This window comes from Chrysemys picta, chromosome 6 (assembly GCF_011386835.1).
Source record: "Chrysemys picta bellii isolate R12L10 chromosome 6, ASM1138683v2, whole genome shotgun sequence".
Taxonomy (NCBI): domain Eukaryota; kingdom Metazoa; phylum Chordata; order Testudines; family Emydidae; genus Chrysemys; species Chrysemys picta.
In genome coordinates this window covers 72,299,099-72,443,277 of record NC_088796.1, presented here as the reverse complement: position 1 = coordinate 72,443,277, position 144,179 = coordinate 72,299,099, and the positions used below count along the sequence as shown (strand labels likewise).

The 144,179-nt window shown below is 42.7% G+C and overlaps 2 protein-coding genes across 6 annotated transcripts; both read right to left on the bottom strand.

Annotated features, from left to right (window-relative positions):
- Positions 1-6,268: 6,268 nt before the first annotated feature.
- ARL14EPL (ADP ribosylation factor like GTPase 14 effector protein like) lies at positions 6,269-24,073 on the bottom strand. Of its 4 annotated transcripts, XM_065550346.1 has the most exons (8): positions 23,548-24,073; positions 21,801-21,872; positions 16,421-16,564; positions 16,234-16,327; positions 9,463-9,585; positions 8,346-8,393; positions 6,939-7,078; positions 6,269-6,587 (listed from the first exon to the last, which is right to left on the bottom strand). In XM_065550346.1, the coding sequence occupies exons 5-8, from the start codon at positions 9,574-9,576 to the stop codon at positions 6,365-6,367; spliced, it is 525 nt and encodes a 174-aa protein (XP_065406418.1). In that variant the 5' UTR covers positions 9,577-9,585; positions 16,234-16,327; positions 16,421-16,564; positions 21,801-21,872; positions 23,548-24,073; the 3' UTR covers positions 6,269-6,364. The 4 variants fall into 4 exon arrangements, with proteins under 4 accessions (XP_065406418.1, XP_065406417.1, XP_065406419.1 ...); XM_065550345.1 differs by having other exon boundaries at positions 21,801-24,073; XM_065550347.1 differs by lacking the exon at positions 8,346-8,393 and having other exon boundaries at positions 21,801-24,071.
- A 2,751-nt stretch (positions 24,074-26,824) lies between these two features.
- Positions 26,825-96,877, bottom strand: LVRN (laeverin). Of its 2 annotated transcripts, XM_008166671.4 has the most exons (20): positions 96,043-96,877; positions 83,739-83,881; positions 75,875-76,014; positions 72,910-73,036; positions 61,343-61,497; positions 59,733-59,846; positions 57,229-57,372; positions 56,797-56,862; positions 56,594-56,659; positions 54,560-54,726; positions 53,727-53,803; positions 49,655-49,794; positions 46,067-46,122; positions 44,405-44,558; positions 42,789-42,883; positions 41,956-42,063; positions 37,771-37,941; positions 36,351-36,491; positions 34,066-34,141; positions 26,825-28,687 (listed from the first exon to the last, which is right to left on the bottom strand). In XM_008166671.4, exons 1-20 carry the CDS (start codon positions 96,699-96,701, stop codon positions 28,541-28,543), a joined length of 2,946 nt encoding a protein of 981 aa, XP_008164893.3. In that variant the 5' UTR covers positions 96,702-96,877; the 3' UTR covers positions 26,825-28,540. The 2 variants fall into 2 exon arrangements, with proteins under 2 accessions (XP_008164893.3, XP_042710594.2); XM_042854660.2 differs by lacking the exon at positions 83,739-83,881 and having other exon boundaries at positions 96,043-96,174.
- Between the last annotated feature and the right edge of the window lie 47,302 nt (positions 96,878-144,179).

Genomic DNA, 144,179 nt, shown 5'->3' with positions numbered 1-144,179 from the left:
TTGAAAATAGTGCTTGAGCTCAGTTTTGCTTTGTTAGAAGGTGTTAAAGGGATCAAGAGAGTTGCCTGAAAAAGGCTTCAAAGCATAGTTGTTGTTTTTTTTTTACTGCAGAGTCTGGTGAACATTAACTATAGAGTTTGTTCCTCAACAGATGCTGACATGTATAAGTTCAATAACAGGACAGATGCATTTTCCTCTAAATGATGGAGTGGATCTGACTGGCTTCTAGCCAATACACAGAAGTTTATTTTAAACCAGAAGGAATGGGTTAGTGGTCTAAGCATAGGATTGAAATATCTAGACACTCTGGAGCCACAGATTTGAATTCTCTCAAAGCTGTCAGTCCTTCATCCTTCTTAAGCACTATAAATAAATTAAGTACTATACAATTTACTGGGTGAGGATCTTTTGGACAAGACTGTAAAATTAGGCTCCATGTGGACAAGATCATATGACACTTTTCATATAAATGGGGGGGGGGTCTCCATCACCTGCTGTTTTACAGTATGCCATAGACCATTTGGCTGCTATACTCCACTCCAGAGGTGCTGGTGTATGTAGACACTGTAATTTAAAGTATTTTTGGATCCTTTGGGTGGAAGGAATTACCTAAATAATACTAAGCTACAATAAATAACTTTTCACCCAGTGATCTGGGTGAGGGATAGCTCAGTGGTTTGAGCAGTGGCCTGCTAAACCCAGGGTTGTGAATTCAATCCTTGAGGGGGCCACTTAGGGATCTGGGGCAAAATCAGTACTTGGTCCTGCTAGTGAAGGCAGGGGGCTGGACTCGATGACCTTTCAAGGTCCCTTCCAGTTCTAGGAGATAGGATATCTCCATTAATTATATAAAAAAATAATTAATTATCTCCAAGTGTTTAACAAAGAAAGATAAATATGAATATCTCAATTTTATAGATGGGTAAACTGAAGCACAGAGAGGTGAAGTGACTTGCCCAAGCTCATACAGTGAGTTAGTGGTGTTTTTACATAAGCTAACATGAACATGCTTTTTTTTTTTTTGTCTGCTTGTCATTTTAGACATGACTGTATTTATAAAATTCAATGTGCCAGATCTTCAGCTGGTGTAAGCCATAGCTCCATTGATTATAGTGGAGTTACAATGATTTATGCTACAGATCTGGACATGTGATTAAATAGCAGTTATCTTCAATTGCTAACTATCCTCTACTAAATCTGATGGAGTACGATGAAAATGTGAAGCTGAGACCCAAACAGAAACTGAATCACACAGTGGTTCTATTTTATTCCCCCAGTTGTCAAGACCATAAAGGGTAGAATTTGCTTAGCTGCTCTTTGTGGTCATATAGCGTTTAGACAACACAATGACCAAGCAAATGAGAATTTTGGGGAGAAAAGTTTGTGAAGCAAGATTTTGCTAGTTCAGACACATGAAGTGGACGAATGAAGGGGACCTGATGAAGACAGCATGGTAGGAGGTGATGGTAGTAAGGAGAACCTACGGAAAGCCAAGGAATCAATGGATGGCTGGTTGGATTGCATCAAAAAAAGATGGTAAGCAGAAGGACCTTAGTACTGTCTTAGACAGACAAAGAATATGGATGCCTGCATGATGACCAAACCCCAGGTGACGGGATAAGAAGATTGTGTGATGGTATCTTATCTTAATCAGTCTATATTTTTAATGTACCTGGGTTTTCATCTTATTTTAGCCATAGTGAGAACTCTGAGGCACTAGGGACTGTCAGAAAAGCAGCTGTGTGTGTATGGAATAGATATGCTAAGTATAATGATAGTATAACACACTATTTAACTTCTATAATTTGAAGTGTGTGAGTGAATGAGAGAGAGAGAGAAAGTGTGTATGTGTCGACAGACCTTGTGAGGTGGTCTCCTCCCTGTGTTTTTTTGAATTAGCCTTCTAGAACAAAGTTATTCCAAAAGGCAAAATATTTGCTCTTTAAAAGTATTTTTATGAGGCAAAAAAATGATTTCGTACTATTATGAGAGGGGGTTGTTTTGTAGGAGGCAAGAAAATTATCCAAACTTTCCCTTTAAGTTGCTGACAGATTTTAACTAAAGATCACCTGCAAGTCCCCTCTAACATAGTACAGAATATTTGACATTTAACTACACAAAGCCAATAGGCAAGTGCCTAGGTTTTGTTTCACTTTACTACTTGTTTCTTACATACATCAGTCACTGAGTTTCACTAGCAATAAATAATATATGCTTGACATTGGGTAGTTTTGTTTTCTGCAACTGTGCTCATGTGAATTAAACTTGTGCACTGACTGCTGCTCAGGAAACAGTAGAGGGAACATTGTTTGGAAACAGGAAGTACCATCTTCAAATTGTGTTGTAGTTCCCTCTGTACCATGATATTATTTTATTACCCTTTTCCTCCCTCCCCCTTCCTTTTTATTTCTTACCACCACTTGTTGCATATTCAAATTAGACTACAGCTCTTCAGAGCACGAGCTGTTTTTCACTCAGTGTTTGTATATGCTCAGCAGAATGGAGTCAAAATCCATTTTAGGATTTCAAAGTGCTACTAGAAGACAAATAATGAGCCTGTAAATGGATTTCTTTGTAGATTTACACTATTCTGGTTTTTAATCACTTGCTTCAGGGATTTACTTATGAAGGGTAATCTGTATCTCGCTGAATCTCTCCAAGAGAATGTTCATTTTCTTCCATGGCTTTGGAGCAGCACCGCCAGGGCTGAAAATCCCAGGTTTCCGGGGTCCCCGGCACAGGGGCAACCCAGCCACGGGGACTAATAGCAGCAGTGAAACTGCCATAAATCATGTCACTTAGGGCTGTCAAGTGATTTAAAAAATGAATCATGATTAATCACACGATTAATTGCACTGTTAAACAATAATAAATGGTATTCTATTTAAATATTTTAGATGTTTTCTACATTTTCAAATATATTTATTTCAATTACAACACAGAATGCAAAGTGTATAGAGCTCACTTTATATTTATCTTTGATTACAAGTATTTGCACTGTAAAAAAACAAAATAAATAGTATTTTTCAATTCACCTAATACGAGTAGTGTAATGCAATCTCTATCATGAAATTAAATTTACAAATGTAGAATTATGTACAAAAAAACTGCATTCAAAAATAAAATATAAAATTTTAGAGCCTGCAAGTCTACTCAGTCCTACTTCTTGTTCAGCCAATTGCTCAAATAAGTTTGTTTACATTTGCAGGAGATAATGCAAGTGAGAACAGAGATTCTCATGGCACTGTTGTAGTCGGCATCGCAAGATATTTATGTTCCAGATGCGCTAAAGATTCATATGTCCCTTTATGCTTCAACCACCATTCCAGGGAACGGGTTCTGCTCCATAACAATCCAAAGCAGTGCGGACCAACACATGTTCATTTTCATTATCTGAGTCAGATGCCACCAGCAGAAGGTTGATTTTCTTTTTTGGTGGTTCAGCTTCTGTAGTTTCTGCATTGGAGTGTTGCTCTTTTAAGACTTCTGAAAACATGCGCCACACCTCGTCCCTCTCAGATTATGGAAAGCACTTCAGATTCTTAAACCTTGGGTTGAATGCTGTAGCTATCTTTAGAAAGCTCACATTGGCAGTCAGGAGCTGCTGGGGTTCTAGGGAGCATATTTCCTTTCAATAGCACCATGTGTCAGAGTTTCCAAAATATATTTTTTTTAGCATTTCCAGTTCATGGGAAATTTCCAAAAATGTTTTATTCCAAATTGAACTGAAACCAAATTGTGAAATTTCCCACAAACTGGAAATTCCAAGTTTTGGCTAGCACTACTTATATCACCCTGTCATTGTACTATATGGCCACAATTATATGACCATCAACGAAGTATTAAAAAAAGTAATAATAATCTCTTTCTTCACATCCTGGAAGAAGAAACAGCTTGATTAGTTTATAGGGATTCTGTTGTTGTGGATGTTTCCATGTGAGAAAGAATGGTTATTTACCCTGCAGTAACTGTGGTCTTTAAGTTATGTTGTCCATATGTATTTCAGTTCTGGTGTGCCTGTGCCTCATGCATACGAGTCTGGAATTTTTTTTGAAGAGCAGTGTCTGTTGGGACCATGCCTGCACGCTGCATGCTCTCCAGCACCCCGTAACCAAGAGCATAAAGGACCATTTATTTACCTGTCTAAAACAATTGATACAAACCTCCAAAATAGCGTGGAAGGAGGGCAGGTCATGGAATACATGTGGACATCACATCTTGAAGACCCACAGTTACTGTAGGGTAAATATCCATTCCTTCGAGTGATTGTCCACATCTATTCTACTTCTAGTGACTCCCAAGCACTAATCCCAATTCTTCGAGATGGGTGGTCAGAGCCTACTGAATCAATAATTGTAAGACAGCTCTGCAAAGCAGGCATCAGTTCTGGCTCCCTCTACCAAGAAGCAGAGCTGGGCAAAGATGAACTGAACTCCAGGTAGATAATCCACAAATCTCCAGGATTGGAATCCCAATTAGTGAAACTTAAACTTCTTGAGTTCTGATGGAAAGGGCCCTGATCTGTGTAGGGGGCCCAAGTGTCCAAAGGGATGAGGAAAGTGACTGATGAGCTTGTGCTGGATCCCCTTTCGGAGCACACACTTGGCACTTTTTGTTTTGTTCTGTGGCAAAAAGGTAGAATTGAATCCTTTACTGACCACTCATGATTTTCTGAGTATTGTCTGTGAGTTGATGTACTAGGGTGTTTTGCAATCCTCAAAGATGTAGGGCCACATCATCTCTCTTTGAGAAGTGGAACCTTCTTTCAGGAATTTTGGATGGCCCAGAGCATCTTAGAGTGTCACTGAAGTGTAAGATGTGGACAGCTCTGGAGCCAACAGCCTTTTTGTGGAGGCTAGTAGTGTTGACTCTGGCTGGTTGGTTACTGCTAGGACACCTGATACCATGAATCTCATGGGTACCAAGAAGGTTGGTTCCAAAGTTGTTTCATCCACATCCAGGAACACGATAAGGACCACAGAGGATGGAGTGCTCTAGTGTCAGTGCCAGGTGTTTTGGTGCTGGTGCATTGGTATTGGTGGGGAGCCAAGAAGCTTCTTCAAATGTCAGCCAGGTCATCTGGAGATCCTTTGGTGCCAAGGCATCATCAGGACCCATTTGGGGAGTAAAACTGCTTCCTGCTTTGGATCACCTCAGAACTGCAGAGGGAGATCTGTGACTCCAATCACCCTGAGAGCGATGCTCCTTCCTTCCTTTCCCTTCAGAGGAGAGGGTCGGAAAGGGGAGGGAATCTCTTACTGACTCCATAGTCGAGGAGTTAGCGGAGTGAGACTTTCTTGCCAAATGAGTCCAGGAGTATTGGGTGGTTCTCCGGCTTACCAGAGCAATCACTGAGATTGTCTGGTCGGGCTAGGTGGTCTTCTCTTCTTTAGGAACCAAAGAGGTCTTTGTAGATCTCTCTAAGAGAAAGAGTTTCAGCTGGGATTCCCTCATTTTTTGAGGCCTTTTCAAAAAGGAGCAACATATAACACACTTGTGCTGTACATGTGCTTCACCAAGGCGGAAGCTGTAGAGTGTCCATCACTGATGAGAATGGCTGCCTCACAGGAAGGACAGGATTTGAATCCTGGAGATTTTGAATCCGCCATGTCCCAAGGTGTCCAGTGCCGGAGCACCTTCTGGATGTGAAGCCTTTCTACTTTTCTTTTTTGCAACAGGCTTAAAAGTAGAAATTTAACTGTACTGACCTAGATAGTGTTCTATACCTAGAACACTAACTACTAACAAATAAACAAGGAAAGAATCACACAGTGAGCAGAGACACGGACATGAACGGTAAGAAGGACAGTTGTGGCTACACTGCTATTTATGCCCTCAGCTATGGGGCACCAGAGGGCATGCAGGGTGCAAGTACAGCCCCAATAGACATTGCTACCAGCCTGCATGCAGTGCATGCACACCAGGAGGAGCAGAATACAAGCGGAATCACTCGAAGAACAATGGATTTGTCATACGTCTGTATATGTGCATGTGTGAAAAAAATTATTGAGGGAAAACTTGAATCAAAGCAATGTGATCCTGTTTTCCAGAGTAAGGAAGTTGCCTGACCACAGCATTCCTGACACCTGTAATTTTAGAAAGTAAAGATTTAGGAGGACCTTGTTAGCTGTCTCAGCAAAGTTGCCAAGGATTAAGGAGAATGAAATATATACTTGTCCCTAATTGTGAGGATTAAGGCACTTTGGTGAGGCAAAGAAAGGCGCATGAGCACCACCGACAGGTACTTTAGCCAAGTCAATCCAGCCCCTTTCACAAAACCAAAATTCACTTTTATTAAAGGTTAAAAAATAAAAAAGAATGAAAAGAAAAACATTGCTCAGTTACAAAAGCTAGCAGAAAAACATCATTCAGGGACAAAAAATGGTAACATGCTGATCACTTCCCCAGCTTCAGTCTCAATTCTGTCATAAACCCATTTTCTATTACAGCGACACGCTGGTCCACATTTGTTCGAATTGCATTTAGGGCATGGATAGAAGCAACCCAGGCAGTTCTTCTCCAGGCAGTCACACAAATCCATGTTATTACAAAGCAGCCTGCCATGTTTGTCATATTTCTTCATAGTTCTGTTAGAGAAAAAACAAACAGTGACCCACAGAGAATATTTCAAACACACTCAAGTAAGCTAATGAGGAAGAATCTACACAGGAGCAAGTACTTTCTTCTGAACGCTCTTGCAACATAGTAAAATACCAATATAAGATTCTGATAATAATAGACAGTTATTAAATGTTAAGTAATGTGTGCCACAAAAATAAGTCACTCTTCTGTTAAACTAAACAGAGAAAGTTTATTTACTCTGCTAAACATTCACATTTTAACAAGGTCTATGAAAATATTTGTTTTTTAATTTTGTGTATATTGAGTAAACATCTCAATTTCAAAAGACATACAATAAATCAAATATACCATCTTACTTGTGTTTATAAAAAAAATCTTGGTTCATCTTTGCCATACGCTCTTTCTTCTTCTGCTCTCTCGTTTCAGGGTTGAAGTCGGCTACCTGAGGTCCTGGGTTTTGAAACGCTAAGCATTTTAGTTGCCGCTCTATTTGTTGCTATGAATGAACAAACAAAGGAAAGATTATAAACACCAAAGCTAGCCAGAATTTTTTTATTTACTGCCATATATGTTTGCTAGTTTACTACAACAATTAATAATCTTCATAATAAAAATATAAAAGGACACAGTGATTGGCATGTAAGGCAAAAACCTGACCTACTGTAGCAATAGTCCCATTTAAAAACAGTTTATCCATCTGTTAATTTTTTAACCAATTATGCCCAAGGCCCATTTTGTCAGCTAACAGAGGAGGGCATAGCCAGAGATCTCCAATTTTATGCAGGTGTGAATGCAGAGAAAGGAGGTGGGTAAGCATGACATGGCAGCCCCTAGGCTTGACAACCCAACCTGCAATGTCCACACTGCTATTTTTAGTGTGCTAGATCAAGCCCCACTAGTGCAAGTCTGTCTGCCAGACCTGGGAGGCTGTCTCCCAGCTGCAGTGTAGACATACCCAGAGAGCTCAGGTTGTAGTACTTCACCACCAAAATTATATTGGTTGGTTTTCTCTTGGTTTTTGAAAAATTATCACCGTGGGCAGAAACACTCCCTTCTTGTAAAGGCCTAGCTAGAGTGAATTTGAGAACAGGGAAGAGGGAGCTCAGCACTTGTGTTGTTCACTTTCTGTCAGAGAGATTGGAGCACATCATAAATGCCATGTAAGAAAGCAGACATTGCATTTTCTAAAATATTTTGGAGTTAGATATTGTTGCCCTTGTGTGTTTTCCTTTGAATCAGAACAAGTTTCAAAACAGAAGTTCTAACAGAAACAGAGTTGCTGAAAGATTGTTTGATTTCTGCCTCTCGGTAATACACCCTTTCAAACTTTCATAGCCCATTCACAATGCTGCCTGGGGCTTTTCTGCCCGGTCCCTTGTTTATATCTATGTTGCACAATCCCTACCAACTATCCATAAGATCTTTCTGACTGATCCAGGCCCTCATCTGTGTTGCATTAGCTCTTCTCCAAATTCTCCCCAGTGAACCTAATTTTGCATTCTTCAAGTTACAATTTATTAGACAGTTCTTACAATATGAATATATATCTCAACATCTGAAAAAAAACCTTTAATAAGGATATTGTATCATCTTCAATTATTCTGAATATTCAAGGAAAGCATTATTTCAACATTATACAATAAAATGAAGGTCCACTAAAGTACACAATGTGCCTTTAAGGAAGTAATTCAATAGCCTACAATGTAAAAGAAAATACTGTCACTGTCCTAATCTCAGCTGGATCATTCCTTCTGTTCTCTTACCCGCCTCTGTTCCCTCAGCTCCCCATGGCCTAACTCTCCAAGAAGAATCTGGGGGCAAGGAGAAGGTATGGAAGATCATTAGTGCAGGAAAGAACAACTCGCAGGACTGAAGTATATGAAGAAAGGCATGGAGGAGCCAAAGCAAACAATTCATAGAGATTGACAGTACTTTAGCAGGGCTTTTTTATTGTATTTTTGCTGGAAATCTGGATTTACAATCAGATTAAACTGTTTTGGGGGGTTAAAAAGAATGGGCCTTATTCTCCAATGTCCTTCAACTTGGTTTGTCATTTACACCTGTACAATGCAATTGCAAGTGAGCATAAAATGTTACTAGTCAGAACAGTAGCATTTTACATCTACTTTTCACTCACTACACACATGATGTAGTAAATGATGACACAAGGTGCAAGGTGGTCATATTTGTTTGGGATTCTCAAGATTTCTGTAAAAGTAGATTATCAGTATTTTATTTATAAATTGATGTGAATCGGTTTCCATCATCTTAATTTCAGACTCCACCATATTGTTTTGCTCACAGTCTATATTATTTTTTTAACAATAGTGTGCTCCTAGGGAAGGGTTCCAGTCACTCCACACTGGTGGTAATAGTGGGAGCTTAAGCAGATTCTCCGTTGTTGTGGCACATGTCCAATAGCCAACTGAAAGTCTTATTTGCAAGCAGGCTGACATCAAGTACTGAAAATTAAAGCCACTGGCCTTCTGATAAGCAGTGGGACAACCTCATCAGCTGGCCATATGTAGACATTTAAATTTTGTGGGTAGAAATTGGGTTTTACTCTTACAATGCAGTCCCTACTCATAGGTTACAAACGTTCCAACAGGAAGCAAATAGTAGACAACAATGGAGGCTGAAATGACAAACACAAGGAATCCCTTCCAGAGCTAAGGGTAAAATTAATTACAAAAAGATTACTTCCTGTTCAGAGGACTGTCCCTCTTCCCTTCGTCCTCCCTTGCTAGAACTCTGAATGGCTCTAAACACTAGGTTAAGTACTTGTGCAAGTATTGCTGTCATTTCACTATTTGCCTTTACTTGTATTTGCACATTTGCTCCAGCCCACTGATCAGTAACACAGTACTTCAGAAGTCATACCAGTTGCTTCTGTGCTATTTGACAATCCTTAGCAGGAGTGGCATATGCTTCTGCAGGTTCCTCATGGGCAGAATTGCTTTTCTCAGTACAGTTTTCTTCCAAATGATCACTCATTTCAAGACACTAAAAAAAAGGAAACATCAAAAACTGAGCACTTTAAAGAGATATATACAGGTGTGAGAACCACAGACTTATTACAGGGAGCTGGTCAAACTTTTAAATTGACCAGCTGGTATCCATCTCAGACCTTCAAAGGTTCTGGACCCACATTGCTTACTGAAAAAAATGTGTCAATATCCAGTTCTATTTTAGAAATGTTATTAAAATTGTGAAACAAACTAATATAAAACCTAGAAACATATCACCAAAGGTAAGCTATTATTAATAAACTAATTAAAAATAAAACCTTGCCAAATCAGAATCAAATAAAGATCAAATCAACAAATCAAACAAGGTAGGCTAAATAGTGGATTGGAGTTAGATCATCAAATTAATATAAAAAATAACTGATCCTCATATAAATGCTAAGGAGGCTGCGAATGTGGCTGTGCAGCTGGGTATATATCCCAACTAAAGAATTTTACCATGGTCAATCAAATGTGTAATTTGAATCTAGTTAAAAAGCCTAATATTGAAAATAAACTATTACCTAATGTCTGAACCTCAATCTCAGAGCTATTACCCAGCTTCCTTTTAGCCTTCAATTCTCATGTGGAACTAACCTTTTCCTTCCCTGTCCCCAACGCTGATATTATAATACAAACTTTTAACAGAACACTCTCCATAAGCAAAAATGTAACAACTCTTATGTACTAGAAATTGCAGGTGACAATCTAAAGTCTTTCAAGACTTTTAAATACAGAGCACACTGTAATGACTAGTGTCTTTATCAGAAAATTTTTAGGGCTGTTTAAACCTGGGGAACTTTTCTTTTTGGTGTTTTCCCCATGTGGGTTTTCTGGATGTGCATGTACACAGCCACACTTTCACACCCTAAAAATAAAGAAAATAAAAAGGCTAAGACCTCTCCTACTTAATAAAAGCAAAAGACGAAAAAATAGAAAAAGGGAAAATAAGCTATTGAAAATGTTCGCAAACTCTTCAGCTCTCTCAGTCTTCTGGACTTTAATTGAGCAGGAGTGCAAAAAACCCCACAGACTTCTCAGCCTTACCCTTAATTCAAACCATTTACAGTGTTAATTAGTCTACCTTAAAGCTTTTCCTCCAAGGTCTTTAGATAAATCAGATGCAAAGCCTACCTTGGTGCTATGCAATTTGATCCAATCAACTTTGTAGTGGGTTACTGTTAGTAAGCATCAACTTGGAAAAGTTCTGCTTAAGCAAGCAATTTAAAAATGTTTTGTATTTTCCATATTACAGAGACTGTTGGTTTGTGACCCTCCCCCAAAATATCAAAAATTCAGGCACATAAGACCACTATTGAGGAAACTGGCATGATCTTATCTGGATTCAATGTCTCAAAAGGACATTATGGAAACTGGAAAATTCATTATAAACCTCCTATAGAAACAACAAATGGAAAAAACCCTGACACAACAAAATTGAGTTACTCAACAGTCCATTAGCAAAAAATAAATTCATATTTACAATAAATGTCATAAACTCCACTTTTTCCTCATTTAATCTCAAAACAGACAATTGTTCTTATTCTTTTGGATACAAAGCAATTACTGCAATCTTTCTATTCTGAAATTGGGCTACAGATGAGACAATTTATCTTCTAAAATCTAATTTTTGACACAGAAAAGTTACTCGCAGGGCTTGTCGTCACTACCTGCCCGGATCGGCAGGTAGAAATCGATCTCTCGGGGATCGATTTATTGCGTCTCGTCGGGACGCGATAATTGATCCCCGAATCGACACGCGTACTCCACCAGCCCAACTAGGAGTAAGCGCCGTCGACGGGGGAGCTGCGGCGGTCGATTTGCCACCGTCCTCACAGCGGGGTAAGTCGGATCAGATACGTCGAATTCAGCTACACTATTCCCGTAGCTGAATTTGTGTATCTGAAATCGATCCCCGCCCCCCCCCCCGTAGTGTAGACATAGCCTGAAGCTCATCAAGATAGAATCCATTTAAAATAAGGAATTTTAAATGTTATATAAGGTTTTGTTACCCATACAAGCTAGTCATCTCATATAGGGTATATGTGAGGAACCGTAATTGTAGTACATTAGTTTTAGTCTAAAATTTTGGCCAAACTTTTCAAACTTGGGCGCCTAAAGTTAGATACCTAAATCAGTGTTTAAGCACATAAATAAATGGTCAGAAGTTCAGAGGTGCTGAGCACCCAGCAGCTCTTAATTACATTTTATCATAAATTATTTGTTATTTCTATTTTATCTACCAGAGGGGTAGCTGTGTTAGTCTGGATCTGTAAAAAGCAACAAAGAGTCCCATGGCACCTTATAGACTAACGGACGTTTTGGAGCATAAGCTTTCGTGGGTGAATACCCACTTCATCAGACGAATGATGCATCTGATAAAGTGGGTATTCACCCACGAAAGCTTATGCTCCAAAACGTCTGTTAGGCTATAAAGTGCGACAGGACTCTTTGTTATTTTATCTAGTTAACTAAATATGGCTGTAAGTGCTTGATTTTAGGCACCAACATTTGAACAGTTTGACCTTAGTTCCTTTACCTTTTATTTACTGAAATAAACTAAGGCGGCTACTTTGCAGGGCAAGAATAATATTCCTCAAAAGATCCTTAAGCCATTGTTCTGGGCACACAGTTTTAAAATGATTCCTGAACTGTCAATGGTCATTTACATTTTTGCTATCTGAAATGTTTAAGCAGGACCCTATGTTTATGCAGCTGCATAAGTGATCACATAATTCTGCATTCTTTTGAAATTACATGTGAATTGAGTTCCACAGCTGAACCTTTCACTTAAGATCATAAAAAGTCTGTAGCTCAATACGGTTGTGAAGAAAACCTTCAAGATGTGAACCAGGTGCTACAGATGTAGTGCCTTCTGCCTGAGTCTGTAAAGACAGCCAGAAACAATAACTTTGAAAGAAGATTCCATTTCATCGCAAAGGAGTGTTGATTCTGAAGTCCAGTGACCACAGTTTAAATGCCAACACTGTTAACTATTTCCTGCTAATCTTTAAAGCAGAAGTATCAAGCTAATGTGCTCATCCATTGTTGCAGGAAGGAGTGGCAGATTTTGGGGCAGAGTATAGAGTGGCAACTAGCTGAAGAGATGAGGAACAAGGAATTCAAACCCCTTTCCCAAATTTAAAGTAATGTCCCTTGTGCCCAAAAGGAGGAAAGTAAGAAGAGATACTTTCCCTTTGCAGTATCAAAAGCCTCAATTGCCTCATGGATGCCAAAAACCAAAACTGCTTCCCATATATTCCTGTGTGTCAAAAGCCCCAAGTGTCCCTTCCCCATCTGCAAAACCTCCGACTTCTTCTCTGACGACTTGTACAATGCAGTTAAGCATTGCAATACCAAAGTGTGCAGCACATTGAAATTTGGGGGCATAATAAAATAGTTTAATTCAGTATCAACTTAAATAAATAAGCAACATCAGGGCATATTGTACTTGTTGGACGACTGCTGAACAGGCGATGAGGAAGAGAGAACTTGAGGGCAGTGCTCCATAATTCCAGGATCCCAGCTGCATAATTCCAGTGTCTTTGCTGTATAATTTTAATAAATACACAAGTCTTGTTTCATCTTTTACTATTCAGGAGCAGGAATAGCACAGTACAGCCACGCTGCATATTTTCAAGTGCAAAATTATGATATCCAGACATTCCAACACATTTTGGGTAAATCATGACATTAAGACATCAAAGAATAACCATTTTAAGGAATTGTCACTAAGCTATTGAAACAGTAAATTACTCTCTGGAATATAAAAACACATACCAACATTTTCACAAAGCAAATAGGAGCCATCAATGATATGCAACAGATGTGGAGAATACATGTACAGATCGTTAACTTAACTTGCCATTAGGTGTCACTGTTGTTCTACACAGGTAATATAAGTTGTTTTTTTTAAAGTTTTCACTATGTAAGCAAATTAACTGGTTTGGGTGCTATAGTTTGTCATGTTTTATGGACCTCCAAAATATGTGTTGCAATAATATATGCCGCATTTCTATCAATCCAGATAGCAGCATAACAATTCACCAATGTACTAGAGGCTCTAAATGACAGGTGATGTGAAAACTCTGCCTGTTAAATCCACACTTTTTCATTTTGCACTATTTTTGCTTATACTTGGAGTCTACTTTTATGATTAGCATAAAAAACACATCACTCCCTCTGCTAATAAAACACCTATGGACTCACTCACATAATCAGACAACCAACGCACTCACTCACTCCTCCATTGCTCACTGTCACACAGCTCTCCCCCAGAAGGATAAAGGGAGAGAGAATGGCATGTGACAGATGCTGGTTTTGCCATTTAATGCACCTTTGGAAAGTGCTTAGAAATCAGGGTGATGGGTGCAGTATAAGAACCTGAATACAATCGAATCACTCATGCGACACACACAGCTTGCACCCAGCATTCATTATTCCCCACCAAACACCCATTCATTCCTCTACCCTGCCTGCTGGGGAACATCTCAGCGCTCTCCCCAGTCTGCTGGGGATCTCTCTGCCCCTCACTTCCCCATAGGGGCATCTCCAAGGGCCTCCTCCATGTGAGGCTCTTAGATCCTTCCCCATCTGCTCGTGGATCTCCCAGAGTGCCCCACACTTGGGTCTCTGATGCTTTGCCATGGAGGGTTTAAGTCCTTTATTTGGAGTCTCTCCAGTCATTTCCTCCTGGTGGTGGACAGTGTCTCAGGTTTCCCCCAATCCTGCTGCAATGGTCTCTCAAGTACCCCATCTCTGTGGGGTGGTTGTCTCCACACTGCTTAAGCCCCTCCCCTTCAGGGATCTCTCTTGGGACCCTTCGGGGAGGAGGCGGGGCACTGCTCTCTACTTTACCTGCCTTATTTTCCTCCTGTAAGTGACTGCAGAGATAAAGGGAGCTGAAAGAATCAGCAAAGAAGGTGGACGCCTTCAGCCTCCCTGCTTATATCACCCCCTGCAGGGCAAGAGGAAGAAGTTGAGGCATAACAGCAAAAGCACTCGAGAAGTTGCCTGGCAGTGAGGTGAAAGGGAGGCGAGAAGAACAAAAGGAGCTGCTCCTTAACCAGATCTCTAACTCAATGGTTCTAATCTCAACCTTTTCCATACCAGGACCTTCTTTTCTCTCCCTCAGGACATCCCTCCAATTTAGCCAGGCGTTCAAGCAGCATTAATGTCTCTTTGGATTTCCATTTTGAAATCTGTGTGTACAAGGAAAGCAGTCAGTTCTAGTCCATCTCCTCCTATCCCATCTCCCTCTCAAAACACTGACCTTGCATACAACTTGATGGGAATAAGTATTTCATTGCTGTGAACATGCATTTCTCAATGTTACCAGACAATGTGACCTCTGTAAAGGATATAATGTTTGCTAACTTAAACATAGACAGAAGACAGCGCTAACTGACTGAAGACAGAATGGGAGAAGTAATGTAAAAAGAGACTTGGAGATGTTGTCAAGGAGGCAGATGTTTCTGGTCAGAAAGAGCATTGCATCAGGAAATGTTTGGAGTTGGAAGGCATAACATTCATTTAAGATTTTTATGAAGGAAAATGTTCCTCTTTGTTATTTCATGGGTTTATTATTACTTGTTATTCGTGGGTCTCGCAGCCTGTGCTGTCTAAATACTTCAGCTGGTAGAAGATATGGTGAGCAGAGTTCTTAATAGTTACAGGCTGCTTGGTATCTTCACAGTGAAAGTACATATTCATTTTGAATTACTTTTACATAATTACAAGATTCTTAATAATATTAGTCAGCTCCATTAGAGTCACACTGGTGTAAACAGGGGCTGAATTTAGCCTAAACTATTTAAGTCTGATCACGCCTTTCATTGGACCAGTACAGAGGAGATCCTCCTCATAGATCTACACCCATCCCCCACAAAAGATAGATTGGGCTCAGCTGTTTCTATAGTACCATCTTCCTCCTGGTCCCAAACCTGCAGAGAGCTCTTTGGGCACAGGGATCAGCAGCTGATGATGTGACACATACATCATGCCTCTCTAAACTCTACAGGAAATTGAACATAAATTTAATCCAGCATGAGAATGAATGAATTTTTCCACAGCCTTTCTTTGCACTTGGAAATGCTTTATGTGACTGTGAAGGGGGAGGTGTTCCGGGGGTGAGCCACCATTTAGTGATTCCCTGGCAGCAGAGTTCCAAATGGAGTTGGGCTTCCTGAGAGCAGGAGGGAATTCCAGAGCCAGCCTGGAAGCAGAGAACATATGCAGGGATACCCCCTGCCTCCTGAGGTTCTGCCAGAATCCTGGAGAATCCATAAGATATAGAGACAGAACAATGGCCCATTCTATGGGAAGAGTGGGGAAAGCAACCCTCACCATCCCCTAACAGAACAACAAGGCAGACACTCTGCAATAGGCTCCTAGTGGAGATTTTGTCCCCCACACATCCTTTCCCTGGTTATTTCTGCCATAACAGGATGTGATGGACCTTTTCATTGGGTTTGAATTCTACAGGATGATCTATACAATCATTTTTTCATTCTGGGCTTCATCTAACAAATAGGAGAGGCGTGTGAAATTCTTCCTATGAAAAATTGCAGTTTGAAGGGTTATATTTCCAACTCAGATCAGTTATTGAGGGAAAAAGGGGTTTCAAAAATTTTAAAATTGTACTTACCAACCAAACAGCCTGGCACACAGAAGAAAGATTACTCTAGGTTTACTGCTGCACAAGTGCTCTGATAGTGAGATCCTGACATCAGCCAGAGTGACTGAAACAGAAGACTAAGCATCAAAATAATGGTCCCAGGAGGAAAACGCTGGAGACAATGCCAGGTAAAAGTCTTAAAGGACCTCATCCTCACCTCATTATTTACAGTCCTTAGCATACAACACATAAAACTGAGAAATCCATTTAAACTTGGATGTGATTCTTCATTTCTTGTGTGCATGTATCTTCTTTATGGTATATATACACCATGCAAAACTCTTTTAAGCCTTTTTTTAAACTGAAAAGTAACCAATAAGACCACAATAATTTTTACACTTTTAAAAAAAGGTTGCTATAAAGAAAACAACATGGTAATAATAGGACAATATTTTACTACACTAAATAAGTTACATAAAACATCTTACAAACTAACAGCCACCTCTTGCAGTTTAAAGTCATCAATTAAGTAAATAGACTTTCCCCAAATCTCTAAAATGTTGCAACTCTGTCACACTTTCATTGTTTGCCTTTGATTTGTAGTTTAGTTTACAATAAAACCAAAAGTAACATTTCACACTGATTGACACTTTGGGGAGTTTTTCAAATTTCCAGTATATTAAAATCATTGATGACTTTTCCCTGTCACTTTGAGAACAAGTTTAAGATGATCAAAAACCCGTCAATTTTAAATACTGACAATTAGTCAGTGTACTGACACCATGCTAAATTCTCCTCTGTGGTGTGCAAACAAATATTTCTGGTAAGTCCAGCACAAATCTTGGAATCTTCATTAGCTCAATCCATTCCCTCTTTAAGGCATTTGCTACAGCTCAGCCTTAGAGCAAGTTAATTTAACCCACTGTAAGTTGCTGGTTATATTATTTTCCTTTCCTCTGACCATTATTAAAATGAAATGCTGACATAACATTTAGAGAAAATAATTTACCAAATGGATTTAAAAGACACTGTGTGGATAGTCGTCATGTATTGCATTCAGGTTCCTTTGTCTTGAAAAATAAACCACAAATCTCTCTAGGGGAAAAATTATAAAACCTCCAAGGCGCTCCTGACTGTAATTTAATCCTTTCTACAATAGCAGGAGAGAGAAAGAATTACAATGGGAACCTGTTGGTTTTATTCCCTCGTTTTTCACAATACATCGCAAGCTGCCTGAAGCTGAAAATAAAAATCTGTGGATGTAGAGTAAGGAGAAACAATGGTTATCATGTCTATTAGTGCAACAATTAAAACTGAATTTAGTGTTTTATGTGTAAAACCTCAGATTGATCATTTTCCTCTAGGTCAGCCTCTTCCACCCCGTTATTACTAAGTACTCAGTGCCAGTCAGCACACGAGTCTTAACTTTTTGCATGACATGAATTATGACACATGAATCATGTTAAGTAGCAACCTGCAATCCACTGAAAATAACAAAAGTACTTTCTTTGTGTCTGAGTCAGCCTGTAGGTATGGGTGCATATGTATACAAATTAAAATCCTAGGTGAAATCCTAGCCCCATTGAGGCCAGGATTTTTCCCCCTGTGCAAGAGCATGCGGGATTATGAACATGTCTTGCATGATGTGATACAGATGTCCATAATAATAAAGAACAAGGGAAGAAAGTACAACAACTATTTAATATATAAGCAGCTATATTTCTAAATACCAATTTCTTTTAAGCTTCTTGGCTTTCCTCCAACAGCCACAGGGCTGCTTTTCTCCACTCCCATCTATCTATTTCCAGACCCCCAGTCCCACTCTCCACACAATGACACCCCATGTCGCCTGGATCTTTGAATGCGGCTTAGGCTTTCAGGTAACTCAGACAGGATGAGGAGGCAGCTTCCCTTTCCTGGCTAGTGCTGGCACAGTCTGTCAAAGTGCTCCAAGGCCTTCTGTTGGCCAGATCACTGGTCCAATTCCCTACCCTCTTGGATGACCCATGGTCTAACCAGTCTTGTTGGGGCCATTTCAGCAACAGTAGGTGGGAGTTTTGCAGGCTCACTAACTGCCAAGCTAAGTTAAAGGATACAGGATATCCTATTCTATTTTATTTTATTTAGAGCTATAATCTAAACATCATTCTGATGTGAAACTAGATCTCCACCTCGCTCATCTTATTTATGCATGTAGGTATGACGTTTAAAAGATAAACATTGCACTGGGATAGGGTGACCATTTGTCCCATTTTTAATGGGACAGTCCTGTATTTAAGCCCTCTTGCAGGTGTCCTGACCTTTTTTTTTTTTTTTTAAAATGGGCAAATTGTCCCATATTTTCGGCTCCTCCTGCTGGGTCAGTCAGCACAGCCCCAGCCGCGCCTTGTTTGTGGGTAGGTAGTGGCTCGTAAGTGAGAGCACATGATGGCCTTAGGCCAGGTGGAGAGGTGGGAAGAGGCCATATCATGTAGGAGGAGAGGCAGTCCTGTGTGAAACCTAAAGCAGGAGTTCTCAATGGGGGTCCATAAGCTCTTTCAGGGGAGCCACTGTGCACTGATGCTGAAACCCAGAGCCTGAGCCCCAGCGTCCCCTGCAGGGCGGAAGCCCCAATCCCCAGCGCCCACCACAGGGCTGAAGCTCCAATCCCCAGCGCCCACCACAGGGCTGAAGCTGGAAGCTGCGGGGTTGAATGCCCGAGCCCTGTCAGCCTCTGTGGGGCTGAAGGCAGGAGCCGTGGGGCTGAAGCCCCAATTCCCAGTGGGCCCCTGCCCTCCCCACAGCTGAAGCCAGGGGAGGCAGGGCTGAATCCGGGATCCCCGGTGCCCCCCCTGGGGCAGAAGTCCTCCAAGACCCCCTGGTAAGAGTTGGGGGCACCAGGGATGTTGCCCCCCCAAACTGCAATGCAAATGCACTGCTGTCCTGGGGGCAAGTCCACAGCCCCCTTTCTCTCCCCACCCCCTGGCCAGTTTGGAGGCGGGAAGCTGGAGCCCGGCAGTGCGGGGCAGCTGCTCTTCTGGCTGGTGCCTCCTCTCCTGCTGCTGGTGTAGGGGGTTGAAGCTGCTTCTCAGCTCCCAGCCTCTTTCTCTCTCACAGCCGATAAGAGCTGCAGGGGTGGAGGACCCAACTCCATGGCTGGCAGAGTCCGCAGGGGAGCCCTTCCGGCACACAGCCTCTAGCTACTCCCTCCCTGCACCCTGAGCTACCCCCCACCCACACACAGCCCCTGCTACCCCCTCCCTGCACGCTGAGTATCCCCCTGCCCACACACAGACCCTAGCGACCCTCTCCTTGCACCCTGAGCTACCCCCTGCTTGCACACAGCCCCTAGCCAGCCCTCTCCCTGCACTACCTCTCTGCCTGCATACAGCCCCTAGCTATCCCCTCCCTGCACCCTGAGCTGTTTTCAAACTTTTTGAGCTGAGCCCCCCCACCTTTGAGTTATAATTTTTGGTTGCACCCCCCCGCCACAACCCTGACAGACTGGGTGGCCTGCTGAGGTGAGTCAGGGGGTGTAGGTGGCACTCCCTCCCCGGACCTGTCGTGTGGAGCTGGCTTGAGCCTCGCTGGCCTCTGCCCCCAGAATAGAAGTCATACTACGCCTATGCCTGAGGCCCCCCTTTCCCTGCTGGGCCCTGGAGTTTTTAATAGCCTGTGGGTGGGGGAGAGGGCTACTGCATAGTAGTGATTGATTGCTGTTGAACTCGCTTGAATACGAGCAATTTTACCAGGTGTCCTGTACTCAGCATAGGGAAATATGGTCACCCTACACTGGGAGGACTTTATTCTGCAGGTACATGGAACTATCTAATTTCACTTTGAGTTTGCCTCAGTTTTCCCCAATACAAACACCCTCCCCAGTAAAATTAAATAGAAATAAAAAATAACTTGGCTGTGGACCTGAAACTCTCTGATGGTTTCTGCTGCCTGGTTGTTCTTAGATAAAGCAACAGGACACAACTGACTGGTGTTTGGCCAATTAATGCTGCTGGTGCAGCTGAGGTGTACTTTAATAAGCATTGCTGCACAGTCTGCTCCATAGCGTTCCAAAGCAATTACAAAATGGGCATTGTAAGAAACCAAACAGCAGTTTTTAATGTTTAAAGTTAGTTTCTAAGGTTCTTACTTCATTATCAAATAATCCACTGAGCTTTCATTATAGGATGTGAAAAATATAAGATGTAACACGGTATGGAATGTTAAACTAAATTCTCTGTTTTCTAATCTATCCCTCCCCTTGTCCTCACTCCCTACTGCTCTAATTCCTCTCTCCCATATTTCTGACTCCTAAGTCTTTCCTCCCAAATTAATGATACTCATTATGGAGAAAGAAGAGGAGAAAAAACTCTAGCTCCAGTAGAGCCATGGGACAATTTTAATGAGTCTGATTTCAAAAACAAGAGAGACTGTAAATGACTTGTTGGAAACCCAGAGCAAAAAAATCCTTTATACCCACAAACTGTTAATTCTGCTAAAAAAAAAAAAAAAAAAATCAACTGAACATGAGGACATTTTGTTCCTCCTGAAGGAACAAGACTTAGAAGCAGATCTGCACATCTCTTCCACTGAGACATAAGAGAGCCAGTAAGAGACACTGTTTCTCCCCTGCCATCACTATCTTTAACAACAGCCACAAACATCGTTTTTTCCTTTTCATCAGATTCAGCCCTTCTGATGAAGTCTCAAGACGCATGACTAGCCTTTGCATTATGCACCATGTGGATACACTTTCGTTTAAAACAAAAACCATCTAAAATAATTTCTGATCAGCTGATTAATGTTCCAGTGAGATTAGAAAATGCAAGTCCAAGAGTTACACAAGAGTTACTGAAGCAACACAAGCACAGAAGTGCAAGACTTGCACTGAGACAATAATACAGTGGCACAGTGTACAGCCACTTCTCTGGTGGCCTCAAGGGCTGGCATAGTATTTAATTTTTCATTTAAAAAATTAAACTTCTAGACGTCAGGGTTGCAAATAAATTTTCTGAATGAGCACCCATAGTGAGAGTCTGTAAATAGACAGATTGAATCAAAAGCACCAAGATTGCTATGAATGCATCATTTATTTCAATGACATGTTGAATCTGAAACCCAAAGATAAATTCCATGTGAAAAATGTTAACTGTTTCTCTGCTGATCATTTTGGTAGAAACTCCTTTGGGATGGGGAGTAGATTTTGAGTAGGGAGCATGCCAGAATTCTTCTAAATGATCCTGGGGTAAAAGTATGGATAAGATGATCCCTTCCTTACTCATACCCGAACTCCTACAATCTCTCACTCTGACCCACCCCCTCTATAACTTTCCTCTTTCTCTCATCCCAACACCTACAATTATACCTAATTAAATTGAATTTCAGAAGATATCAGAAAGCAGTTTAAAAATCATGCAGAGCCTATATTTGGGATTCTCAGTATGCTATACCTAGAAGTGAATGTGTGTGATGCAGAAAATTTGTCTATGATTTAATGTTATTAATGCCTCGGATAGTTAAATAAAAAGTAGTTGTTTTGATTGTTTAAATTTCTAATTTTGGAGTACATTTTGATAACTGTTACTGACAATCAAACACTTATTGACACAAGCTTGACTGACCTTAAAGAGTTCTGTATTAATGATCCATGTTTAGAGAAAATTCTCCTCCAGAATAGTGGAATAGATTTAATCCTGAAGTGAAGACAAGTCAGAACCATGTTTTAGCAGTTTTCATGACTTCTGCAATAAAGCAAAACTCCAACAAAGTTAATCAACATGGTGTGGTCCCATGTTCTCTGCAACCCAGAGCTGTTTGGGATTACTAACAGTGGTAGGATTGCTTTGTAACTGGTAACAAGCATGGTACATTTTATAGCATAGATGGGACCAACATCTTGCCCTTCCTCTATGGATCCCTCTTCTTATATCACTCACTGCTCCATTCTCCTCATAATCACTCTCAGGCTCCTGCTCTCTTCCCTTTTGGATCTCTTCTTTCTTCTACAGTCTTTCACTCTCAGTGGCCTTGGCACCCTCCCTCTGACTTTCTTCCTGGACTCACTTCCCTTGGGTCTTTATTCTTCTTGATCTCAATCTCTGTCTCTCTGCCCTTTTCAGGTCCCTTTCTCAATAAATATCCCAGTTTTTTTTCTCCTTTAGGGAATTGCACCCCTTTCTCCCCACTACTTTTCCTTCTTGTATCCACAACCACTACTCTTTGGCACACAGAGACCTCAAATACCTACCTGTCCTCTTGCAGTCCACATACACCCACGCACACAAATACATACTGCCTTGCCCCATCTGCCTCTGCAACCTGCACCCCCAGGTGGCTCCTCCTTGGCACACACTCAGCCAGTCAAGAGCTGTCTCTTCCTGGAGTTTCCTTCGCTCATCTCTCTTTCACTGAGACCAGGGAGAGGAGGTAACCAGCATGGTAAACAGAAGAGCCTGCTCCTGTGGCTGTAGTGAGGGAGAGGCAACTGCCCAGCAACCCATGTTCATAGGAGGCCAGAAGAGTAGATTATTTATTTTTGTAAAGGTTGCTCACTTTAACCAAGTGCTGTGAGGAGTAAAGAGAAAGATAACACTCCCTACTTCCTCTCTGTGGTGAAAAGCTGAATTTCCCCAACCTTCAGCGGCAAGCAACCCCTTTCCCACACAGCATCCTGCTCCCTCTATACCTACAGCAACAGCCCCCTCCACATGCACACGATACCCATTACCTTTTCCACACCCCAGTACCTACCACCTCTCCACTCACACTGTGATGCCTACAATTTCTTCCTTCACTTACAACCTTGGGGGCTGGAAAGGTGCAAATTAATTGCTGGGCTGGGGGGATGGACAGGTGTGTGTGTGTGTGGGGGGGGAATACAGAATTAATTAATTGATTAGAGTTTTGGAAGAAGCTGGAAGATCCACATCACCAGGCCACCAGTGCAAGTGCCTGAAGCAGGAGCCAGAATCAATTTCCTCTATAAATGTGGGAGAGAGCCATGCAATTACTGGGGTGGGCAGGGGAGGTTCAAAGATCAAAAACCAAAACACACCATAGAACCTTTTTTTGAAAATCTCATGCTGTTCATGGTCTGACTCATGAGCTTTGCACCTTTGGGATTGGAGATCCTGTAACACCATGCTGTAATTGGGTCCCCTGGCATAGTAGAATGCAAAGTAAGGCAGGGACAGTGGCTGGTAGGGGAGACCAGGCCCTCCCATTCCATCAGGCTCCAACCCAGAGCCTTTTGAGGGCAATCAGTGATCTGACAGCCAGGGACACTTAAGGCTGCCCTCCCTGGGCCACTTCCTACCACCTCCCTGTGATTGTCCCAAGGGTAAGACGGTATGAAGGGTGTCCGTTCACCAAAAGGCGTCTTCCAGCAGCTGTGCAACATGGAGCTTCCTTTCTCTCAGGACAGCAACTTCCTTCTCCTGTGGTATAGGCCTCTCTCCTGGGCCAGATCAGGCTTAGAGCTTTCCCCTACCAGGGTAGTCCAAACAAAACAAAGGGAATTAACACAACCCAGAATTCATGAGAGGGAGTGGAGGATGCTTCCCTATCAGGCTCCCTCTGTAGCAGGACTTCCCTTCCCTCAGGAAAGGACCTTTGTGCAGTTGTATAGGGACAAATTCTGCCATTCCTTCAGCTCTCCTCTGCTGGAGTTACAGGTCTGCTTTCTTTCCTGGTCTACCACCAAGTGAGCTGTTCTCCTGCCTTTTAACTCCTCCTCCAGCTGGTGCATTTTCTACAGGTGCAGCAGGGCAGGGCTGGCTGAGCCCAGTACCTTAACCCTTTATTGCCTAGTGTGGGGTTTGTACACCACATCACATCTTCCTTCCTAGTTCTTTTCCCCATTGTCCTCCTCCCATTCTGTTAGGTCTCCCCTTTCTCCTGCAGTTCCTCTCACTTTCTTCCCCAGTCTCCCTCCCCCACCCCTTGAATTCGGTTCCTCATGCTTCTCCCCCATCGTGTCCCTCTTCTGCCCTCCCTCCCCTAATATACCTTCTCTCTGAGCCTCCCTTACCGCTCACATCTCTCTCTCCTTGCAGTTCCTGCTGTTGACTTCTGACCTCAGCTCCTCCTTCCTGCCCCCATGGCCACCTCACCTTTAGCACTCCCACAGCAGCCCTTCTCTGACTCTGCCCTCCAGAGACAGTTCCCTGCTTCCCGAGACACTGAGAAGAAAGCAGCAGCACAGTAACCTATGTTTGCAAGACAGCATAGCAGTAAATCTGAGAAAACCCACTTGAAAATTTGGTCTGACATGGAGCTGAGTTTGGGACAAGGAGCTGAGTTTGGGACAACTGTGGGGTGGCAATGACAAGCTTTATCTCACACCTTGCATCATGATAGCTACAATTTGTCCTCACAGCCCACCACTTACCGCCTCCCCCATCACAGCCCAGCAACTATAACTGCTTCTCTCAGTGGAGCTACACTAATTATGCCAGCTGAAGTCCTTGACCTCTTTTCCTACCCAACACCTATGCTCTCTGTTCATTCCTGTTATCTACAACCTCTCCTCTTCACACCTTGCCATCTACAACCTCCCTTCCTCTCCCATCTCCCACACACATACACACTGACAGCTATATGCACCTCAACACCTACGTACACCCTGCGATTTGCTCGCCAAACCCCATCATTTCCTAGTCCTGAATACTTCACACTAAAGTCACTTTCAGCACCAAGTTGCCAGTCAGCAGCCTTCCCTTCACCTCCACCATGCTCCAGCCAGCCACAGTCTCTACGCAGTAACAGCAACTTCTCCCAGTCACTTCTCTTCCCCTGGCTGCATCATCTATTTCCCTGTTCTGAGCCTTTACTCTTCATAGTCACTCCCCCATACTTGTCACCCTACTGTTGGCCATGGAGTCTGAGTGGATGGCCACTAGCAGTGTGAGAGAGTCCATTCTGGTTGGGCTTCCTCTCAACCTCTTACTTCCCTGACACTTCCTAGTAGAGCTGTGCAGTTTGCTGAAAATTCAAAAAAAAGTTGAGTAAAAATAAAATAACTATGCATCAAATCATAAACAACATTTGTTAAAAAATTTGGTGAATTAATATATATATATATATATATTTTTTTTTTTTTTACAAAAACCACTTTGTGGATCAAACAAAATATTTCATTTGACTTGAAACAAAATGTTTCTTTTTGATTTTGAATTTAAAAAATGTTTTTAACTAAAAGTAAAGGAAATTTTAAAATGAAAATTCATTTCAATCTGAAAAATTGAAATGTTTCATTTAGAAAATGAGAACCAAAAAACATTTTGATTTTTTGGAAGTTTTTTAGGGTTTTTGTTTGTTTTGGTTTTGGGGTGGTCTTTTTTACTGAAACAATTCTGCAAAATTGACACACTTGCAAAATGTTTTGGTGTCACCAATCTGCATTTTTTGCTGGGAAAAAAGCTTTGGTCAAAATATTTCACCCAGATCTACTTCCTACTCTTAGGCAGCTTGCCAATGAATTGCCTGTGCCAGTCAAAGCTCGGCATTCCCTCCCCATTCACCTCCCTTAACTAGTTGTTGCTCCTGCAGCCTACAAGGAGCACACAGTTCTTCATGCTGGGCCTGGCAAAAGAACACTCTGAGAGAGACTCAGCCTCCATATAGGTGAATGCAGTAAAATGTGTTTTGTAGACTCCATTCTCACAGAAACTGAATGTAAAGTGTGGTGATGGGTCATTATTTTTCTATTCCAAAACTTATGTATCATAACACATATCCTTTTCTATAAAGAGAATTGATACACTGATTGTGATCTGTTTTGTTTTCTCTAAAGCACCCAACATAAATTGGGCTTTAGCTGAACTGAATTGAGAACAACTGTAATAAATGAGGAAATAAATACTACAAACTATATATGTGTTATTGACATGCCTTCAGAAAGATAACAGAGGAAATTCATACCAATTGTTTTTTACATATTGATTGCCCAGTTGCTGCTTCTCTCTTGACCTGAAGAGACCAAAGAGATTAGTTCCATGATGACTTGTCTTGCTACAAACTAAGGGCAAGCTAGCATCAAAAGAGACTTACACCAAGCAGGCTGAAGTAGTTTTTCTTGACAGCTGTAGTATGAGAGAGATCTGACGTTAATTGTGGATCAGCTTCTAATGTTTATATACAATTATATTTTTAAATCAATTGTCTTAGTTCTGGTCCAATTTTAGCATGCCTGGGTCCATAATGGAATCAGTAATTGAGGCTCTCTTTCTCTCATAGAAGATTTTGTTTATGACAGCAGGCTGAAAGGGTAGGGATAGTACTAGAGATACCATGTTGTTATTTTCATACTTGAATAAATCTAAGTAATTATCTCCCCGCTATTCTGCCTCTACAATTATTCCAAACAGAATTACCTGGAAAAGGGATACATTCTTAGAAAGTTTTCGACTATCTATTCTCAGCACAGCAAGAAGCAGTATCGAGAGGTAAAAGATTCGCTTTCCTTTTCTTTGAGTGGCTGCCAACATTAAGCACCAAGTAATTCTGTGTTTTCTTCCTGCTATTTAGTCTCAGGCTTGAAAAGAGATGTACAATATGGTATAAACCCTAGAAAAATCAATCACTATATTGTTGCTGTAAGGACATAAAGGGTATGTTATTAAAGAAGCACACAATTAATCAATAGTGATTTTGAAATATTTTCTTATTTACAATTGCTTTTGTAAATATTTACAGATTGGTGATTAAATTATTAGCGTATTTTTATTCAGTAAAAAACCTGACATTTCTATAAACAAGAAAAGGGGAGAATGGTTACAAATAGCTGGGAAAGACAATGGTTTGGATAGGCTGGGTGCTGAAAGTTAGGTACATAAATCCTGCAGTGAGATGGTGTAGAGCGGTGCCCCGGTGTCATTCCATTACCTTTCCACCTCGCACCAATCCTGCAGGGGGCCAAATCAGTCCCTGCATCTATATGAAGAAGCTCTAAGTCATGCCAGCAGGGAGCAGCTCCTTTGCTATCCATGATCAGTGGAACATATAGCATTCCGCCCCCAAACCCTCCCCATCCTGGAATGGGTGCTGGGGACACCAGGAGTGTCTAGCACAGAGCTGGCTACATCAGCATATACGTCCCCTGTGCTGACAGAATCCTCCAATCCTGCCTTAAGGCAGCTTTAATTATACTTTGCACCATTGTGTGCTAAAAATACAGTGTAGCCACAGCCATAGGAGCAGTGGGAGGGGCTACCCACCCCAAGTATATACCCAGCCAAGACCATAGGCACGTACTCAGGGTGGCTAGCCTTTCCTGCTGCCAGCGCTGCCACCGCTACATGTCTCCTCAAGCTGGGAATCACAACCCCCAGCTCCAAGTTTAGACATACCCTAAGTTGGGGCTAAGGATGTGGCTGTCAGCTTTCTTGGATGTGCACTGGGAACCCAACAAAGGATTTTCCACATTGAAAAACTCTGATTTTGAAATCCTGGATGTTGCTCTGTTTGTGCTCTTTATTTCGTTTATAACACTGCCTGTTACTTCCTCACTGGGTTTCCCTAGGGTAATGTAATATTACTTTCTCTGTTTATAGGGGTAGTACTGCAACTTCATTTTTTCATAATTTGTTAACTGTGCAAATAAACAAACCCACAAACTAATACACTTTAACCAAAAGCTAATAGACGTGCTTTAATACTAATGGCCTGAGTTTTATTTGGCTGTCAGTCATCTCCATTAAGCCTAATAATAGGCAGGAAGAAAGTAAAACTTCTAAAAATTTTCTAATGAAATTTAGTGTAGATGAAAAAGCACTCAATATATAAAAACTTAAGCTTTGGATTCCTGTAGTGCCTTCCCTCTGAGGATCAAGAAGCGCTTCACAAACAAATGTTCAAGAGTTAAAGTTCCATAACACTGCTCTAACTTACGTATTATTGTCCCCATTCCCTTTTCACAAATACAAAAACTGAGGTTCAGTGTGATTAAATGACTTGCCTAAAAGTCACACACTAAGCCAGCAGCAGAACAGAGAATAAAACCCAAGTCTTCTAACCTCCAGTCCTGTGTTTTAATCACAGGGCTGAGTCCTCCGAAGTGCTAACATATTTAAAAAATGTTTCTGCAGATTTTTCTTGACTTTATTTAAGGATAAGTCTCTCAAGCATCATCCTGTATGGAAATAAGATAGATGTAATACGCAAATAGTTTTCTTGCATGTTTTCTGTAGAATTTTATCCTTCCATTGTGAATAAGGTCGGCCTGGCTTTGTGGTTAGAATCTTTGGTTTCGAATATAAATCATGTGCTTCATCTCTTTATTAAATCATAAAATAGTATAAAAATGCTAGCAAGCTATATTCTAATATATATTAGAATAGATATGAGAAACAGATTTCAGAAGTCAGTCATCTATATTTTTCCGTAACCAATCAGTAAATCTGGCTATGAGTTTTCTCCTTTCATTATTTGCAAATTTAGCAAACTGCAGTGTTTCAGTAGTAGCAATCCGTAGATCCTTGTCCAGTGTAGTATTGTAAAAAAGCTGCAACTAAAAAAAAAAAAAAAACATAAAGTTAGTCTACAGAGTACCTTGAGTGGAAAAATTGAATGCACTTTCGACAGATGTCTTAGACAGAACTGTCTAGATAAGAGCTTGTTTTTTACATTTAGGGTTTAAATTTACATTTAAGGTGCAATCCTGATCTCACTGAAATCAATGGGAGTTTTGCATTTGACATCAATGGAGCCAGAATTTGACACTTAAAACTTTAGTTTAGGAAGGTGCTTGCTCTGTAAAGCTTCTATACTGTGGCTTAAATGTTCAAAAGTGACAAGTGATTTTGGGGGCCCAGATTGGGATACCTTAAAGGAGATGATTTTCAGAGTGGGAGTGCCCAGCACTGCTGAAAATTGAGCCCCTTAAAGATTAAAGCAGGACCTCTGCTTCTGCAGATCTTTGAGGCTTCACTGGCCTGGCACCTTCTTTTCTCTTTCAAAATAGTTCACATCTATAGTTACAGACAGCAGAGTTCTGGGGTAAGATTCTGTGCTGTGCCTCTTAGAGGCGCAGCATAGAACACCCAGCCCAGAGGAAGGGGGTTAAGATGGCTTTAAAGCACTTCTCTGCCCTCCTGATCTTGGGTAAGTCTGTGGGCTGGAGAGGCACCCAGTGTAACTTATAGGCTTGCCAAAAAACGTGTGACTTTACTGCAGGATAACTAATGCGTGTTAGCTGTCCTGCTGTAAAATCCTAGCATGGACAAGGCGCTGTAGTCTTACCACTTGGTAAACTCGGTGAAGTCCACCAGAGGCCAGGGTATAGTGCTGACCTTGCCTAGCTCCTCATGGTAAAAATATCAGTGCCTTGTCTCCACTAGGATTTTACAGTGGGATAGCAAAGAGCATTAGTCATTCTGCTGTAAAAAACCCCCACACCTTTGTTGCAGGGAAGACATAGCCTAAGTCAGGGTTTCTCAAATGTGGCCACCAGGGGCTTTTCTTGCGACCACAGCCTCCTGGGCAGTGATTTGGGAGGGGGATGGGGAGCAAAGCAGCGGCCCCTCCCCAGGGGCCACCAGCAGTGGTTGGGCCCTGCCCCACTCTGGAGCCACACAAGCTGGAGGACCAGGCAGTCAGTGAGATCTCCACATTCCCAAGGGTGGTGGAGTTGGGCTTCAGCCCTGGGGTAGCAGACTTCAGGCTCTGTCCCCAGGCGCTGTCCCCTGGGTGTGGGGCTTTGGGATCCGTTCCCTGGCTGCATGGTGGTGGGCTCTGGCCCTGAGCTCATCCCCCGCATTACCTCTGGCCCCCGCTGCCTCCTCCAGTCCCCATTGCTCCTGGCCCCCATTGCCTCTGTAGCCACCTCCCCATCCAGGGCTTACTTTGTCCCCGGGCTTGCTGGGGCTGAGTAAGTCTGCTGTGAAAAGTGATATTAACAAACATACAAATGCCACTTTTCAGAGCAGACTTACTTATAGCTAGCAAGTTTTTATAAAAAAAAAACAAAACAAAAGCAAAAGAAACAACAAGAAAAAAGACAAAAACATTCAAAGCACCTTATTTGTGTTGCTATTCTGTTTAGGTCCAGTATAGAATAAATAACTGTACATTATTTTTATTATTGAGTCTGCAAAAAACAAAACCCCTACATAGATAAATTACAATGCTTTGGACATGGATATGTGCATATTTGTTTGTTTTTCCTAAAGTTAATTAAGTATTTTAGGAAAAATTGTCAAAGCAGCCACCAGCAAGTGTTGGTGGCCGCATTCGGAGGCCACTAAAAATTTTGTTGTGAGAACACCTGGCCTAAGTTATAGTAGCCTCCAAGGGCTGCCCTTTGGGCCACACACTGTCGCCAAACTCCTCCCTGGTGCATGTTGTGGTCTCATCCCTGACATGCCCCTTTCAGCCCAACATGCCCTCTGCAGCATGGCTTGTGAGGGGATCCTCGGAAACAGCTTTATGGCTGTCTTCACAGTGCTTGCTGTGGGGGAAATCTCCCCCCATACTGGAACCAGAACTTTTAGGGTATGTCTACACTGCATCTGGGAGTAAGCCAGGGTAGACAGACTTATGCTAGCTCAGCTTCAGCTAGTGCTCTAAAAATAGCAGTGTGGACATTGCAGCTTGGAGCCCCTGGGTCTGAGCTCGGGTGGCTAGCTCGGTCTCCACTGAAGCCGCAACATCCACACTGCTATTTTTAGCTACCTCCAGCCACTCTAGTGCACGTCTGTCTACCTGGGCTGGGAGGCATGCTCCCAGCTGCAGTGTAGACATATGCTTGAGGTCCCCTTCGCACCACACCACCACTTCTCAGCACAAAGGAGCCAGAGTGAGGAGCTCTATCCAGATGTATAAAATTTTAGACATCAGCTTTTGATGAATAATTGCTCCCATGGTACAACTAGAAACAGCTATGATTAATAACTTGGGCTGGGTTTTTTTTAGACTAGCTTATGCACAAGATCTATGGCCATCTACCTAAAGAGTGGTAGAAATGTTGCAAAAGAGAGAGAGGCATTTGTAGGCTCGAAAGATCCGAAAAGGCTTTAGTCTGCAGTCATAAATGTAAAATGGAGTCAATTTTAATTTCTTTGAACTACTAATTTCCTGAATGGATTTACTTGTACATTTATGGAAAATATAATCTTTACAAGTTTGTCCACTCTAGGACTTTTTTCCTGGAATAATTTCCCATCAGCTTCACTGGTGGCAGTAAAACTAGCCGTACAATCTTAGATTAGGCTTCTGGCAGCCACTGACATTTTAACCATCATGTCATCTCAGTCTGTTCACAGCAGCTCTACACAACATGTTGTTAAAAACATCAGCAGCTACTAGTGCCCTGACTACACAATTTAGGGTGACCAGACATCTCGATATTAGGGGCTTTGTTTTATACAGACAACTATACCCCTTGAAAAAAAAGTGTCCTGATTTTTCACATTTGCTGTCTGGTCTCCCTAACACAATTGTTCCCAGAATTGCTCCTACCAACCAAGCTGCACTGGTGGAAATTTTCATGGGGGGGAGGAGAAGGCTACAGTAGACAAGGACTAGGAGTAAATGCTGTCATTTTTGTTACAATCAATATTTGTTTTTATGCCTAACAAAAAATTTAAACTTTTTTAACTGAAAAGCTAACTGCAACTTTAAAATTCCTCTGTAGTGAAAATCATATTATGTATGAGGTTGCTAGTGCCGCCTGTTAAAAAAGGTTCCCAGTGCTTGTTTTCAGTTGCTTAGAACTTGGCAAAACTTCAACAGTTTAGGTTGAAATTTTCCATGTTCTGAGTCTGCCTCAGACTGAATTTTTTGGAAAATTTCATCCAAAATTATTTAGCAATTTCAAAGAATGAGGCTAGGGAAAAAATACATTATTTTCCCCATGTTAAAAATTTCTGGCAACCTTTTTTTTGAACAGTTCTAGTGCCCTCATGCTTTGGAGCAGGGACTTGAAATTTGGCAGAGGGATCTTTGTGTCATGGATGTGCCTTTTGTTGTCCCCCTGAAAATCCACTCAGATAAGGCCAAGTTATAAGCCTTTGGGGGGAGCAGAGAATTAGTTGGCATATGCTCAGTAGATACTTCTTTGATTATAGCGGTTAACTCTCCAAAGATTCCATCCTGATTGTGCCTGCTCGAGCCTCTCACAGCCCCTACCTGTAACCACTGTGCATGTGCCATCCCACAGAGCTAACGAGCATGCTCCAGCCTAGGGCTACAGGGGGCAAGCCAATCTTTCCCTCTAATGGCCAGGCACCACAACTGAGAGCAGGGAACCTGTCTCTCTTTTGGCATCAATGGCCCTCCGCTGGGCTCAGGAAGCCATCTGATCCAAATGCACAGGGGACAAAAGCCAGACCCAAGGAAGGAAAGGAAGTAGACTGGCACAAGGAATCTGGTGAGACTGGGACTGGAACAGGGAAAGAAATTGTAATTGGGAATTGGTGGGGGGACTGAAAGTAGTTGAACAAAGGGACTGGGTCTAAGAGCTGGAAGAGGCAAGGACAGGTTAGGTGGGGAGGCTGGGAGCTCAGGGGAGGATGCTGTGATTGGTTGGGCAATGAGACTGGGAGCTGGAGATTGGTTAGGCAGGGAGGCTAGAGGGAGGAGAGGCAGGGTAGGTCTGGTTGGGTTGTTTGAATGGGATTAAAACCTTGCGGGGGGGAAGAGGAGACAAGAGGCTCTCCGACTGTTTGGCAGGAAGGCTGGAGTTGGGAGCCAGGGGTAAGAAAGGGAGGTGGAGCAAGGAGAATGGGAGTGCAGCTGGTGAGGGGAAGTTGGGACTGGTTGGACAAAGAGACTGGGAGCCAGGAGGATGGTGGAATGAGTTGGGCAAGGAGACTGCCACAATCATTTGTACAAATTGTACAAACATTCATGCAGTGGTAACTAACTACCATTTGCACAGGCATTCCTCTGACTGGGGGGTGAAACTGTGGGTGCACATTAGTAAGTTTATTTCTTGTGCATTTGTAACATCAACAGACCCCAGTCGTCAGTGGGTGGGATCAAATGTGGGACCTCTGGAGCGTAGTGCATGAGCCTCTACCCCATGAGCTAAAAGCCAACTGGCTGTTAGCTAAGGCTGTAGAGTAGACTCATTTAACTCTCTCTAAGTGGTCTCTGTGCCACTAGATGGGACAGAACACCACACCCAGGAGGTGTGTGGGTTACACATGGTTGTAAGTTTTTAAAAATCACTGATCTCTGTGCAGAGCTGCAATGTGGGAGGAGGGTTAGGGGACCCAGGCTTGCCTTTGGCCTCTGACTGTAGTTGGAAATTTGGTCCTGCCGTCCCCACCCTCAGTCAGGATTGAAGGGTGGCCAGGCCAAATTTGAGTGGTTCTGTAACACAGTGCACCTGCTTGGCTCTCCCCTCTTTGCAGTCCTTCTGGTGCCTATGGGCACTAGGCAGCCCCACCCCCCAGGGAGAAGTAGAGCAGGGGGAACTGGACACCCTCAGGAAAGTTGAAGGATTAAATGTGGGCTTTTGGTGCTTCCTTAAGAAGCTGATATGAAGGAGGAGGATGGGGCCCAAGGGCTCCCACGACAGTTTGCCTCCTGATGAGGATGGTGCCTCACTGAGTAAGAGCATGGGGCGGGGTGTAGGGGAGAGAACTTTGAGCTGGGGGCATGGCAATATGGGTATGGGGCAGCAGGAGGGGTTTGTGTGTAGAGCTAGGTGCAGGGGGGAGAACAGGTCTGGGTGAAGAGGCAGTGAGGGATTTGGGTTGGGTACATTAGGAAAATTCTGGTTGCACCCCATCTCTATGTCTCAACAAAAACCACACTGAGTTTCCATATATTTATTCAATACATTTCATGCTTTCCTAGAAATATGTAATTAAAAAAAATTATTTACAAATTGTCAGCAAGGTTTAAATTAGTTATTTATCCAATGGCATGTAAGTAACTTACTTCTTGGATCTGTAAGTCTGTATTGACAAAGTTTTCCATAACTCTCAATAATTTCTGTAGTATTCCATTCCTATGCCTGTAAAGTAATATAAATATCAGTCAGGAAGAGAAGCATTTTGATAATATGTTGGTAAATATGCCATCAGCCTGCATTCCTCTTCTGCAAGCATATTCGCCAAGCCTAATGTATTATTATGTTGAAACTATTGTCTAAACTGAAATTTAGTAGTCAGAGTTCTCTCCTCTTTCCCCTCCCCCTCAATTTAAAGAAATATTCTCAGAGTTTAAATTAGTGAGGCAGATATCTATGCCAGATGCAGAGTGCAGTTTACAAATAATTTTCCTTTCTGTAAAAGGTTTGCTCTCACTCTGACTTGTCTAATTGGGTAAACTCTGCCATTTTTACACAGCTAAAAATCATAATCAAGTTAGAAGAGACTAGAGAAATATGCTCATCCATTGTCAGTCACACGCAAATAATCAGGTGCAAGAGTTTGAAGGAGGAAGAGAAATATCAATGTATTGAATCAGAGCCATGGCATATTATGATATAAAAGATACTAGGGACTCTATCCAGGCCTGGAGTAAGCAGGTTAAATAATCATTTAATTCAATGGGAGTTATGCCCCCTTCATCATTTGGCCTGATAGGATTAAAATGTAGTTTCAGGTATCTCAGTGTATTCCTATTGGCAGTGGTTTCATTTGAAAGGGATGAACCAGATTCACAGCAGCTTTCACATCAGTATAACCATGCAGTGATCCGCAGTGGCACAAATTCTGCCAGGGGACAGGTTGTGGTGGCAAAAGCTGCCACAACTGGCCCTAAACTGGGTTATCTTTAGGGGCTAAGTTATGTTGCAAACACACAAAATCAAATGGCTGCTCTAAGTTATACCACAGTAATGGTCCTCTTGGGACCATTCTGCCAGCCAGGGTTAGTAGGAGTGCAAGATGATATAACCACATCCCATCCCACTGTTGTTTCACCTCCTATGCTGGGGAGGCTAGGAGCACGTTGTGTAGATGAAGCTATCCCAGCTTTATGCCATGCAGGATTCCCCTATGCAAGCATCTAACATTTCCAAATAAGAATGCATTTTCCTACTGTATAAAAACTGACTGCATGTTTGCCATACAATTTGTCCCAGGCTTTACTCTGTAAAGAGGCTGAACTGGAAAGTTTCATATTCATATACAGGAAGCCTGTATTGTCTTAAACCATTATATTGATAGCCTTGATAAACCCATGATGGATAAAACTAAAGAGCAATAGCATTTTCCATCTGAAAGTTTGGATGGAGGGCCATCAGGGAGCCAGGGGAAGCACCCAGAACTGGTTAGAGCTGGTGAGGACAAGCTCTAACTTATAGAAGTGGCATAAGGTCCTTAAATGACCGCAGAACAACGGAGCATCAGCATAGCAGTGCTCTGCTCTATCACGTCTTTTCAGTTCCTCACCCCCAATATACTCCCTCCATCTCCTGACATGCCCCCCATTCTCCCCATGTCATCTGATCCAAGAGCCTTCCTGCCCACTTACCCTCCCCCCCCCCCATGTCTGACCACTCTTTGAACAGAGGAGGTTTGTTCTCCTTGCTTCCAGAATCATACCACATACATACTAATCCTTCCTTTTTTATCTGCTCCCAACATCTCACTCCTAGATGACTGGCCATTCTCCTGCCACAATATCTGGGCCATACCCTTTCCTACTCTTACCAATGAGTTATAGGAGCCAACTACCTTCCAGTGCTTCCGATTTAAATATTTGTGTTGTATGGAATATATAGAACTCTGGAGTACACCAGTTTGCATGCTATTTAACAATAAGTAAAACCTCACATTTTTATAATGTTTTTCGCCACAAAGCACTTTATAAGGTTGCACTATGAGTCAGATTTTTAAATGCTCACCATCTTACAGCTGAGGCCAGATTTTCAAAAAGCTCAGCTCCCGTTTAGTCACCAAAATAGGGTCCAGATTTTTCAAAGCGGGTCAATACCCCTTAGCTCCCATTGAAACACTTACAGGGACACACACATACTTCTGTTGGGCTCTTTGAAAATCCAGCCACTTATTTTGGTGCCTTAATGAAAGCTGAGCCCTTCTGATAATTCTAGCCTTTGTATATAGGAATCACTTAGACCACCATGGAAATGCAGGCACCTCTGGAGTAGAAAATCTGCCACTGGGCTCTACAGCTCAAACTTAAGGTAGAGAAGAGAGTCAGAGAAACAACTGCAGAAATAAAGCTGAACGACATAATTTGGTTGCTCACCATACCTTTCATTTAAAGCTAGCCAATTTTCTGTTACAAATTCCCATGCTATGCGTTGGCCAATCTCAGTAGCTGCCACATTTGAAATGACTATGGATATATTATCAGAAGACAATAATGAATTGTTGAGTGAGTACTGCAAATATCTGTTGGAAAAATACATTAAAAATATCATTATTTAGAATACAAACATTGACCTTTTGAGCTGCCTGTATCGTTAGAGTATCATGTTTAATATAAATATTAACCGTTCATTACTTACTGGGTTTACCTTCTCAATGTAGAAAGAGTGTTGCACAGAGTATGGGCATATTCATTTTCCTTATCTTTCCACTTCTCAGAAAATGTTAGGGGCAAATTATCCCTTCCACAGGAAAAAAATAAAATCCATGGACTCTTAGTTTCTATGGACTCATCCTGTCAGGAGCAAGGTTGGCGTTTGCCCTCCTGCAGAGTGAGCAGGGAGCAGGACCCTTCATGCCACAATGGGGTATGTCAAGATACCCAGGAGATCTGTGGCATTTCTGTTAAGTCCCTAGTGCCTAAGGATGCTTCTCACCCTCCAGAGCAACATGGCTGCCAAAGGAGCTGTGTTCTCAGACGCTCTCCACTGGTAGCTGCTACATGCACAGGTGCATAAGGCAGGTGTAGGTCGCCTGAATTTTCTCTGGCTGCACACCAGAGACAGGATTGTTAACTAATTTCTAATTGCAGAATATTTACTGTTTGTGAGACAGAATTAGCCTATTTTGACTTTCCTCTTCCTAAGTGACTTTGCAGACTGCCATTTGGAAAAACGCATTGGATTCTCACTCTCTCAGGCACAGGGAGGAGAGGACCATCAGGGAGCCAGGGGAAGCTCCTGGAACTGGTTAGAGCTGGTGAGGACAAGCTCTAACATATGAAAGTGGCATAAGGTCCTTAAATGACTGCAGAAAAAAGTGGAGCATCAGCATAGCAATGCTCTGCTCTATCATGTCTTTTCTGTTCCTCACCCCCAATATACTCCTTCCATCTCCTGACATGCCCCCCATGCCAGAGGAGTGGCTGCCACAGGAGGCAGCTATGCTGCCTCTGCAAGCTTTATATCAATGGAGTTTACCCCAATAAGAGAGAGATGCTGTGCTTGCCTGTCTATCTTGTGCTTCTCAGTGGTGCAGAGTGGACATATACGATCACAGAATCCAGATTCACTATATTTTTACTTATAAGCTAAGCAGATTTTCTTTGAAGCCATTGAGAAATAATAATTATGGTAATTATGGTCTCAATAATGCAATGTTTATAAAGCCATTTTTAGGAGTAGGACTGCACTTTAAACAATGGATAACTTATTATTGAATTAATATCTATTTTTGCCCTTAAAACCAAGAAATTAATGATTTACTGTTAAATACATTAAAAATATAATTTGATCAAAGTCACCTGTAAAGCAACCATGACTCTCTGGTGCAACTCATGGCAAAGAGCATTATATCCTTATCTATTTCTGTGGAATTATTATGATTATACATTTTCAATGCAAAGTCCCATTCTTTATCACTTCCCATTGCAACACCATAACAACAGATTGTTCTTTTAATAGTAAAGGGAATCCTGTAAAATAGAATAATAGTTGTTGACACCATATTGCTATAAAATGAAAACAAGCAGCTAACATATGGCAGAAAGTTATATATTATGTTAACCAATTACAATCTAAAATAATCACAACAGAGCACTAAACACAGAACAAAAATCTGAAAAGCAACTAGAGTTGAGGACTGCATTTTTACATTTTATTATTCAAGCATTACCACAACAGTGATGCTTGAAGGTGAACTGAATAGCTTTTTTAATATGGCTGGGCAAATAGTTCATATTAGCCAATAAAATTAACACCCTTGTGTCACATCACAATATGGTGATGTCACATCCTAATGTGATGAATTTGCATGAAAACATCTCAGAAAGGCCTTTTGGAAGGGCCTAACCCAGCAGTGCAGGCGATAGGAAAACACTGTCCATTTCAAGAAGAGTGTCATATGTTTCGAGAATGCAAGATGAAGAAAAAGAATGGTCGCCTCTCCATGCAGCAGATTGTCTCCCATTACCCACACTTCAGAGGGTGGTACCTATAAAGTGATGATGAATTTTGCAACAAAACCCAAATCCAAAACACCTTCGGGCTCACCTACTGCTACATTTTACATGCTGAGACCAGAGTGAAAATGTTTGTGTTTCTTCTGCAACAGTCAAAAGTGCCATTAACACTAAAACAGCACAGGGTGCTATATCTTTTTGGTGTTAGCAATATTAACTATTCTACTGAAATAATAACATATACAAGTGAGGATCTCTATGCACTTTACAAACATTTTATATCAACTGGATTTTTTGGTTGATTCCCTATGGCAGGAAGGGGCCCACTGCTAGAAGACTCTGAACATTCTATTTTCCTAATGTCTCTGTATTAAATTACTTACCATTAAAAAAGACTATGCTAATTTTAAATTTCATTTCCTTGTTCTAAAAGAATAGGGCAAAACAGAAAAAAGGAAAACAATGGACAGGAAAATAACTGAGGAGAAACAATGGGGCAGGGAACCTACTTCTGGCATGATAGAGTTATATCGTTTTGTTTTACACAGCTCCATGGCTTTGCACTTCAACCATTCTGAAAATGCGGGGAGAGAGGGGAGTCTATCTAGAGCACTATACACATGTGCAGCACACAGCTCTGTAGAGCTGCAATGCGACACAGTTCTCCAATGCCACAGGGAATAGGTTAGGCCCATATTGCTCCCATGAGTAAAAGGAAGAAAAAAACCAGGAAGATATTGGCTGGTGGCTGTGGGAAGAGGGGAGCAGGGGCTCCACAGTGTGCTCTTTCCACAGATCCTATAAAAACCCATTACCCCAAGTCCACTTGATTGGAGCTCCATGGGTCAGGAGGAAGCGTGCCTAGGCAGAAAGGAATCGGGAGTTGGTTGCTCTCCATAGCAATATCCCCTTTCAAGCCTGTGGGGATGTCACTATGGAAGATAATGATATTGTCAGCCTATGGCAGAATGACTGCATTGTGGGAGAAAAGGAACTTGGGGGGTAGCATGAATGCACTATGTCAGCACCCAAAAGGATTTCTCTGCAGATCTTGTGTCTGTTACAGGTTTGGTGTGTTTTCCAGTTCAGTGTGTAGAAAAATTGTACCTCCCTAAATATTGATCAATCTGGGGGGTGCGGGGGGGAATCCATGAACTGAAATTTAGGGAGCCTCCTCACCTCTATGCTATTTTTTCTTGTTAAAACTTAGTAGTGAACATATTTGAATCACTTCATAATTGCACTTGTTTTTTCAAATATAGATAGCAGCCATTCCTTAGTGAGGACTGGCCACATGTGAAGATTTAAAGACTAGCTGTCACGTGAATTAACTGTGTGCAAAGAAAGAAAGGTCTTATTCATTATGAAATCAGAACAAGTATATTTTTCTCCACCTAGCTCAAAAACAGAAACTCAAACTTTTGAAAAAGTGAGATTTTGGATTCAGACTAAGCATGGAAAGTTTCAGCCTGGAAGATGAATATTTCAAAAAATTATGAATAAGGCATTGATTTTGTCACAGAGCTCATGGAAATCATGAATTTGAATAAAGTCTGTGAAATCTTGGCAATGGCTATTAAAACAGATTTGATTCCTCCCCCGCTCCCCCAGCTGAGTAGCATTGTGACCTGATGTATGGGTTGCAGTGCCAATAGGTTTGAGCCATCCAATTTCTGTCTCCATCTGTGGAGGGGTCGAGGTGCCAAGCCTGAGTGGTGCTGTAACCTAGTGCTCCAGACTGCAATGCCTGAAGTGAGGAGCCAGGCCCAGCACCTTGGGACAGGAGTTCCACTGTAGGTTAAGTGTGGGATGGGCTCACTCTACAACTTATGCCCAACCGTAGCCTCACCCTTATTAATAACCACAGCTGCTTTTGCTACTTAATAGCTTTTGTGTAGGTGCACGTAGCAAGAAATACATTACTTGGTGATCCTCATCCTTCCATAATTTATTTCCCCCCGACCCCTCTGCTGTGAAATTTACTAAAAATTTCTGTGCCAAAATTGTAGCCTTAATTATGAACAACTGAAAATAGGAGATTATGATTAAAATCATCTTGCATCCTTAACTACTGTATTTACAGCTGACATTACACAATAATAAGAATATTCTGTTTTGGATACTAAATAGTGAGTAACATTTTAAAGCTTTTCAGTTTACCTTTAAAAAAAATGTTATTATGAGGTCAGTCATTACAAAGCTACTTAAACTCCTCCACAAAACTTTACTATAAATACTACAAGTTCAGCTGACTTAGCCATCTGATTATATGAACATAGATTCAAATAATAGCCCACAACATTTTTGTTCACATTTAGTAACTATACTATAACAGGTAAAATAAAAATATAAAAATGATAAGAATAATAAACAGAACATAGACTCACCAGTGCCAAAACTATCATAATTGCATAGAAAAACAAGAAAAGAGGGAGGGAAAGAGAAGTGAGAATTACAATATGCCGTATGGGCTTTTCTGTAGTGGAATACTCTAACACGGTTTTGTTGACAAATATAGGCCATCTTTAGTTACATAAAAGTCCAACATGCACTTTTGATTTCAGTTTGTGAAATCCATTTAGGGTGCTTCTGGATATGTTCTTATTGTGGATTTATTTGTTTTTAAAATATTAAACAGTCTTAATAAAAACCTACCAAAAATAAAACATTGTAACTGTCAAGTTCTCCCCACAGTAATGTCATATACAACTGTAAAAATTTCCCACAATGATGCTATATGTCACAATTTAGACTACTGTTGAAGCTGTGAAAGTCAGACAGTAACATATACAGTGTATGCAATGTAACAGAGTTAATGTCCCTGTGGGAACCTGCTTTTTGAATTGCCTGCCTTTTTATTCATTTACATTTTCAACCTTAATATTGTATAGGACAATGGATGTCATGGCAGAATGGTACATCTGCATTGCTTATTAAAATCCTGCCTAGAACCTTGGTCCTGCCAACAGCTGTCATGTGCTGCTTACACGCCCTCTTAGAGACCCATTGAAATCAATGACACTCCAATTTAGAGTAACCTTTGCCTGATCAGGCCCTGGGTCTGTAATAGCTAAAAGCTGTTTACAATTAATAGTTGTTAAGTAGCACATATGAAATGATTTGGTATGGGCAAGTGCCCACATCACAAACAGCCACCACAATTGGCAGTGTTTGGCTCAGCTAAAGATTAAATGGGTGCAGACAATACCAGAGGTTAGAACTGAGGCAAACTGACAGAGTGCTGAGGGATACTTTCACAGCCCTGTCTGCACTTTGCCTCTTTGGTGCTTAGACAGAGTTCAATTTCCAGGGCAGTCAATCTGCATCCTTCATGAAAGTCAAGTTTACCTGAAAAAGCACCAAATATTATATCAATTTAGGTTTTTACAATTTAGGTCTTGCCAATCTGTATAGGAAGAAGAGAAGTATACAAGGAACCTCCCCTACACTACCTGCCCATGTAACGGCCTGTTAAATTTAAATCTGATTTACACATACATATCTATAATATTACAGTATCATTCTTACTCATTGTCAGGGTTCTCCATCCACTTAGCGTAAAGTTCAGAAGATAGGTTTAAACAGTCTTGGAGACCCAGCCAACATGCTGTATTAATAAGTTTTTCCAAATGAATTCTTGAAGGGAAGTAAAAAAAGGACACACATTACACATTTTGCATTATTCCAATGAATAATTTTTAACTATAACATAATTTTATCAAATGACACTGTATCTCAGGAAGTCGTCTGCTAATAACAGCAGGTTCAATAATAAAAATATAACCAAATAGCAGTCTCATGGCACAGAGATGTTCGTAGGGATTAGCAAGGTTTAAATGTATTCTAGTCCCACCACAAACCTATCTGTCCATGTTTTTACACTGCACTTGCCGCTGTGAGATCTGACCCTATCTTTATAACAGTCATGTCTCAGCAGAGATGTTAAGATTCAATGGCCATGCAAACTGAACTACCTTTAATCTTTAGAAGTGGTTCCTTTAGGTCAGGTCTGAGGTACAAAGGAGCAGGAGGACCTACTTGCCCTGCTAATAGCTATGATACTAAATTTTTATGGATAGATCAGGGATATCATGCTCCAGGGTGTTAAATCACAATCATTTTCTAGTACTAAATTTACTAACCCGAATCCTGATAACAAAACAGGCAGCCCATCCTGTTGCTGCTATTTCATTTTAAAATTCACATATCATGCACATTTATGGTACTGCATTATTAATAATAATGTTTCAGTTACACTTAAATTAATTAAAATATCTTTCCTGCATACTGTTTTCAATTTGCATTAAAGTCTTTATCAAATCAAATCACTTCAAATTTGATTTTTTTAAAAAAATACTTACTGATCAAAATAGTCATCTGCCAAAGCATCAACATTTTGATGAATAATACTTGCATAATAATGGTATATTGGCAACATTCTCTTTAACAGATATTTCTTTTAAAAGAAGAGAAAGAGAAATTACTTTCGTTTAGATATGATATTGCTGTATTTTTCTCTACTTATTTATTTATTTTGATCATTTTAAAATTGGAACTCTGGGTACAGATGCAAAATTTAAATAAAACATAAAAATTGGAATCAATGTCCAAAATACAGAATTCTCCCTGAACCACTCACACAGAGGTGTTCCATTACAGCTCCCTTAGCCCTGGAAGAAAAGATGAATTTTGGAACTTGATATGAAGATTAAACTCAGACTCTGGAAGAACAACTAAGAAAGCAAGTCCCAGAGAGAGGATACTGGAAAAATCCCCCGCCTCCTCCATATTAAAAATTCAGCAAAGTACTTAATCACATTTATCTTTAAGCATGTAATTTGCCCCATTGAAGTCAATGGCGCTACTCAAAGTTAAGCACATGCCTAAGTTCCTGCTGAATTGCGGACTAAATAAGGGAACTGTTAGCTCAGTTTCCTCAAATGATCTCATCTGGTTACCATACAGGGAGAGTGGCAGCCTGAAGTATTTTGTACCTAAACTATTTAGGACATGACAGGTTAAAACAAACTGGAAGCCATTACAAATCACAGGTGTAGTGTGTTCTCTAGGACAGTGGTTCTCAAACTTCTTTTTTCGCAGACCACTTGAAAATTGCTGAGGGTCTCAGTGGACCACTTAATGATCTTTCCAAATGTTGTTTGTACCGTTAGCTAACTATTGTAAAGCGCTTTGGATAAAAGGGCTATATTAAAAAAACCCTTAATATTAAATGTTATTTTGTTCTACAAATAAAAGCACACAACTCATATTTTAATATCAGTAGTCTTACCTTTCTAATGCAATAGATGTGTCCTCTCTCCCCCACTACGGAAGCCCCCGAGCTGGGGCTGGGAAGGAGGGGGGGTGTCTCTCCTTCTCTCCCCCACTGCGGCAGCCCCCGAGCTGAGGCTGGGAAGGAGGGGGGTTTCTCCCCTGCCACAGAGCTGAGGCTGGGAAGGAGGCCATCTCTCCCAGGCAGCTGCAGCCCTGGAGCTGGGCAAAGTCACCTCTTTCTCTGGCCGCTGCAGCCCTGCACATCCCAAATTCCCCCCACCCCCTCTTCTCACCCCACTGCCCCCTCCCGCGGCCACCACCTCACCTTAGATGTGCATCTTCTCCAGGGTCCAGGCACCTAATTAGTGGAGCCACTGGTGGTCCACAGACCATACTTTGAGAACCTCTGCTCTAGGAGAAGCATTGCTATGCAAGCAAACAGTTGCATTCCATACAACTAGTGGTGGTTGTTAGGCCCCCATTTTGTAAAAACTGATGCATGTGCATGTATTTTTGACTGATTAATAGACAAATCAAATAATTAGCTTCCATTTCTTAAAAGAAAAAAAAAGGGCTGAACAAAATTTTAACGAAAAAGTAATGTACCTTGTGGTACATCCTTGAGCATTTATAAAGGATTCATGTAGGATCCTGTCATTTAAATGGTCTAAACTGTCTAATATGTAACAAAGAAAGATGATACCTTTAAAAAGGGATATAATTCATAGTTGTTCAGAATATTTTCCAAATTGTCAGGTATTAGGTTTGACAGTACTGAATACCACACAAATATTTCATCTTCTTTGGCAAGGTACTTTGTTAGTTCAAATGCAGCCTCAATCTCAATATATCCAGCCCTATTTAAAAAAAAAATACAGAACTGAGCATAGGTATTCAAGTTAAACACACATTTCAACAACGGTATATTTAGATAACTGATGAAAAAACATCTAGATACTGTGGGGTCTAGGAAAGAAGACAGACAATGAGAATAAATACAATACAATAGTGACCAGTTTAAGAGTCTGATCCTGCAAACACATACTGCTGAGCCACGTGCTGTTACCAAGAATCAATGGGACTACTCAACTAACTCAAAACATTAAGCACACACTACACTAAGGTGTGTTGGCAGGATCAGGCCCGTGTCCGCTACTGCCACTTAACATCCTCACTAGGATAAAGTGAAGATTCCCTCTATATTTTTATGTAGTAACATTTTGGAGATACAATATTTATGGTCTTTTTAAAATATTCGAACAACAGATTTTCATTATAAACTGCTTTGGGGAATAACCATTACTTGAAAAGCATAAACAATTAAATGGTAATTCAGGGATATTTAAACATTATTATTAATTAATTAATTAATCATTAGAATGGCACCAATATACTTTAGGCTAAACTTCACTCTTTTGCAGAGGGCCCATCCAAAACCCTTCATGGGAAGCCCCGCCAGAACTATATGTGTGGGGCACATTTTACACATTCCTTATTACAGACTGTGCCCTCTGGTGGGAAAACCTACAGAAAGTGGGGGGGGAGGAAAACTCTAAGGTTCCCCTGACAGAGTTCCCTCCAAACTCCTCCAGTGTTGTGGGGGTACTTTGCCCACCTATAGACCACAATGATTTTGATACCTTTGTGGATCTCAGGTATCTGCTGGAGGCACAGGGACAACCATTGACTCCTGGGCTCCCTTAGCTTCCTGGCAGCATGGCTCCAATGAAACTGTCCACCTGCAGCTGGACTTGGATATCCCTTAAAGGAGTTTTCCCATGGGGAGGGGGAAGGAAGGGAACTGTGCAGGTAAGTTAAGTTATATGTGGTTTTTTTTTTTTTTTTTTCAGAATCCCAACACTTGTCGGGGCAATCCCACCCCCCTGAACTGTCTCTATCAGTGTCAATAATGAAAGAGGACATGATAATCATCTACAAGTAGTTGGAAGATTACTTATCAGGAACAGAAAGGAATTGTTGAATACAATGAGGTATAGCTAGAAACAACGATATGAAGTAAGAAAAAGGAAATTTAGGCTTAACATCAAGAAATTTTCCTAATGGGGATCTATATTAGCTTGTAGAAAAGTCTCCTGATGAAACTGTGGCAGCTCAACTGCTTGAAACATATGAGCTGGGACAAACAGTTAGCAAAGATACTGTAAGGAACTACTCTGCACTGGCTGGGGATGGACTAGATGACTTAATGGTTTTTTTTAAAACTGTTCCCTGATGAAGTCTGTCTTCTTTACAGGGTATTTATGGAGACAAAGGAGCAAAGTCATAATAGGAATGTGAAGTATAACAGTGTCATGTAATAGTGCATTAATAACAATTTTCTATCATAGACTCAAAATATACTCACTGTGCCAATGTAAAAGCATCGTCTATCAAATGTAACCTGTTGACGACTGGAATAGCCTGCAGAAAGCACTCATGTGGTGTTAGTAGATCAAACATATCATTTTGAGGAAAAGCATACTTAGTTATGTTTTGAAAGTCTGGGACAAACCCTGCAGTCTATTCTCAAGCCAAATTTTATAGACTTCAATGGAAGCTTTGCCTGAGTAAGGATGGCAGGATTTGGTCCCATATTTTGAGCTGAAATAATTTACTCAATGTGCCTTTAAGAACAATTTTTTCTGTGTATGTAGACTTAAAAAATTCTACATCTGGTACCCATTTGCAACAGCTAATGAACTGCTAAGCTTGAAAAATCCTCTTAAGTATGTGCAATATTGCAAATTAAAGTGAGGAAGCTCTACAGTTTCTAAAATAAATCCTGATTTCTTCATCTTGACAATGACTTTTTTCCTTTTGAGACTCCAATTCATAATCAAGTACTCACACCAGTCCAGACTAGAGTGTCTTACATTTGTTCTGAATTCTGAGTTGTTCTGGCTACAGGAGACCATAGGCAGAACTCCAGTTAGTAATTTTGTTCTCCATTGAATAAATCTTCGGGTTGATCCTGCACTGGATTATGTGGAGTGCAAAGATTATTTATGTTGTAACCAGAATCTGTAAAAAAAACTATAAGCTTCTGGTTCTGGTTCAAAACAGACTATGCATCCAGCAGCTGTGGAAAAGACACCTATCCCGCCATCATTTATGCATATTATGCAAATTCTGCAACCAGGAAGCGGAGTAGGAGCACAGCTTGCCCACCCTCTTACTATGATTCTCCTCTACACATGTATTTTTCCTCCCTATTTCTATTTACAGGAATAGCTTCTAAATATTTAAAGCCTATAATATCTCTTAGCATAAACTTAATTGGGCAATTTTGTGGGTTAAACCTGTATAATGGAATTAAATTGCAAATTTATTTCACACTGTTCCTTTGGTAGAATTTCTCCAACAGCCTCAAAAGAACTTGCATGGGGGTGGGGAGGTTGGTCCAAGGAATCTGTGGATTTCCTGCAATCCAGGTGAATCTAGCATTTACCAGAGTCCAGGTCCATTTGTGTCAAAACTCCTGGCCCCTGCTTATCTCTCTCCTGCTTGCATAGCAGTATGGCTCCGTCATGTTCCCATGGATTTTCTCAATGATGAATGCCAACAGAGGATTCAAAGCATAGATTGGGAGCCCACCTAAGTTTAGGCTGACATTCAAAATTTGCTTGATCAGGAACCATACAGGTTTGAAGGAAAGAAAAAGAATGCATCTTAGAGAGGCTGTACTCTCAGCCCTATTGTCTCCAATCCTGCCATACCCCTGCATTGCAACTCCTCCAGAGCAGTTTCCATAAAGTCAAGAAAGCAATACCAATAGGAGGCATTTCCCCTTTCCATGTCTCCCCATTCCTATGCCAATATTGGCCATTATTTCCTATACTTTGTAGCAGAAGCAGAGTGGTTGATTTGGCCCTGTTGAACTATTTTCAGTGGCCGTGTCTTTACATTTTCTAAACATTGTAATTAAAAAGTGATTCATCGGGGCTGGGCTACACCATGCAACTCAATTGAGGCAGAATGTAAAGGTGCCTTAAAGCTCATCTCTATGCTCCCTTTATCCTGAGTCCAAGCTTTGCTCAGCCAGTTCTCTGATGTAAATTAGACCAGCATGAAATTGCCTTAAGTTATATTAACTTTCAATGGTCACAAGGTGTTGAAATGACAACCAGGGATTAGCATAACATTAGTAGAAGTGGCTGGAAAACAGAATTTCCCTCCTGCCAAAAATTGAATTTTTTCATGAGAGGAAAAACTCTAAAAATAATTCCATTTTGGGAGAACCCGATGGAAATTTTTCAGCTTGTTCCTGGCTAGGGTGACCAGATCACCAAAGAAAAATATCGGGACGCGGGGGGGGGGGGGGGTGACGTGGGGGGGGGGGCGTCGCGGGGGGGGTGACGTGGGGGGGGCGTGGCAGGGGGCGGGGCCAAAAAAAAAAAAAAAAAACTTCCTCCGCAAGTGCTGGAGGGAGGCCCGGGAGACTCAGGGGAAGCGCGGGGCCGGGGTGAGTAAGAGTCCGGCCTGGTCCCGAGCAGGCAGGACTCAGTCGGGTGGTAAGGAGAGGAGGGGGGCGGCCCGCGGGGCCAGGCGGCGGTTGTTCTCCCCCCCGGGCAGCGGGACTCGGGAGCAGCCGCTGCTGCAGCTCCCACTGCCGCGGGGGAGGAAGCGGCCATGGCACTCCGCGGCTGCGGCTCTGGCGCCCCCGAATCCCCCGAGCCGGGGCCTGCTGCGGGGACCCAGCAGCGCGCACGCTGCGCCCAGCCCCTGGCCAGTGTCTGGGCTGCTGCCCAGCTGGTGCTATCGCGCAGCGGCCCCGGAGTGGGGGCAGCAGGCCCCAGCCCCCCCGTCCCGCAGGGGAACGAACGGGGCTGGGCGGCCGATGCCTCCGCCCCGGGGCCGCCGCGGGATAGCACCAGCTGGGCAGCCCAGACGTGCCTAGCCAGGGGCTGGGCCCAGCGTACGCGCTGCTGCAGGCCCCGGCTCGGGGGGTTCGGGGGCTCCAGAGCCGCCGAGCGCCATGGCCGCTTCCTCCCCCGTCGCCTGGCCCCGCGGGTCGCCCCCCTCCTCTCCCAACCACCCAACTGAGTCCTGCCTGCTCGGGGCCAGGCCGGACTGTTACTCACCCCGGCCCCGCGCTTCCCCTGCGTCTCCCGGGCCTCCCTCCAGCGCTTGTGGAGGGAGGGGGAATGGTGAGCCCGGGGAAGAGGCGGGGATTCGGGGAGGGAGCCAATCGGGGGAGGAGGGGGCGGAGTCCGGGCAGGGGGGGGGGGGGCGCGAGCACTTCCGGGCTCGAGGCTCGGGGCATTTCCTTGTTTGTCCGGTTGTCCCGACCGCACGTCGGTCGGGACGCGGGACAAACAAGGAAATATCGGGACGGTCCCGATAAAATCGGGACGTCTGGTCACCCTATTCCTGGCTATCCAACTCCCCAGGGTGCTGCCTCTCAGGGCTGCCCAAGTCCCCAAGGAGCTGAGCAGACTCAGAGGCCACTCCCCAGGGAGTCAGGGAGATTTTCGTCAGAAGTTTTGATGGAATCAACACATTCCTGTGGAATGATTCATTTCTGTGGATTCAGCATTTTCTGATGGAAAAGTGTTCTGACAGAATGTTTTCCATCAGCTCAAAGTGAAGGTAAATCCCAGCAACACCCATACATTGGTAAGACTTTGTAATGGCTTGAAGTCATGGAAGAACCTCCTTATAGTGGGAGATCCTTCCAGGGCTGATTAAGACAGCTTTACAGGTAGAATCTGGTTCTATGTTAATGAAAAAATTTTCAGCACACACTTGAAATGAAAAGCTATTTTAGTCCCACTTTTGTTCCCACTAAAGTCAAAGTGAATTTTGTCAGTAACTTTAATGGGCACAGATTTGAACCCTTTGCATGTGATGCCCTAGCTTTCAATTATCAGTTAAAGTAATTACTGGTAATGATTGCAATAAGAAATTGATTGTATAGAATTTATTTACATCATTGATAAACAAGTTATCTTACCTTTGGGTCTTTTTCAAGCAGTTGTGCTAATCTCTTCAAATGTAATGGATCATAATTAACTCTGTAGTACCCAGCCATATTCATATTTAACAAAATCCAGTCATGTTCTGAATCTGATATTTGCATTTCAGGAAACATTTCTGTAGGGACATTTGAAAATGGAAAGGCTGTACCATTTTACCAATCACTAATGCAGGTATGCAGAATGTTATACACTGCTATGAAATATGGGCTCAGTTTTAATCTGATATATGTGCATGTGCATCACCACATCATTAAATTATATTGCTACTATGCATGAGGCAAAAGAGCTCAGCCAGTTTCTCAAGATTTTATGAGTTACAAGCTCACATGTGGAGCCAGATTGTGCCAGGCCCTTGATTTGGTACGGGGAGGGGGGGCACAAGGTGACCCCCACATGCAGCAGGCCCAATTGCACTCTCTGTGTTCCAACAGAATACAAGAACTTATCCCTTTAAGGCACTTCACAAAGGAGACAGGGAGGAGGCAGAGCCATGGACCCATCTTGCTCCTTCACTGACCAAAGGAGCTGGCTTGCTGGCAGCAGGGCCGGTGCAACCATTTAGGCAAACTAGGCAGCCCCCTAGGGCGCCTAAAAGCCCGCGGAGGTGGAGTGGAGGTGAGCTGGGGCGGAGGGTCGCGGGGAGGGCCGCCCGCAATAACGGGGCGGGGCGCACAGGGGAACCGCTCCCTGCCCTAGATCACCTCCACTCTGCCTCCTCCGCTGAGCACACAGCCCGGCTCTAAGTCTCTTCCAATCGGCACCGCAAGCCTGCGAAGGGAGGAGAATTAGAGCGGCACCGGCGTGCTCAGCGGAGGAGGCGGAGCCGAGGTGAGCTGGGGCGGGCTCCCCAGGCGGGGTTAGCTACCGTGCGGGCGGGGGGGCTCCCCGGGCAGGGTTAGCTGTCACGGGGGGGGGGGTGTCTCCCCGGGCTGGGTTAGCTCTCGCGGGGGGGCAGGGTTAACTGGGTGAGGTGGGGGGCACAAGGTGGAAGTTTCGCCTAGGGCACGAAACTTCCTTGCACCAGCCCTGGCTGGCAGTATAGTGGAATGAATGATTCGTCCTCCTAATGGATGGAGACTTGCTCTGCCTGTGTGCCAAGATCTCTGGGAGAAACTGTGTCCACCTGAGGCTCAATACATTCTGGACTTTTCCCTGGAGCAGTGTGCCTCCACACTGCTCCCACTGTGGGCTCTATTTCAAGCCATAACAGGGATCACTGTTATCTTAGATTAGAATTGCCTCCTTATCAGCATTCAAATATAAATCTAAACAATTGAGGTGGCAGCAGAATGGGTAAGCTTATGCAACAGTAGCAAACATCCAATTAAATAGTTTTGTTGTAAATAAAAGGCCCAATCCTTTAGTTCTTACACAGTCTGATCACTCATCAAGGGCCTGATTCTGCCATTGGTACTCATCTGGGTCTTCCTAGACAAGGAAAACAGTGTGGTTAGCTAGTTAGCTAGCCAGAGTCTAGGGTAGACCTTGAGCAGCTAAAACAATTTTAAGGTGTTAAAACTGCACCTACACAAGGTGCTTCAAATATTTCAACTGCAGTTAAGCTAACCTGATTTAAAAGAAACAAAAACAAAACAAAAAATCCAATCTTTTTCCCTAGTCTAGATAAGATCATGGAGTAGTACTGATGTAAGTACACCTCTACCCTTATATAACACGAATTCGGATATAACGTGGTAATGCAGCGCTCTGGGGGAACGGGGCTGCGCACTCCGGCGGATCAAAGCAAGTTTGATATAACGCGGTTTCACCTATAACGCGGTAAGATTTTTTGGCTCCCAAGGACAGCGTTATAACAGAGTAGAGGTGTAGTATCAGAATAAATATGGGAATAAGGACTGCAGAATCAGGTTTTAAATGGGTGTTTTGAGTGAGTGGGGACTACAGGATTGGGCCCTGAACATTGTCACTAAATAAAACACAAAGGGAGGGAAGAAGCATGTGAAAGATTTTAGAACAGGTTCCTAAGTCAAGTAGGTGCTTTTTAAAAGTTTACTCCTAATGCATAGTTATGCCATTACAGTAAACAGTGCTACAATTAAAGTTGAAACTTCACTTCCATCCTAAACTCTTACTTTCACATGTGTAAACCCAGAGGCCACTCTAGCTATAGGCCACCGAGACAGCTGCATAGGGTGGCAGATTTCTGGGCAGCTGCCTAGGGCTGTAGCCCCTCTATCATGACGAAGTAGTGTCTGAGCCAAATTTGAGCAGCGCTGTGACTCCATGTGTCAGGTTGTAACATCACTTGCTCAAATCTACCCCACCCCCCATCATGACAGGGAGGTGGCTGGGCCAAATTTGAGTAGTGTGGGAGGCAGCACACAGAAGTGTTACCTAGAGTAGCAGATTGTATTGAGTGCCCTCTGCCTAAACTATTCCCAAGATACACTTTTGAGCTGAAATTTTTATAGTTGGTGTCACCTAGAAGTGATTTCTATTTTAAGGGAGTAAGTGCGGGAGAAATTTCATCACAATTAATTTAGCTATTTGAGTGGTTTGTGCGAAAAAGTGTTTTTAAGAAAACCTTTTAAGAAAATATTCAGTCACCTTTTTTTGTACTTTGGTACAGCAAATCAGAATTGGCTTTGTTTTAAAACTTCAGACTTGGTGCGTAAGTAGCCTTGAATGAGGCCTATTGACTTTGATAGATTTGAAGACATTTGGTTTTCAAGTACAAGTTAAAATATTTTTAAAGGGAGTACTGAATATGTGCAGTATTTTATTTTCTTCAGACAGATGCTCCAAACGTTAATTCATGGGGATTTTTGGTCATTCTAAGAGCTGCACATAGGAGAATGTATGACAGGTTGATGGGTGAGGAAATGGAGCCTTTCTTTAATCCTACAATAAGTTTAATCCATAGCACTGAACTCAGTATAGCACCTTCAAAGTGAGCACTGCTACTTAACACCCCTTTCCTGCATCAGCCCTAATTTGCTAACTTGTCACTCATGCAGTGGCTTACTGAATTTTAAATTGAAAAGTACGAGTGTGGAGTGAATAAATACTGTTTTGTTTATCTGCTTCCTCCACCCACCTGTGGCTAGATACTCACTTTGATAGCCCTATATCTCATTATTCAAATTAGATTAAACAGCTTTTGACCTTACCACACCCACTCCAAAGATAGGACAGAGGAGAGTTGACATAGGTATACAGTGTATTATATTATCATTATTATGTACTGAGGAAAGAAAAAAGTCTTTGAAGAAGCATGTGTCTGCCTCATATAGATGGTTCACGGTGTGGTGGAGTAAAGGTTAGAATGAAGGCTGTTTCTAGAACCTTAACTCAAAATGTCCAAACTTTCAAATATTTAGGTTTTTCAAATGGCTATAATCTAATAAAGCTTCTTTTTGTTTAAAGTAGCAGTGATTATACCCTTATCTCTCTCTAAATGTGCTTGTTTATTGCAGAATAGTAACATGAAAAGGAATTGCACCTTTTTATGACTGAGGATGCATGTGCAGTTGCATTTTTTAAGATTAATTTTAATTCTGCTCCTCCTTTAAAATTATATAAACAAATTAAATTATGTATTGTTGAAACTGCACTTTTTCAGTTTGCTTAGATGTACAAATGTGGTATTTTGAGTTACTCCACAGAGTTATTTACAATATTTAGGTATTATATGATTATGACCCTTTGATAATGGCCAAATCCTGAAGTCCTTCCTCAGTCCAGGAGAAACTCCCACTGAAGTCATTGGAAGCAGCCTGAGTAAGGAATGAGTAAAACCTGAATAGGACCTCAGAGTTTGTCCCTCTGTACAAAATGGCAGATTTCTAGTTGTTATGGAAATCTCACAATGTCCATTCTATTGTGTGATTAAAACAGTACTTTTACAGTTACAACAGATTTTTGCACATCATTTTTCTTTATTTGAAAATGTACTTATTTTAACATGCAATATAACTAAAGCGGATTAATGTGGAGGTTTTTATTGATTTTTTTATCCTTTCTTATCTAATTCAAAATATAGCTCATGGGTTTTTTTTTACATGTATGAACAAAAACATTACTTACTGCTACTTTTATCTAGCCAGACTAAGGGTTGTGCAGATCCATTTCTTATCCAAGAAATAGGAACAATCCATGTGTTACTTAACAAAAAACAAAATTGGACAATTTAATTAATTCTTATAGTTTAAGGAAACAAGCTCTAAACTGATGTTGAATAAGATTGCAAGTAATTTCTTAAAATTCCAGCTGTCCCTTTCCCCTCTCTGATGCACTATATCTTTTCAGATGTTAGTACTCAAGTTGGGTCAACTCCTGGTCTCACTGAAGATCAAATGGAGTTTTGGCTTTAAATTCAATAGGGCCAAGATTTAGCCTATAGTTCTTTGGCAGATCCTCAGTCTAGAATCTTTCTCTGGGGATTACTTTCCTTCTTCTAACAGTGATTTTATCCTTCTACATTCTCTCATTTCATTACTCTTAACTCTTCATTCCCTTCCTGGCACCTGTAAAACTCCTTTTTTCAGAAACGTGTTTGCTAAAAAGAGTTCTGTGCAGGCAAGAGACCCCGGATGCTCACTGAGCAGCATACCAGCCTTCTGCAAAAGGGCACCAAAGCTACTGCTACTAGAGTTAGTCATTTTGGAAGATCTTGGTCTCTGTGTCTGCCTTTTGCAGCCACATAATGGCCTTGCACAGTTGCTACCCAGGGGGAAATAATCTGTTGGAAAAGGGAATTGCATGCAATACCACTTCAAACTCATGCCTTCAATGGATTTCATTTGACAATTCTAGGGGAAAAAACAAACAACTGTTCAAAACATAATATGCTAATGCAATATTTTTCTGCAATAAAAGGTAAACGTATGCTAAATGCTAAAAATATGAACTAAACATACTTGTAAGTAGTATTGTTTTGTGTCCTTTTATTATAAAATTGTTCCTGACTGATAATGCCGGTGGACAGATTGAATGTTAAAACTGGAAACCCATTTTGGCATGTCCAGGAATCCATTATTTTTTTTACTGATGCTGGCAACTGAACTTCATTCTGTGCATCTACAACCTTCAAGAAAGGGCTGAATTAGAAACATTTATGAAATGTTTATTTATACTGATCCCAGCAACACGCTGGGGGATATAATAAGGTATTTGAGAAATTATAACTGCTTAATCTTCATTCATGTGTATTTTATATTGAGAATCATTGTAACTAACCGGAAAAAAAGCATTATTGTGACTAACCTATAGAGGACCCAACTCTTTAGGGAAATCTAAAGTATTGTAATGACATTTCTAATTCTTGTAACTTGAGTCTTTACCTTTCTCTTGTTCATTTCAATATATTTGCACCTTTGGATGGTTAATGATAGACACAATTTGTTGTATGGGATTTTGTTTATTCTATTTATGTAAAGCACCTAGAATATAAGATAGACACTATAAAAACTAACTAGTTAAATAAATAATGTAACACCTGACAACTGATTCTGGGCTGGATTCTCAACTAGTGGGAACTGGCATAGCTCCATTGATTTCAATACTCCTATAACAATTTATGCCATATGAGAATATGATCCTCCATTCTTAAGGTAAGACTCTGGTGTAGCATTATGGAATCTTTCTCCAAAGTAATTTTGGTACAGACATTATAATAAAAATCCATTATTAATATTTGTTTTCTTAGCGTCCAGTCTTATTCAGACTTTTAGCAACTATTAAAGGTGCTGGTGGTGGGGAGTTTCCGTGAAGTGTTGGGCCCTCATTGTAATATACATGAATAAATCCTGACCCTTTAGTGACTTATGATAAATAAACTAAATTTAAAATATTGTCTGAGCCAAAATATTTACTATGTATAAAAGTGAAGGTATAAAAATAAAAGATTTTAAAGTTACACAGAAATAAAGATCAGCAAAGCTTATATGCAGTGTTGTTGTAGCTGTGTTGGATCGAGGATATTAAAGAGACAAGGTGGCTGAGGTCATATCTTTTATTGGACCGACTTCAGTTGGTGAGAGAAAAAAGCTGGGGGTGGTTATTACAACAATTTATAACCCACTTAAATCCCCACTGCCCAGCTTTTCCCCCCCTTTCCCTTTATGACTGCAGAGGTGTTAATGAGCCACTTCACCTTGAATGGTCCCTTAAAATATGTGTTTACTACTTATGATAAAAAAATCTGCTCCACCTGGTACAGTATTTAGCTGTGCTACTCTAAGTACATTTCCTAGACCTGAAGAAGAGCCCTGTGTAAGCCCGAAAGCTTGTCTCTCTCACCAACCCAAAGTCCAGTAAAATATATTGCCACACCCACCTTGTCTCTCTGTGAGAAAAGGTTATTCATTTAAATGGACAAGTGAAAGATGACAAAATTTATTCAGAGCAAGAATAATCTATGCAGGTTTGTGTAGGCAGAGGCAAGTGGCTGTAAGTGCACAGACCTCCTCTCTGGCCCTTTAGGTATCTACACTGCAACTAAAAACCCACAGCTGGCCCATGCCAGCTGATTTGGGCTTGTGGGGCTCGAGCTAAGGGACTATTTAATTGTGGTGTAGACGTTCAGGCTCAGGCTGGAGCCCAGGCTCTAAGACCCAGCAAGGTGGGAGGGTCCCAAAGCTCTGGCTGCTACATGAGCCCACAATTAAACAGCCCCTTAGCTCGAGCCCCACAAGCCCAAGTCAGCTAGCACAGGCCAGCTGCAGGTTTTTAATTGCAGTGTAGACATATCCTTTGTCCCTCATCTCTCCCATCAAATTTCCTGCCACAAAAAGCCTGCAAAGTGAGTTTGGGGAGGATGGGGTGGAGGGGGGGTGTAGGAACTAGGCTAGGAGTAGATAAATTTCACTTCAAAGTTCCACAGTTGGTATATGTGCAGAATTTGGCCCATTCCAACCATTAAAACAAAAGTACTAACAAGACATGATAAGTACCATTTGTATGTGTGTCCATAGATCATCTTGGTTAACGCTTGAAAAGGAAAATGCTTTCAGGTATGACTGCAATGAAACAAATACAAACATCAGAGTTCATTAAGCTTTAATAAAAAAAATCAGAAAAAGAGAAACTCATTCATACTCATTGTTATTTTCAAACTGATAAACCCAAATGAAGAAGTTCAGTTTTCTAAACTCACACTGAGTGCTTTGATAAACAGCCTCTCAGTCAGAAAGCTGGAAAGCATCCAGATAATGGAGGCCCCCTATGGAACAAAAAAGATGTTTGAACATAGGAGTTATTTAAATAAACTTTAACCATTCAATGATTGATATTCAAGCCATATTTTTCATAAGTGACACTGATCATTTCTATTTTGACTTTTAATACTTAATATAGATTGCAAATGCATTCATATGCACGCTTTCCTGTAGATGAATACTTTTGCAACACTCGATGTACTTGTGTTTATAAACGAAAAATGGATCCATGGAAATTAAATCTTAGAAGAAAAGATAACTAAACTATTGTAAGCTTTGCAATAAAATGTTTTGCTGGTTCTTTTTAAATCTGTGTTTTACAAAACTGTTGTAAAGTACATAAAAGCAAAATATTTGATTTTCTTTTTTACCTTGTTGTAAGTGAAGATGTCAAATAGGCCAACTAGTGAAAATGTTCCATTGATTTTTTCTTCTCTTGCTGATAATGACTGAGCTGCTATTTCTTTATCCTCCCTTAAGACAGGTTGTAACATGTGATAATAAAAGAATTTATTCTGAAAATTAAAAGATAGACTCCCATTTCAATTAATTCCAGTTGTATAAACCATACAGACTACATACAAGCTAACATTTGCTTTTCAGCTCATTTTTCCCCCTAAAAAGGAAGCAATTTTCCCCCAGAATAAAGGGAGTCGGGGCCCTGATCCTGCAAATCCTCCAAAGGGGGAACTACCATCAAAGGTTGTCAGAGTTCTGCACACAGAAGGATGGCAGGTTTGGGTCTCATGAAGCGCACTAAAGTTTTACGATTTAAGGAAAAAATGTAAAAATTATTAAATACAAAATTTGCAAAATGTAAAAATGAATTATATATTTACATTTCAAGTACAATCAGTTCTTGCTTCACTTATCTGGCAAGGCACATTCAGTGTTCTCTGTTTCCAATGTTGAAAGACTAAATAACACAATAGCCATCCAAAGGAGTGCAGTTTTAGGAGCTTCGGCTGGATAGCAAATGTGGAGAGCCAGATCCTCAGCTGGTGTAGATCAGCTTAGTTCCCGTAATTTTAACGGAATTGTGACAGTTTACACTAGCTGTCACCCCAGAGTCCTGAAGCCAAGTCTCATACTCAGATAAGTAAAGAAGAAACTTGTGTTCATCTGTTTTCTTTGAACATGTATTTGTCATTTTAAGTCTACCTGGACGTTCAGCTACTAATGTGGGTCTGCAAGCAGGTGTTTTTTTATTTAATGTGTTTTTAAAACACTGCAGGTCTCTTTGAATACCTGCACTACCAAATAGGAGGAGACAGGCTTTTAAGAGATGTCAACTTATTTAGTTGCAGATTATTTTGTACTTTCCAAACAATTTTGGGAGCCAAATTTTGAAATGTTGCAGATGCAATCTGTGCTTGTAACTTTTTACCTGCATTTGAATTGTAGGTGAAAACCCGTAGTGCAGGTACCTGCAATTACCTGATTCCAGACACAAATCTGTAGCTGTACACATAACTAATGACGTTAAGTGATTTGATTTGCAATACATTTTGTGTCACAAAGTTACAGGCACAGACTTTTACAGGGGCAAACTCCATCTACAAAAAAAGAGACAAAGGCTTCATTCTTAAAACTTAGCCCTTTATACGTTCCTGTAGTATTAAGTTCTCCCGAGAATGTATTTGATATGCCCGTAGTAGTTTCCAATTCAGCAAAGTACTTAAGTGGTGGCTTAATTTAACCACAAGCTTAAAGAGCAAATGGTAATTTTGGTGATCACAAACACTAATTTTCATCCCTAGCAGAGAATAAAATCCTGTTTTAAAATGAAAAACTCAACACAACCTTAACTATGGAGTTGTCATAAATGTCTCCACAGTCTCAAACATGAGAAGTTTACATTTACGTTATCAGTTGTGGAGTCATTTACATACAGAATACTAAACTAGGAGAGATAGAATTATATTCATTGTATCACATAGTTAACCTAAACAAGCAACAGCTTTCCAGGAATCATTCATGTGGAGTAGCCCCACCTCACACAGTAAAGAAAAATATACAGCTTTGCATTTTTGACAGCCATGATTAATCACGTTGGATCACTGTGAATATATGAAACGCGTTGTAAAATGTTATGTTCTATTATCTGACGTAATACAACATGGAGTGTCAGAAAGATTATTACAAGTTGCATAGATATGTACAGAGTACATAAAACCAAACCCAACCATATCAATTAGGTATAGTGAATACCATTGCAAAATGAATGTATAGTAACAAACTGATTCAAAGCAAATACTGAAATGTTATCTCTGTGCTGCTGAAGAGCAGATGCAACTGTGAGCCAATATTTGTCTCTATATTATATACACACACACCATTAGAGATGGGTGAAATGTTTTGGCTGAAACTTTTTTTTCCCCCAAACAAAAAAAAATGCATATTTGGGTCAGCTGAAACATTTTGTGCATTCATGCTGAATGTGCCAAATTATTTTGGTTAAAAAAAAATCTGAAAAAATTGAAAGGTTTCATTTAGAAAATGTTGGAATGAAATGTTGATTTTTTTTATTCAAAATGATTTTTCATTTAGAAATTTGTTTCAATTTTATTTTAAAATGTTTTAACAACTAAAATGAAATTAAACATTAGGTTTCAGGTCAAATTAAATGTTTTGTTTGATCCTAAATGAATTTTATTTTCACTTTTTGGAACAGCTGGAGAACCAAAAAATCAGTTATTCACACTGCTCTATACACAATCTGTATATTATTTTCATTTAAAGTTATAAAGGAACTGACGGTGAGCCCATTAAAGTCAATAGGAAAGCTCCCATTGATTACACGTCCCTGGTGTTGGATCAGGACAATAATGTAAGCTGTAAGGGGAAAGCGTTAATATTCAGCTTTGGTATTTACCAGTGGCAGTCTGGGTTCTATGTAGCTAGCACCAATGTATTCAAAGTAAGATGCAAATCCTTCATTAAGCCATAGATCATTCCACCAATTCATGGTAACCAGATTTCCAAACCACTTAAATAGAAAAGAAAAAATGTCTCAGATTGCATTTCTTTGAACTGCTGCTTTCATTCCTTTATGTTAAACAGATACGAATGATCAAGAGAACAGCGTGACTTTATTTAATGTGTATACATTATCACAATCAAATGCTATAGTTTTTTCCAGTTGGTGGAAATTCAGTAGTGCAAAGATATAACTTGAGAAAAGCCACACAGATGCAGGTCAGTGGTTGTATATTTTTAAATTCCTTGGTCTGAAATTTCATAACATAAGCACATACAGTGATTTTAAACAGCTCTCCATTCTATTTAAATTAAAGCAGCCACTTATAAATTTGTAAATCTAGCAGAGAAAGCCAGACTACAATTTGAAAATATTGGCATTTCTCAAATAATATACAAAAGTATTTTCTAAATAGCTTTTTTGCAATTAAATAATACTATTTTGTTTTTCCTTGTTCTTAACAAAAGGAAATTGTCAGATAGATGATAAACAGAACTGGGGAAACAGCCACTTCCAAAATCAGCAAATCCATACCCTGGTGAGCAATAAAACTTCCACAACAGCTGTGATGTACTAATAGTTGGCAGTTTACATTTAACAAAAATCTGATATATCATTTGGGGATTTGTGATTTCATTATATATTATTTGTTAATCCTCAAGGTCTATTACTTTATTAAAAAACTATGTTTAATTAAGTAATAATATTTATTTTACTGGCCCTCAACAAAAAACACACATATGGACTAGTGAAGTTAAACTCTTTTTGCTAACTTTATTTTTTAAAATACTGTCTCTTGGCAAAATACTATTAAATGAAGTATAGTAAAAAATGAAGTGAAACTGCTTTATCATTCCAAACCAAATAATTTTAAATTCTGAAGATCATTATGTAAACAGTTCTAACTACAGATAAAAATGTGTTTACCATGCCTTCATTCTATAGTTCAAGAGCCTAGTCACTATTTGCCTTATTCGATAGTTACATCTATCCCCATTAAAAATTAACATTCTTTATGGAATCTATTCTCCCATCAATGCATTGTGGGAATCATTACTCTATCTCGATATGCATACAACGTTCATTCCTAGAGTAGAGTATTTTCTTGGACGGTATCCAAGTATCTTGTAAGAAAATAAACAAATGGTTCTAGTAGACATTAAGTGTATATCCATAACCCATTTGAGTCAACTTTTCAAATAATGATAATACTGTTATCAGTATTTTATAAATTTCATTCAAGATAAATAGATATTGGGTGAAGGTTCTTGTGTCATGCTGGAATTTGTTTTTTATATTGATCTGCCAAGTTAATTTATAACCGAAGTGGCTTCCAACCAACTGAAAATGGCTTTGGTTATTGCTGTAGCATTCCTTCCTCTAGTTACCATCAACTGTTATGCCCCTACATGTAAGTCACTATTAAACAGTGATTTTGCATCTACATAAACTGGAAAAGAGCAACTTCATAGATAAATACATATACAGAATGTTTTACCACATGCCTGGTGTCCTAGCTCATGTGAAACAATTAGGCAAATCATAGTCTTTTTGCTTCCGAATTGATCACTTGGGATGTACATCAAGGCTGATTCTCGGAAAGTCATTAGCCCCCAGTTTTCCATAGCACCTGCTCCAAAATCAGGCAGTGCAACCAGATCTAAATTGATTTAAACAGAAAAAAAATTTTTTTAATGTTCAAGAGTAAAATGCTTACATGACTGTTCTATGTTTACCCAATGTGCAATTACAAGATATATTTTAGTGGTTCTCTCTGTACCATTGCAATAAACTAGAAAACGCTTTTTGGAATTGTTTTATTTCATGTCTTTAACTGTTTATGACATTGCTATTCCTCTCTAGGGATGCCGCCCTTTCAGTCAGAAAAACAAAAGTCAACTAAGTCCAAGCCAAACCCCTCAAGAGTTTCATGTACCAAAGTACATTCTGAACTAAAATATTTGATAAAGGAATTTTCCTCCCAGCTGCTGGGAGACAGTAGATTAAACTCTCCCCATTCCTGAGTACTTCTGGCTCTCCATTTTCTCTGTCTTGCTTTTGCCCCAATTATGGGAGCATGAGGGAGGGAGGGAGCAGAAAAAGACATCTTTTCTCTCTCTCTCTCTCTCTCATGGCTTCTAGGTGTGTAATTTCCCCCTCTTTTTGCATCCTGGCTACTGATAAGAAAGGCTCTCTCTCAAACTTTCTATCCCTTGGTGAGCAGAGAGGCTCATTTCCATCTTTTGTGTGGATCAAGTTGCCTTAGAAACTCTCCCCTCACAGCAAGTCTCACTCCACCATGTCTGTTTTCCCTGTATTCCCCATTGTGCCTGATAAGCAGTGAGCTCATCACATCTATGATTCAGATAAATTTTGGTAGGATGGGTTGATTTAAATCAAGGCAATTTAAATCAGTGATTTAAATCACTAAGTGGAAAGCCTTGATTTAAATCTTTGATTTTAATCAACTTTACCATTTGTGCATCAGTTATTTTCTAAAGCAGTGGTTCTCAAACTAGGGCTGCCGCTTGTTCAGGGAAAGCCCCTGGCAGGCCGGGACAGTTTGTTTACCTGCCGCGTCCGCAGGTTCGCGCCACTTCCTGCAGCCCCCATTGGCCTCGAGCGGCAAACCGTGGCCAGTGGGAGCTGCGATCGGCCGAACCTGTAGATGTGGCAGGTAAACAAACCCGCCCAGCCTGCCAGGGGCTTTCCCTGAACAAGTGGCGGCCCTAGTTTGAGAACCACCGTTCTAAAGGGAGGTCCATTCTCATTGATTGATATAACCATTTAAAGGAGAGGTTACTCGCCTTGTTCAGTAACTGGAGTTCTTTGAGATGGGTGTCCCTGTGGGTGCTCCACTTCAGAGACACCTGTGCCTTTGAAGGGAGGTTTTTGGTAGCAGTGCCAGTTCAGCCCACACATGTGCCCCACACATGCTTGCGCCCTGCACTGAGGTTATATGGGGCTGCATGAGTAAACTGCCCTCAATTCCTTCTCCACTGCAAAGACCCACAAGGGAGACGCCAAAGCAGAGGGGAAGGAGGGTGGGTAGTGGAATAGCTGCAGGGACACACATCCTGAAGAATTCCAGTTACAGCACAAGGTGAGTAACTTCTCCTTTTAATAGGTTATATCAACCAATGAAAAGGCACTTTTCTTTAGAAAATAAATGTGGTGTAGTGTCCCTATGGGTGTTCCACTTTAGGTGATTCCCGAACAGTATCCCCCATTAAGGAGGTGGGCGATTCAGAATAGAGTCCAGTACAGAAGAGAGAACTACGTTGTCTAAAGCAGCATCTGATCTGGCCACAGTTACCAAGGCATAATGATTAGAAAAAGTCTGAACAGATGACCAAGTTGCCACTTTACAGATGTCTGTAATTGGTACATCCTTAAGTAAGGCTATAGAGGTAGATAGTGCTCCTGTGGAATGTGCTATCACTCTTGAAGGGGGCTGAACGTGAGTTCTGTTGTAACAAATCTTACTACAACCAGAGATCCATTTTGACAACCTCTGTTTCAAAATTTCCAAACCCTTGTTTCTGTCCACAATGGATACAAATAGGCTATGTGGCAGAGTACCACCTTCTCCTCAGCAGTCTCAGTCCTTTTTAGCCTTGGAGACACAGGCTTGGGCAAAGCAAATCCTTGTAGGTAACACAGGGTCTTGCTATTCCTTCCCTCAGTCAGTCCCTTGTGCTTGTTTTTCTTCCCTTCTGGGAACAGAGTGCGGCCTTCCTTGCTGGAAGGGTTCAGAGCCTTGCTGCACCTAGCTTACTGGCAGCTTCCCTGCTTCTCTCACTCTCTCTTCCCCCTTCCTTCCACACCGGGGAGGGTTTAAAAAGGTCACAAGCAGTTGGAGCCAGCTGAACCTAATTAGTTCCCTGGTAACCCCTTGCCCAGCTGAACCTTATTTCCCCATGGTTCTCTCTCCTCAGTGACTTGGGAGAGGCCTTTTTAACCCCCTGGGACTGATTACTACCCCCCCCCCCCTTTTGTAGCTGTTTGTCCTGGGTTTGTCACAGCTAGGAGATCTTTTAAATGGTTTGGTCCTATCTAGATAGAAGGCTAATGCCTTCCTGACATCTAGGATATGGAATATAGCTTCTTGCGTAGTTGGGGGATGGGTAAAAAAACCTTGGGTGTGCTCACAGCAACACTTTCTCTCCGGTGAATACCGTAAATGATGAGGTCTGTCATTAAGGTCCCAAATTCTTCCACCCTTCAGGCAGAAGTAATTGCTACCATGAAGGCTGTTTTTGTTGAAAAAGCTAATAAAGAACACGTAGTTAGTGGCTCAAAAGGGTGTTTCATAAGGCAATTAAGTACTAGGATCAAGTCCCAGATCAGTGTAGGATCTCTGATTTGTGGGGGATATATTTGATAAGCCTCTTAAGAATTTTGCCATAGTTGGGTGAGCGAAGAGTGCAAAAACCCCTAAGGGTGTGTGACAAGCTGTTATTGATGCTAAATGAATCCTGATAGATTTCATAGAAAGACTCAATGTTTTCAGTTCAAATAGGTAATTCAGTACCTTGGGAAGAAGAGAGCGAGTCAGCGAAATTTGATGACTATTACACCAAAGATAATATCGTTTTCAGTTCTGGAGGTAAGTATTTCTTATAGATTCTTTTATACTATTTAATAAAATGTATTGTACCTCTGACAAACAGGATATCTCGATTCCTCAGAACCATCAAGGAACCATGCTTGGAGATTCAGAATCTGCAGATTCGGGTAAAGTGTTCTTGCCTACTGACCTAGGATTCAGGTCAGACTGATCCACAAAAGGTGAGAGGTATATATGATCAAATAAGGATACCAGACCTGTCTTGGCCATGTTGGTGCAATCAATATGACTCTGGCTCAATCTTGTTTGATCTTGTTGAGAACCTTTAGACAGGAAAAAGAACAGGAGTACTTGGGGCACTTTAGAGACTAACAAATTTATTAGAGCATAAGCTTTCGTGGACTACAGTCCACTTCTTCGGATGCATATCTTCGGAGTGAAACATATATTGAGGATATATATATACACACATACAGAGAGCATGAACAGGTGGGAGTTGTCTTACCAACTCTGTAGTCCACAAAAGCTTATGCTCTAATAAATTTGTTAGTCTCTAAGGTGCCACAAGTACTCCTGTTCTTTTTTGTGGATACAGACTAACACGGCTGCTACTCTGAAACCTGTCTTTAAACAGGAAGGGGAAGGGGATAAGATGTTGCAGCTGTTAGACCATGTTGGTTAGATGGTTGAGACTTTTGACCAAGCCATCAAACTGTCACTTGGAGGACATGGATGGCTGAGAAGATGTAGCTGTAGATGAAGGAGGATTTTTTTTTATTATCTTAGTCTCTTGGCTGCAGGTTCAAGGGGCCTACAATATGTTGAATATGGGGCTTGGTGTGTTCTTTGTGCCATCAGAGACCTATTAAATCTCCTTTTATTTACAGAAGTGCAAATCCCTAAGGATTGCAGCATAGCTCTTGAGTCCTTTCAAGTGTGGAGAGATGTGTCTATCAAGTCTACAGAGTGCTTGAAACCGTCAAAGGGGAGGTCTTTGACAGTACTCTGAATCTCTCTTAGAAAGCCCGACAGCTGCAACCAAGGTGCTCGTCTCCTGACCATTGCAATGGAAATAGACCATGCTGCAGTATCAGCTGCATCCAAGGGGGCCTGGAGTGATGTCTTTGCCAGAAGCTGACCCTCTTGTACAACAGATCTAAACTGATCCCAATGTTTTTCTGGCAGATGATCAATAAAAGAATTGTCGGATTTGGTCATGAGCACCAGATGGTTTGCTATTCTGAACTGAAGTATGGCTGAAGCATAGGATTTATGACCAAAAAGATCAAGCCTCTTGTGGTTTTTCATGTACAGGGTGGACTTTGAGCTATGTTTGTCTGCCTTGTTCATGAATGGCCTCCATTACTAGGGAATTTGGAACTTGGTGAGAAAATTGATACTCCAATTCCCTAATTGGAACATAATACTTTTATCCACCATCTTGCAGGTAGGTGGTGTGGTAGCTGGAGTTTGCCAAACCATCTTAGCAGGCGCCATAAAAGCTTCATTGATCAGAGTAGCAATCTTCATAGATATCAAGTGTGTAAAATATAGGAGTTTATGGTAGGACTACTGAACCTTCACTAAGGGAATCTGCAGCATGTCAGAAATCCACTTCCTCAGTTCTTGAAATTGCCTGAAGTCATCTGCCACAGAAGGTGATGGAGGCATGACAACTTCATCGTGAGATGTGGAGGAAATATTAGTAAGACGTGTCACTTCCTTATCAGCCCTTGCCTCTTGCTCCTCAAAGGTCTCTTCCTCTGGCATAGGTGGTGGTAAAGGGGATTGAGAAGAATGGGTCCCTCTGTTCCCTCCGATGTTGCAAAAACCTTGATGTAAATTGTTAGTGATAGAAGGCCCACAGATCTCAGCAAGGCCACTGAGGGGGCCCAAATGGCAACAGTGAAGACAGCCATCTGTGTTCCTGCCATGTGGGCATCCTTTGAAGTCTATCCTCCTGTAATATGTCAGTATAGTAGGGAGTGTGACGTGTCCCAGAATAGATAGGGGAACCTGCACTGAAATTTGAGAATCTGATGAGTTCTCTTCCACATACTCTAAAGGGGTGCTAGCTGTTCCACTTGCAGAGTAGATGAGGGTGTGTGTGGTTCTTAGGTGATAAAGGGGTTAGTCACCAAAGGCATCTTGACAGTGACAAGCCTCCACTCATTCACAGAAAATACTCCAGTTCACAAGATATTATCAGCTCCTTAGGGTACCTAAACTCTTGCAGTACCAACAGTATCAAAGATTGGGCTGAGTGGGAACCTGTGGAGGATGGGTTTGGTACCGATGCAGCCGGTACCAAGTACTTACTATGGGAATGAGTTGGCTCTGATTCCCTCAGTACCACAGGTAGGCAAGCAGTCTTTGGTATTATTTATCTTCTTGTAATCAGTACAAAGTATTGTTGCAGAATCTGCTTGGTCTTTTCAACCATGTCTCTGCTGCTCTGGGTATGGGAATCCAAAGTTGGTACTGAGTCTGACTTAGAGGACTGACTCCTCTTTGCCTTTGCAGTACCAGCCTTGCTGGGAGCCTACATGGAACTACCCTTGGGACCTGAGGTTTCCGTAGCCATCTTGTGAGATGGTGACCGAGATATTTTTGGAGATTTACTCCTTACCTCCTTCTGCTTATAGGCAGATATGAATGAGAATGAGATGTACTCAGTTCCACGGTACTGCCTGCCTTGCTACCGGTCTCTGGTGACCAAGATCTCAGTGTGGATGGGGTACTAGCTGTATTGGGAGGTCTATGTACCCCCGGATCTGAAGCTGGACATAAAGTTTGCTCCATCATTAGGAGTTTAAACTTAATTTTTCTATTTTTTCAGGATCTACCCTTGAAGGAAGTGCTGATCTTGCACATACTGGGGATATGAGTACCACACAGGCAGCGGAGGCACTGGGAGTGTCTGTCACTTATTGGAATAGCCTCATGACAAGAGAGACACCCCTTGAATCCTGGGGAGTCCAGCATTCCTGAGCAAAACTCATGAAAATTTAACCCCAGGAGGGGAAATCTCCTAACTACACAACTATATGAATAAAAAGGGGGGTTTGTTTGCCTTTATTTTTTTGGGTGGGGGAGAAAGAAAAGCAAAACAAATGGAACATTTTTTCCCAATAACTAGAACACTGTAGGGTAAGTAACCATAAGGTAACCAACTATCTGAGAAAAAAGCTAAATATCAGAGAATAGGCACACAGTAGATACTGTCTCAGGCCAGTGGTGGTTGTGAAGGAACTGAGGGTGGTTCACCCATGCAGTCTCATATAGCAGGGCCGCCCAGAGGGGGGGGCAAGTGGGTCAATTTGCCCCAGGCCCTGCAGGGGCCCCCATTAGAATATAGTAGTATTCTATAGTATTGCAACTTTTTTTAATGGAAGGGGCCCCCGAAATTGCTTTGCCCCTGGCCCCCTGAATCCTCTGGGCGGCCCTGCATATAGCCTTGGTGCTGGGCATGAGGATATGTGGGGCACATGTGTGGGCCAAATGAGCACCGCTACCAAAAATCTTCGATTGAAGGCACAGTGCTCAAGCGTACCCAAAATGGAGCACACACAGAGACACTATGTGAAGAATATGTTGATTTACAACTAAATAGTGCCTTTACACTAGATTTGGTACATAGTTTTGCTACCTAGGAGGTAACTATAATTATATACATTTATTTAAGGAATTATATAGCTTAATATTTTCAGATTCTTATTAATTGTATATTTTTGTATGTTAGAAAATGATTAATAATATATTGTTTATTTACTAGTTAATTAACTTTTTGCTAATGATTTGTGTCTAGGATGGTAACTGGGATTTAATTAAACACAAAACACAGCATATTATTAAACAAAATAGTTTGGATACATAAACGTCTCATCAAAACATGTTTCACATTTACAACTAAATTACAAGTTTAAGGCCTTTGTATTAAATTCAGATGTCATTTTAACCAGGTTTATTTTTAAAAAGAAAAACAGTATAATAAAAAAATTTAAATAAAAATTTAAATAAAAAATCCAATTTAAAAAAAAAATTAATCTTCAATTTTTATCCATGCTGGATTTGGACATTGAATGAAATGAAGAAAGATCTCAAATGGACATCAAGGATATCAACAACAAAGGATATTTCATTTAAAACTAGATAGGTGGTAACTAATGAGCAAATTTAATCTCCCGGACTATTAAAAAATAATTTAGATATTTGTAATTGTCAGAGTACAAAATAAAAGGAAACTGGTGGTTAAAAATGCTTTCTTTAGCTCTTATATATTAAGAAGAGCTCAATTTTTTAAACTGTAATGAATTGATTTTTAACTTTCTGTTTTTGAGCTCATAACACTGCTCTACAGCCAAAATGCTTCTGAAATAAATGTAGTCAAACTTTACTAATTCTGGGTCACTGAGAACGAAAATGATGCTTAAAATTGTTGATTGGCTCTAGTTTTCAAGATATGCTTTTGGGTCAGTATATACGACTCTTGACTTGGGAATGGCGGAGGATAAGTGAGTTATAAAGGGAAGGGATCTCAATTTAAACCAGAAATGACTAAAATACATCTTTGACTGGATCTATGAATAAATCTATGACTGGGTTTGGACAGTACTTGCTTTTTAGGCAAAACAATGAATGATGCAATCTGAAGCTGGTATTGTGTCATACATGATATGAATTGCATCATGTTATTCCTAGAAGTCGTGGATGATGCAATCATAACGAAGCTTACATCAGTCTGCTGAACAAATTGCCCTATATCAGCTCTAGAAATCATACAGTGTGGTGCTCTCTTATTTGCCAGTGTTTGATTTTGCAAAGGGACACATTTCTGTTTAGCCAAAGTGAGCAGAGATGCCTCGTACTTGTGTGAACAGTGCAGATAACTTCTGCTATGTTTGTGGTGAAGTGACTTTTGCATCACAAAGGCGCAGTATAACCACTATGGTTAAGAAGGCCTATCACCTTTATTTTGGCTGCAAAATTGGAGATCAGGACAAGAGGTGGGCCCCACACATATGCTGCAACACTTATGCAACAAATCTTCGCCAGTGGTTGAACAGGAAAAGGAAATCTATGCCTTTTGCCGTGCCAATGATTTGGAGAGAGCCAACAGATCATACCAGCAATTGTTACTTCTGCATGGTGCCTCTAGTTGGGAAAGGTGTGTCAAAGAAGAAAAAGTGGACTGTGCATTATCCAAACATTCCATCAGCTATATGCCCAGTACCCCACGGAGAAGGACTGCCAGTTCCTGATGTACCAGAATCATTCTCACTTGAGTCAGATGAGAAAGAGGAAGAGGATGAAACTTCTGGTCCTGAACCATCAATGTCACAGGACCCACATTTTCTCCCATCCTCCTCCTCTGAACCACACCTCATAACACAAGGTGAACTGAATGACCTTGTCAGGGATTTGGAACTACCCAAGAGTAAGGCAGAGCTGTTGGGCTCCAGACTACAGCAGTGGAATCTCCTGGCAGGTGATGTTAGGGTTTCCATGTTGCATGACCGTCAAAAGGATCTTGTCCCATTCTTCTTCATGGAAGATGATCTTGTAGCCTGCAACAACATCGATGGTGTGATGGCAGCCCTCAACATCGTTCACGATCCAGATGAGTGGAGACTGTTCATTGATTCATCGAAGACGAGTCTTAAAGCTGTTTTACTGCATAATGGCAATGTTTTGCCATCAATTCCAGTTGGTCATGCAGTCCGTATGAAGGAAACCTATGACAACATGAAACAACTTTTGAGGTGCATAAACTATGACCAACATCAGTGGCAGCTGTGTGGGGATTTGAAGGTTGTTGCTCTCTTGCTTGGTCTGCAGACTGGATACACAAAGTACTGCTGTTTTCTCTGCGAATGGGATAGTCGTGCAAGAGATTCCCACTACATCAAGAAAGATTGGCCACTCCGACAGTCATTGGAGCCTGGGAGGAAAAGTGTTCAGCATCCACCACTTATTGAATCAAGGAAGATTTTGTTACCACCCTTACACATCAAGCTGGGTCTGATGAAGAACTTTGTCAAGGCCATTGACAAAACACAAGCAGCTTTCAAGTACCTCCGTGGAAAATTTCCAAGGTTAAGTGAAGCTAAGATAAAGGAAGGTGTCTTTGTTGGTCCTCAGATTCGTGAACTTCTTCGAGATGATGCATTTGACCATGCACTGCGTGGCAAGGAAAAGACGGCATGGAAAGCCTTCTAGTTAGTGGCAATAAATTTTCTCGGAAACAACAAGGCAGACAACTACAGGTTGTTGGTGGAAAACCTCCTCAAGGCATACAAAAGCCTTGGTTGCAACATGTCACAAAGGATACATTTTTTACACTCTCATCTAGATTTTTTTCCAGCGAACTGCGGAGCAGTGAGCGACGAGCACGGCGAGCGATTTCACCAGGACATCGCAACAATGGAGAAACGCCATCAGGGCAAATGGAGCCCATCAATGCTTGCAGACTATTGCTGGACAGTGACAAGAGATGCTCCATTTAATGAATACAAGAGACAAGCCAAGAAGCGCCGAGTAGACACTGAATAGGACTAAACTATGTACATAATAGTTTTTTGCCTTTTGTTTCATAATAAATTTTATTTATATAACCCTTTTGCTGATTTTTAAAGTGTTACATAAACAGGACAGGTGAAATATTATCATGTAAAGCAACCATAAACACATGAAAAGACCTAGGTTTACAATTTATGATTAAAACTCTACTATCTACACAATATACATAGACATAAAATGTAAAAACTTAAATATCTTAGAAACAGTAGCCAATCAGTTGTTTTAATTGTCATATTTGAATTCGGCACATCAAAATACATAATAAATAGCACATTTTATCTCTGAAGCAGACGACTTCTCAAAAATTGTAGACCAGTGTAATAAATGTGCTCCGTATTTACACAAAACCATTCACAATGGGTCATATCATGCCATGGATTTTTAAGCCAAACTCTCAAATGAAGTCAAAAGGAAGTCTGCTTAGTAACTCATGTCACCACAAGGCTGAAATTTTTACTAAGAGGCCTATGTCACCACTCCATTGATCTAGTTTATACCGGTGTCACTTTGTTGAAATCAATGAAGATATACTGGTGTAAAACTGGAGAAATGCAGTCTAAATAATGATGTCTAGCACCTTTGCCCAGAGTATACATAAAACTAAGATAATGAGGTTTAAGAAATGGCTATTGCACATTTCTTTCTAAGCAGAAATAGAGTTTGCCTACATGGGATTTTTTTCCAGGAAGGAAGATGCAGGGAGATGTTGGAGAGTTACAAGTTAGTATAAGACACTGCAGCAAAAGCTAGTAAGGTGCAAAGAGATGCTGGTGACTTACAAGTTAGATGGGGACATAGTACAGGAAGCAAGGAAAGTTTGGGGAGGTGTGGATTAATTACATGTTAGGAATGATGTTTCAGGAAAAGCCAGATCAGTGTGGGGAGAGGTCACTGATTTATAGATTCATGAAATATGCTGCATAGAAAGAAGGGAGGAAAAGGGGAGGAATTGAAGAATAAAGGGTTAGGGCTAGTTAGGGTTGCCAGGCATCTGGTTTTCAACTGGAACGCCTGATTGAAAAGGGACCCTGGCAAGCTCCGGTTGGCGCTGCTGACTGGGCCGTTAAAAGTCCGGTCAGCAGTGCAGTGGGGGCCCAGAGCTCAGGCAGGCTCCCTCCTTGCCCTGGCTCTGCACAGCTCCCAGAAGTGGCTGCCAATTCCCTGCAGCCCCTAGGCGCATGAGCGGCCAGGGAGGCTCCATGCGCTGCCCCCGCCCAAGTGCCGGCTCTGCAGCTCCCATTGGCTGGGAACCATGACCAATGGGAGCTGTGGAGACAGCGCCTGCGGGTGTGAAGGCAGTGTGCGGAGCCTCCCTGGCCGCCCATGGGACTAGGGGCCACAGGGACCTGGTGGCCACTTCCTGGGAGCCATGATAAGTGCCACTGGGACCCCGCATTCCAAACCCCCTACCACACCCTAACCCCCTGTCCCAGCAGAGAGTCGCCTCCTGCACATCAACCCCCTGCCCCAGCCTGGAGTCCCCTTCTGCACCCAAACTCCCTCCCGGAGTCTGCACCCTGCACCCCCCCACACACCCCAAGACCTTGCCCCAGCCCTGAGTCCCCTCCTGCACTCCAAACCCCTCATCCCTGGCCCCATGCCAGAGCACACACTCCCAGCCGGAGCCCTTTTCCCGTCCCCCATCACTCCCCTGCACCCAACCCCATGCCCCAGCCTGGTGAAAGTGGGGGAGAGCGAGCGATGGAGGGAGGGAGCGAGCAGAGGGGTGGGGCCTCGGAGAAGGGGTGGGGCAGGGGCAGGGGTGTTTGGTTTTGTGCGATTAGAAAGTTGGCAACCCTAGGGTTTGTATTCTCTGAATCCTGCACAGATTAAAATAAGAGTCTTGCAAGACAGATCCCAGTATTTCTGTAGATGTTATATCAGCAGCAACCATTTGTGTTTAATGAAAGGAAGGTACCTCACCTGTTTTTGAAAGAGGGTAGCTGATGTTAAATAAATCTTCCAGAAATGAAAAAAGTGGGCCTGTGATATTTAAAGCATAGTCAGCATGTCCATTTTTAATTGCTTCTTTACGACCCCAAATACGTATCTATAATAAAACAAGGAAATGTTATTTTAGACAATTTAAATTTTCACTTTCTTCACCTCTCTTCTGTGAAGGTAACATTTCTGAATAGCTGTTTTGGAAATGCTGCTTGTCCACATCAGATTCTGCAATTAAACTTTTCATACAAGAAAAAAAAGACCAATTTATCACTTGTCCTAACAAACTAATGGGCAAATCCTAATCCCATTGAAATCATTGAGAGTTCTGGCACTGCCTTCAAAGGGACCAAAAATTGAGTCTAAATGTATATAGATAGTTTCCTAGTTATTCTTTTATTAAATATGAAACACCACCTTATAACATAATAACATTGAAGACCACATATTTAAAAGTGATATTTTAACTTGTACCAGCAAAATGGCATGTGCACCTGTCTGTGGTCAGAAATGGGCTTTTGGACAGGCAGATTAGGTATTTGCATGAATAAACTGATAAATATACTGTTACCCCATCAATATGCCCATATGGGTGCATGATTAATCGGAGGCCCTTTGAAAATTTAGCCAGCAAGTTTTGAATACATAGCAGTTTGCAACATTAAACCCAGATGTGAGTTCTGCACATGCAAGTGTTTGTACATGTAAAATTTCTGGGCACAGTTTTAGAGGCATTTGATCTCCAGATTTTAATTTCAAGTGAAAAAGTACAGGTATTCAGTTAAAATAGTCTCTCCAGCCTTGAGCTCCCCTTTTCTGACAATGTATTGTCAGAGTCTTAAAACAGCATACCATTGTGTTCTTCAATACCCAGACACAAAGGGTAGAGTTAAAATCATAGTGACAGCTTGAACTTTAAATACTCTGGCATATAGCAGACTCTCGTGGATATATTTTCAAACAGACATTTATTGTAAATTATTCTTGCAAAAGAGACAAAGAATTAACTGTTTGTCCATTAATGCACATATTTTGGAGGTGAAACTTGGATATCTATGTTTGAAAATTAAAGACAAAATCCTGCCCCTTCTGCTTCCCAACAGCAGCAGAGAAGAACTGCAACCAAATGCTCACAAGTACTAATTTGGGGGTCTGGCTACTGTCCTAATAAGCACATCTTGGCTCAACGAGATACAGTAACTCCGCACTTAACGTTGTAGTTATGTTCCTGAAAAATGCGACTTTAAGCGAAACAATGTTAAGCAAATCCAATTTCCCCATAAGAATTAATGTAAATGAGGGGGTTAGGTTCCAGGGAAATTTTTTTCACCAGACAAAAGACTATATTATCTATATACCCACACACACAGTATAAGTTTTAAACAATCAATTTAATACTGGTACACAGTGATGATGATGGTGAAACTTGGTTGAGGTGGAAGAGTCAGAGGGTGGGATATTTCCCTTACTGCTAAATGATGAACTAGCAATTAGCTGAGCCCTCAAGGGTTAACTCTCTCACTCTGCAAGGCAGCAGGAATGGAGGGAGATATGCGCATTTCCCTTAAGTACACTACCTTGTTAATTAGATCAGCTTGCTGAGACGCAGCTGCTATGAGCTCCCTCGGTCCTGAGCCCTGCTCTATGGAAGGTGGGGTAAACAGGGTGCAGGAGGGAGGGGGACACCATGAGATTAGCCCCCCTCTTCCTTCCCTCTTCCCCCTCCCCCGGCACAGCAAGCAGGAGTCTCCGGGAGCAGCTCCAAGGCAGAAGGCAGGAGCAGCAAATGCCAGTGCGGGGAGGGACACAGCTGAACTGCAGGCAGCTGCTGCACAGGGAACTTAGGGGAGCAAGGAGCTGATAGGGGGAGCTGATGGGGGGCTGCCGGTCCACCCTGGTTCCAAGGCCCCACCAGCTAGCTGCAATGGGCTGCTCTTCCTGCAAGCAGTAGACAAAACAGGTGGCTGCCAAACGACGTTAGAAGGGAGCATTACACAACTTTAAATGAGCATGTTCCCTAATTGATCAGCAACGTAACAACGAAACAACATTAACCGGGACGACTTTAAGTAAGGAGTTACTGTATAGTCTGCAATTTTGGAGGCTTGGTCAGACCTCCAAGCTCCCAACATGTCTGATGTGGTGTGCAACAGGCACCATATCAGTGTACGCTTCTCCATTATAAAGAGTGCTTTCTGCTGCACATTTGTAGTGTCTTCTATGGACCAGCCTGAGCCATTGTGCTTTGCAGTAGTGGGATGGCTATGGGACCCACCATGTAACTAATACTTCTCTGGCATTCATTAAGTGAATCAAATACCAAAGGTAAACTTTACCCTTGGCTCAATTTTATTTTAGCATAGATTTTTATATCTAATCGCCTTTTGTTTTTCAACAAACAAAATTAAACATAATAATAAAATAACATCTTTTTGACATTTTTTTCCTTAAAGAGTTATAGATACAATACCACAACAGGACAATTGTAACATGGTATGGACATCATTCACTGCATAGGAAAACTAACTTGAGGGCATACAATAGGAGCTTTTAAAAGTTAAAAATTGTGTCAATATTCAAAAACAGTATAAGTTATACAGTATACGTCTATACTAAGGACTTGAAGCACAGCACTGCTCCCATTCAAGTCATTAGGGTTGGGATTTTCAAAGGAACTTAAGAGAGGTTTTACTCTGCTCATCATTCACATCAGAATTTATTTATGTAGTGATCTGTACAGAGTATATAAACTCTAATTATTATGAAGGAGATTTTTCTGCACATGTATTTATTGGATAAATATTAACAGTTTTACCATGTAATCAAATACTTTCAATATAGGACGTATATTCAATACAAGTTACATCTTATCAAACATACAGTGCACCACAGAACCAATTTATTCTGTTAGCTGCTCTAATGAGTGATGCAGACTCTTATTTACCTCATTGCCCCTTTCAGTCCTGGTGATGTAATCAAAGTCACAAACCACAAAAGCAGTTAGATAAGTTGACATTTTCAGTGTCGTGTTAAATGTGGTAACAGTCCATAGGCTTCCATTCTCATCTTTCATTTCAGATGTATCTAGAATAAAAACAATTTTAGTATAGAAACAAACTATCGCTACTATACAATAAAACAAGAGTTTGTGTTTTCAAACCAATCTTTTATACATCTCTTTATTACATTTTAATACTCTGTATGACAGCACTGGCTACATATATTTTGGCAATAGCACTATGTCAACTTTCCCACTTAGCTCATTCCATGTACTTGAATTATTACCTTAAATACAAAGACTCTACAACTCCACTCCTCAGCTTCTTAATCAAAATCTATGAAGCATATCAAACTTTGCATTAGTTTTGGGATGTGGAAAAGCATAAAAAAATATTCACCCATGCTATACTTCTATAATATGTATGTTCATAATATCACTCAAGTAAATATTAAACATGCCTGAAAGTTATCAAATACTTAAATCTCACATGCTTCAAATAAAGGGCCCAATCAGACCGTCCACAGAAAAACACATGGAAGGAGGTTCTGAGAGAGGAAATATTTGCAGACTACCTTCACAGATATTCCCCTGTTTTAGTCCCAAAGTTACATTACATGCCTCACAGATTTGGTAACCATTGACTTTTATTACTTAAAATTATGTACATGAGAAATAAAGAATCATGACAATGAGGATATTAAAAGAGACATTTACACATGAAGGGAAGGAATCTCACAGCTTTTTAGGTTTCCTGCATGAATACTATCTATCCCTCATTTGGTATCTTTGTCACACACAGCATCCCACATTAGGTGAGAATCAGTGGTGAGAAACATTGCCAGAGCAGTATATAATAGCTCGCACTGCTGCTGACCCTGTCATGTCTATTCTGTGGATTAACAGAAGATTTCAATTACGTGATTGTTAAGGCAGTTTTCATAAGCACCCAAGAATTTGTTTTTAAGATACACACAATCTCCCCCACCCCTTGTCCTTAAAAAACAGAAGTATAGCTCTCACACGTACAACACCACAACTTCAGAAGTAAGTAAAAGTCATGCAGTAAAATATACTCAGTAAAAACTGTACAGTAAGACTCAAAACATGAACTGTTGTGCAATCAAACATCACAGCCACCAGACATGGATATGTCACCATTGAAAGGTAACCCAGTACCGCCACCACCCACCTTTCAAGACTGTGACTGTGCATATTTGCCTGTGAATTTATAGATTTTTACTAACCCTCTCTGACTTTTTTTTCAGACCTACTAAATAATATTCCTGCCTCAACAAACCATGTCTCTTAGGACTTGCCTACACACAAAAGTTAATCTGGAATAAAAGTAGAGTATGAATTCAAAACAGATTAAGTATTCCTCATTAACTCCATGTGCAGATTCTTATTCCAAAATAAGGCACTCATATTCTGTGGGCCAGGGGGAAGTTTGCACAGGGAGCCCTGGTCTACACTACAAGTTTAGGTCGACTTTAGCAGCGTTAAATCGAATTAAGCCTGGACACGTCCACACAACGAAGCCCTTTTTTTTCGACTTAAAGGGCCCTTTAAACCGGTTTCTTTACTCCACCTCCGACGAGGGGATTAGCGCTAAAATCGGCCTTTGCGGGTCGGATTTGGGGTAGTGTGGACGGAATTCGACGTTATTGGCCTCCGGGAGCTATCCCACAGTGCTTCATTGTGACCGCTCTGGACAGCACTCTCAACTCAGATGCACTGACCAGGTAGACAGGAAAAGCCCCGCGAACTTTTGAATTTCATTTCCTGTTTGCCCAGCGTGGAGAGCACAGGTGACCACGCAGAGCTTATCAGCACAGGTAACCATGATGGAGTCCCAGAATCGCAAAAGAGCTCCATCATGGACCGAACGGGAGGTACGGGATCTGCTCGCAATATGGGGAGATGAATCAGTGCTAGCTGAACTCTGAAGCAGTAAACGAAATGGCAAAATATTAGAAAAGGTCTCAAAGGCCATGAAGGACAGAGGCCATAACAGGGACGCACAGCAGTGCCGCGTGAAAATTAAGGAGCTAAGGCAAGCCTACCACAAAGCCAGAGAGGCAAACGGGAGGTCTGGGGCAGAGCCGCAAACATGCCGCTTCTACGCGGAGCTGCATGTGATGCTAGGGGGAGCAGCCACCACTACCCCAACCGTGTGCTTTGACTCCATCAATGGAGAAACACGCAACAGGGAAGCGGGTTCGGGGTACGAGGAAGATGATGATGAAAACAATGAAGATAGCTCACAGCAAGGAAGCGGAGAAACCGGTTTCCCCAACAGCCAGGATATGTTTATCACCCTGGACCTGGAACCAGTAACCCCCGAACTCACCCAAGGTGTGCTCCCAGACCCTGAGGGCACACAAGGGACCTCTGGTGAGTGTACCTTTGTAAATATTACACATGGTTTAAAAGCAAGCATGTTTAATGATTAATGATTAATTTGCCCTGGCAATCGCGGCCAGTACAGCTACTGGAAAAGTCTGTTAACGTGTATGGGGATGGAGCGGAAATCCTCCAGGGACATCTCCAGAAAGCTCTCCTTCATGTAGTCCCAAAGCCTTTGCAAAAGGTTTCTGGGGAGGGCTGCCTTATCCCGTCCGCCATGGTAGGACACTTTACCACACCAAGCCAGTAGCACGTAGTCTGGAATCATTGCATAACAAAGCATGGCAGCATATGGTCCCGGTGTTTGCTGGCATGCAGACAACATCCATTCCTTATCTCTCTTTGTTATCCTCAGGAGAGTGATATCATTCACGGTTACCTGGTTGAAATGGGGTGATTTTATTAAGGGGACATTCAGAGGTGCCCGTTCCTGCTCGGCTGAACAGAAATGTTCCCCGCTGTTAGCCACGTGGTAGGGGGGAGGGGTGAAGTGATCATCCCAGAGAATTGTGTGTGTGTTGGGGGGGGGGTAGTTGGGTTTGTGCTGCATGTTAACCTGGAAACCGCAGCCCCACCTTTTACATTGCAAACCCATTTTAAATGGCCAACCCAATGGGTGCTTGGTATGGGAAATGAGGGCGCTACTGTTTGAAACCATTCCCACATGTTAAGAAGGTGAAAAAAGCCAAAAGACTGTGGCTTACCATGGCTGCCTGCAAGCTGAAATCTGTTGCCTGGCACTGCGTGAGTGATCTCTTACACCAAACCAGCATGCCCTCAATATAAGAGGAAAAATGCGACCTTGTAACGAAAGCACGTGTGCTGTGTAATGTGAACAGCAAAATTTAACGTGAAAGAGTGTACCCATTGTTCTATAAAATGGGTCTTTTTAACCACCTCTCCCTTCTCCTCCACCAGCTGCAAATGTTTCTCCTTCGCAGAGGCTAGTGAAGATTAGAAGGAGAAAACGGCAGACTCGGGATGATATGTTCTCGAGCTCCAGATGTCCTCCCACGCTGATAGAGCACAGCAGAATGCGTGGAGGCAGTCAATGTCGGAGATGAGAAAAGCCCAATATGAACGAGAGGAGAGGTGGCGGGCTGAATCGCGGGCTGAAGAGAGCAAGTGGCGGGCTGAAGAGGATAGGTGGCGTCAGCTTGCTGACAAAAGGCAAAAGTCGATGCTCCGGCTGCTGGAGCATCAAACTGATATGCTCCAGCGTATGGTTGAGCTGCAGGAAAGGCAGCAGGAGCAGAGACCGCTGCTACAGCCCCTGTGTAACCAACAGCCCTCCTCCCCAAGACCCATTGCCTCCTCACCCAGACGCCCAAGAACACAGTAGGGGGGCCTCCGGCCACCAAGTCACTCCACCCCAGATGATTGTCCGAGCATAGGAAGGCTGGTCTTCAATAAGTGTTAAAGTTTTAAAGTTTTAAACTGCAGTGTGTCATTTTCCTTCCCTCCTCCCCCACTCATCCTGGGCTACCTTGGCAATTATCCCCCTAGTTGTGTGATGAATTAATAAAGAATGCATGAATGTGAAGTAACAATGACTTTATTGCCTCTGCAAGCGGTGCTCGAAGATGGGAGGGAAGGGTGGGGTGGTTAGTTTACAGGGAAGTAGTGTGAACCGGTGGGGGGGGCGGAGGGTTCATCAAGGAGAAACAAACAGAAGTTTCACACCGTAGCCTGGCCAGTCACAAAACTCGTTTTCAAAGCTTCTCTGATGCACACCATGCCCTGCTGTACTCTTCTAACAGCCCTGGTGTCTGGCTGCACATAATCAGCGGCCAGGCGATTTGCCTCAACCTCCCACCCCGCCACAAATGTCTCCCTTTTACTCTCACAGATATTGTGGAATGCACAGCAAGCAGCAATAACAATGGGGATATTGGTTTCGCTGAGGTCTATCTGAGTCAGTAAGCTGCGCCAGCACGCTTTTAAACGTCCAAATGCACATTCCACCACCATTTGGCACTTGCTCAGCCTATAGTTGAACAGGTCCTGACTACTGTCCAGGCTGCCTGTGTATGGCTTCATGAGCCATGGCATTAAGGGGTAGGCTGGGTCCCCAAGGATAACGATAGGCATTTCAACATCCCCAACGGTTATTTTCTGGTCCAGGAAGAAAGTCCCTTCCTACAGCTTTCGAAACAGACCAGAGTGCCTGAAGACGCGAGCATCATGTACCTTTCCCGGCCATCCCACATTGATGTTGGTGAAACGTCCCTTGTGATCCACCAGGGCTTGCAGCAGCATTGAAAAGTACCCCTTGCGGTTTATGTACTCGGTGGCTTGGTGCTCTGGTGCCAAGATGGGGATATGGGTTCCGTCTATTGCCCCACCACAGTTTGGGAATCCCATTGCAGCAAAGCCATCCACTATGACCTGCACGTTTCCCAGAGTCACTACCCTTGATATCAGCAGGTCTTTGATTGCCCTGGCAACTTGGCTCCCCTGGCAGCCCCCACAGTAGATTTGCCCACTCCAAACTGATTCCCGACTGACCAGTAGCTGTCTGGCATTGCAAGCTTCCACAGGGCTATCGCCACTCGCTTCTCAACTGTGAGGGCTGCTCTCATCCTGGTATTCTGGTGCTTAAGGGCAGGGGAAAGCAAGTCACAAAGTTCCATGAAAGTGCCCTTACGCATGCAAAAGTTTTGCAGCCACTGCAACACGATGCGGTCCCACCAGTCTGTGCTTGATTCCCAGGCCCAGAATCGGCGTTCCACAGCATGAACCTGCCCCAGTAACACCATGATTTTCACATTGCTGGGGCCCGTACTTTGTGAGAGGTCTATGTCCATGTCAATTTCCTCATCACTCTTGTCGCCGCGCTGCAATCGCCTCCTCGGCTGGTCCTAGTTTTGCTTTGGCATGTCCTGGCTCTGCATATACTCCAGGACAATGCGCGTGGTGTTCATAGTGCTCATAATTGCCGCGGTGATCTGAGCGGGCTCCATGATCCCAGTGCTATGGCGTCTGGGCTGAAAAAAGGCGCGAAACTAGTGTCTGATGGAGGGCGGGAGGGTGGGGCGAGTGACGACATGGTGTACAGGTACAGGGAATTAAAATAAACAAAGGTGGCTGTGCATCAGGGAGAAACACAAACAACTGTCACACAGAATGGCCCCCCCAAAGATTGAACTCAAAACCCTGGGTTTAGCAAGCCGTTGATTTCAGGGAGGGAGGGGGAAGCAAATGAATCCAGAACAAATCTGGTCCATCTATTTTTACATCTTAAGCTGGCAGCAGACGGTGCAGCACGACTGATAGCCCTCGGCATCTTCTGGGTGCTTGGCAGAAAATGCTGTATTACGACTGCTAGCCATCATCGTCAAAACGGTTCAATAGGACTGCCGGGTTTCCAGGAGACAAAATAAAGAATCAGATGCCCAGAGTGGAAAGTGGAGGAATCTGCTGAAGAAGTTTTCCGGGTGCCTCTGATTGAACTCACTGAGGAATATGATGATGACGGATATCAATCGTAATACACCATCCACTGCCAAAAGGCAAGGAGCTGTTGCTGGGTAGCAATGCAGCCCCACGTCTGCCAGCACCCAGATGACATATGGTGACGGTGAGCTGAGCTGAGCGGGCTCTATGCTTGCCGTGGTATGTTGTCTGCACAGGTAACCCAGGTAAAAAGGCGCGAATCGATTGTCTGCCGTTGCTCTGATGGAGGGGGAGGGGCCTGACGACATGTACCCAGAACCCCCCGCGACACTGTTTTTGCATCATCAGGCATTGGGATCTCAACCCAGAATTCCAATGGGCGGCGGAGACTGCGGGAACTGTGGGATAGCTACCCACAGTGCAACGCTCCGGAAGTTGACGCTAGCCTCAGTACTGTGGATGCGGTCTGCCGACTTCATGCACTTAGAGCATTTTATGTGGGGACACACACAATCGACTGTATAAAACCGATATCTATAAAACCGGCTTCTATAAATTCAACCTAATTTCGTAGTGTAGACATACCCGGAGTTAATCAGGAATAGCTATTCCAAAATAAGTCCCTCTCTCAGGCTGGTTGGCCCTTTAAGGCAAGTTGGACTGAGCCTTGCCCATGACCTAGCAGTTACTCGTTAATCTTTCCTCTGATCTAGCCAGGTAGGGATAATTAGTGATCCCAGCTGGGTGTAATGGAGTTAGAATGACTGACCCCGGCCACAGAGGACAACTTAAATGGAGCTGAGCTCAGTTGAGGGAAGAAGACCTGGGAGAGGGGAGGTAGGGAGTTCCCTCTCACTAGGAAGGCAGAAGAAATAGAATCAATCCCTGTAATGGGCCTGAAATGGGGACAAGATCCAGGGAGAGACTGCAGAGATGGCAGGACTCTTTGGAGAAAAGCCCACAGGGAGTAGAGTAGATTGTTGTGTCAGGGAACCCTGAGAGAGGGTTTGTAAGTGGAAGCAGAAGACTTAAGTGGCCCAAGGGGGCAACAAAAACTAATCAGACTTGTTTTGATTTTCATTTGGACCTTTCAGTTACCTCAGGTAGGGTTTGAACTTTGTGACTTGGCCAGAAGGCTGAGGGTATGTCTATACTTACCTCCGGGTTCAGCGGTAAGCAATCGATCTTCTGGGATCGATTTATCGCGTCTTGTCTAGACGCGATAAAATCGATCCCGGAAGTGCTCACTGTCGACACCGGTACTCCTGCTCCGCAAGAGGAGTACGCGGAGTCGACGGGGGAGCCTGCCTGCCGCGTGTGGACCAGCGGTAAGTACCTTGTAGTTCGAATTAAAATACTTCGACTTCAGCTACGTTATTCACGTAGCTGAAGTTGCGTATCTTAGTTCGAACTGGGAGGTTAGTGTGGACCAGCCCTGAGCCATGGAAGATCTGTTAGAGGCAGATGCCTGCAAAAGGCACTGGAAAAAAGGAGACCACTGACATTATGAGAGGGGGGAGGTAGGGCACTCCAGGGAGCCATTTTCCCCACCCTACTCCCCATGTAGACAAACCCTAACCCTTTCTGTCCCCAAACAGGAGCAGCAACTGCCTGCTTTTAGGAGACGAAGTCCTCCTCCAGTAATCTATCAACATCACTCTTTTGACCAGCAAGGACTACCATAGGACCATTCAAAGTCTTTCCACACAGACCTGAGAACCTGGCCTCTGCAACATCATGTTCTGCTAACCTCCTTCCACTTACATTTCTTTTTTTACAGTTAACATCCAGTCCATGCTCTGTATTATTGCTCTGTATTGCTAGGACAGAACACATTAATTGAACAGAATTTTCAAATATTTGAGCTTTTAGTCCATGGATAACAGATCACTATAGACAAGGATGATACAGTAAAATAATGTGCTATGATTATACACTGTTGAAGTAAATTCAAACCTTTATTAAGGTAACTTGGAGAAATACAGATGTCTATTTTTTAACCTACCTATAGCAGGCATGTTGGACAGGGCCACATAACTGGGATGATGGACAATTATGATATTAAAGGTTGCCTTCATGGCAGGTTCATCAAAGCAGGGATAAACAGTCCTGGCATATGTTGGTTCAAGCTGTGATGCAATCAGCATACTAAATTGGAAATACAGATATGGTTAATCCAGCATGTTGTAGCTGATCAAAACCATTATATAGTGCACAAAATCTGCCAAGTTAGAAAAAGAAAAGGTAAATCATATACATATGTGGATTTAGAAAAGGGTTAGTCATTATTTAGAGAAATTTATGACTCAGTTGTCCCCCACAAAGATCCACGTGCAGATTTGCGCGTTGTTTAATTCAGCCATTTTAATGGCTAATTCTTTTCTTACATGTCTTTCTTTTCTAACTGAAGAGTTCACATTTTTATGTATTTGTTCTTACCGCTTGTGGTAGTTTGGAAGACGGCTTTTGGGCAGAGTGCAGCGGGCCGGGGAGAAGCCAGTGGACCCAATGGCCAAATTTTCAAAAGCATCCACTGGTTTTGGGTGCCCAACTTTAGACAATTAAGGAAAATCCTTACTGGAGAGAAGCAGGGAAGATACTGACAGAGGGGGAGGGATAGCTCAGTGGTTTGAGCATTGGCCTGCTAAACCCAGGATTGTGAATTCAATCCTTGAGGGAGCCATTTAGGGAACTGGGGAAAAAATCTGTCTGGGGATTGGTCCTGCTTTGAGCAGGGCGTTGGACTAGATGACCTCCTGAGGTCCCTTCCAACCCTGATATTCTATGATTCCCTGTACAAACCAAATGCAGATGCATCACTGTAACAGGAATTGGAGGCAGATCTACAGGTAGACCATGAGAGGATACAGCTGGAGATGAACCACCAGTGTTTTGAAAACCAGCTGCTTGAAGATGGGTATCACCAAGGTGAGAGAGAAGATGGGTAGTGCCAATGTGAGACAGAAGACAGGGAGTGCCACTGACAGCATGAGGAAAGAGAGAAGGACGGGGAATGTCAATATCATCTTGAAATGGACAGATTGTACCCACAAAACCCTAATCTAGTAGATGAAACCAGACGCCCACATATCTGTCCCAATGGGTGGCAGAGACTCCAAATTATTTCCTTGCTTTAAGGAAGGGAATGATATGGATGTGTTTCTAAATGCTTTTAAAATGGGGTGTGAATTGAATAAGATAGGGCAGGAGGACATGGTCTGGTGCCTAGCTCCATTACTATCACAAACGAAGGACTTAGACATTTTCACCCTTATGGACAGAGAGAAATATAAAGATCATGGGCAACATAAACAAGCTTTCTTGCCAAAGTTCAAACTTCTCCCTGCATATAGAAGGTCTGGGGAGTTCAGAAAAAAAGGGACATGATCTATGCTGAGGTTTCAATTCAAATTATGGGCTATATAAGAAAATGGGGAACTGGTTGGAGGGTTTCCATGGTCGATGAGGTCTATGAATTAATGGGCTTAGAACAATTCCTTAAACTCTGCTACCCCAACCTGAAATAATGGTTAATAGACAAAGATTCTAGAGGCATGACCGTATCTGGGAAATGGGCCGAATAACATGAAGACAGTCCATTGGCAGCTGAAAGAAAAATCAAGGGAGATAGCACAAATCTGACCACCCAATCAAGACCCCCTCCTCCCCCCCCAAAGGGACTAAATCCAGAAATGGTAGAAGGCAAACCATAATAAGGGCCCAAAAAGGAAACCTGGGGAGCTGATATGTTTTTATTGCCATAAAAGTGGTCATAAGACAAAATAATGCCTGGTGCTAGGGAGATCAGAGGCTAGTTGTAGCACACAGCAGGTCCAGGTGGCAATGACTCCACTACCAGTGGAACCAAAACTAGTCCTATCAGTGAACTTGACTCTATCAGACTCCAAATGGGAATCAATTAAACACTGTTTCCCAGTGGAGGTGGATGGGAAACACCCCAACGATGGAGGGATACTGGAACCCAAGTAACTGGTATGCCCATGAGCAGTGGACCCCTCATGGATCAGTCCAGATAGACTCATAACCATTCAGGGAATAATAGGTCCCCATTTCCATGTCCCTGTGGCTCCGATCCACCTGAAATGGGGTGGCAACCAGGGCCCAAACACTGTTGGGGTACCCTCCCAACTACCAGAAGAGGTCTTGCTAGGAAATGACCTACAGTCCTGGGCCTGCGCTACTTTTATGGTTACTTGGAGCCAAAAACAGAAAGCCACAGCCCCTGCCTCAGACCGAGCTGAAAGTTGGCACACAGCTTTGAGCTGCTGCCTGACAGTGTAAGTGTATGGCCTGGGCCTAGGCAGAGTCCTCCTGATTCCCCCTCTGAGGTCTGTGTAAGTGGGCCCCAGTGATCAGACTAAGCTCTCCCAGTTTCCGCTTTGGAAATCAAGCAGAAACAATTAACTGACCCCTCAAGGAAAACCTAGGGCTGCAGCAGACTCCCCTGGCAACTTTCTGGCAGGATGGCACCTGGAAAGGTTTCTCTGGGATCAGAGGTTGCTTTACATAGAGTGGATGCTCCTTAAGACTGTTGAGCCACGGAGTGTACAGAGACAATTGGTGGTATCACAAAAGTACCATCTTAGACTACTCAGGCTAGTTGGGACACTTGGGAATACAGCTCAGCAAACAGCGCTTACTCCAGAATTTCTACTGGGCTTGGGTTTTTGAGGCAGTGCAAAAATACAGTAAGAGCTGTGACCCCTGTCAGAGGGTGGGAAATGGCTGGAATAAGGGCAAGGCTGTCCTGATTCCTCCTCCCATTATAGAGGAACCCTTTCAGAGGATTGCTATGGACATTGTGGGACCCCTTACTAAAACTACCCATATGGAGAAAAAATATATTATTGTGGTAGTACTGCTATCAAGAAGTGGTAGCTCTCCTCCATAGAGGCAGACAAGTTGGCTGATACCTTGCTAACAACATTCAGCCGGGGGCAGGGGTGGTTTTCCCTGAGGTGTTGATTGATCACGGGGCAAATTTATGTCTGCCCTACATGAAGGGCTATGGGAGAAATGTGCGGTTCCACAATTTTGGTCGTCTCCCTACTACCCCCACACTACCAGGCTGGTTGAGAGATTTAATGGAATCCTTAAAATAATATTGAAAATTTTGTGGACCAACAGCCTGGTGATTGGGATAAATATTTACCTGACCTGTTATTTGCCTATTGGGAGGTTCTCCAGGAATCCACAGGATTCTCCCCTTTGGAACTTCTCTATCGGAGAAGGGTACAGGGCCCCCTGGACCTAATGAGGGCAGAGTGGGAACGTACAGCCTCTCCCAAGGGAATGTCCATGATGGAGTACTGGTTGGTTTCTGGGAAAAAATTCACTGAGCTCCTGAGTTTTCACCGACAGAATCTATCTAGAGCTTGGAAGAAACAGAAAGTCTGGCATGACCACACCACATGTGCTCTGACGTATGGTACAGGGGACCAAGTTATGATGGTCATTCCAGTGTTAGAGGCACTGCACATGTGCTGTCAGTGCCAAATCCTGAGCATAAAGTGGTTTGATGTTGTGGAAAATGTCACAGTCTTGCTCCAGCATATATAGATAACATTTGTATTTTCAGTCAGATTTGGGAAGAGCATATGACCCTGTAAGGAAGATGCTTTACAGCATTCAGATGGTAGGAAAAATGCAAGGTGGGGATGTCAGAAGTGGGCTATTCTGACCATGGAGTGGAGAGGGGCTGCATAAAACCAGAGCCTGCAAGAGTGGAGGTTATTAAGAATTGCCCCACTCCCCAGACACAAAAACAAGGTACAATTCTTTATTGGGATGGCCAGATATTACCAGAGGTTGTCCCTCACTGATCTATGTGTAAGAAGGGTAAGTCAGGCAAGGTTATCTGGTCCAAACAGAGTCAATGCAACTTCTGTGAACTGAAAGAAGCCATAAGTACAGACCCAGTTCTGGTATATCCAGACTTTGAAAAGGTTTCCATGGTATTCACAGATGCCTCTGACTCAGGCTCAGGGCTGTGCTGATGCAAGCTGATGAAAAGAGGAGAGGCACCCCAGAGCGTATGGGAGCAAGAAATTGCATCCCTGAGGAAAAACAACTATGCAACAATGGAAAAAGAATGTTTGGTTATGGTGTGGGCCCTCAGCAAACCTACTCTTTTGGATGACATTTCACTGCATGCAGTGACCATTTCCCACTCACCTGGCTACATCAAATAAAAAGGACAAATGCCACATTGCTAAAATAGAGATTAGTGCTCCAAGATTAAGATGGAAATGATTCTTGTTAAAGGGAATGCAAATTTGGTTGCTGATGCCCTGTCCAGGAAATAAGAAAATGGATTCCCCTAGGATGCAGGCCAACCACCCTAGGCCATATCTATATGTACAGCGCTGCATGTGTACTGATACAGCTGCGCCACTGCAGCACCTGAGGTGAAGATGCTCTATGCCAAGAGAAGAGAGCTCTCCTGTCAGCATAAAAAACCGCCTCCACAAGCAGCATGAGCTATGTCGGCATGAGAAGCTCTCCCCCCAACACAGCGCTGTGCACACAAATGCTTATGTCGGTGTAATTTATGTCACTCAGGGGAGTTGAATATTCACATCACGGGGGAGGGACAGCTCAGTGGTTTGAGCATTGGCCTGTTAAACCCAGGGTTGTGAGTTCAATCCTTGAGGGGGCAATTTAGGGATCTGGGGCAAAAATCTGTCTGGGGATTGATCCTGCTTTGAGCAGGGGGTTGGACTAGATGATCTCCTGAGGTCTCTTCCCACCCTGATATTCTGTGATCCTTGAGTGACATAATTTTTTTAGACAGGCTGTAGTGTAGACATAGCCCTAGTTAAACCCACTTTGGCAGGGGAGATGCGATAGATGGCAATTTCCTGCACTATCCTTGGAAAGCTTTATAGTATTAAGTTTTCTGTATTATTTTGAGCTGGGATTATATGTAACCCCTCTAGAGGGGAGATGTGATGTGAAGTCTGGTAGTTCAAAGGACTATATTGAAAATGTGCCAGACAAAAATAAACTTTTTGACAATAAGTGTGGAGTTCCTGAGGAATACTTAGGGAGAGGTTAATGTAAATTCCCCATCTCCAGTTATGCAAAAACTCAGCCTTTTGCAGCTAAGCCCTGAGGAAGGGGTCATTGTCTGCTGATTATCTCTTCTCAGAGACAGGAGATCAAGGACTTGTATAAAGAAACTGCTCAACTGCCCAGCCAGGGATCTGGTTCTGAATCTGAGATTGTCATGAACATGTAACAACAGGGCAAACCCAGTTGTGGGTTTTGAAGGACTGACCAGAGCTTGAGGATGGAGTTGGGGGTGATCTCTGGTAAGCATTTTTGCTCACCTAAAGATCTTTTATTTTATACAGGCAATTAAAAAAAAAAGCAGAACAGATAGTGGATTGCCCATTAACACCTACCAGTGTTCATTTAAAACATAAGAACACAAGAACGGCCTGTGACGTTACACCCCATAATGCTTTATAGAAATATACTTATGAGTGTAAATACGACATAACTGGAATATGTTTTATGCTAGATATGCCATGTAACATATATTTGCAAAGGTTATGTTCTACTGAATGTATGCATCCTATTTGTATGCATGTATCATTTTTATATCTGAAGTTATAAGTGTTGGCTCTATGCATGTATTTAAAGTCTTTGCTGTAGGACGCACATAAGGCAGATTTGGTCAACATAGTGTGAAGGGGTTATTCAAGTAATGAGGAGTACTTAACTAACAATGGACTTTGGGAGATGCCAATCCACATCTAAGCTTTCCTGGGAATGTTCAAACTAACATGTAAACAATGGCGTCGGCCTGCAAAAAGCTGAATCATTCATAGACATGTGACTTGCCCAGGTGACTGCAAAGATCCATCTTGTTGAGGGTATTTTACACAGGAGAACAGAGGGGTTTCCATCCACAAGAGAAAAACTATACAAGCCCCTGGAAACTCCTCCATTTGGTCTTCAGCTGGCTCAGAAGATAGCCTCGACCCCAAAGAGATGTCTGAAAGAAACTGGAACAAAGGACAGTAACTACAGGAGTGTGAGTGATTGCTGGACCCAGACTAGGAAGGAGTCTAGTCTGTCAAAGAAGCTTATTGGAACATCTCTGAGGGTGAGATTTACCTGCGTTTCGTTTCCTACTGTATTAGGCTTAGACTTGCATGTTTTTGTTTTATTTTGCTTGGTAATTTACTTTGTTCTGTCTGTTATTACTTGGAACCACTAAATCCTACTTTTTACATTTAATAAAATCACTTTTTGCTTATTAATTGACCCAGAGCAAGTAATTAAGTCCTGGGGGAGTAAACAGTTGTGTATATCTCTCTATCAGTGTTATAGAGGGCGAACAATTTATGAGTTTACCCTGTATAAGCTTTATATAGACTAACGCAGATTTATTTGGGGTTTGGACCCCATTGGGTACTGGGCATCTGGGTGCTAGAGACAGGAGCATTTCTTAAGCTGTTTTCAGTTAAGCCTGCAGCTCTCGGGGGACATGGCTCAGACCTGGGTCTGTGTTTGTGGCAGGCAAGCGTGTCTGGCACAACAAGACAGGGTACTGAAGTCCCAAGCTGCCAGGTAAAATGGGCTCAGAGGTAATCCCAGCACATCAGGTGGCAGTCCCAAGGGGATCCTGTGACCCAACCTGTCACACGGCCATACTGGATCAGACCAAAGGTCCATCTAGCTCAGTATCCTGTCTTCCGAAAGTGGCCAATGCCAGGTGCCCCAGAGGTAATGAACAGGTAATCATCAAGTGATCCATTTCCTGTCACTCATTTCCAGCTTCTGGCAAACAGAGGCTAGGGATACCATCCCTGCCCATCCTGGCTAATAGCCAGTGATGCACCTATACTCCATGAATTTATCTAGTTCTTTTTTAAACCCTGTTATAGTCTTGGCCTTCACAACATCCTCTGACAAAGAGTTCCATAGGTTGACCATGCATTGTGTGAAGAAACACTTCCTTTTGTTTGTTTTAAACCTGCTGCCTATTAATTTCATTTGGTGACCACTAGTTCTTGTGTTATGAGAAGCAGTAAATAACTTGTGAGTCTTCAAGAATCAGTTACATTTGCTATCAGAGGGCAAGACTGTATGTATACAGAATGGGTACTAAGAAAAATTGCACTGATTAGGATAGTACCCCAAAATCCTAAGATTTAGATGAAATTAAGCCAGTACTTTAGTACAAATTCCATAGGGACATACACTACTCTTGATCTGAGCACACAGCACTCAATTCACAGCAGTGAAAGTTCTGCATGTAGTCTGATGGTAAAACATGCCTCCCAAATTCTATGGACTTAATCCAATACAACTGAAGTAGGACGAAGGAAGACAAGAGTGTCTTTAAAACACCTTTCTGCCTCCCCTAATCCTGACAATGACTCTCTTAGCTATTTGCCACCCATGGATTCCCCAGCTTGACCCCCCATAAGGATAGTTTTCAAGCTATTTTGTACTGTCTGACCAGTGCAAAGCATCCAGAAGTGGGGCCAGGCTTATATTTGACTCCATTTGGTGCTGTAAGCACTGCAGAAATGTACTCCATAGTGGCTACAAATAGCGCCTTCATTTTTCATTTCCTCCCCCGCACTTCAAGACCTGATTAAGTGTGTAACTTAGATATCTTGCCATTATCTATAATCAAACAGACCATTAATGGTTATTGTATTCATATTACTTTTTTCTTATTTGTGAGTTTAGTGCTTATGAGAGGACTAGAGAGCTCTTGCTCTATAAGAATTATAGCACAGATGGACACAGGTTTTCCACACCAGTTCCACACCAATGTGCCTCAACTCTGATTTGGCAAAGTGAGAGAGAAGTTCATTCTCAATGCCAATTAAGCCTTTTGCCTCTATTAAGCTGCCAATAGCTATGTGGACATCTGAGCAGGAGAAACTGTTAGCACAAAGTGATAGAAAACCCTTATCTTCTGCAAGTTGTACAGTGGCTTTACCAAAATGACTATCAACCTAGATTTGAACTGAAGACCTAGAGATGAAAGGTGCCCTATTACAGGTGTTGGCAACCTTCCAGAAGTGGTGTGCCCAGTCTTCATTTATTCACTCTAATTTAAGGTTTCGCGTGCCAGTAATACATTTTAACATTTTTAGAAGGTCTCTTTCTATAAGTCTAGAATATACTAAACTATTGTTGTATGTAAAGTAAATAAGGTTTTTAAAATGTTTAAGAAGCTTCATTTAAAATTAAATTAAAATGCAGAGCCCCCTGGACCGGTGGCCAGGACCTGGGCAGTGTGAGTGCCCATGAAAATCAGCTCGCATGCTGCCTTCGGCACGCGTGCCATAGGTTGCCTACCCCTGCCCTATTACATAGTGCCTGGGCTATCCAATCCTCCACTAGAATTAGTCTTCTAAAATAATTAAAATAACCTTGTCAGGTACCTTATTAGACCTTACAAATGATGTCCCAAAAATACATCCATACTGCAGGAGAAGGATTGAGTTTTTGCAGCACAAACTGCGAGAGACTCAGAGCTAGGAAACTGCAACTATGGTAAGATTGAAGACTTCACTCTGAAAGAAGGAGAAGTTACAAAATAGTGTTGCATGGATCAAGTTCAGAGAAAGTCATTTAAAATAAGGAAAGATATGGAAAAATTGACTTAAGAACATCAAGAATGTAGACAAGAACAGATAAGCAAAGCAACATGTTAAATCTGCAACCCATAGACTTCCTTTGATTCAATCTACTGTCTGGACATAACTGGAATCTTTTAACCAGACTGCAATCTTACATACCATAGTTACTACAGGGTAAATTAAGGATAGAATGGAACAATTCATATAAATCTTTTTGCCACTTTACTAAGCTATTTAGGGAGGTTGTACCATAAAATGAAGTCACAACATAAAGAACAGAATGTAAATGAATACTAAGAATACATACACAGGATATTCATTTATATACTTAGTGGTGTAATATTCTATGCCTACTTGTATAAAACTAAAAGGGGCTTTCCAAAGAAATTAAGCAAAATATCCTAGTTTTCCTTAACTCAAACTCCATAATTAGATAAATACCATTGTATAAAGAGATCCATGAAAGAACTGATGAAGATTGCAGGAAAAATAGAAGAAATTTGTACAAATAAGCTCCTATTGTTTTTCTCTCAGGCCAACCAACTTCTCAACACACACACACACACACACACACACACACACACATACGGAAAAAAGCAGTCAGTGGAAGTTAAATTCTCCAGATTTAGTATCAGTGGAGTAGGTTATATGAAAGTCACATGACACTTTTTATTTCAATAAAACAAAAAAAATAAGTTTTTTTATTATTGGTGTGTGTTCATGCATGAATGGATTTTTTTTTTAAGCAAAATGAATATTATCTATTTGGCACATTCTCGTAATATCCAACCGCTGATAGACAACATAATCTAGTGAACTAATCAGTAGGTTGGGACCCAAGAATGCCAGAATTCTAATTCTAGCTCTATTGACCTTGAGCAATTCACTACTCCTTAAATTATTAAAGGTGAAAAAAAATTTAAAATCCCATTTTCTGATGTGTTTTGTTTACCTTGTGCATCTCAGTTTGGACAATGAAAAATCAACGAATTAAGTTTCACTTTTGTTTAATGAGTTTTGTTTCCAGATTCTTAGGATGAAATTTGCCAGCACAAAGTCTATGCAGCATGTAGGCACATAATTGCTATTTTGCAGGTTAATTTATTTAAAATGAATGTTTTTATTGAACTTGTACTGGACCAAGTTTAAGTTGATAGTGTCTCTATATTGTGTGCACAGTTTTTTGAAAGTGTAAAGCACTGTCATTGGTGACTTGATTTTTATAGTTGCAGTTAAGCAAATGCTAACATCCATACCACCTAACAAAAACATTCACAGACTCCTCCACTCTACATCTAAGTACCATTTTATTCCAACATACACCTGCAGTGCATGCATCTAATTCCTCAACAAAAACAAAACAAAAAAACACACTCAAACACCACAGCCTTAACTCTAACCTTAGCTCAATTAAGATATATTCTCTGCAGACAGACATACAGGTGAAGTGCATAATGTGTCATATGTACATGAAAACATCTGAGGTCAGAGTTAAGGTTTTGCATTTGAGTCTGACTATGATACATTGGATGTGTGTGCTGTCCTAGTCCCTCATATTAACATTAATGGAAGGGGAAATCTGAAGCAGTCAGAGCACAGAGCAGCATAGCTTTTATGGTTTGCCAGAGTGAAGCCCTACTCCGGGAGACCTGAGAAAGTCTACTGGACTAGAAGTAGCGTTGGCAAGCTTAGCAAGTGTGAGAGGTTGGGGAGAAGGAGACATGCAGGATGGTAAGAAGGATGGGGAGCAAAACTGGAAGCCGAGTGGCAAGTTCCACGTTTGTCAACTTTAGCACAAAGCATGTTCATGTGATGGGGCTAGGTCAGGGAAGCTAATGGCAACAGTGATGTGGAGCTTGTTGCTCCCCTACTGAGCTCTTTTGTCTAGGATGAACTTCCTGTAATTCCCCAGAAGGGGGGTCCTGCTCTGACAAGCCTGTAGAATTCCTTGAGACTAGGAGTAGTGCTGCCAAGGGAGAGCTTGGCAACATAACTCGGAGCTTGGGGAGGAGGCATGAATAACAAGAATCACGGATGATGGAGTGGGAAGGCATTGTGGCAACTAGAGTACAGGCTGTAACAGTAAACTAGGGAGGGAGATGAGGCCGGGAAAGCAGCCTGGGAGAACAGAAGTGGCCAGCAGATCTGGGCTGTTCAGATTTGTCTTTGCAGACCTAGAGTAGGTATCGATGAACACTAGAAAAACAACTCCCCATCTATTTCATTTTAAAATTTGAATATTGACTTTCCCTGAGCTATTATGCTAATGGGTGTGAGAAACTTGTACTTTATGGGGACTGTAGTTCTTTAGCTACAGGAGGCTGAAAGATGTCTGAGCTGCATTTTGCACTATGGTTTTACCCACATAATTGGTTTTGGGAATTGGTTCTATGGTGGACACCTGGGCTAATATAAATAAGGGGCTCCAGCATCTTTTTGCAAGCCTTCAACTATTTGGTCTGATTTATAACATCAGATAATCACAGGAAAGGCAACTACAGCTTCTATATAACTGCAACAATGCTGACCATTTAGTGCTCTTTTGAGAGGGTACCAGTGCCAATAATCCAGCAACAGTTAACTTTAACAGACACAAGCTTTTGCCCAATCTCCCCGCGCAATTACACTGTGACTTGTTATGAAAAATAGATTGGGCAATGTATGTTGTAGTGACTTCTTTCCTTTATAGAGGATCTGCTAACACATTATCTAATAACAAACTGTATGGTCGTGTAAACCTGAAAGGCAGAGGATGGAGGAGGGATATTCCTGTTGTCAGACAAGTCTACTTTATTTTTATAGTGTCTTTTATATGTTCTATAGCCACAAAAGTTCTTTTCTTGTTTAACTCCACATAACAGACAAAGTGAGAACTTAAGCTACTGGCAAAGGAGAAATTTTCTTCAGCTAAGATCAGATACAAAATAGAGACACCACTTTCTCTATTTCCTGGCATACACCTAGAGGACATGACTAACTAGATGTGTGTGTATTGCAAATTTGTTTTGATTTTCCTAAAATGCAAGATGTGTTCAGATCTGAGGTTTTGGTTTCAGCTTCCTCCATCTCTAAAAAGCTTATAATTCCTTTTTGGGAAAAGAGGAAAGAAGAGAGATACCTGGCTGTGTGTCCCCCCCCCTCCCCCAACCCACCAAAACAAGCACTTAGGGCAGTTGTCTTCAGACTGTTTTCATTTGTGGACCACTAAAATTTTTCAAACAGAGGTGCAGACCCCTTTGGAAATCAGACAGTCTGCGGACCCTCATGGGTTCCCGGACCACAGGTTGAAAACCACTGATTTAGGGGATTAGCCAAAACCCACTGAAGTCAAGGGCAATCTTTTCATTACTTTACATGGGTTTGGATCGGGTCCTCTGATGCTCATCTGATGGCACTATACAAACAAGGGCCTCTAAAGTCAGGAGGAGCTGGTGTTCCAGCCTTTGACCGGAACAATTGTGTCCCAAGCCCTTTCCCGGGCGATCATCTCAGAAACTGGCTCGGGTATTAGCCAGCAACTCCTCTGGGGCTGGCTGGAGCAAAGCGCCCTTCGGGGCCACGTTCTCGGAGCTGGGCGCTGAAGTCTGGCACCTGCCCTACGCTAAACCCCAGGCAGCGCTTAGCTGCCCGCTTGCCCGGGCGCCCAGATGCCCCGGCATGTCCCCGCGCGCTCACCTGCTCTGCCCCTGGTCCGTGTAGCGGGTGAGGAAGAGCCCGTCCAGATTCTCGCTCAGGGGCCCCCTGAAGCTGAGCTGCAGCACGTAGCGCCCGCCTGCCCGCAGGCTCCGCCGCAGCTCCAGCACCGCGTACTCCTGCCGCTCCTCCAGCCACAGCTCCGCCACCTCGATGCCGCCGCCGCCGCCGCCGCCGTCCGGCCCCTCGAGCAGGGGCCCCCGCACAGCCGCCCCCCACAGCTCCAGCTCGGAGCTGTGCAGCAGGACGGTGGCCGTGTCCTGGGCGCAGTGCACCGTGATGTTCACCTGCCCGGAGAAGACAAAGGGGCCGGGCTGGCCGGGGCTCAGCCGGGGCCAGAGCCGCAGCTCGTAGTGGAGGGGCAGCAGAGCGCGGGGCAGGCGGGAGTTGTCCCAGACCCCCGGCGGGCGCGTACTGCCGGGACTGGGAGTTGGGGGGCAGCAGCCGGCGCCCTCCTCCTCCGGGCCGGCTGTGGGCGAGGGGGGAGCCGCTGCCGCCCGCAGCTCCTCCACCTCCTGCAGGCAGCGCCCGTACAGAGCCCCCAGCACGGCCAGGGCCAGCAGCAGCGCGGCCAGCAGCAGCGCGAGCAGGGCGGCGGGCTTCCTGCCCAGGTAGAAGCCGGAGGCGGCCTTGGGTCCCATGGCAGCAGGCGCCGGGAGCACGGCGCTGCCTAGGGGCGCCCAGTTACTCTCCGAGCTCGGCAGCGAGTGCGGCTGGAGCTGCGCTGCACCCTGCGCGCAACAACAAATACCCTGGGAGCGCGGGCGGAGGTGGAGCCCCTCCGGCGAGGGGCAAGGCAGGAGGAAGGGGAGAGGTGCCCACGCTCCCCGCTTGCTCTAGAGGTGGGAAAAGGTAAGAGGCGGATCCACTTGGATCCTGCCCATCTTTGGCCCCAAGCCCTCAAACTGTATCATCAAAAACTGAGAATGAATCTAGACGCTCCTCTCTCTCTCTCACACACACACACACACAAATTCCTGATGCATCTCAGCACAATAGTGGGTGAGTCAGACACATTTTAGCCCCCGATTCCTCACATTCTAATGCCTAAATAGAGGACAAGTCTAGCTCCTCCTACAACACCAAAAAATACTTGATCCTGGCACATCCTCACATGCCACCACCACAAAAACCTAGATCCACTACCTGGCCAGACCCAAACAATTTTTGACCCTCCCCCTTGAAATTCTATGGCATGAACAGAGAACAAGTGTAGCTGCCCCTAATGCACCAAAATAAATAAAAACAATGAGGAGTCCTTCTGGCACCTTAGAGACTAACAAATTTATTTGGGCATAAGCTTTCGTGGGCTAGAACTCACTTCATTAGATGCATGGAATGGAAATTCAGTAGGCAATACACAGCACATGAAAAGATGGGAGTTGCCTTAGGAGTGGGGGGTCAGTGCTAAGGAGGCCAATTTAATTAGCGTGGATGTGGCCCATTTCCAATAGTTGACAAGAAGGGGTGAATATCAACAGAGGGAAAATTACTTTTTGTAGTGCTAACGAGGCCAATTCAGTCAGGGGCGGCTCCAGGCACCAGTGCAGCAAGTGTGTGCCTGGGGCTGCAAGCCGCGGGGGGTGGCCTGCCGGTCGCCGTGAGGGCCGCAGTCAGGCTGCCTTCAGCAGCATGCCTGCAGGAGGTCTGCCAGTCCTGTGGCTTCGGCAGTAATTCAGCGGCAGGGACTCTGAAGGCGCGGCGCCGGTGAACTTCCCGCAGGCCTGCCGCCGAATCTGCGTGACCAGCGGACCTCCCGCAGGCCTGCCGCCGAATCTGCGTGACCAGCGGACCGCCTGCAGGCGTGCCGCCGAAAGCCACCTAACTGCCATGCTTGGGGCAGCTAAAACCATAGAGCCGCCCCTGAATTCAGTTATGGTAGATGTGGCCCATTCTCAACAGCTGACAAGAAGGTGTGAGTATCAACAGAGGGAAAATTATTTTTGTAGTGACCCAGCCAGTCCCAGTCTTTATTCAGACCTAATTTGATGGTGTCAAGTTTGCAAATTAATTCCAGTTCTGCAGTTTCTCATTGAAGTCTGTTTTTGAAGTTTTGTTGTTGAAGAATGGCCACTTTTAAGTCTGTTATTGAGTGTCCAGGGAGGTTGAAGTGCTCTCCTACTGGTTTTTGAATGTTACAATTCTTGATGTCTGATTTGTGTCCATTTATTCATTTGCATAGAGACTGTCTGGTTTGTCCAATGTACATGGCAGAGGGGCATTGCTGGCACATGATGGCATATATCACATTAGTAGATGTGCAAGTGAACGAGCCCCTGATGGTATGGCTGATGTGATTAGGTCCTATAATGGTGTCCCTTGAATAGATATGCGGACAGAGTTGGCAATGCGGTTTGTTGCAGGGATTGGTTCCAGGGTTAGTGTTTCTGTTCTGTGGTCTGTCCACATAGCTATTCAAGGGGCACCATCATAGGACTTAACCACATCAGCCACACCATCAGGGGCTCATTCACCTGCACATCTACCATCTCTGTCAGGAAGCAACCAAGTTGTGGCTTTTCTGTATCAAGGAAGGCATTATTCCAACAGCCAGTGACTTATCCATTGTTTAGAATCACTTGGCTGATCACCTCACAGGAATTTCTCCCAGAATCATGAGTGGTATCCGAAGAGCAACATTCAGGGATCCATCTTCAGAGAATGGAGCATTCCATTGGTCGACTTGTTTGCAATGAAAGACAACAGGGACTGCTATCAGTTTTTCTCTCAAGGAGGTCTCAATCTCAAGCCTTCCATCTGAATTGGGGGATTGGCCTCAATGTATACCTTCCTCCACCCTGGATTCCACTCATCCCTCAGGTTATTCTCAAACTGAAGCTAGATCATGCTGAACTGATACTCAATGCACCAGTCAAGACAATTTTGGTTTTCCAGTCTTCACAGTCTGTCTGTCCAGCCCCCCCAGACATCTTCGTCTTCTTCCCAACCTACTGATGCAGCACCACAATCAGATATTGCATCCAGTACTGAGCAGCCTACACCTCACAGCATGGATACTGCATGGTTAGATGAGGAGGAAGGGCAATGTTCAGTGGCAGTTCAGCATGTCCTACTTAGTAGTAGAAAGCCATCTACTAATTTGGCCAAGTGGAACATTTTTCAGTTTGATTAATGGCTCAGGGAATTCAGCCAAGACTTGCCTGCATTCAAGTCATTTTGGATTACCTGTTATATCTGAAATCCTCAGGTCTCACTTTGAACTTGTTGAGGGGTTTTTAGCCACGATCTCGGCATTCCACTCTCCAATCCAAAGGGCTGTCAATTTTTGCCAACTCAATGGTAGTCAGATTTCTAGAAGGTGTGGTCCATTTCTTTCCACCCGGGAAAGAAACTGCTCCATTGTAGGACCTTAGCACTGTATTGCCTACCCATATGGGACCTCTGTTTGATCCCCTAGTAACTTATTCTCTGTCCCTCCTTTGCCAAGTGACAGCTTTTTTGATTGCCATAACATCTGCAAGGAGAGTAAGTGAACTGCAGGCCCTAATGGCAGGGCCTCCATATGTGCAGGCTTTCAAGGACAAAGTGGCCCTAAGGCCACATCCAAAATGTTTGTCTAAGGTGAGTTCACAGTTTCACCTTAACCAAACAATATACTTACCTGTATTCTTTCCTAAGCCGCACACAAATGCAAATGAACAGTGTCTTCATATGTTGGATGTGAAATGATGCTTGGCATTTTGTCTGGAGAAAATTAAACCATTTTGGTTATCGCCTTAAGTATTGGTGTCCTATGCGGATCAGATAAACGATCAGGCAGTCTCCACACAAATGATTTCCAGATGGATCACTTCCTGCATTACGACAGCATATGGGTAACTCACACCACATCACCACAGAGACTTGTCGCTCATTCGATGAAGGCCCATGCGGCTTCAAATCACATTCCTCAGTGATGTTTCTATATTGGACATTTGCAGAGCTGCTGACTGGTCTTCAGTGCATACTTTTACCAAACACTATGCTATTATGACCATATCTGAATCAGATGCTAAGTTTGGAAAGGCACTTCTGCAGATGTTCTTTAAGTAGATTGAGTCCCACCTCCTTCCGTTATTGCTTGTGAGTCACCTGACTGAAATACACACCTGCAACCACTCAAAGAAGGGGGGGGGGAATTACTAGGGTGACTAGACGTCCTGATAAAATCGGGACCATCCCGATTTTGAGCTGTTTGTCCCGCGTCCCGACCGATCTTGCTGCCTGGATCACTCTTTTTTTTGCTCGGCCGGCAGCACTCGGCTTTTTTTTTTGCCCCCCCCCCCCCCCAGTGTCCCGATATTTTCTTCATCTCATCTGATCACCCTAAAAATTACTTACCTGTACTGTATCTGTTGTACTTCGAGATGTGGGTGCAGATGTATTCTACAACCCATCCTCTGTCTCTTCTGCCTCAGAGTCCCCACTCATGCTTTCTTGTGCGAAGGCACTGAGGGGAGAGTCAGCTTGGCACTGCCCTTAAACACCCTAGAGAGGGGAGGTGCTGCCTGATGGGTACTTTTAAGAAAGTTCTCTGGCTTCAATATGCTGGGGCCATGCACACGAATATATGTCTGCACCCATATCTTGAAGAGCAGCAGTTACAGTACAGATAAACATTCTTTGTAAATAGAAAAGTTTACATCAAAGAAATACCTGGACCCCATCATCAATTTCCCTTCCTAACTGAAACAATCTGCAGGACCTTGAATTTTGACAAACTGCTCAGGTCGAAAAAAGATAACACACTTTTGCTTGGACTGTGTAATCCTCATGCTAAGGGGAGAGTGAATGGATATGTTTCTCCCCTCCCTCCCTCTCTTGAGACTTTAAAAACTATTTTTCCTGGGAAGATTATATCACGGAGTAATTCACTGGAGGAAACCAGAAACTCTTTTGAATGCATCTTTTTGTTGTTCACATGAGAGGAAAACTAATGGGAATTTAATATTTTATTTCCAAAGTCTCCGGAAACACTTCTCAGATCTACTCCAGGTATAAAACAGAATCGCTTGAAACAGGGATCCCCAAAACCGTTTAGATGCACTGATACTTTCTGCAATGCTTGTAGATGTTTCACACTAATACACTCACTTCTCAGTATTCCTTAGCTTCAAATCAAAATACAGGCAAAAGGATTTGTCATGTGCAAGGAGATCAAAGAGTTGAAGTCCAGAAATAAATAAAAAAGCTGAATTTGGGCCAGGAAGACTAAATATCCATTTGCTAATCCAACTTCTATTTAAGGGAAAATTATGGGAAGTCACTATTAAGACAAGTATCAGAGGGGTAGCCGTGTTAGTCTGAATCTGTAAAAAGCAACAGAGGGTCCTGTGGCACCTTAGAGACTAACAGAAGTATTGGAGCATAAGCTTTCGTGGGTAAGAACCTCACTTCTTCAGATGCAAGTGAAGACAATTATTCTGCAGAAGCAAGATTAGTCTAGTGTCTTTGGGCCAGGTTTTTAAGTAAAGAATGTGCAAAGTGTATGTGTCTTGGGCAGCTGCATTTTCAGCAAGCCAAAAAAATCAGATGAGGGAATCATAAATAAAAGCCATTATATAGGAAAATTAGTGCAATGTGGTGCACAAATGAAACAACAAATGGCTTTTTTTTTTAAATGATTGCACTGGATTAAGCACAGCTAGTAGTAAGAACCTGAACTGATTTCAAAAGGCTGCTGTGTGATACACGTGCTGCAATGTACTCTTTTGTAGTTGTTTGAAAAGTATTTACAGATACAGGAACACAGGACTGAAAAAAACATTAGTGTCCTTCCTGGTAGTTCAATAAGTTCTCCAGCAACCTTCCCACTGTCACAGGAGAATTTCAGTGTTTTTCAGTTTTTACACTTGTTTCCCCTCAACAAGTGCTAAACAGTAAAGGAAACTTTTGTTTGTGAGATCAGAGAACAACCAGCTAGTATTAACTTCAATACAATAACAATGATTGCAATGATTCAAATCTTTTCATGCTGTATTTTTTGGCATCACTTCTATAGATTTACCACAAGTCACAGGAGAGCTCATTCTTCTGTTTTTCTCTCTCACCCCCTCCCTCTCTGCACTCCCTCCTTTGTTCCTATTTCCTCTGTCTTCTGTTCCCCATTCTGCTCCCATCCCACCCACCCAATTCCTGTTCCTAACACCTCTCCTCCCCTGTAAGCTCCTATACTCCCTCCATCGAGCCCAACCTCTCTCCTCTTACCCCCACTCCATTCAAATCAGGCAGCTCTTTCTCCTCCTCACCTGGGAGCCAGCTGGGGAACACTGAAAGCACAGGAGGGACAGCCTCTGCTTGCTCTCAGTTCTAAAGCCTGGCACCACAGCAGCCCCCCAGCTGACAGGAGGAGCAGTGACACTGAAAGTCCTGCATGGCCCCTGTAGCCCTGGAAGGGAGTATGCTCAAAATCTGGTTAGTATATAAAATCGGAGAGAGAATGAAGCATGCTCAGTGGAGATGAAAGCAGCCAAAGTCTAACAAGCCTCTACTGAGCATGTGCAAACTGATTTTTTTTTTCAGATATTTTTTCATGGGGTGGGAAATAGCACTTCTCCGGCAATGGAGCAATTTTTCCTGTCAAATTTCAAGCTTTTGCTCCAAAGCATGGAGACACTAGTCCTTATCAATGAAACAGTTATAAGAATATTTTTAACACTGGCAAAACAATGTATTTTCCTCTAATATTATTCTTGAAAATAGCTGTAATGTTTCAGTTGAAATTTCCCAAAAGTATTTAGCTTTAAGTAGACCCTTAGCATGGAAAGTTTCAGCCTGAAACTTTACATTTCGCGAAGTTATAAGCAACTGAAAACAGGGTCAGATAATGGAAAGTGTCAAGCAATCTTAACTATAGGCTTTGCTAACTGCACCACCTATAATATAGAGTATGATTGTGCACAATATTTCAAAACATCAGAACTGATGTTTGTTCATTTAATTATGATTTTGTGAAAATGGTCAACATTGTGAAAAATCATGGAAAAGATTGTGGATTTTTTTTTTTTTTTTTTTTTTTGCTTTAAAAATAACTATTTTGAGTGAAAATTCCAATGTTTTTGACATGCAGATCGGATTCTACGTTTCCATTAGAAGACACCATTTTGTGAAATTTTATGAAAAAGCAACAACAGTTTACACATACAAAATCACCTCAAATGAAATTGTGATGATTTTTTTCTGAAAATGATTGCAGTTTCACACAGTTCCAGCATTCAGCTTGTCAGTAGTGCTTTTTAAAAAAAGTGAAGTTGATCAAGCAATTTGCAATCTACATACTACAATAAAAATAACTAAATTATTATTATTTTATGTATAGTATCAATCGTTTGCTAGGTGCTTTTCAGACAGAAATAAAGAGAAGGTCTCAAACAAATAAATTATAATCTTAACACAGAACATTAAGTAATAGAATGTTTGGAGAAATAAAAAGCAGTGTAACTGCATGGTGGAGTTAAACATCTTGTTAATTCCATTATTTTGTATGGGGTTTGTTGTTCTAATTGTGCACATGTGTAAATTAAGGGTGAGAACTGAAATTTGTCTATGTTATGGATTACCCACCTTGGCAGTAACAAAAAATATTCAATTTGAAATTTTAAAAAGATTAGTATGCAATAGATTATAAATAGTTCAGTTCACCATTTTGCTGAACATATGACAGAATTACTACATTTAGGGCACCTGGGTTATATGGTTTTGGGGTGGAAATTATATGAAGCATATGGTCCAGACACAGCCAATTAGGCACTATACATCAGGTATGTTTTACACTCATATCCTACATCAGGCCAAATTCTGACCTTGGATGCACACAGGTGGCTTCCATATAAGTAAATTACACATCTGAATGTAGAATTAAATCACATAATATAAAAGTACTCAGACACCTTGCATTCTTAAGGTTACGAAAAATGTTTCAAACTTTATTATTTGATTTACAGATTACAGACATGATTTCACCCTTGTTCTTTATGCAGATGTCCTACTGATGTCCAGATTTTTAAACAAACAACAAACAACAACAAAAGACAAAGGAAAAATATGACCTGATGGGATCACTTCACCCACTATCCTTTAAAATGAAATATGATAATCAATAGTGCACTTGATAGTTTAGATCAGGAAGTGAGACTATCTACAACTGAAATTTTCAATTAAATTTTAATAGCAGAATATTAAACCAACTCAAACTGAAATTTCCTCAGGACATTTAGTTAGCAGCTTTATTCTTGTGAAAAGCACCATGGCATAGTTCTAAAACCACACAAATAAAGTTAATAATTCTAGAAATTGAAATCACCTTTTAGATTGCAGGATTGTTCCCTAAATTACATTTAGAACTGTACAAATAACAGATTTTACAGTTTGCTGTAAAACTGAAAAAAAAACAATCATTTTGGGTTAACCTAAAACAAAATTTTTCAGTGAATCAAAAAAGTAAAAAAATTAATTTAATCCAGATTAAGTTTGTTGTTCATCTCTAAACTCCCTCCAAACTATCAATGTCTTTCTGGTATATAAATGCAATATTATAAGGAGCGTGTTGCCTCCATGCTTTGAACTAATGCCTTAATTTTTGCAGACTGAAATTCACATTGGCCTTTTGTACAGATATATCTAGTGACTTGGAAAAGTTTATTATGACCTGGTGATTACTGAGGAAATTGATGAGAGATTTTCCCCCCAGAGATTCACCGTAAAGCTCTAAACTAATGGCTGGACAATTAATCATAGCTGCAGGGTTACTTGTGTATTTGTGCGAGAGCAACAACCCAGGATATGAGCAAGAGAGGATGTCATCAGTCTGCCTTTACTTGGAATAAAAGAGGCTGCAGTTGAATCAATGGTGGGTTCAAAAGTCAATTAGGCTATATCAGCCGGAATCAGAGATGCCTGGACAATTCTGGAAAAAACACCTGATTTCCAGGATTGGGAAAACTGACACCTTTGCAAAGAAAGATATACAAGTTAGTTATATTTCCTTCAGTTAGTTTTGGTGTGAATAAAAAAACGACACTGTTAACTGGAACGGAGGTTTGAAAATTGTATTGTTACAACTTGAGATGAAAAGAATGTGTGAGTGCAAGAACTATACTCAATATTGAAAATCTAGTCCAGATGGAATTTATTATGCTTTTTTATAAAGAAAAGTTTAACTTGATTATGATTTTTACTGCATTTAAGCAGCTATAAGACTATATTCTTAAGACATAAAAGTAAGATTTGATTCACCATAAATCAAATTAACTCCATTAAATAGTTATACATTTTCGGAGTTGTGTTTGTGAGACTGTGTGAAGTGAGCAAATGGTTGGCCAAGAATTAATATGTAAAGACAAAGTAGGCATTACGTTAAAGTTGATGCTAGCTAGCTAGATAAAGGATAAATTTTTCAAAAAAAGGGTCTAAGGGTATGTCTACACAGCAAAGAAAAACCTGTGACTGGCCAGTGCCAGCCACTCAGGCTTGCGGCACTCGGGCTGTGGAGCTTTTTTCATTACTGTCTACTGTCTAGACTTCTGGGCTCAGGCTTGAGCTCTGGGCCCTGCATGGTGGGAGGTTCCCAGAGCCCAGGCTCCAGCCCAAGCCTAGAAGTCTATACAGCAATGCAACAGCTCCACAGTCCAAGCGCTGCAAGCCTGAGTCAGCCAGCACTGGCCAGCCACGAGGGTTTTCTTTGCTGTGTAGACATACCCTAAGTGACTTGAAAGCCTAAGTACTATTTTCAAACATCACTTAAGCCCAGATTTTTAAAAGGTACTTAGATGTTCCTGCACTTAGTATTGCAATGCCTAACTGATTTAGGTGCCTTAGGGCATGTCTACACTACGAAATTATGTCAATTTTATAGAAGTCAATCTTTAGCAACCAATTTTTTTTTTTTACAGTCAACCGTGCATGTCCCCACTAAGCACATTAGGTCATCAGAGTGTGTCCTCAATACCATGGCTAGCATCGACTCACGGGGTGGTGCACTGTGAGTAGCTATCCCACAATCCCCGCTGCCCATTGGAATTCTGGGTTAAGCTCCCAATGCTTGATGGGGCAAAAACATTGTTGCGGATGGTTTTGGGTACATGTTGTCAGTCTCCCTTCCCTCCATGAAAGCAACGGCAAACAATCATTTTGCGCCTTTTTTCCTGGGTTATCCATGCAGACGCCATAGCACAACAAGCATGGACCCCGCTCAGCTGTACACTGCTTTTGTGAGCATTGTAAACACCTCGCGCATTATCCTGCAGTATGTGCAGATCCTAGCTAGGAACTGGCAGCACAAGGAAGATTGTGAGGACATGGACACAGATGTTTCTGAAAGCATGGGATGTGGCAATTGGGACATCATGGCAGCATTGGGGCTTGTTGATACAGTGGAACACTGATTCTGGGCCCAGGAAACAAGCACAGACTGGTGGGATCGCATAGTGTTGTGAGTATGGGATGATTCCAGTGGCTGTGAAACTTTTGCATCCGCAAAGCCACTTTCATGGAACTTTGTGAGTTGCTTTCCCTCACCCTGAAGCGCGGGAATATCAAGAAGAGACCTGCCCTGACAGTTGAGAAGTGAGCGGTGATCGTCCTGTGGAAGCTTGAAATGCCTGACTGCTACCGGTCAGTCGGGAATCAATTCAGAGTGGGCAAATATACTGTGGGGGCTGCTGTGATCCAAGTAGCCAAGACAATCAATAACCTTCTGCTAACAAGTGTAGTGACTCTGGGAAATGTGCAGGTCATAGTGAATGGCTTTGCTGCAATGGGGTTCCCTAACTGTGGTGGTGCGATAGGCAGAATGCATATCCCTATCTTGGCACCGGACCACCTTGCCAAACAGTACATAAACCGCAAGGGATACTTCTCAATGGTGCTGCAAGCACTGGTGGATCACAAGGGCTGTTTCACCGACATCAATGTGGGATGATCGGGAAAGGTGCATGACGCTCGCATCTTTTGGAACTCTGGGCTGTTCGAAAAGCTGCAAGAAGGGACTTTCTTCCCAGACCAGAAAATTACCATTGAGGATGTTGAAATGCCAATAGTTATCCTTGGGGACCCAGCCTACCCCTTGCTCCCATGGCTCATGAAGCCGTACACAGGCAGTATGGACAGAAGTAAGGAGCAGTTCAACTATAGGCTGAGCAAGTGCAGTATGGTGGTAGAATGTGCCTTTGGATGTTTAAAAGTGTGCTGGCGCTGTTTGCTGAGTAGGTTAGACCTCAGCGAAACCAATATTCACACTGTTATTGCTGCTTGCTTTGTGCTCCATAATATCTGGGAGAGACGTTTATGGCATGGTGGGAGATTGAGGTAAATCTTCTGGTGGCCAATTTTGAACAGTCAGACATCAGGGCAATTAGAAGAGCACACTGAGGTGCACTGTGCATCAGAGAGGCTTTGAAAAACAGTTTAATGACTGACAAGGCTACAGTGTGACAGTTGTGTGTGTTTGTCCTTGATGTAAAAGCCGCCCCCTTTGGTGAATGTACTTCCCTGTAAGCCAATCCCTCTCCCCTCCCCCCTTTGACCACAGCTGGCACAGGAAATAAAGTCCCTATTGTTTTGAATCCATTCATTCTTTATTTAAAAAAAAAATTGAGATCACTGACAACGCTGACTAGTAAAAGATAGCCTGGGTGGGGTGGGGAAGGAGGGAAGGACAAGACTACATTGCTTATTGTAGCCACATTACAAATCAAAGCTGTTTGAATGACAGCCTTCTGTTGCTTGGGCCATCCTCTGGAGTTGAGTGGCTTGGTCCCCAGAGGGCCCCCCCCCCGCATTCTTGGGCATCTGGGTGAGGAGGATATGGAACTTGGCGAGGAGGGCAGGTGGTTACACAATGGATGCAGCAGGGGTCTGTACTCTAGTTGCCTTTCCTGCAGCTCCACCAGATGCCTCATCATGTCCATTTGCTCCCCCATTAGCCTCAGCATCTCCTCCTGTGTGTTCTGATCATGCTTCCTGTATGCTTTCCTGGCCTCTGCCACCAAATGCCTGCATGAATTCAGCTGTACTCTATCATTGTGGGAGGACTGCCTGAGCTCTGAAAACATGTCATCGCGAGTGTGGGGTTTTTTGCCTTCTAACCTGCAATAATCTCAGGGATGGAGTTGATACAGGGAGCATAGAAACATTTTGCAGGAGGGGAAAAAAGGGAGAGTAGAATTTAAGAAGATACATTTCTGAGAACAAAAGGGAGACTCTTTCACAGTGAATCAAGCAATTCACAGCAGACAGCACATGTGCTTTAGGTACAAGGTTGCATTTTGCCTTTTATATTGAGCGCCTGCCAGTATGGTAACACATCACACACGGCTGGGCAACAGAATTCAGTTTCCAGGCAGTCATGGTAAGCCAAAGGATATGCGGGGTTGGCTTCTTCCATGTTCATAACATGTGAGAATGGTTTCAAACTGCAGCACCCTCCTTTCCCATAGCAACCAATGCCGGTTGGCTTTGCCATTTAAAAGGGGGGCCTGCAATTGGCGTTTAAAAGGAGAGGCTGAGGGTCTCGGGGTGGATGTGAAGCACACCGCTCCCCACCTGCATGGCTATTCTCCGGGATGGTCCCTTTTAGCCAAGCGCAAACAGCCCAGCATGACCAGGGTCTAATGTGCCGGGGGATAACCAAGCAGAGGCGATTACTGTTCCCTTACAAAAATTCCCCTATTTCAACTAGGTGACCATGAATGATATCACTCTCCTGATGCTAACACCGAAAGATAAAGACCGAATGTTGCATGAATGTGACCAAAACCCAGGACAATTTGCTGCCATGCTTTGTACTGCAAGGATTCCAGACCACTTGCTACTGGCTTGGCATGGTAAAGTGTCCTACCGAGGAGGAAAAAATAAGGCAGCCCTCCCCAGAAACCTTCTGCAAAGGCTTTCAGAGTACCTCCAGGAGAGCTTCATGGAGATGTCCCTGGAGGATTTCCGCTCCATCCCCAGACACGTTTACAGACTTTTCCAGTAGCTGTACTGGCCGTGAATGTATCCCAGTTGTTCAGGACAAATCAAACATTAAACACAATTGCTTTTAACCCCATACTGTAGTTACAAATGTGCACTTAGCAGAGGTGCCTTCTCCACCTTCAGAGTCCGGGAATAATTCGCCCTGGGAGGGTATTGGCTCCAGAGTGATGAAAAGGTCCTGGCTGCTGGGGAGAATGGATTCTCTGCTTGCCTACTGCACATTCTCCTCCTCCTCCTCATCCCACAAAATTCTCATCCATATTGCATGAGGCTCCCCCCTTGCAGGTGTCCACGGACAGTGGAGGGGTAGTGGTATGCAGCTGATCATAGAAGCGGCATATCTGGGGCTCTGACCCGGAGTGACCGTTTGCCTCCTTTGTCTTTTGGTAGGCTTGCCTGAGCTTCTTAATTTTCACGTGGCACTGCTGTGTGTCCCTGGTGTAGCCTCTCTCCACCAGGCCCTGTGCGATTTTGGCATATATATCAACATTTCTTCTGCTGGATCAGAGTTCTGCCTGCACAGATTCTTCTCCCCATACTGCAATCAGATCCAGTGTCTCCTGTTCACTTCATGCTGGGGCTCGTTTGCGATTCTGGGACTGCATGGTCACCTGTTCTGCTGAGCTCGCCACGCTGACAAGAAATGAAATCCAACAGGAATTTGAAATTCAAAAGTTCCTGGAGCTTTTCCTGTGTACTTGGCTAGTGCATCAGAGTTGAAAGTACTGTCCAGAGCGGTCACATTGGAGCACTCTGGGATAGCTCCTGGAGGCCAATACCATCGAATTGCACAGCGCTGCAATTGCACTACCCCAAATTCAACCCAGGAAGGTCGATTTTAGTGCTCCTCATCGGGGAGGAGTACAGCACTTGATTTTAAGAGCCCTTTAGGTCAGCGGAACGGGGTTTGTTGTGTAGCCACGTTGCTTATAAAAATCAACCTAATGCGGCTAAATTCGACCTAATGTTGTAGTGTAGACCAGGCCTCAGTCTTACTTTCAAAAGAGATTTAGGCACTTGGGAGCCTAAGTGACATCAGCTGTCAGTGGGATTTTGTCTCCCAAGTGCCTAAATCCCTTTTTAATGCAAGAAGGCTCCTAAATCAGTTAGGCATTACAATACTGAGTACAGCAATGCCTAAATACCTTTAAAAATCTGGCCCTAAGGCCCTAGGAAAAGAAGCCAGTTAGAATCTGGCCCAGCAAATGCAAGCTGCAGATAAGCCATAAGAAATAAGTATTTGTTCAGGGCTGATTTCCCCTATGAACTGCATAAAAGGCTCATGCCATCTCCAGCCAACTCCATAGTTGTAATTAGGGTGATGAGGTAGCAAGTGTGAAAAATCAGGACAGGGTATTGGGGGGGAGGGTAATAGGCATCCATCTGAGATAAAGCCCCCAAAATCGGGACTGTCCCTATAAAATAAGGACATCTGGTCACCCTAGTTGTAATGGAGTCAGGAAGGTGGTATTTGTCGCCTCAGTGCAAAACACACTTAGATTCCATGAACAGGCCTGCTGGTGTGTGTGTGTGTGTGTGTGTGTGTGTGTGTGTGTGTGTGTGTGTGAGTGTGAGAGAGAGAGAGAGAGAGAGAGAGCGCGCGCAAAGGAAGCAATTGTCCAGAGGCCTGGGTGATTTAAGAGGGCCCAGGGGCCGCTCCACTGCCACTGCTGTGGCAGCCGGGAGCCCTGGGCCCTTTTAAATTGCCCAGGCGAGCTGCAGGGCTCCTAGGTGTGTGCGGGGTGGTACCAGTGGCAGCAAAGGCAGCTGGGCAGGCACGTGAAAGCCCTGTCCATGCTGGAAGAGCACCCATAGACTGTTCTGTCCAGGAACTCAGAATTGCTCTCAGCAGGCCTGTGCATGAATTCTCTATCAGATACAGCATGTCAAATGCCATATAGTGGATACACTGGGCATATCAAACCTGGTGTATAACTCTACTCAGTGAGTTAGACCAGGGTGGAATTTGTCTCCTCTAGTTTTATCTGTTTTTGAAGAAGGCCATGTTTTTTGGATGGCACAAAAGGTTTACCAGAGCCTTGACTCACATTGCTCACTTTGTCCATGGACAGCTGTTTCAGCAGAACATAATTAATGACAGCTGCAGGGTGTGTGCACAAACAGCCCAAAATAATACAAACTTCTTTTGCTGATAGTGTTTTTAACATCTGTCCCATTATCTTGTAAATCAAGATGGATTCTATTTTTGACAATATGCCAAGTAGTCCAGAGTGATTTTAAAAAGCAATGGAAATTAAGTAGGCCTGACAGAATTCAGTTTTTATTTTTTTATAACCTCAATGGATAAGATTTATTTTTAAGCTTTTTTTTAAAAGATCATCAATATAAATTTTCACAGGTGACATATGGGCAGGTCCGGTCAATTATCGGACACTTATTTAGTGACAGTAAGACATTGTGTTTTTAACAGTTAAATGTTAAAACACAAATAGTCAACATCATGTCAAAATATATAAAGTAAATGTCTTTAAAGCAAACTCACATTCTCAACTGCAGTTTTCTTATTTTGCCTATCTGTAAATTTTGATTAACAATGGAAATATTTGTTGGTTTGTGTGCAGTGGTGTAGCCAGGTGGAGGGAAGAGGGGGAGCAGAAAAAAAAAAAAAAAAAAAAAGGCGGCACCTGCTGCGGCGCTTTTACTGACGGGGCAGCACTCCTTCACTCGCTCTGCAGGTCTTCAGTGGCATTTTGGCGATGAAGCTTCAGTGCCGCCGAAGACACCCAAAGCGAGTGAAGGTCCCGCCGCCGAGGTGCCGGAGCGCCGCCCCGTCAGTAAAAGCGCCACAGCGGGTGGCACCTTTTTTTTTTTCCCCGCTCCCAGGTGAGTAAAATTAGAAAGGTGCCACTTGTGCTCGGTGGGGGAGCGGCCGCTCCCCCCAGCTACGCTACTGTTTGTGTGTGTACAGTGAAACTGATGTTGACTGACATTTACCTATAAAAATCTAATCCTTTCAAACCTAAAATTAAGGCATCTATATGCTCATCATGGAAGGCCTTGCAATGCAGAACTGATTTTCTATTAAAGTCATCATAAATCACACAGACTAAGCAATGCCTGAGCGATGCGAGTTTGGATCCATGTTGGCAGTGAATTAAATGAAAAGTGATGATTTAAGCGGCTTTAAAGCTCACAGGTGGACTTCTCCCTCCCCCAGATTTCTGGTATCATCTTGCAAGATAAGCTTCCAGCAGCGTTCACAGCAATGTTATAGAACCTTTATCAATCAGGCAAACCATTTGTGTTTCACCACAGAAGATGGCTGTATATCACCTGGGATCAAATTTGTGTTTTACAGACTCTAAAGAGTCCACTTTCTAGGGCCTCTTCCTGGCAGGACATTCAGCCACAGTTTACTGGAAACATGTTAGTGCTTCCAGCTGATCTGCAAATGGATTAACACAGGTCTCTGACTGAGCCCTTTTGTGTGTCTCAGGACTGGGGTTGCTTTACTTGGACATATTTTTTCATTGTCATAGTATAGCTGGGGTGGCCAACCTGCACCTGAGAAGGAGCCAGAATTTACCTATGTACATTGCCAAAGAGCCATAGCAATACATCAGCTCCCCCCTGCCTGCCAGCAGCCCTGCTAATCAGCGCCTCCTCCTCCTGCCCCATGCCTCCTGCAGCATGCAGGAGGCTCTGGGGGCGGGGGGAGGAGCGAGGGCATTGGAGGAAAGGGTGAAGTAGGGCCAGGGCCTGTGGCAGAGTCAGGAGTTGAGCAGTGAGCACACACACACACCCCGCCACATCAGAAAGTTGGCGCCTGTAGCTCCAGCCCCGGAGTTTGTGCCTATGCAAGGAGCCACATATTAACTTCTGAAGAGCCGCATGTGGCTCTGGAGCCACAGGGTGGCCACCCCTGTAGTATAGCCAGTGGGATCACTATCTCTACTTATTAATGTTCTGTACTTACCATTGCCAGGATTCAGCTCAAACACTAATGAATTCCCAAAGAGGGCACCTCCCTCCCTCCCACCCCCCCATTCTGACACAAAAAGAGACAAGGTGGAGGATTCCTGCCAAATCTTGCATGATTGGCTAATTTTGGACACTGGCTAGCCAGTCCCCGCACTTGGTAACATGCCTCATGGCAAAAGATAAATAAATAAAAGGCTATGGTGTGCTATAGAAGTCATGATAAGAATTAATATACCTTTAACATCACTGGACTTGTGGGTAAAAACAAACAAACCAACCCAAACACCGCATGTACATACAGAACCCCACACCCCACCCCCTCTCTCTTCCCTACTGCTGCTGGAGCAGAGTAGTTGGGGTTTCTTTTAAGGAGGATTGGAGGTAAGGGGAATCCTTATAAATGAGACTAGGGATAGGTTAAAATTCTTGCCAAGAACTAGTGTGCAAGCAGCATAAAGAGCCAGGTTGCTGAGACTGAACAGGAGAACTAACTTTTGGTGCAGATAGGGCTCCAAATTAACAAAAACTATGGATAAGTCTCAGAGCAACTTTTAATCTAGTAAAAACACACCTCTGAGGATCTGTGTTTTGAAAACAATAGTCATGTGCCTGAATATCATGCAAGATTGGTGATTACTCTGTACTGTAGTGCATTCTGGGGCATCTCAGCCTCCAGTGCAGTGAAAGGGACAGTGGAGTGGCAGTAGCAGGACCTAGAGAAATCTTACTAACCTTGGAGTTCTTGTGGCATCTTAGAGACTAACAACTTTATTTGGGCATATTTGTTAGTCTCTAAGTTGACACAAGGACACCTTGTTGTTTTTGCTGATACAGACTAACACGGCCACCACTCTGAAACGTTACTAAACTTGCTGCTTCAGAACAAGGACTGGGATAAGCAAGTTGCATAACCTCCTGAAGAAAATAATTTGAGTTTGAACAGGAAGCCAGCCTACTGGCCATTCCCCCAAACAGACAGCAGGGGAAACTGACCAGGCTGTTATATTTGGGAGGAAGGAGCAGGCCAGTGGCTGCCCCCATAAAGATCCATGAGAAGGAGAGTGCCAGCTAGGCACAGAAGTGAGGTAAAGTGGCAGGAGTCTACTAGGCTGTGACGTTATTGACATAAACTGGGACCATATAGATCATTGTTGCAACCAAGGTCCTGTAGTGGCACCCAAATCTTGAATAAAGGGGGTCAAATGGGGTGTCTAAGACAAGGTTATGGTTTACTGGTTATGATTATGCTGTCTATATGTGTGTATCAGTTTTGTAGTTGAAGTTATGAATATTGGCTCTATACTGTCTGTATAGCAAACTTATGCTATGCTTCTGGGTGACATCCCAGACAAGCTGAGATTAGCTCTGCCTAGCCTGCTTGATGGCCCATTAAGGACCATCAGCTATACAATGGACCCATTGAGAGAAGGCAAATATACCTTCAGACTCAGCAAAGTATGCAGGGACTGGCCCATGTGACTCCAGGCTCCATTTTGCTGTAATTTTCCACAGTAAGAACAAAGAGGTGTTCTTAAACCTGGAAAAGACTATATAAGGCTAGGGTTACCACACGTCCTCTTTTTCCCGGACATGTCCGGCTTTTCGGCAGTCAAACCCCCGTCCGGGGGGAATTGCCAAAAAGCCGAACATGTCCGGGAAAATAGCGGTTCTGCTCCTCCCCGACTCTTCGGCTCTGTTTAAGAGCCGGGCTGCCCGAGCGCTACCGGCTTCGGGCAGCCCCGTGCCTCCGGACCCTGCGCCACCGGAGCCCGGGAGGGGAAGTGCCCGGCTGGGGGCGCAGGGTCTGGAGGCACGGGGGCTGCCCGAAGCCGGTAGCGCTCGGGCAGCCCGGCTCTTAAACAAAGCCGAAGAGTCGGGGAGGAGCAGAGCCGCCGCGGCTGGAGGCTCTGCTCCTCTTCGGCTCTGTTTAAGAGCTGGGCTGCCCGAGCGCTACCGGCTTCGGGCAGCCCCCGTGCCTCCAGACCCTGCGCCCCCAGCCGGCACTTCCCCTCCCGGGCTCCGGCGGCGCAGGGTCCGGAGGCACGGGGCTGCCCGAAGCCGGTAGCGCTCGGGCAGCCCGTCTCTTAAACAGAGCCGAAGAGGAGCAGAGCCTCCAGCCGCGGCGGCTCTGCGTAACTTACACTGTGTCAGTTACACGGAGCAGAGCCTCCAGCCGCGGCGGCTCTGCTCCTCTTGGGCTCTGTGTAACTGACACAGTGTAAGGGGGCGGGGTTAGGGTGGGGAAGGGGCGGAGTTGGGGCGGGGCTAGGGTGGGGAAATGGGCGGGACCAGGGCCCGTGGAGGGTCCTCTTTTTTTATTTATGAGATATGGTAACCCTATATAAGGCTGATGCCTCATCTCCATTTTGTCTTCAATCCTGCTTCTGGAGGGACTTTGCTACAAACTGAAGCTCTGAACAAAGGACTGAGGACCCATCCCAGCTGGGGATGTACTCCAGAGACTTGATTTGAACCTGCAGTTTATTCCATCACTGCTACAAGCCTGAACCAAGAACTTTGCCATTACTGTATGTAATTGATTCCATTTAACCAATTCTAACTCTCATCTCTATCTTTTTCCTTTTATGAATAAACCTTTCGATTTTAGATTGGCAACAGCGTGATTTGTGGGTAAGATCTGATTTGTATATTGACCTGGGTCTGGGGCTTGGTCCTTTGGGATCAGGAGAACCTTTTTTCTTTTATTTGGGTATTGATTTTCATAACCATTTGTCCCCATAACGAGTGGTACTGGTGGTGATACTGGGAAACTGGAGTGTCTAAGGAAATTTCTTGTGAGACTTGCGGTTAGCCAGTGGGGTGAGACCGAAGTCCTCTTAGTCTGTCTGGTTTGGTTTGCCTTAGAGGTGGAAAAACCCCAGCCTTGGGCTGTAACTGCCCTGTTTGAGCAATTTGTCCTGAGTTAGCACTCTCAGTTGGGTTCCGCCAGAACCGCATCGTCACATAGGCTTGCCCCTCCAAAGACAGCTAATGCTGTGAGTTTATGCAGCTGATATTTTCTCACGGATCAGGTTCCCAAAATATAGCAGCAGTACACATTTGACACGGAGAAAGTCAGGCTGGGGAAAGGGGAAATTAGAATGAGTTTATCAGTCTTATAATGACTAACTGAAGCTTGCAAGTTCAGATCATCAATTCTATATGGGGAGTAAGAGGAATCCCAAGTTCTTCACCACCACTACATGAGTGATCGGAGCAGAACTGGCCTCAGGAGAGTGAGGAGAGGTCCCCATCCTGTGAGATGCTAATTAAAGGATTTTGGTTTAGCCATGTTCAGCACGAGGAGGTTTGGGCATATCCAGACTCACATTATTTATCAACTGCTAAGACAAGAACAATGTCAGCAGAGGCTCGTAATAGCCGCTTCCCTCCCTTTCCCATCCTGCACTAGGATTAGCAGATCCAATAGCTATGCAGCAGAACAGGGATGCCTAGCAGGCAGAGAAATCCTGAAGCAAACAACACACTGAGGAAAAAGTGTGTGTGCTGGGAAACAGTTCAAAGCTCCATGCTCTGTAGTAGTACAGTTGGGGATGGGAAATGCCATTATTCCTATTCTTGTGGTCATTCCAGAGTGAACCAGACAGGCAGAGGCGTAGCGAGCGCCCTCCGTACCCTCCAACCGGAGGGGGCCCCGCAAGGAAGGGGGCCCCTAAAAGTGGCAAAATAAATACTGCATTCCAGTTTCTGCATTGTAAGGGGCCCCGCCCGGACATATGTTCGGAGGGGGCCACCGTTCGGAGGGGGCCACGTTCTTTGTTGCTACGGCCCTGCAGACAGGTCCTGTGGTTTAATCCTCCACACTTCTCTGCAATATCTAGCTATAGACTGGATCTTCCTAGGGAAACAATACTTGGTCCAGGGATGCCACTCAGAGATTGTACTAAATCCCAGACAGGTTCCATTTGGAGGTAGAGGAGTTTCCATAAATGAAGATAGACTACGTGTCCGTCTCTTAGGTCCACTTCATCCAGATTCAGGCACCCTAATTCCACTTAAATAAAGAGGGCCTGATTCTCCTGTGCCACTAGTTTTCCCTTACGTATCTTCATTGACTTCACTGGAGGCACTCTTTTACACTGGTATAGAACTGAGAACAGAACTAATCTTAAAATGAGTGAGAAATGGCCTCACTTGCAAGGTAGCTTGACATTTCCTCCCTTTCTTTTGTTCACATGCAACTCCCTTCACTCTCACCTCTGCATTATTAATCCCCATAGTTATATCAAAATTCATTAAGGCTGGCAGGTTATGATGTCTACCAATGAATTCTTCAAAAGGCACCTTTAAATCAGTGTTCACTGTCAGCTAACAGTAATTTATGCATTGTTAATCTGGGTCTGTGGGACATGGGCTTTTTGACTCAGTGGTTCCAAGCCCGGGCTTGGGTGTCCAAACTGCATTGTTACCCTCCACTTCACCCTATTCTTAATTTTGTTTTTGTTAGGGCTATAAATATATGAAATGTTATTAAGGATATGATTCTGTCATGGACGTCACAGATTCTGGGGCTTTTCAGAACCTCCAGGATTTCTGTGGCAGGGCTGGAGCAGTGGCTGGGATTGGGTCAGACCCTGCTGCAGGAGCAACAGTCCCAGGGCCACTAGAGCCACCGGCCAGCCCCGGGGCCACCGAAGCAGCAGCCAGGTTTGGGTCAGCCTCCCTGGGGCTGGAGCAGCAGCAGTCAGCCCCTGCCACAGGAGCAGGACTGGAACAGCTGCAAGCCTTTGGCAGCACTCTGTATCCCCCCGACCCTGGGTATTTTTAGTAAAAGACAGAGACAGGTCATGGGCTTTTACTAAAAATACCTGTGACAGAATCTTAACCTTACCCATTATTAAGGTTGCCCAACACTTCCTATTATAAGACCCTGTTTATCATCGTTTATAACTTTGCCAAACTTTAATTATTTGGGCTGAAATTTTCCATGCTCGGTGTCTTCCCAAGGCTGATTTTTTTTTTATGTCAGCCAAACTGGCACATTCATTCTGAAAACAAGGCTAATAAAAAAATAAATAGCTTTGCCCATGTTAAAAAATTCTGGCAACCTTTCTTTTGAGACACTCTAGCGCCCACATGCTTTCAAGCAGGGACTTAAAATATGGCAGGGGATGGCATTTGTGTCAGGGACAGGCTTTTTGACAATGCTGTGAAAAATCATCCCAAATTTGGCAAGGGTATAACCATCTGGAACTTCATAGTTCACACGTAATCAGTAGATACTTGATAGAGTTTTGCAGCTAACATTCCAAAGTTTCCATCTGATTGGGCATGCTCCAGCCCAGGGCTGAGCACAACTTTCCCACTGAGTTAGGAAGCATGGAGGAGGAAGCTGGCTAATTTAAATGTAGCAGGGACAAGAGCCAGACATGGTGGGAGAGGGCAAGTGGAGTAAATTGGGACAAGGAGCTTGGGGTGGGGGGAGACTGGGACTGGAGACTGGAAAATGGAGGAAGAGGTGAACTGGGAGTTGGGGCAGGCAGGGACACTAGGACTGGCTGGTCCAGGAGATTGGGACTAGGAACCAGGCTACAGAGACTGGAACTGTCTGGGCAAGAAGCCAGGAACTGCGAGCCGGGGAGAGAAATGTTGGGGGGAAATTGGAAGCCAGATGGTGGGCTGCAACTGGGTTCAGAGGAGGAGTTGGAGGGGAGACTAGCTGGGCAAATAGACTGGGACTGGCAAGGCACAGAGAATGGGACTGGGATGTGGAGCCTGGGATGGGAAAGAGACAGGGCTGGGATGGAGGACATGTTAAAGCTGCTGGGCGGGTGGGGTGGGGAATAGACAGAAGAATCTGGGCCCAGGGCATCCAGGGCCTGTAATGGAACCTGAGATTCCTGAGTCACCATTCCTCTGCTATTAGTCAATAGCTGAGAAACCCACTGGGAAAATGCATGTCTCGTCACCCTCTAGTGTGGTACATATTTTTGTCACTATACATCCATTCTGCATTCTCGTGGTTTATGACATCACCAGAACTCCTCAAAGGAGTAGCCCCAGTAATTTACTCTTATTTCTTCCCTATATTTTTAATTCCCTTGTGGATATCAATTAATGGAGTCTGACATGAACAGATGATTAGTCTAAATTTGAGAGTGATTCCATCTATGCACGTCATTTGTAGTAATTAGAATAAATTCTCCTTTTATAAGCTTGAAGAAATACTTGAGCAATTTTGAATTTTCCAAATTAATCTAATTTGTTTCCATTTCATGACATTTATTTCTACAGAACACTTGTTATGTTTTCCCATCCAGTTAAAAATAGACACTCTTTTCAGATACAGTCTCATTCCTTGACAGTGTTTTAATCTAATTGCCACAGCCAGAGAAAACAGAGCTCTTCAAATTAAGTTGACCTTAAACAAACCTGTACAGAGCTGTCATGTTACAGCTCTTGTGTTGACCTGGGCTATAAAAAAAAAACCATAGGAGTTGAATTATAAAACCCTAGCAATAAGCAGGTAGCAAGTACTTCAAATAAACCATTTTCTTTAGGGAAGTTTTCATAGTGATGCCAAAGGAATGGGAAATGACAGAGAATTAACAAAAAAATGACAAAGAGGTTGGGAAGTTGAATGGGTATAAAACTTTAAAGGAACCGTGACAGGTACCACTTATGGTGGTGCCGCTTAGTGGGTTAGGTACCTGGGTCACAACTCTCTCCCATCTGTAGCATCCCCTGCCGGTGGTCACTCCAGCAGTTTCCTTTCCGCTTTCCAGCCAGGTCACCAGTTTAGACCACCCCCTTCTGGCAGGTTAAAAGAGTCCAACAAAATATATAAGTCCAGGATCCCTGTGACAGTTCTCAGGGCACCCAGGACTGTGAATCACCTTGTTACCTCTGCCTCCAGCAAGCAAGAGTTTTTCTTGTGGTACCTGGGTGCCAGTTCCTGACACAACCAGCCTTTCAGCTACTCAAGCACTCTTCTCTGGACTATGCCAGCCCTAACTCTGCCTGGCAGGTTAACAATAGACACACCCCAATCCCCTAGTCCCTTTGAATCGTTCTCTTGTCGTATTCAGCCCCGACGCTGGCTGCTTTCAGAAATTCTGGATCCTCAACACCCAAAGTGCAGTGTACTTAAGTTTACTAATTTTACCTTAAGCCCACTGCTCCTGTACAGCACACATCATTTGGGAGCACTTGTAATAAAACAAAAGTAGGTTTATTTAAGAAAGAATAAAGATTTAACTAGAAATGAGAGAGTGGTGGAAAAATGGTTATAATACAAAACAAAATCATAAAACATGAACCTGGGTCTACAATTACACTGGTCTACAATTTTTGAGAAGTCGTCTGCTTCAGAGATAAAATGTGCTATTTATTATGTATTTTGATGTGCTGAATTCAAATATGACAATTAAAACAACTGATTGGCTACTGTTTCTAAGATATCTTTACATTTTATGTCTATGTATATTGTGTAGATAGTAGAGTTTTAATCATAAATTGTAAACCTAGGTCTTTTCATGTGTTTATGGTTGCTTTACATGATAATATTTCACCTGTCCTGTTTATGTAACACTTTAAAAATCAGCAAAAGGGTTATATAAATAAAATTTATTATGAAACAAAAGGCAAAAAATGATTATGTACATAGTTTAGTCCTATTCAGTGTCTACTTGGCGCTTCTTGGCTTGTTTCTTGTATTCATTAAATGGAGCATCTCTTGTCACTGTCCAGCAATAGTCTAAAAGCATTGATGGGCTCCATTTGCCCTGATAGCGTTTCTCCATTGTTGCAATGTCCTGGTGAAATTGCTCACCGTGCTCGTCGTTCACTGCTCCGCAGTTCAGTGGAAAAAAATCTAGATGAGAGTGCAAAAAATGTATCTTTAGTGACATGTTGCAACCAAGGCTTTTGTATGTCTTGAGGAGGTTTTCCACCAACAACCTGTAGTTGTCTGCCTTGTTGTTTCCGAGAAAATTTATTGCCACTAACTGGAAGGCTTTCCATGCCGTCTTTTCCTTGCTACGCAGTGCATGGTCAAATGCATCATCTCGAAGAAGTTCACAAATCTGAGGACCAACAAAGACACCTTCCTTTATCTTAGCTTCATTTAACCTTGGAAATTTTCCACGGAGGTACTTGAAAGCTGCTTGTGTTTTGTCAATGGCCTTGACAAAGTTCTTCATCAGACCCAGCTTGATGTGTAAGGGTGGTAACAAAATCTTCCTTGATTCAACAAGTGGTGGATGCTGAACACTTTTCCTCCCAGGCTCCAATGACTGTCGGAGTGGCCAATCTTTCTTGATGTAGTGGGAATCTCTTGCACGACTATCCCATTCGCAGAAAAAACAGCAGTACTTTGTGTATCCAGTCTGCAGACCAAGCAAGAGAGCAACAACCTTCAAATCGCCACAAAGCTGCCACTGATGTTGGTCATAGTTTATGCACCTCAAAAGTTGATTCATGTTGTCATAGGTTTCCTTCATATGGACTGCATGACCAACTGGAATTGATGGCAAAACATTGCCATTATGCAGTAAAACAGCTTTAAGACTCATCTTCGATGAATCAATGAACAGTCTCCACTCATCTGGATCGTGAACGATGTTGAGGGCTGCCATCACACCATCGATGTTGTTGCGGGCTACAAGATCACCTTCCATGAAGAAGAATGGGACAAGATCCTTTTGACGGTCACGGAACATGGAAACCCTAACATCACCTGCCAGGAGATTCCACTGCTGTAGTCTGGAGCCCAACAGCTCTGTCTTACTCTTGGGTAGTTCCAAATCCCTGACAAGGTCATTCAGTTCACCTTGTGTTATAAGGTGTGGTTCAGAGGAAGAGGATGGGAGAAAATGTGGGTCCTGTGACATTGATGGTTCAGGACCAGAAGTTTCATCCTCTTCCTCTTTCTCATCTGACTCAAGTGAGAATGATTCTGGTGCATCAGGAACCGGCAGTCCTTCTCCGTGGGGTACTGGGCGTATAGCTGATGGAATGTTTGGATAATGTGCAGTCCACTTTTTCTTCTTTGACACACCTTTCCCAATTGGAGGCACCATGCAGAAGTAACAATTGCTGGTATGATCTGGTGGCTCTCTCCAAATCATTGGTACTGCAAAAGGCATAGATTTCCTTTTCCAGTTCAACCACCGGCGAAGATTTGTTGCATAAGTGTTGTAGCATATGTGTGGGGCCCACCTCTTGTCCTGATCTCCAAATTTTGCAGCCAAAATAAAGGTGATAGGCTTTCTTAACCATAGTGGTTATACTGCGCTTTTGTGATGCAAAAGTCACTTCACCACAAACATAGCAGAAGTTATCTGCACTGTTCATACAAGTACGAGGCATCTCTGCTCACTTTGGCTAAACAGAAATGTGTCCCTTTGCAAAATCAAACACTGACAAATAAGAGAGCATGACACTGTATGATTTCTAGAGCTGATGTAGGGCAATTTGTTCAGCAGAGTGATGTAAGTGTAAGCAGAGTCAGGATGAGCTCTACCCTGACATCTGGTGGTGAATTATGGCGAGTGTGGAAAAGAACTCCATGGGCTGATCTTGTTTGCACAGGCACACCCACCTGCCTGGCATGAAACAACAGCAACTCAAAGTGATTACTTTGGCTGGTGTGGGATCCCCAGTTTTCTCTGTTATTGGGGCAGGAAGAATAAAGTTTTGTTACCCTGATTCTGTGAATGAAGGCCAGTGGAACTGTTGTATGACAGAAGGACTGAGTGAGTCCTTCACCATTACCTAAGTAGCACTTGCTTGACAAGGGGCATGGGTTACAAAACCCAGTGAATTGAGAGAGGATGGGGACAGTTATTTGTACTTGATGGTATGGCCCCCCTCTGAGGGTTTGAAACACCAATTGCACCACCTCCTCTCTCCACTGTTGAATGTCAGAGCTAACTTTGATTCCATTAGGAGTCTAGTTACAGGCTGCTGAGCTGAATTCACTTTGGGCCAATGGTGCTCTAGCACTGGGGCTCCCCTACTATGAGCTGAATTTGCTAAGAGGTGAAATCACAAAAGAGCTAAAGTTATTAAGAGCTGAGATCACTGAGTGCTGTGTTAACTAGTGGGGGAGCCTGAAGCTATATTGCTAAGCAGCTGGCGGAGCGATTTATGGGAACGACTGGAGGAGCAGCGAGCGGTGTGGAGCCTTGCGGGGCCGGTTGGAGCGGCCCAAGGAACGGCAAACGGAGCTGTTTGCGGGGACGGCTGGAGTGGCTCACAGGTCGATGAGCGTAGCGTAGCGGAGCAGATTGTAGAGCGGAGCAGCTAGTGGGACGGCAGGAAGTGGACTGGCTTATGGTGAAGGCTGTGGCGGAACCCCATGGAGAGACGGCCAGCCGGCCTCAGATCATGTAAGGTACCCCTTAACACCCTACATGCCCCCCTTTTACTCTGGGGCTGCACTGACCAGGGACAGAGACTTTGGGGTCTGTTGGGACTCTGGGTGATTTTTGGGTTGCTGGATTCAAGAACCAAAGGGAAAGGACACAGCCCAATTTGCTGGGGTGGGTATTTTGCTCATGGTTTGTGTTATGAATCCTGTTTGTGGTGTTTTTCCAATTTAATGCTGATGTCGTTTACCTCATGTTATTAAACATTTTCTGTTACACCCAGACTCCGTGCTTGCGAGAGGGGAAGTATTGCCTCTTAGAGGCACCCAGGGGGTGGTATGTAATTGTCCCAGGTCACTGGGTGGGGGCTCAAGCTGGTTTTGCATTGCGTTATTGAAACGGAACCCCTAGATACAGAACCCGGCCCTTGTTGCTGCCAACTTAGATGGGCAGAAGGGTTACATAAGCTTCGTTATGATTGCATCATCCATGACTTCTAGGAATAACATGATGCAATTCATATCATGTATGACTCAATACCAGCTTCAGATTGCATCACTCATTGTTTTGCCTAAAAAGCAAGTACTGTCCAAACCCAGTCATAGATTTATTCATCGATCCAGTCAAAGATGTATTTTAGTCATTTCTGGTTTAAATTGAGATCCATTCCCTTTATAACTCACTTATCCTCCGCCATTCCCAAGTCAAGAGTCGTATATACTGACCCAATAGCATATCTTGAAAACTAGAGCCAATCAACAATTTTAAGCATCATTTTCGTTCTCAGTGACCCAGAATTAGTAAAGTTTGACTACATTTATTTCAGAAGCATTTTGGCTGTAGAGCAGTGTTACCAGTAGTTACATTTCCTATCCAATAAAATAGTTTCCCCCCTCAAAAAAGTTCAATCTGTTGCATAGCTGGCTGGTTTCACAGAAGCATTCATGAAAGCATCCCCACTCCACAAGAGTTTCTTCTGTGAGTGGATACAGACTGCTTCTCCCTCCTCTGTTATACTGAAACAGCCATGGGCGCTGGAACTAGGGGTGCAAGGGGTGCTGCAGCATCCCCTGGCTTGAAGTGGTTTTCATTATATACAGAGTGCACAGTTTGGTTCAATGGCTCACAGCACCCCCACTATACATATTGTTCCAGCACCCCTGGAAACAGCCTTTGGTTTCTATTCACAGACAGGATGAACCCTTGTCTTATAAAATTTATTTTTTACCTTTAAGTAGTTTCAGTTGTTTGCAGTTGCCTCTGATGGTTTCCATTTCAAAGTTTTAGTATTGTGCAAGGTTAAACAATTGAGCTTTGCATTACCTCACCAGCTAAACAGGGTGGGGTGACAACTATTTCCTAGCTGACTAGGCCATCACTGAACCATATTATCCCCAGGAGACTCATTTCTACTCCAAGTCCATAAAACATACTTTCAATATAAATACATGATTCCTTAAATATTACCATGCACACATCTCATAATGTTATGAATCTTGACAAGTTATGAGCTTTCTGGAGATACCTTGTGTGTTACTATTTATGGATTAATATCCTGTAAGATGTGTTTGGTATAGTGAGTTTGTCAGGTCTGAGGTGAATATTGTTTGCAAAGAACAGGGAACCCTTTGCTAAGGGGTGTCAGTGTCAAAGTCCCCCTCAAAAGAGTCTTCAGCCCATATTCAGGTCCCCATAGGTTGCACACCCTTGCCTCAAGCCTTACGATGTTTCCGTTGGTGAGGGAGTTGGTAGGGGAGCCCAGTTCTCCCTGTACACTGGGCTCCAAACCAGGGCCCTCTGAGAGGCAGTCATATCAAACAGCCAGGAGTACTTCAGGGCTACCTCCTCCACTTACCCTCCCAGTCCATAGAATATCAGGGTTGGAAGGGAGGTCATCTAGTCCAACCCCCTGCTCAAAGAAGCACCAATCCCCAACTAAATCCCCAAATGGCCCCCTCAAGGATTGAACTCACAACCCTGGGTTTAGCAGGCCAATGCTCAAACCACTGAGCTATTCCTCCCCAAGTAGCCTCAAAAGTCTTGCACATGATCCACCAGAAGATGGCATGATCTGGGTTCCCTAGTCCTAGAAAAAGGCTGTTCCCTTGTCTAGGGCCTGGGATAACTGCTGCTACTTGCAGATCTCTCCCCTGCAGCCAAGATGCCAGCTGACCTTTACTCAGGAGCTGCCAGAATAGGTGTATCCTCCTATCCTGTCTGCCCCCTTCTTTGGTTTTGTGGTGCAGCAGACTCACTTCCTTAATCTATGACTGCCATTCACTGGATGTTGTAGATAGGCTATGATTTAAAATCTGTCCCTTTCCCCGTATTCTTAAAGAATTGCAGAACAGTTTTGGTTTGTTTTAAATTGGGCCCCATTTCCCTTGTATTTTGGAGGTGTTCCAAAGAAAATGTTGTTGCTTTAAGGCTTTTGAGTTATACATGTCCTTTCACTGGTACAATCTCTACAGTTCTATAAAAGGCGATCTAGCCGTTTTCTGGACTGTACATATTTCACATATACCATCCTTATGTTTGTTTATTAGAAATATATACTGTTTAATCCACAATAAAATTCTTGTTAAATTCTGTTAAAATTCTGAATAGAGCCACTTCACTCTTCCACTCAGAGCCTTGGATTATAACAACATTTTCAACTCTTGGGCATTCTTCACAGAATTTTTTCCCCTTTGTTTCATGTGCCCACAGTTCCTGCCATTCCTTCCTTAGGTCACTTTTGATTAAGTGTTTAAATGCCAGTTTGCTTAAGAGGCTCTCTAGGTCAAGTTGTTCATTGCCACCTATCCTTACATATGGCAGGATATATGCTAAGGTCACATCCAGTTGTGCCAGTTCTGTTGTTAGCAGTAATATTTCATTATGTATATCATTTCTACTGTCTGACTTGCCATTGTATAGTGCCTGCAACCCTGATAAGGAATCAGACAGGATGGCAACAGCAGCTGGTCACACATCTAAGGCCTAAATTAGTGCCAGCAATATTCCTGTTAGCTCTGCCATAAAGACAGAGATAAAGTTAGTTAGCTTTATGGCTTTCTTGAGTCTGAATGTGGGCACACAAGCTATTTGCACTCTTCCCTCCTCTGTGGAGCCATCACTATATATTTGACAATGTCCTCATTTACCACAAATATAGTGATTTGCAATATCTTGTATATTTATCATTCTTCTCCTTTTATTTTATTATATTATTTCCATGCCTATCTCAGCGGGAATGGTTTTCCAGTGATAGAGTATTTTCCCTTAGCTATAGATTTTGGCCTCTTTTAAGCCTTTTCACCAAGATCCTTTTCCCACTTCTTTACCCTACTTACATGAGGAATTTTGAGTTTGTTCTACCCATTTCCACTTAATTCCCAACAATCAGTATATATTAGCTCAGTATTATCATCTTACTCTTACCTAGAACTTTGCCCCAAAAGGTTAAGTCTAGGAGTCTTCATTGTAAGACTCTCACTCACTCATGCCCGTCACCCCAGTCGGGGTATGGGCCGCCAACCACAGATCTCCAGAGTCCTTTATCCTGGGCCATTTGCTCTAGCTGTTTCCAGGTATAGCCCATTTTTTTGCTATCAGCCTGAAGGTCGCGTCGCCAGGTGTTTCTTGGACGGCCTCTTTTCCGCTTGCCTTGGGGGTTCCACCGCAATGCCTGTCTAGTGATGTTGGTTGGCTGCTTGCGTAGTGTGTGTCCTATCCAACCCCACCTTCTCCTTCTAATTTCTTCCTCTGCTGGAAGTTGATGGGTCCTCTCCAAGAGGTAGATGTTGCTGATGGTGTCTGGCCAGCGGATCTGGAGAATCCTTCTAAGGCAACTATTTATGAAGGTCTGGATCCTCCTGGTGGTTGTTTTAATTATCCTCCAGGTTTCAGCTCCATACAATAAGACTGATTTCACGTTGGAATTGAACAGTCTAATCTTTGTTGCCAAAGACAGCTCTCTAGAGCTCCAGATGTTCTTGAGCTGTAAGAAAGCTGCTCTTGCCTTACCAATCCTTGCTTTGATGTCTGCGTCCGTGCCACCCTGTTGGTCGATGATACTGCCTAGGTAGGTGAAGGACTGCACTTCTTCCAGAGGGATTCCATTCAGTGTGACTGGGTCATTACTGATGGAGTTAATCTTGAGGATCTTGGTCTTGTCCTTGTGGATGTTGAGGCCAACCTGTGATGACATGGCTGCCACTACGTTGGTCTTCTCTTGCATCTGCTGTTTGCGATGCGAAAGGAGTGCAAGGTCATCGGCAAAATCCAGGTCATCAAGCTGGGTCCACAACGTCCACTGGATTCCGTTCCTACGCTCATAAGTGGATGTCTTCATAATCCAATCAATGACAAGGAGAAAGAGAAATGGTGACAACAAGCATCCTTGTCTGACTCCGGTTCGCACCTGGAAGCTGTTTGTAAGCTGCCCTCCATGGATCACTCTACAGTGTATGCCATCATATAAGTTCTTAATCAGGTTGACCACCTTTGCTGGGATGCCATAGTGCCGAAGGAGCTTCCAGAGAGTCTCTCGATCCACGCTATCGAATGCTTTTTCATAGTCAACAAAGTTGATGTACAATGAGGAGTTCCACTCCATAGACTGCTCGACTATGATGCGAAGCGTTGCTATCTGGTCCGTGCATGATCTATTTTGCCGGAAACCTGCTTGCTCATCTCGTAGCTGTGGGTCGACGGCATCCTTCATTCTCTCTAAGAGAACTCGGTTGAAGACCTTCCCTGGCACCGACAGAAGTGTGATTCCTCTGTAGTTGGCACAATTGCTAAGGTCTCCTTTCTTGGGGATTTTAATAAGATATCCCTCTTTCCAGTCTGCTGGGATCACTTCTTCTTCCCATATCTTCTCAAAGAGGGGGTACAGCATTTCCACTGAAACATCCAGATCTACTTTCAGGGCCTCTGCTGGAATATCGTCAGGTCCAGCCGCCTTCCTATTCTTCATCATAGTGATGGCTTTTCTGATCTCATCTCTGGTTGGTCTATCACAATTGATTGGAAGGTCTTCGTTGGCTGGGTCAATGTCTGGTGGATTTAATGGTGCTGGTCTATTCAGGAGTTCCTCAAAGTGCTCCGCCCATCTATTCATCTGTTGTTCTATTTCTGTTATAGACTTTCCCTGCTTGTCTTTGACGGGACGCTCTGGTTTGCTGAACTTTCCAGACAGTCGCTTGGTGATGTCATACAGCTGTTTCATATTACCGTTGTATGCTGCCTGCTCCGCTTCTGCTGCCAGTCCATCCACATAATCTCTCTTATCCTTCCTAATATTCCTCTTCACTGCTCTATGGGCTTCAGCATACTCTTTTTGCGCTTTAGCCTTTGCTGCTCTAGTCCTGCTGTTATTAACTACTGCCTTCTTCTTCTTTCTATCTTCTATCTTAGTCAAGGTCTCTGCTGTGATCCACTCTTTCTGCTGATATTTCTTAATTCCAAGCACTTCCTGGCATGCTGACCTAAGTGTCTCTCTCACTTTCTGCCATCTGTTGGATACACTGTCTTCCTCTTCCTCAGACCGATCCTGTAGTACTGAAAACTTATTCTTCAGCGTCAGTCCAAAATCTTCCTTGATCTTATGATCCTTCAAAAGGCTAACGTTGAACTTCACTCTTCTATCTGACGCGTCTATCCAGTTCTTCTTCAGCTTCAGCTTCAATCTGGCCACCACTAAGTGATGGTCGGACGCTACGTCTGCTCCTCTTCTAACTCTAACGTCCTGCAAAGATCTTCTGAACTTCTTGCTAATACAGACATGATCGATCTGGTTTTCTATCATGCCTGCTGGCGATACCCAGGTACTCTTGTGGATCCGCTTGTGAGGAAAGATGCTACCTCCTATGACCAAGTTGTTAAGTGCACACAGATCCACAAATCTCTCTCCATTCTCACTCATCTCTCCCAGAGCGTGGGTCCCCATGACTTGTTCATATCCTGTGTTGTCAGGTCCAATTTTGGCATTAAAATCTCCCATAAGGATGGTAATGTCTTTGTCTGGGAGAATCTCTAATATTTTCTGAAGTCTATTGTAAAAATAGTCTTTGTCCCCCTCTTCACTGTCATTGGTTGGAGCATAGCACTGTACAACATTCATCTTAATCCTCTTCATTTTAGTTCTGAAGGATGCTGTGATGATCCTGGAACCATGTGCCTCCCAACCAATCAGTGCCCTCTGTGCCTGCTTGGACAACATGAAGCCTAGTCCCTGTGTGTGGGGTGCGTCACTCTCTTCATGTCCGGAATACAACAACAGCTCTCCTGTCAACAGTCGTCTTTGTCCAGCTTGCGTCCATCTTGTCTCGCTAATGCCTAGTAGGGTCAAGTTGTTGCTCCTCATCTCTGCTGCGACCTGTGCCATCTTTCTTGACTCGTACATGGTCCTCACGTTCCATGTACCAATGGTAATCCTCCTGGTTGCAAGAAGGGTAATCAGCTTAGTGGCTTCCTCACGACTTTCACCACCCAGCGTCATGCGTCTTCGAGTCGAAGACCCTTCTTTTTCCAGGCTAAAAGTCTCTGTTATCTCTATTGTTGGCGTTTCTATAGCAGGTTGATTTTTTACGGGGTGGAGTTGCTAGCCCCACGCCCAACCCTCCTCCTTTATCCTGACTTGGGACAGGCAGATGGCCCCAAAGGACCTCTCTGGTGGAGTGAGAGGCATTTTTCCAGCTGCTATCTGCATTACACACAGAAGCGTATTAATGAAGGCACCACATGCTATATGCAGTGCCTGCTTGGATACAGTCTAGTTTTCTGAGATTTTATTTCGATTCTGACCTAAAGGCCTGGCAATAATAATTAATACAATAAAAACAATAATAAGTGTGATTAGTGCTCTGTATAGCATTATCACCATTTTCTTATTTGCTCCCCAAGAGGATCCAGATATACTTTAAGTAAGTTGATTTTTTACTTCTTTTATATTTTCAGTATGGTCCTTCCAGGTGAGCTTGATGTCAAATACCACACCTAAGAATTTGTACTTTTTCACTATACTTTTCTGATGGTCATTTTATATATACACACACATTTTACCTCTTTTTGAATCTTGTGTTGTGAAGATCATTCCTGTATTTTTTTAAGCAAGAATCTGAAACCCTGCCTGGTGCCCCATTCTGTATGCCTTTAAACTGCCTCACTGATTCTTTTGGTGGCACTTTCAAGGTTTCTGCTTTGGGGCCATATGGCACAGTCATCAGAAAAACAATGTGAAGCCTATTCCTGCTCTCTTCTCCTTTGAAAGGCCATTTATCATAGTATTGGAAATGGCTGAGCTATTGACAGTCCCCTGGGGAATTCCATTTCTAATGGAATATGTGATGGGAAAGGTTTTCCTTACCCACACTTGTATAATTCTTTTGCTAAGGAAATCCCTTATCCAGCTGTATGTTCTTCCTACGACACTCAAGGTAGTCACTTTATATAACAGTCTCTCTCACCAGAACAATCATAGGCTTTTTCTATGTCCAGGAATGTTACTATCATGTATTCTTTGGTTCTCACGCTTTTTTTGGTGCATCTATCTCTATCCCTACAGCGTGGTCAGTCGCACACCTACCTCTTCTGAACCCACTTTGTGTTCCATCTATGAGCCTATTTCTTTCCGTGTGCTACCAATCTCAGTCACCAGTTTTTCCGTAGTTTTACTTAAACATGGTGTGAGGACAATTGATCTGTATGCCTCAGACCTAGAGTGCACCTTGCCTGGGTTCCTCAGTGGAACAATAATCAGATGTTTCAAGTCTCTAGGTACTTCCCCTTTTTCAATATGTTATTGTATAATCCCTCAGGCTTTCATCACCTAGGTGTTTGAGCATTTCAAAGCTTATTTTACCCTTGCCTGGTATGTTGTTTTTGCTCCTCATCACCACTTTCTGGAGTTTCCTCCGACTGAAGTTTTCATTTAAAATAAGATTCACATCCTCCTCCCACCTCTTCATCATTTCATAATTATTATTAAGGATGATTCTTTTCCTTGTTTCTATCCTCTGATCCTCATCATTTACTGAATTTTTGAAACATAGGAGGTGAGGTAATATCTTATACTGGACCAACTTCTGTTGGTGAAAGAGACACTTGATTGTACACAGAGCTCTTCTTTCAGTCTGGGAAACGTCAAAGTGTCACAGTAAATACAAGGTGGAACAGATTATTTAGCACGAGTAAATACATATTTCAAGGTGAAGTGAAACATGGCAGCCAGAATTTCTGATATCTTTTTGTTGGAGATTATTACTCCATGGCCTTCCACTGCAAGGTTCCAATGTATTGGTATCTTTACTTACTTTCCCACAATATTCACAGCTTTCTCTTTTTGCCGTTTTTATTGCCTTTTGTGCAACTCCCTTACATGAAAAAAGTGTCATTAACTTGCCTTGTTCCTTTCCCTTAATTACCTTGTCACATTCCTTGTTCCACTACGGTATACTTTTCCTATCTCTAATTAGGGTTGGTATCTTCAGCATAGCTAAGCTGTCTGTCTTTATAATTCCCTTAGTAATATTACTATAGAATTCCTCAATATCCTTGTTTATATATTGCTTGCCCACATATTCCTCACTTTTATGTCCAAGGAGGTTCCAATTTGCTTTTTTCTTTTTTTAAAGTTTCAGGTAGGGGTATTTCCTTTTCCTTGATATGTAATTAACCTCAGGAGTGATCACTATCCATTCCTTCTTCTCTGTAAATTGCTCATCTGCCTTTTGTTGCTACGTTACTAGAAGCTATTCCCAAGTCTAGGCAAGAGAGGCTTCTGTCCACTTCATTGAAGCTGGTAGGTGCTCCATCATTTACTATTACTAGATAATTATTTTCAAAAAATTGCTCTAGCCATTTTCCATTCTTATCATTTGTCCTCCTTCTCCACAATCTATTATGACTGTTTGGATCACTGCAGATAACGTACGGGCGTGCCACATCTGCAATTAATTCAGTTCTATAGCCTCTAGTTTTCTTTGCAATTTATAAATGTTATATGGTCTGAGAGACAGTGTTTTGTATCCATGTCTCAACAGCATTATAGTCAATACTTGCTTTGTAATCTCTACTTTGAGGTAGGTTAGGTTCTCCTTAACAAAGGTGCAGACACCCCCTCCTCCCCATCTTTTCTTATTTCTCTATTATGTTTATATGCGCTACATCCTGGGATTTTATAGTCTAAGGTTTTGTTTTTTTAAATTAGCAGAGTGTCTTGTAGGCATATTATAATCAGGCTTGGTTTTCATATCAATAATAAGTTTCTTTAAATTCCACCCATATGCATGCCAGCTAAAAATAGTCAGCCCCAACTTATCACTTGCAATACTTCTTTCACTTAGGAAAGTATGGAGTCATGCCACTGATAGTTTGCTAGCTCATAAGTATTTTTCAGCATCATCAACTACAATTCTCATATTTTTCTGTTTTCTTTCCTATCTGAGAAGGATAATATATTACTTCAATCATAAGTGCAATGACTCTTTTTCTATAAGTAGCATGTCATCTCTTTTTACCTTGATATCACTCATTACTTCCTTCCCAGTATTTTGTTGCTTTTAATCCCTGTCTCTATATGGGTTTTATTTTTCCTTCCTTTTAGGTGTCTCCTAGGACCTTTTGCATAGGAGAGGTTATTAATGATTTGCGGGGGTTATATTTCTGTCATTTACTTTCCCGCAGTACATTCTCCGTATGCTGAGCTGTGTTTTCCCTCCACAGTTACAACACGGTTGTTCTGTGCCTTCCTCACAATCGTCGTACGAATTGTCACCTCCCCACTTGCTGCACCTTAATTTCCCTTTGCAATTATTTGCTACCTGACCAAATCTTTGACACTGGTAGCATCTCACTGCAGGAGGTATATAAAGCTTAGTCCAGAACATCTGGTACCGTAAAGTTACTCTCTGGAAATGTCCTTCCTTTAAATGTGACCAGCACCTCCTCTTCTGCTAATTAGCCTCTTTGTGTATATCACTTTATCTTCAATTTTTCTGGCTTTATTGTCTCTTCTGACATTCCAGGTGCCACACCATATACTGCCCCTCTCACGTTAGTTAGGAACTTGGGTGATAACAGCTTATTTTTAGCTTTCCTAGCAGCTATGTCTTAGGAACTTTCCTACTAGTTCTTTGTTTTTGCATTCCATTAACAAGTCTCCATCAGGTAGTTTGCTAGCCCTTACTATATCGCCAACTCTTTTTTTTTTTTTTTTTTTTTTTTTTTTAATAATTACCGTGCAATCATCAGGGGGCTATCTTTCTGTCCTTAGCAATTGATTTTACTATTATGTAATTTCCCCCCATGTCCCACTCCTGCCTTCCCACTTGCTGCTCCTTCCGCTGGTTCCAAAGAATCTACCCTTCTCTTCTTCCTCATTTGCATCCAATCTTCCTCAATGCTTTCCCTATCCACATTTTCTAGCCAGGTTATTAGCTATCACTTCCATTTCCCCCCACACCTGCCAATTCAACCAAGCCCAGTCCTCACCTGACCCATTCTGAGCTGTCTGACTGACTCTCTTTTTAAGCTCCTCCTCCAACTGGAACAGGCTCTATAGGTGCAGTGGGACAGCACCATGTAGGCCCAGAACTGCTCCTTATTCTCTTCAGTCCCAGGTTTATATACACCATCCAGGAACCCTCCTCTTTTTTCTCCACATTTGAGTTAACTTAGCTAGACTACACTGATGCCAGGAGTTGCCTATGTGCCATCATGGCTTCTGTAAATACCATTTATTTTAAAAGAGACTCCCCCCCCAAAAAAGTCAGTATGTGTGCCAATATATCTATGTACTTATCAGAGGTGCATTGGTCTAGTGGGTGAATAATTCCAAAATACCTATTTAACTCAAAAGCCTAAATACATAATTATGCAAGCCTAAATACCACATTTACCTAGAAAATAAGAATAGCATCCAAGAAGAAATTTTTGATCATACCATTAATGGTGAGAGTGTTACCAAAAATGATATTTGCAAATCAAGGGCCAGATTCTACTCTCTGTTAAAACAAATAATTTAAGCTGATGTCAATGAGTAAAATTTGACCCAATCTGGCCAATAAAGTTAAACATAATAAAAAATATTACATAAAAATACCTACAAAATTTGAAGTGACTCTGAAGTTTAATGACATGGACTTCCTTTAGACTAAATGTCATGTCTATAATTTACTAGTTAATTCATTTTATTTTTATTCTATTCTCTGTGTTCTTGTATCACACCCATCACCATGACATCAGTGTCTATAAAGTGCTTTAAAATGGGTTAAGCAAGTAAATAACCAATATTAAATCATTGATATTCCTAATTGCATATTTTCTTTTGTTTTACGTGTACATTGCATTTCAAAGAGCTCATGGAATTTAAATATTTCAGTAGCATTCCCTGAAGTATGAAAATATTTAGAAACTGGACTTCAAAATGGCTCTTCTCTTTCAAGATATCATCCATAGAGAGTTCAAGTTGTCCCTTATTCACAGTACTGCTGCACAATAGGAGTCTGTTAGGGTTACACAAAAGGATTTTATTCAAATGCAACACTCAAGTATGTGACCATATTAATTTCAAATTTGCAGTTCAGGATACAGTGCTCCTGTCCAACTGTGTAGGAGGGAAGTGAAGAATATGTTTACAAAACAATCTGTACAAATACACAAGATCAGAATAAGGCCTTCATTTGTAAGATAGACAATATGACAGTACTTAATCCCACCAAAAGAGATCAACTTTCTCTCTTCAGTTATTAACCTCTAATTAACAGAAAATCCAAGAGTATCATGCAGCTGTCTGCATTCTCCTTATTGCATGAGTAAATCATTTTGGATCCAAACAAACTACAGGTAAAATATATTTAGTATGTGAAGCAATAATCATCCCGCTAATCCTAAAGTTTTGTGCCTTTTTGTATAAATTATCAACCAGTATTCTTTAAAAATAAATAAATAAAATCAGTCCGAACTTTATCAAAATGCCAGTGATTTACAAAGACGGGGAAACAGGCTGTGTCTTTCTTTGCTTTATGATATATACCTTTTCAGGCCTTCTTTATATCAGCTAGGGGCACAAGTCCATATTTTATAAAGTCTCTATTACTGAAAAATAACAAACATTGCAAAAGGTAATGAGTGTTCTTGTCAGGTATCAGAGCCCACAGCAGAGCTAGTCTCTCAGCAACCTCATCAGTACAGCTGTTCTGCAGCAAGCTGCCTGATTAGCCATGCCACCTGACTGACGCAGGGACCAGCAGGCTGGCTCTTAAGCCAGCAGCAGCAGCTTGCTGCTTCTCAATGCTCATGCCCACCACTGTGTCTCCTCCTGTGTTACCATGTTCCTCTGCTCCTGCCTTGCACCCAGCTTTGCCTCTGTCTTGCCCTTGCCTTGAACCCCTCCTTGTCTGATACCCTGCTCACTCTAGTTCCTGACCTCCAGTTTGACCCTTGGCTTTGGCTCCTGACCCTAACCAGTAGGCCTACTGGGGCCACTAGGCTAGACCACTCTGATCCCAGTCAGCTAACAGATTGAGAAGCCCTTAAAATTGAGGCCAGGAGCTCTTGGCACTAGCATGGACCCTACACTAAGGCCCCAGTGAAATTGGTAGATGCTATCCAGAACCTTCAGTTCCAAGTAACTGCCCTGCAATTACAAAATATGGCACTGCAGGTGCAGGTTGCTCCTATTCTGCCCCTCTTGGAGCCAAAGATTCTGCTGCTCGACAAATTTGATGGTGATCGGGACAAGTCTGGGGGGGAGGGGGTGTTCCTGAACCAATGTTGGCTCCTGTTCCTCCTATGCCCCTGATCATTCTCCATGGACCAGGCCCATGTGGGGCTCATCTTTAGTTTGTTGACTGCGGAGACCTGGTTTTCCCTGTCCCTAGAACAGTTCAGCTCCCTCTTGCAACCATTAGAGGAATTCATTCAAGCTATGTCCATTATTGTTGGTGACCCCAACCATGTGCAGACTACTGAGGCAACCCTTTGAGGCCTTTTGGCCGGGGGGCAGCTCGTAGCCAAGTACACTGCTGAATTTTGTTGTTTGGCTCCTGATACCAGGTGGAATGAGGCAGCACAGCACCACCATTTCTGCCTGGGGTTAAACGAGGAGATAAAGGAGAAGTACTACAAACCTGGTGAGGATATTACATTCATGATTCTCAAGCCCTCAGACTTCCTTTCTGGCACCACAAACTCTCACTTGTTATCCTCAATCTGCTCTGTTCCCCTCCGATCTCTTTGCCATCCAAGCCTTAGACCATTACCAGGAGCAGACCACCGCAGGCTTCACATGCCAGGATGGGATCCTATACCACGAAGAACATGTCTATGTGCCTAAAGGCACCACTTAGTTTTGAATCCTACAACTGTGCCATAATACTCCCCTACCAGTCACTTTGGCCTTTCTGAGACCTGGCATCCGTGATAGCCTGCCGTACGCACCTCTGTTGCATCCTAGGTTGAATCCTGTGATCTTTGTGCCTGAACCAAGATTCCCCTGTTCAAGACTGCTGGGATTCCTCCAGCCCTTACCCACTTCACCTTGGCCTGGGGCTATTGTTTCCATTCCATGGAAACAATATTATGGAATTACCACCTTCCCAAGGCCACACTACCATTCTAGTAGTGGTTAACCATTTAACCAAGATGGTGTATTTTGTTCCATGTCAAGCACTCCCCTCTACTCAGGAAAAAGCCCACCTGTTTGTCAAGATGAAAGATGTTGCTCACAGTTTGCCTATGGGTGTAATGGCTGACCAAGGATTTGAGTTTATTTCCCACTTCTGGTGAGAATTTCTATGCAGCCTGAATATTGAGACCCTAACCTCAACAGCCTATCATCCCAGCACCAATGGGCAGGCAGAGCAGGTCCTTGAACAGTACCTACATTGTGTTCTAAACTATCATCAAGATGATTGGCTGTCCCTGATCCCGCATGCTGAGTTTGCTTACAACAATGCCATACACGTCTCCACCAAGCAGACTCCCTTCTTTGCTAACTATGGTTTCCATCTTCATGCTCATCCAGAGATCCCCTCCTAATCATTGATGGCTGTAGTTACCAAACTCACATGCAGCATGCACACCAAGAACTCCAGTCAGTTAGAAGTCGCCAAGGCTACCTACAAATAGTATGCTGACCAGCCAACACCTGACTTCGAGGTAGGGGATAAGATGTGGTTGTCTGTCCAGAATTGATGATTGACTTGCCCCCTCTGCGAAACTGGACCGTAAGTACCTGGGGCCTTTTCAGATCACAAAGCAGAATAACCCAGTTACTTTCAAGTAACAACTACCAGATTCCCTGAAAATTCATCTCATCTTCCAGGTCTCCCTTCTAAAACCATTAGTCAAGAACCCTTCCCACTCCATACTACTCCCCCTCCTTTGCCTATAACTCTTCAGGTCCAAGAATACATGGTTCTGCAGATTCTAGACTCTCGTTGGGTCTGAGAAAAACTACAATATGTAATTGACTAGGACAGGTATGGATGACTGGGACAAATGTTCATGGGAACCTGCAGAACACATCCATCCCCTGGCTCTCCTGTGCCTTCCACCACACTTACTCTGAGAAACCAGGTCCCAAGCCACCCTGGAAGGGGGGGATACTGTCAGGAATCAGGACCTGCAGCCAAGCTAGTCTCCAGGCAGCCTCATCAGTACAGCTGGCCCACAACAGGCTGCCTGATTAGCCATGCCACCTGATTGGTTGCAGAATCCAGCAGGGTGGTTCTCAAGCCAGGAGCAGAAGCTTGCTGGCTTCTCAATGCTCATACTCATCACTGTACCTACTCCTGTATTACCTGGCTCCAGCTGCTCCTGTCTTGCACCAAGCCTTCTGCCCCTTCCTTGAACCCCTGCTCTTGCCTGATACCTTGCTTGCTCCAATTCCTGACCTCTGGCTTGACCCTTGTCTCTGGTTCCTGTTCAACCCTGGGCTCTGGTATCCAGTTCTTGCTTTCCAGTTTGACCCTTGGCTTTGGCTCCTGACTACAGCTCTGACCCTAGCCACTAGGCTTGACACCCACTTGATTGCCCTTATCCTGGTTGGCTGACAGTTCTTTTGTAAGCCCACTCATACTGTTATCCAAAAGGCAAACTTGAATACTATTCTCTGCAAAAGACACATTGCATTTATATAGGACCTTTCATCCAAAGATCTCAAAGCATGGTGCAAACATGAACACCTTTATATGGAAATGAAGCAGAGACTAAGTGGCTTATCCAGGGTCAAGACAATGGCAGAGCAGAGAACAGAATGCTGATTGCCGCCTGATGCACTAACCCCTAGCCACGCTTCCTTTCCAAATGCATAGATAGTACATACGTGCTGATGCCTGCAAGAGCCATTCTATTTTCCATTAAGAATGAAGCTTTTTATTTTCTTAAAACCTTGGAACCAAATTCAGCAAATAATGATGGGTTAGTTGTTGGTGAGGCTATCTAAAAGGAGACACTCCAAATTCTTTAGGACTCTCCCTCAGTTCTTTATTAACCATTGCCACTCTTTAGAGCAGTCATACTCAGCCTTTAACATCCGAACAGCCTTAATGGACCTGAGTTACACAGGGTCACAAAAGAATGAAGCTATTTAGAATACAAAATGCTACAAACTTATCAACTACAGTAATAGGGCCCAATCCAACTCCCATCCAAGTTCCACTGACTTTAATGGGAATTGAACCAAGTCAAAGCAATTAAATAAAGTCAGCACCGTGAATGGTCTTCTTAGGCCTCAAAACTAGATCATAGAATCAGATCTAACATTCAGATTCTGATACCTGTTTCAAAGCAGTTGGTTCTATCAATGTCTCTGCTTTCCCAGGGGTATTCTGCAGCAAGCTTCAATCTGATCACTATAGGTCTGATTTTTAGAGGGGCTGGGTACAGCAGCTCTCACTGGTTTCAAATGGAGTTTTGGATGCTCTGCACTTCTGAAAAGTTTTGGCCCTATATTTTTAGAGAGCTAAGCCTGATATTTGGATCCAAAGTTTCCCCAAATTAGTTTCAGCTCCAGGGCTCTGGATCTCTAGGTTTGTGGACACTGTCAGTTCTTGCACAGTGTGCTCTCAGCTGTACAGAGAGGAAGACAATGGGCCAGAACTTCAGGTGGTGTAAACTGGCAAAAATCAATGAAGCTATGCCAATTTACACGAACTAAGTATCAGGCCCACAGTCTCTCTCCCTAGTGACCTTATAATCTGAATAAAGAGCCAAAACAATACAAATAAAGGATGCACAGGATGAACAGTGGGAAGCTATCAAAGCATGTTGAAAGTTTTATTCTAAATTATTCTAGACTGTTCAACACTGGAAGACATGATGGCTCCAAACCTGTGTTAACAGCCAACTACCATAAAATGTTGTATTGGTGTGGATAATTTTGAGGTTAAACATTTCTCTATGCAAATGTGACTATAAATATATATATGTGTGTGAGGTTGGGTGGGGGATGTTGCTATGTTTTTGTATTTCTTCCACAGCACAGCTGCTGCACCAACTATAGTTGAACCACTTGGTAATAGTGACAATAATATAATTAAATTTAACATCCCTGTGGCAGGGAAACCCCACAGCAGCCCAACATGGTAGCATTTAATTTCAGAAAGGGGAACTACACAAAAATGAGGAGGTTAGTTAAACAGAAATTTAAAAAGGTACAGTGCCAAAAGTGATATCCCTGCAAGCTGCATGGAAACTTTTTAAAGACACCATAATAGAAGCTCAACTTAAATGTATACCCCAAATTAAAAAACATAGTAAGAGAACCAAAAAAGTACCACAGTGGCTAAACAGCAAAGGAAAAGAAACAGTGAGAGGCAACAAGAAATCCTTTAAATAAGTGGAAGTTAAATCTAGGACAGTCAAGCGATTAAAAAAAAATTAATCGCAATTAATCACACAGTTAATAATAGAATGCCATTGATTTGGCAATCAATATATTTCAAAATGTAGAAAACATCCAAAATATTTAATTACAACACAGAATACAAAGTGTATAGTGCTCACTTTATATTTATTTTTGATTACAAGTATTTGCACTGTAAAAAGTATTTTTCAATTCAACTAATACAAGTACTGGTAAGCCTATCTTCAGTACCAGGCAAACTGGCTGAAACTATAATAAAGAACAAAATTGTCAGACACATAGATGAACATCATTTGTTGGGGAAAAGTCAACGTGTTTTTTGTAAAGGAAAATCATGCCTCACCAATCTACTAAAATTCTTTGAGGGGGGGGGGGGTCAACAAGCATATGGACAAGGGTGATCCACTGGATATAGTGTATTTAGATTTTCAGAAATACTTTGACAAGGTCCCTCAAAGGCTCTTAAGCGAAGTGAGTTGTCATGGGATAAGAGGGAAGATCTTCGGAGTCAGTAACAGCTTAAAAGATAGCAAACAAAGGGTAGGAATAAATGGTCAGTTTTCAGAATAGAGTAAATAGTGGTGTCCCCCAGGGGTCTGTACTGGGACCAGTCCTATTCAACATATTCATAAATGATCTGGAAAAAGGGGTAAACAGCAAGATGGCAAAATTTGCAGAGGATACAAAACTACTCAAGATAGGTAAATCCAAAACAGACTGCAAAAGAGTTACAAAGGGATCTCACAAAACTGGGTGACTGAGCAACAATATGGCAGATGAAATTCAATGTTGATAAATGCGAAGTAATGCACATTGAAAAATGTAATCCCAACTATACATATAAAATGATGGTAAATTAATTGTTAACACTCAAAAAAGAAATCTTGGAGTCATTGTGAATAGTTCTCTGAAAACATCCACTCAACTATCAAGGGATAGAGAATAAGACAGAAAATATCATATTGCCTCTATATAAATCTGGGGTATGCCCACATCTTGAATACTGTGTGCAGATGTGTCAAATATCAGAGGGGTAGCCATGTTAGTCTGGATCTGTAAAAAGCAACAGAGAGTCCTGGGGCACCTTTAAGACTAACATGTATTGGAGCATAAGCTTTCATGGGTGAATACCCACTTCGTCAGACGCATGTAATGGAAATTTCCAGAGGCAGGTATAAATAATCCAGACTGATTCTTGCCTGCATATTTATTCCTGCCTCTGGAATTTTCCATTACATGCGTCTGACGAAGTGGGTATTCACCCATGAAAGCTTATGCTCTAATACATGTGTGCAGATGTGGTCACTCCATCTTTAAAAAAAAAAAAAAAAAAAAAAAAAAAGATATATTGGAATTGGAAAAAGTTCAGAAAAAGGCAACAAAAATGAGTAGGGGTATGGAACAGCTTCCATATAAGTAGAGAGTAATAAAACAGGGATTTTTCAGCTTGGAAAAGAGATGACAAAGGGGGGAGATGGTAGAGGTCTAGAAAATCATGACTGATGTGAAGTAAATAAGGAAGTGTTATTTACTCTGTCTCATAACAGAAGAGCTAGGGGTCACCAAATGAAATTAATAGGCAGCAGGTTTAAAACAAACAAAAGGAAGTATTTCTTTACACAATGCACAGTCAACCTGTGGAATGCCTTGCCAGAGGAGGTTGTGAAGGCCAGGACTATAACAGGGTTCAAAAAAAAAAAAAAAAAAAAACCCACACTAGATACGTTCATGGAGGATAGGTCCATCAATGGCTATTAGCCAGAATGGGCAGAGATGGTGTCCCTAGCCTCTATTTGCCAGAAGCTGGGAATGGGTGACAAAGGCTGGATCACTTGATAATTACCTGTTCCGTTCATTCCCTCTGAAGCACCTGGCATCAGCCACGGTCGGAAGACAGGATACTGGACTAGATGAATCTTTGGTCTGACCTACTATGGCCGTTTTTATGTTAAGACAAAGATATCACACTACACTCAGACCCAAGAGCAGGGCTTTGAAAAGCAACACACACGTTAACGCTTACAGGCCAAATATTTTTGGTGTATAGTGAAAGTTCATTTTATCACAGCAAGCCACATCAGCCAGTGCAAGCATTTATAAAAAATCAACTCATTGAAAATTCAGGTAAGGGGTTGCTCCCAAGATCACTAGCCTTGAACAACTGGAACACAGAACAGAGAGTTACCAAATAGTTAAGAGACTCGGACAGGTCACTTGTGTTCACCTAAAGAGGACGTAGGGCCCATCCAAATTTCGCTAAAGTCAATGAAAAGCCTCCCATTGACTCCAATAGGGTTTGGATCATGCCTTTAAGGCAGGGTAACAAACAGTGCCTGTTGCAGTATAAATCTGAAGTGAGAGAGAAGTGGCCAATGCAGATAATATACTCTGCCTCTTCCTCTTTATCTCTGACGCTCAGGTTCTTTAGGGTGATTATCTTGACAATGCATGTTGCTGCTTTGGCTACATTCTTTACATTTTTTTCTACTTTACCTAATGTGCAACCAGAACACACTCATAAGATTAGGTGAGAAATTGCTGGCACAGAGAGTTGTGTACCCAACCTTAACTCTGGCATTTCTTGGCTTTTGACTACTTTGCTTTGCAATCTTCAGTCCCAATCATGCAGTTAAATAAGCATAAGTGAATTCCTGCATCCCTACATGGAGCCCCCCTCAACTTCAACAGGACTTTAGTGGGGCTCTGCCTGGTTACAGATATCCATCTGAACACATATAGTTGCAGGAGAGGTGCACTAATGTTCTCAACATATTCTTTAGCACAAAATTGTATAATTAATGTAGGGTCATTACCTATATTCCCTGACAGTATGACACTCTGTCTATGATATACTGTGGAAACTATCACTGATTTGATGATGTGGTTTATAAATTTAAGAAGCTTGTGATTAGAGTATATGCAAGCGAGATCAATTTAAATCCACAGATTTATATTAACTGACTCACCTTTACTGTAGTACTTTTACTTGGTCCTAATACCCCATTGCTTTGTTGCTGTGGTTGGTTTTCATTGTGAATAACTGCCTATTTGGTTGATATTCTGGCATAGTCACATGCAATCCCATTATTAATAAAAATGTTAAACAACTAGATTTGTCAATAACAGCCAGTATCATGTCATTACTACTTCTTGAGCTCTGCATGAGGTGATCACTTGAAATTAAAACCTATTTACTTTTGGAAAATATTTACTTGCTATTGCATCATACAGAAAATCTAGTTTCTGCTGTTGTAACTAACACAAGATACATGAATGTGATGGATGTTATACATTTTAAGCTGACGGCAAGAACACGCAAACTAAATTAAAGGTCAATTTTCCTGTGGTAGAGCCCACAAAGAAAATAGAGAACATTTTTGTTTGTTTGAAAAAAAAAAAAATTTGGGTAACAACCTGTTTATGACATTGTAGTCATATTACAGAAAAACAAGCATTGTTATGTATCACATTTCATTGTTACATACTCATAAAAGAAACAGCATGTTGGCATCCAAACATAACTAATCTCATCCTGACAACTACAAATATTTTAAAATGTTGAAAATGTCAGTTTTATATTTTTTAACTCACAAGGCAGGAAAAATATCGATCAGAAAACCTGCCTATGATGTGATGTGAAAATTAATATCAAATTCTAACAGTAAATCAGTTAGTTATAAATGAACTTCTAATATGGGACATTTCCAACTGGTGTTTTAAAGATGTCCATAATTGAAACATGTATTTCAATACATTGCCATGCTAAGACACTGATGGTTTAGTTAATGAGAACACACTACAGAAAATAAAGATTTCATATCAATTTTATTCAGACTATCTGGTCTTTAAAAAATAAATAAATGTTTATATTTCAGAAGTTTTTTTAATAAAAACAGTAGAGATGGTATTAAAAGACAACAACAGTTCATGAGGTCAGTGACTCATTTCTTGACTAAATAGATTATTCTGTTTTGAATCATGAATAGCTGCATTTAGTGAATTAAAAACTTCTGTAT

Excerpts from the sequence above, each read along its gene's own strand:
- ARL14EPL (XM_065550345.1), bottom strand. The coding sequence starts at position 9,576 with ATGAGTGATCATTTGGAAGAAAACTGTACTGAGAAAAGCAATTCTGCC. Across the intron at positions 8,394-9,462 it reads AAATAGCACAGAAGCAACTG|ATTCTTCTTGGAGAGTTAGG; the intron begins GTATGACTTCTG and ends CCTTGCCCCCAG. Across the intron at positions 6,588-6,938 it reads GATTTTTTTTATAAACACAA|AACTATGAAGAAATATGACA; the intron begins GTAAGATGGTAT and ends TTTCTCTAACAG.
- LVRN (XM_008166671.4), bottom strand. The coding sequence starts at position 96,701 with ATGGGACCCAAGGCCGCCTCCGGCTTCTACCTGGGCAGGAAGCCCGCC. Across the intron at positions 73,037-75,874 it reads GGACTGAAAGGGGCAATGAG|ATACGTATTTGGGGTCGTAA; the intron begins GTAAATAAGAGT and ends GTTTTATTATAG. Across the intron at positions 44,559-46,066 it reads GATGCTTTTACATTGGCACA|GGCTGGATATATTGAGATTG; the intron begins GTGAGTATATTT and ends TTTTTTAAATAG.